This window comes from Thunnus albacares, chromosome 23 (genome assembly GCF_914725855.1).
Source record: "Thunnus albacares chromosome 23, fThuAlb1.1, whole genome shotgun sequence".
Lineage (NCBI taxonomy): Eukaryota > Metazoa > Chordata > Actinopteri > Scombriformes > Scombridae > Thunnus > Thunnus albacares.
The window spans coordinates 25,726,700-25,870,878 of NC_058128.1; the positions used below are offsets into that span (position 1 = coordinate 25,726,700).

Here is a 144,179-nt window from a genome sequence, read left to right on the forward strand (position 1 = left end):
TAGAGGTGGTATATTAGAAAAACCTACTATGGGTCATTCTGGAGTGCAGGTACAATTGACCTATGTGGTCATTTCATTATGAGGATGTGTTGGATTTAAAATCTATATATTAGAATATATATTGGAAACATTGTTCTTCAGATATGTCTGTATGCTTGTCTGTAGAAACATGTTCAGCCAATCTTCTGCGCTCTGGAATTAACTGGAATTAATAATGTGATTGTGTGGCAGTTTATTATTATTTAGCAACAATTTATGGACTGGTAAAATTAATCATTTTATGTTGTTTATTTATGTAGTGAGGCTTACACACAAGTTGCCAAATTCCATTCAGAAAAATATTTAGACATGGATTATAGGGTCAAGATCTCAGCATTGGTTGTATTCATGGCTATGATTTCCATTTTACAGTAGCTCTGTCTCTGAGAGCATTTTATTTCCTCAGACCCCAATTCCTTTACAGACTAGCTGTGACAACAATGAACACTTCAGACATAACACAGTAAATATGAAAAGTCTGTGAGGGCTAAGTCCTTAATGATGAAGAACCACTACAAACTGAGCACAAGTAAAGATTTTTATGTTGGAAAAGTTTTGCCATCTTTCACCATCTCTAACTGAATAAATATGTTTACATTGTTTTTTGTCCAAAGGGAATTACATTTTTTTGCCCACATATACAATATATGCATACACACTCACATACACACTTCAGTGTTCAAGGACACTGAGCATGAGGAGCTAGGGACTGAACCACCAATCATATTGGACAACTGCTTGGCATATGTTTTGTATGTGAAAATTGATACCTGCAGTAGTCACAAAATAGATATAATCAAGTATAAATGCTTTAAACCTGTACTTGACAGCACTAGTACTAGTACTAGTACTTGAGTAAATGTACCTTCATTACTTTCACCCTCTGATAAGCAACAATAGGATGGGAAGTGTTGAGTGCAGTGCATTAGCATAGAAACACTCAATCAATACCATATCCTTTCCCAGACCTCAGATAAAGAGCTATAATAAGTGAATGAAAGAAGTTCTTATTTAGTCTAAAATATTCCTATATAAATATATAGGATATATATTTACATATATTCCTATATAAATCGACAATAAAGCGGAACTTTTACAAAATCATAATTTCCTATTATTGACATGTGGTAGTTGAAAATCGTTAAGCTGTTTGACAGCAGTCATCTTATCTCCACAAGTATTTGCCTTTCCTTCTCTTATATTAATGTTTCCTGTGATATTAAGCTGTCCTCCCAAGAGATAACTATCTGCTGTGTAGCAGCCACACACACTATAGCATTTGATTATTTAGCCGGGTAATTCCTTCATAGACATAGAGCTGCAGCTGAGCAGCCACATCATATTAACTGCAAGCAAAATATCAATTTCAAATTGAAGCTTGGATGCGTTATTGATTGACCGCTGATATTGTTCTCTGAGAATAAGTGCCATTGGGTTATTGTTTAATATGAATGATAATGCCAAGCCTCTATCTAGAAAGAAGGTCCTGGTATCCTACCCAACCCCATGGAATGAGCTCTGATTTGCTCAACTGATACTGTGAGATTGTGAGGGAGGCAATACTGGTGGAAGCTAATGTTCCTTCATTATTAGATCCACATAGACAGCAATAAGGCACACATATGTTTGGAAGTTTTTTTACTTTGCTCTTTTATGTGACTTTGATTTTGTTTTGTTGTATGTGCGCAACTTTTCTGCTTGTCTTGCTGTGGCTTTCTCTGCTGCATCACAAATAAACATACAATCAATCAATCAATTATTTTTTATTTATATAGCACCAAATCACAACAAAAGTCATCTCAGGGCACTTTTCACATAGAGCAGGTCTAGACCATACTCTTTAATTTACAGAGACCCAACAATTCCCTCATGAGCAAGCACTTGGCGACAGCGGTAAGGAAAAACTCCCCTAAAGCAGAACCTGGCCCTTGGTGGGCGGCCATCTGCCCTGACCGGTTGGGTTGAGAGAGAGAAAGAAAGAGGGGGGAGGGAGAGAGGGAGGGGAAGGGGGGGTAGACAGAATAACAACAATCCTAACAATAACAATAACAGCAGCAATAGCTGGGGAAGGACACCAACAGGACTGCAAAGGACCGCGAAGGCTCGGCCTGCAACCCAGGGATTCCTGCGAGATGAAAAGCACAAAAAACTCCGGGGAAGAAGCCAAGTTAATAACATGCATTGATGGTACATGAATGCACACAGATGGAGAGGAGGAAGAGGAGAGAGGAGCTCAGTGCATCATGGGAAGTTCCCCGGCAGTCTAGGCCTATAGCAGCATAACTAAGGGCTGATCCAAGGCGAGCCTGGCCGGCCCTAAATATAAGCTTTATCAAAAAGGAAGGTTTTAAGCCTACTCTTAAACGTAGAGAGGGTGTCTGCCGCCTGGGCCGAATCTGGAAGATGGTTCCACAGGAGAGGAGCCTGATCGTTGAAGGCTCTGCCTCCCATTCTACTTTTAAAGACTGTAAGAACCACCAGTAAGCATGCACTCTGGGAGCACAGTGTTCTAGTGGGGTAATACGGTACTATGACCTCTTTAAGATATGATGGTGCCTGACCATTAAGGACTTTGTAAGTTAGGAGAAGGATTTTAAATTCTATTCTAGATTTTACAGGAAGCCAATGTAGTGAAGCTAAAATGGGAGAAATATGATCTCTTTTTCTAGTTTTTGTTAGTACACATGCAGCTGCATTCTGGACCAGCTGGAGAGTCTTTAGAGACTTGTTAGGGCAGCCTGATAATAAGGAATTGCAATAATCCAGCCTAGAAGTAACAAATGCATGGACTAGTTTTTCTGCATCTTTTTGGGACAGGATGTGCCTGATTTTTGTAATATTAGAAAAGCAGTCCTTGAAATTTGATTTATGTGGGAGTTGAAGGACATATCCTGATCAAAGATAACTCCCAGATTCCTTACAGTGGTGCTGGAGGCCAGGGTAATGCCATCCAGAGTAGCTACATCATGTGATTCTAAGGTGTTTAGGGCCAAGCACAATAACTTCAGTTTTATCGTCCAGGTCTTTATGTCCTTAAGGCATGCTTATAGTTTGTTTAATTGATTGGTTTCATCAGGCTTCATTGATAAATATAATTGGGTATCATCTGCATAACAATGAAAATTAATGGAGTGTTTCTGAATAATATTACCTAAAGGAAGCATATACAAGGTGAATAGTATTGGTCCAAGCACAGAACCTTGTGGAACTCTGTGTTCCACTCTGTGTGTGCCTTCATGGAGGATTCATCGTTAACATGTACAAACTGAAATCCGTCTGATAAACAAGACTTAAACCAGCTTAATGCAGTTCCTCTAATGCCAATTAAATGTTCCAGTCTCTGTAATAAGATGTGATGATCAATTGTGTCAAATGTGGCACTAAGATCTAACAAGACAAGTATGGAGAGAAATCCTTTGTCCGATGCAGTTAGGAGGTCATTTGTGACATTCACCAGTGCTGTCTCTGTGCTATGATGTGCTCTAAATCCTGACTGAAAATCCTCAAATAAACTGTTGTTATGTAGAAAGTCACATAACTGATTAGAGACTGCTTTCTCAAGGATCTTAGAGAGAAAGGGAAGATTAGATATAGGTCTATGGTTGGCTAAAATGCCTGAATCAAGAGTAGGCTTCTTAAGAAGAGGTTTAATTACAGCTACTTTAAAAGACTGTGGTACATAGCCTGTTACTAAAGACAGATTGATCATATCTAGTAAAGAAGCGCTAACTAAGGGTAAGGCTTCCTTAAGCAACCTAGTTGGAATGGGGTCTAAGAGACAGGTTGATGGTTTAGCTGAACAAATCATTGAAGTTAGTTCAGGAAAGTCGACTGGAGAGAAACAGTCCAAATATGTCAGCTTTTACAGCTTTTTCTAAGGTTCCTTTGTTTGGGGATAAATTGGTGCCTGTTGAGGGTTTGAATTGTGAATTTTGTCTCTAATAGTTAGAATTTTATCATTAAAGAAGCTCATAAAGTCGTTACTACTGGGAGCTATAAGAATACATGGATCAATAGAGTTATGACTCTTTGTCAGCCTGGCCAAAGTGCTGAAAAGGAACCAAGGGCTGTTTTTATTCTCCTCTATTAATGCTGAGTAATAGATGGCTCTGGCATTACAGAGGGTCTTCCTATATGTTTTAAGACTAAGTCTTGCCAGACTAAGCAAGAGTGTTCCACTTTGGTGGAACACCCAATCCTTTCCAATTTTCGCAATGTTTGCTTTAATTTGCGGGTTTGGGAGTTATGCCATGAAGGGGCGATGGAGTCAAGTGTCAAGTGCCATAAGTCAGAACAAGGTTGAGGGTGTGGTTAAGACAGTGAGTAGGTTTATTTACACACTGACAGACGCAAATTGAATCTAATAATGAGATAAACGCAGTGCCAAGACTATCATTATCGACGTCCACATGAATGTTAAAATCACCTACTATAATTACTTTATCTGTACTAAGGACTAATTTTAATAAAAACTGAGATTTCAGATAGGAATTCAGAGTATGGACAGTACACTATAACAAATAGAACTGGCTGTAAAGTTTTCCAGGTTGGGTGAGAGAGACTAAGAACAAGGCTTTTGAATGAGTTATAATTAAATTTAGATCTAGGGTTGATGATTAGGCTTTAGTTGAAAATGGCTGCAGCTTCACCTCCTCGGCCAGTGTCTCAAGGAATGTGAGTATTAACATGACTGGGTGGAGTGGATTCATTTAGGCTGACATATTCTTCATGACACAGCCAGGTTTCAGTAAGACAAAATAAATCAATATGATGATCTGAGATGAAATCGTTTACTAATACGGCTTTAGATGACAGAGATCTAATGTCCAAGAGTCCACATTTTATTCTCTTATTTTGTTGTACTATTGCAGTAGTGATTTTAATTTTTATTAGAATGTTATGAATGAATCCTCTGCTGTTTACTTTGGATTTAATTGATTTATGTGGTCGGGGGACAGACACAGTCTCTATGTGGTTTTGGGTGGGTAACTGCTCTAATGGAAGCGCAGAGAAGCATGTAGGACTGCAGCTCTGCCTCCTGGTCTCAACTCTGGGTTGTCATGGTTTTGGTCTACTAATAAACTCAGCCATATTTCTAGATATGAGAGCAGCTCCATCCAAAGTGGGATGAATGACGTCACTCCTAATCAGACCAAGTCTTCCCCAGAAAGTCTGCCAATTATCTATGAAGCCCACATCGTTTGCTGGACACCATCTTGACAGCCACCGGTTGAATTGTGACATGCGGCTATACATGTCATCACTGGTCAGGTTTGGCAGGGGCCCAGAGAAGTTCGACAGAGTTCGACATTGTTTTTGCATATATACACACCGACTCAACATTAATTTTAGTTACCTCCAATTGGCATAATTGGGAGTCGTTCCTGCCGATGTGAATAACAATCATCCCATATTTACGTTTATCCTTAGCCAGCAGTTTTCAATTTGATTCTATGTCACGCGCTCTGGCCCCAGGAATACATTTGACTATGGCTTCTGGTGTTGCTAACTTCACGTTTCTGACTATGGTGCTGCCAATGATCAGAGTTGGTTTCTCAGCAAGTTTGTTGCTGAGTGGGGAGAACCTGTTATAAACATGAACTGATTGGTGGTGAACCATGGGCTTCTGCTTAGGGCTATACTTCCTTTGGACAGTCACCCAGCCACCCTGGCTTCCTGGCTGCTCAGGAACTACCAGGGGAGTGGCGAGCTACACTAGGTCGGCCTGCACCGGATACTGGGGGCTGGCTAACTACATTAGCTACTGATTGGTTTTCCATGGTGAGGAGCGCGCTTTGAATTCACTAAGCTTCTCCTCCAACACTGCAGATAAACTACATTTATTACATGTACTGTTTTCACTAAAGGAGGCAGAGGAATGACTCAACATTTGACACACCGAGCAAGAGAGAGCAGGAGAGCAAGAGGGAGAGAGAGAAGCCATCGCTAACTGTTTTGCTAGGTTTAGCTGCTAAGCTAACTGCTGAGCTAAAGATAACTAACAACTGTGGGACAACTAACTAACAACTAACAGCAGTTACCCACCCAACATACACTGCATGATAGTTTTTCCATGAATAACTTATTACTACATTCAGACATTAATATAATCACCATTAACAAACAAGCTGTCACTGAGACCTGTAATCATGCATTTTACATTTTGTATCATCGTGTAGGTGTTAAGGTAGCACTGGTCTCTAGTAGCACAATGGAACAATGTTTTTATGAGAGGGTCTCTGTTTTGTTTGTTCTTCTGCATGCGCATGAGGACACCAATGATGCAATACACATTCCTGCCCATGGATGTCACACTTTTCCATCTGCAGGAGGGCATAACATACCATGCAGCAATACAGAAAAAAGGCAGGGAACACTGCTAGCAAGTATGTAAACTATGTGAGCTTCAAAATTTTTGAAACATTGCTTTGCAATGTTTTTTGAGGAAAAAAAATGCATTCAATGCATTTGTTAGACTTCAGGGAATTATGCCTTTCTGAAGATGCACGTAAATGTCTCTGTGAACCTTTCAAATCTCAACAACACATTGTGTGGACTTGCATGTCAAACCAGTTGATTGATTGATTGACCTCATGTTGAGAGGCAGGTCCAAAACAGAGATAACAATAAATGTAAACATTAGTGGTGTGCCCTAATACAAATACAGTATTCTAAAAATAGTGGGGTTTTTTTATGTATGTTTGTTTCATACAAATATTTTAAAACTTATTTGTTTCCGGGGAGAAAAAAAAAACATGTCAAATACCAGCACGCAGGTCAGTTACATCGCTATCTCAGTCTCTCTCCTCTGCTCTGCTGTTACATCTATTAGCAGGTCTCAACAAGGGGAGTCACATCCACCTGCAACATGACACACATTTCCTAATTTGGACATCACTCTCGGTGGGGGTGTTCCCCAGAGATAAAGCTGAGCTACTGACACAAGCAAAGTGCTTACAAGGGACTCTCCATAACCTGTTATTCCCCTTCTCCTTTCCACAAAGGTAGGTTGTAAAAAATAAGTAATAAATGAAGAGTGCAAAGCAATAATGGCCTTTGAAGTAGCTCAGAGTAGTCTCTGTGTTATGGGTATATAAATACGTAGAGGTCTGTCTGCGATGAGGCGATGAGTAAAGTTTTAGCTCAGTAGTCAGTGCAGTCATCTATGATCTGGGAGACTGAAGCTCAAGACCCAGTGTGGGGATCTCCTTTGTAAGGTTGTTTATTCATGAGCACTTATCGTAACACTTTAATTTTCTAAAATTAAAAGCACAATAAAAACAAAAACAGGATTTTTAAGCCTCTTTCCACTTTTATTCGAATACAAATACAAATACAAATAATTTTGCTGCCTCAACAAATATAGATACAAGTCCAAATACTGGGCTCTCTGCACATCCCTAGTAAACATACGACATACAAGTATAAAAGGACACGCTAATATCCTGCGACCAGCGACCAATGCCAGCGACACCTGTGCATGGGCAATTACGGCTTTTTTTAAATTGGTGAAATATTAAATAGAAAGTGTCATGTATGCATCATATACAAAGATTATGACAGACAAAGAGTAGGAAAAAATAATAGAACAACATATAACAGTTGAAGTGGTCAGGAGGGTCAGGTTAATTATCTGGAATGCCATCAAAAGAAGTTTCTGAGTTTTATTGTCTATGTAATTTTCCTATATTAGTGTTTGTATGTGTTTTCTATTTCATGCTCCTAATTCCAGCATAACATTAAATGTAAACAGAATTTTTGGTTGTTTAGAAGAAAACATCACAGGGCATCTTTAACCACCCAAACATGTTATAAATAACATGTTTCAACTGATAATTTCCACCTGTACATAAGCAGATGCAATGGCAGTTTCAGGGTTAAGTCTAACAAGTCAAAGGCTGGTGGAAAGAAAAATGTCTTTGGTAAAGCCAAAGACTGTCCACCAGAAAGACCTTAGCATTGATTTGTTCAGCTTCTGCAGCTGCAAGTTTCACTTTCTCTAAAGTAGACACTATGTTTAATGAGTTCTGTTTTGGTGAGCTACTCACTGGTGAATGCTCCTGAGATTGCCTGATGATGGTGATGAAGGTTTGATGATTATGAATCAATATACCATGCAACAAAAAATGAACTACTTTACTTTTTGTTACCTTGAAATTAGTACTATTACTATTTCCAAGGTAACAAAGAAAATACATATTCTATGCTATATTCTACATTCAGTTCACAGTTGAAAACTATTACGCTCTTGGCATGTTCCACGTGGATCAAATACTGTCAAAAACCACCTGTGAGGCTACCTCCTGTATTCTTGGGATTTTCCTGTTAAAGTAGCTAGTAGTTAATCCCTTCAATAGATGCTGCTCCCTTCAACATATACAAAAATATAAAAGGTGCTGACGGCTTGAAACAACATACATTTTTCAGATTCTTATGGTTGTGCGTATAATGACTTTCCTCCCTCACAAGCAAAGGAGAAAGTTGTGTGATGTCATGGCATTGCAAAGTATCTTATGGAGAGCCTGTCCTCTCAAGAAAAATGACACTATAGGTTGTAAATTCAGTCGCCTAAAACAACCTATAGTTACGTTTGAGTGACAGACACCATCTAGTGGCCATAGTAATTATTACCCAGGGAAGTGACTCAGTTTAGATGATGTCAATATAAGATGACTTCCTTATAAGACAGAGATGTGTTGGGTGGATGGATAGATAGTCATTTAGATGGCAAAAAGTGACAAAAGCTGCAGGAGACCACTGTTTGATTCCCTTTTCCAACCACGACTGTCATGTTTTCAATTGCAAGCTGGGACATTTTTTAAAAAAACATATTGTGGTGTTTACTATTGCCATGATGGCAATGGTTGCCACCTTTCGCCATGTTTCAACTGATCTTTTTAACCCAAACCATGATCTTTTCCTAACTCTAATCAAGTGGTTTTTGTGCCTTAACCCAACCAGACCTTAACCACAGTGTTATCACACCATAAAACATAATTATTTTTTAACTGTGATTTTAAATGGTTTTGGAAAGTGACATATTACGGTCTATTTACCATAACTATGATCCTAACCTTAACCAAATGTTAACCAGAGGTGTCATTTGTGTTTGCAATAGTATTTTGTCACTGTTCCATTGTTTATACTATTTAAATATAAGGAACGTGACATACACTAATGAAAAATAACAATAAACGGCAGGCAGAACCTGCTCTTTATCAGAACTGTTTGGTCTGCTCAGTCTTTTTTTTTATCAGGTTCATACACATTTTCAAACAAAACCAGGGTCCCTGTCAACATACATAAGGACTAATAACATCCACATCATATTTCTGACAGTTGATTGGTGGTTCTCAGGATCAGTGCCAGCCAAACAGATGAAAGGATTTGGTGGATGATGGTTTGTTGCTGATTGTGCAACTGGATGGCTTCCCTTGTAGTGAATCTATCGCAAATCTAAGCCTCTGGCACACATGTCACTGCACACTGTTTGCTCATTAGCAGTTGTCACTTAATTCTGCTTCCTGTACTCCACTGCTGATTGGCTGAAGGCTCCTCTGTAACCTGGGATGTATGGTTTCTGTGTCTAAGGCTAGATTATCTGTAACTAGCCTGGTGCTGTGGTAAATAAGAGGTAAAATTTGTTACTTTACACAAGGCCTGAACTCTTGTGCTGGTTTACTGTAACAATTTGACAACCATGCAGCTTTGCAGCCACTGTAGCATATTTGTGATTTTTTTCATCACCGTAAAGTCCAGGCTCAGCACATACTGTTACTTGACTGTGTAGCAGCTGTGATTGAATACTAATAAAATGGCTTATGAAAAGAAGAAATTAATATCACTGTTTCCCAAAGACCATAAAGCAGGTGTCCTCTGCCAGGATTTCTGATTTCTACAGTATTTGAATCCCAGTCAAGTGTGATTTATCTGAACCAGAGGCTGTTTGGATTTGATCCAGTTGTCTGTCACAAGCTCTGGCTGCTGATAAGTACATCCAGTTGTAGGGCATTGATTTATTCATGGTGTTTCCTTTAAATATTCACATTGTGGCAATCCATGGAGACATGCATTCTGTCTCCAGCGCAATAGATGAGGTGGTATACAGCCAAAAGAAAAGGACCAAGGACAATTAATTATTAAATTAGTCAAAAATAATCAGCAATATGTCTCAGGCCTCTGAAGAGCACAAGCATCAGCTCTAGAAGGCGTGTCACTGATATGATGGGTGCACATAAACACTAAAACAGTACAGGGGTCATCAGCTGCTCAGGTCAGTGTTTAGGAGCAGGAACTTGACCTCTAGCTAACTCATGTGTTTCAAGAGTCACCTCCTCTGCAGTGCATTTGAAATCTGAAGACTTGTAGTTACAAAACCTAACCTCTTCCTCAACACATCTGCTCTAAAGTTAAGCTTGTTTGGCTGTGGATATTGGGAGACATGTAGGCAGTGTTTGTGATAGGCTGAGCTGCTAGGTTGTGGAGTCTTATTTTGCCATGATATGAGGTCTACATGAAATTCATAGTTGAAAAATATTACTCTCTATGCATCTTCCACCTGGATCAGTTACAGGTAAAAACACCTGTGTGGTTACATTGTGTATTAGGCTTTGGGACCCCAGTAGCCCAATGGTTAAAGTGCATATCAAATAAACACAATGTCCTCTATTTGATTCAGCTGGTGGCAGTTTTTGGATGTCACTACCTTTCCTTTACAATGTCAACCATCAAATAAGGGCTTGGGGCAGATAGCCACATGTAGGGTGTGGTATTTTCATGAGAGCTGTTGACAATAACAAAAATAAAGAATGAAGATAGTATTATATTATAAATTCAGTATATAACAGATTTTTAAGGTTCAAGAGCATGTATGTACATTTCATTTTTAGATGACTTATTTATTCAGGGTTCACTATAAATATTACAATAGCAAAAAGTTGCTACAACAGTGCAATGTGTGGGGACTTGCAGAACCTAAGTAATCACTGCTGCAGTTGTTTAGACCTGACATTTCAGTATTTCGACTGTGCAGGGATGATAATAAGTGTGTGGATCTTTTTGTTTATCTCCATTTATGTGATTTTGTATTTTTATGTTTTTAGGAGGGTATTTACAAAGAAGACACATACATGCTCACTCCCTGCTTGGACTTATCTGTCACAGTAGGTTCAATTGTGATAAACTGTGTAAATATTTCCCAACTGTGTGCCTTGCCCTACAAGCTATATGCCATTTCCAAAAAATGTGTTGGGAGTTTGGGAGTAAAAACAAATTTCCATAGTCAACTGATGTGCAACAACCATGTATGTAATTGTTGTGTGAGTTTGTGTTTTTATATAAGGCAAACCAATAATCTCTACATTGTTATTACCACCAAAACAACACTTGGGGACTTTGGAAAACTCTATCACCACATTTAATTTCAGACAATATAAACATATAGTCAAAATATAAGATGAGCAGATATTTGCTTAAGTCACTTTAGTTTTTATTCATGTGAACCACCACTTTAACATGCATTTGTAAAATATTGTAGTTGTGGTTGTTGTTGTACATTATTGTGTAATTTGGATACATGCCATGTAATAATTCAATTCAATTCAATTCAATTTTATTTATATAGCGTCAAATCACAACAAAAGTCATCTCAGGGCACTTTTCACATGGATTAGGTCTAGACCATTAAAGGAACTTTAAAGGAGCATCCTTTAAAGGCCATCCAGGAGCATCTTTTAAAGGTCATAGTAAAACAGGGAGACAGTCATCACATTGTTGTTCTAACTCAATATCTTGTTTTAGTGCAGTGATTCCCAATCATTCATCATTGGTGGGGAAAGAGTTAAAATGGAGCAGTGGCTATCAGATGGCAAAAGGAAAGCTGTTAATGGAGAATCAACCTCGACAAGCAAGTCATGACAAGATCAAAGCGAATCTGTGAAAACAAAAAGAAGGATAGAAACTACTCGACTGAGTACCTATTCCTGGCATTTACAAGTGTGGGACCAGAAGACAATCCCCTGCCTGTCTGTGTGCTATGCTCGTAGGTGCTAGTAAATGAGGCCCTGAAACCATGCAAGCTGTGCCGGCATCTAGACACTAAACATGGACAATATTCATCGAAGCATAAGCAATATTCATCAAGAATTTTTTGAAAACAAGCTGAGAGACTATCTGAGCCATAGGAAAGTAATTGAATCCACGTGTGTCACTGGGAGTGAAAACACCAAGGCATTGGAGATGTCCTACTGAGTAGCAAAACTAATTGCAAAAATCGGGAAGCCACACACCATTGGTGAGGATTTGATTTTACCTGTTGCCAAAGAGATTGTTGGAGTGATAATTGGGAAGAAAGCAGCTAAACAACTTAACTTGATTTCTTTTCTGATAACAATAAAGTACCATATTGATGATATGTCTGAAGATATATTGAAGCAGCTAATGAGCAGAATACCAGCAAACCATTTCTATGCTCTCAAGATTCAATTCAATTCAATTCAATTTTATTTATATAGTGCCAAACCACAACAAAAGTCATCTTAGGGCACTTTTCACATAGAGCAGGTCTACACTGTACTCTTTAATTTACAGAGACCCAACAATTCCCCAATTGGTGACAGCGGCAAGGAATCCTGCAAGATGAGAAAGCACGAAAAACTCTGGGGAAGAAGCCAAGTTAGTAACATGCAATAATGGTACATGAATGCATACAGATGGAAAGGAGGAAGAGGAGAGAGGAGCTCAGTGCATCATGGGAAGTTCCCTGGCAGTCTAGGCCTATAGCAGCATAACTAAGGGCTGATCCAAGGCGAGCCTGGCCAGCCCTAACTATAAGCTTTATCAAAAAGGAAAGTTTTAAGCCTACTCTTAAACATAGAGAGAGTGTCTGCCCCCCGGACCGAATCTGGAAGATGGTTCCACAGGAGAGGAGCCTGATAGCTGAAGGCTCTGCCTCCCTTTCTACTTTTAAAGACTGTAGGAACCACCAGTAAGCCTGCATTCTGGGAGCGCAGTGTTCTAGTTGGGTAATAGGGTACTGTGAGCTCTTCAGGATATGATGGTGCCTGACCATTGAGGGCTTTGTAAGTTAGGAGAAGAATTTTAAATTCTATTCTAGATTTTACAGGAAGCCAATGTAGTGAAGCTAAAATGGGAGAAATATGATCTCTTTTTCTAGTTTTTGTCAGTACACATGCAGCAGCATTCTGGACCAGCTGGAGTGTCTTTAGAGACTTGTTAGGGCAGCCTGATAATAATGAATTGCAGTAATCCAGCCTAGAAGTAATAAATGCATGGACTAATATTTTTCTGCATCTTTTTGAGATTTGTTTTATGTGGGAGTTGAAGGACATATCCTTATTAAAGATAACTCCCAGATTCCTTACGGTGGTGCTGGAGGCCATCTAGAGTAGCTATATCATTAGATAATATGTTTCTAAGGTGTTTAGGGCCAAGGACAATGACTTCAGTTTTGTCTGAGTTTAGTAGCAGAAAATTGCATGTCATCCAGGTCTTTATGTCCTTAAGGCATGCTTGGAGTTTGTTTAACTGATTGGTTTCATCAGGCTTCATTGATAAATATAATTGGGTATCATCTGCATAACAATGAAAATTTATGGAGTGTGTCCTAATAATATTACCTAAAGGAAACATGTATAAGGTGAATAGAATTGGTCCAAGCACAGAACCTTGTGGAACTCCATGTCTAACTTTTGCGTGCATGGATGATTCTTCACTAATGTGTACAAACTGAAAATGATCTGATAAATAGTATTTAAACCAGTTTAATGCGATTCCTCTAATGCCAATTAAATGCTCCAGTCTCTGTAATAGGATGTGATGGTCAATCGTGTCAAATGCAGCACTAAGATCTAACAGGACAAGTACTGAGAGAAGTCCTTTGTCTGGTGCAGTTAGGAGATCATTTGTAACATTCACCACTGCTGTCTCTGTGCTATGATGCACTCTAAATCCGGACTGAAAATCCTCAAATAAACTATTTTTATGTAGAAAGTCACATAACTGATTAGCAGCTGCTTTCTCAGGGATCTTAGAGAGAAAGGGAAGATTAGATATGGGTCTATACTTGGCTAAAATTCCTGTAGGGTTCTTAAGAAGAGGTTTAATTACAGCTACTTTAAAGGACTGTGGTACATAGCCTGTTACTAAAGACAGATTGATCATATCTTGTAAAAAACTGCTAACTAAGAGTAAGACTTCTTTAAGCAGCCTAGTTGGGATGGGGTGTAAGAGACAGGTTGATGGTTTAGATGAAGGTCATCAGGAAGGATTCAGGAAGGTCAACTAGAGAAAAACATTCTAAATATATATCTGGTTTTACAGCTGTTTCTAAGGTTCCTTTGTGTGGGGAGCCTGTTGAGGACAGGAGGTGTTGAATTTTGTCTCTAATAGTTAGAATTTTATTATTCAAGAAGCTCATGAAGTCGTTACTACTAAGAGCTATAGGAATACATGGATGAATAGAGTTATGACTTGTTGTCAGCCTGGCCAAAGTGCTGAAAAAGAACCTAGGGCTGTTTTTATTCTCCTCTATTAATGATTGGTAATAAACGGCTCTGGCATTACAGAGGGCCCTATATATTTTGAGACTATCTTGCCAGACTAAGCGAGATTCTTCTAGTTTGGTGGAATGCCAAATCCTTTCAAATTTTTGCGATGTTTGCTTTAATTTGTGAGTTATACCATGGAGCCCACCTCTTAAGTTTTATTATCTTCCTTTTTAAAGGGGCGATGGAATTGAGTATTATTTGCAATTAGCCTGCGGCACTATCAACAAGATTATCAATTTGGGAGGGACTAAAATTAGCATAAGAGTCCTCTGTAGTATTGAGACATGGCACTGAATTCAATACTGATGGAATTGCTTCATTATATTTAGGTACAGCATTATCAGATAGACATCTAGTGAAGACATTTTTGTCTACTGGCATGTAATCCAGTAATTGGAATTCAAAAGTTATTAAGTTATCGTCTGATAAAATAGGATTTTGTGGAAAAACTATTAAATGCCCAATCTCGATGCCATAAGTCAGAACAAGGTCGAGGGTGTGGTTAAGACAGTGAGTGGGTTTATTTACACTTTGAGAGAAGCCAATTGAGTCTAATAATGAGATATATGCAGTGCTAAGACTATTATTATGGACATCCACATGAATATTGAAATTGCCTACTATAATTACTTTATCTGTACTAAGGACTAAGTTTGATAAAAACTCTGAGAATTCAGATAAAAATTAAGAGTACAGGCCAGGAGGACAGTACACTATAAAAAAATAGACTCGATATGAGTATTACTATGACTGGGGGGAGTGGATTCATTTAGGCTGACATACTCTTCATGACGTGACATTTCAGTAAAGCAAAATAAATCAATATGATAATCTGAGATTAGATCATTTACTAATACGGCTTTAGATGATAGCGATCTAATGTTTATGAGTCCACATTTAATTCTCCTATTTCGTTGTGCTATTGCAGTGTTGGTATTATTTTTTATTAGATTTTTATGAATAATTCCTCTTTTGTTTATTTTAGATTTAATTGATTTAAGTGGTCAGGGGACAGACACAGTCTCTGTTTGGTTTTGGGTGGGTAACTGCTCTAATGGAAGCGCAGAGAAGTGTGTAGGACTGCAGCTCTGCCTCCTGGTCTCAACTCTGGGTTGTCATGGTTTTGGTCTACTAATAAACTCAGCCATATTTCTAGATATGAGAGCAGCTCCATCCAAAGCAGGATGTATGACGTCACTCCTAATCTCCTAATCAGACCAAGTCTTTCCCAGAAAGTCTGCCATTTGTCTATGAAGCCCATATCATTTGCTGGACACTATCTCAACAGCCAGCAGTTGAATGATGACATGCGGCTATACATGTCATCACTGGTCAGGTTTGGCAGGGGCCCAGAGAAAACTATGGAGTCTGACATTGTCTGTGCATATGTACACATCGACTCAACATTAATTTTAGTGACCTCCAACTGGCGTAATTGGGAGTCATTCCTGCCAACATGAATAACAATCATACCATATTCACGTTTACCCTTAGCCAGCAGTTTTAAATTTGATTCAGTGTTGCCCACTCTGGCCCCAGGAATACATTTGACTATGGCTGCAGGTATGGCTAACTTCACATATCTCACTATAGAGCTGCCAATAATCAGAGTTGGTTTCTCAGAGGGTGTGTCACTGAGTGGGCAGAACCTGTTAGAAATGTGAACTGGTTGGTGATGAACCATGGGTTTCTGCTTAGGGCTATGCTTCCTTCTGACAGTCACCCAGCCACCCTGGCTTACTGGCTGCTCGAGAACTACTGGGGGAGTAGGAGCTATGCTAGATCGGCCCACACCAGCTACTCTGGGCTGGCTAACTATGTTAGCTAATGGTTGGTTTTCTATGGTGCAGAGCTGCACTTCAAATTCACTGAGCCTCGCCTCCAACACTGTAAATAAACTACATTTATTACATGTACCATTATCCCTAAAGGAGGCAGAGGAATAGCTAAGCAAATGACACACTGAGGGAGCGGGAGAGCAAGAGGGAGAGAGAGAAGCCATCACTAACTACTTATCTAAGTTAGCTGCTAAGCTAACTGCTGAGCTAAAATAACTAACAACTGTGGGATTAGCGAGAAAAGTCACTAAAAGAAGGAGAGAGCTAAGAGTGCTTGAGTAGAACTAGAATAAGTTTAAATATACAGTGGGTATTTATCTACGATAATGAGGAATATAGCAGAATTAGCTGAGTTGAGAGCAGCAAAAACGCTGCAAGAAGATTTATGAGCTTGTCAAACTTGCTTGCTTTTGTTAAACATGAATATGACGGAAAAATACATAAATATTTTCTATTTTGCAAACCTTTACCCTCACATACTACAGTGGAAACTTTTTGAAACTCTGAATGCATTCATGGTTTCCATTTAAATAGATTGGACAACATGTCTGGGACTAAGCACTGATGGAGCTCAGGCCATGGTGGGGAAACTCACTGGAGTTGTTAAAAGGGTCAAAGATGTGGCTCCGCAGGTTACAGCTGTCCACTGCAGTATCCACAGAGAGGGACTGGCCACAAAGTTGATTTTGGATGTGAGAACAGTCAGTTTCATCAAAAGTTGTCCATTGCAATCACACCTGTTTACAATATTATGCACAGAGATAGTAAGGTGCTCACTCAACTTTTTGAACTGCGTGACAAAGTCAGGACATTTTTATGGACTCCCAGTTTGAACTGTGGATTCTATGACTGAAGTGGCTTTGAAAGTTGGCATATTTGGCTGACATTTTTGGCTTCTTAATGGACCCAATCTATCCTTCCAAGGGAAAGCAGTGACAATGTTTCATGTTCACAGTAAGACAGAAGCCACAATAAGGAAACTCAAGCTGTGGGACAGAAGAGTGGTTCAGAATAACTACGAGTCCTTTGACAATTTGTGTGAATTGCTCAACAAAGAGGATAGGCAGATCCTGAACTCTGTGGCAGGTGCCATCAGAGAGCACCTGAAAATCCTGAGGAGGCAGCTCCAGGAATACTTCCCTGTGCTCAGTAAGCAATACAGTTCAGTACAGAATCCATTTGCCCCCCATAATAAGGATGCCACCGGATGCCTCAGTTCGAGGGAGTAGGACAGCTTTGTGGGGTTATCTTGTGATACTGCTTTGAAACTGATCTTTACACAGAAGCACTTGGTACATTTCTGGATGCATGTTTACTTGGAATATACTGATCTTTACAATACTTTCTGATGCCTTTTGCTACCACTTCTCCGTGTGAACCTGGATTTTCAGCAATTGTGGCATTAAAGACAAAGTACAGGAATAAAATGGATGTTGGGCCTGATCTCAGCTAAAGCTGACATTCATTCAGCCAGACATCAAGACTTTCACATCTGCTATGCAGCAACTTCATCCTTCTCATTAGATGAGTTGCAGGTGACACAGTGTAACATTACCCAATTTGTGATTCATATCCAGTGTTTGGAGGTAAACTGTGGGTGATCTCACAGAGAATGGAGTAAATCTTGTCAGTTTACGGACTTGTGACAGTGAGCACTTTGTTTTGTGACACTAAATGCCTCAAAATATTACACAGCAATGAGCCCAGCTGTGAAGGATTGCAGTAACTGCATCTGAATGCATGTGTTGAAAGATATGCAAGTGTTGGCCTAATTTAATGTGACTATGTTATTCAGCAAAGCACAAATAGTGGGTTTTTTACGAATATTTGTTTCATATAAATATTTTTAAAATTATTTGTTTTCGGGAAGAAAAAAAACATGTCAAATTCCAGTCCATAGGTCGCAGGTCAGTCTCTCTCCTCTGCTCCACTGTTACATCTATCAGCAGGTCTCAACAAGGGGAGTCACATCAACCTGCTACATGACGCACATTTCCTAATTTGGACATCACTCCCAGAGTTGGGGGTGTTCCCCAGAGATAAAGCTGATCTACTGACACAAGCGAAGTGCTCCCAAGGGACTCTCCATAACGTATTGTTCCCCTTCTCCTTTCCACAAAGTTAGGTTGTAAAAAATGGACAATAAATGAAGAATGCAAAGCAATAATCGCCATTGAAGTTCTTCCCTACACGTTACATGGTGTATTAAGGTTGTATAAATAGGTAGAGGTCTTTAGCTCAGTAGTCAGCACAGTCATCTATGATCTGGGAGACTGAAGCTCAAGATCCGGTGTGGGGACCTCCTTTGTAAGGTAGTTTATTCATTAACACTTACTGTAACACTTAAAAATTAAAAGCATAATAAAAACAAAAACAGGATTGTCAAGCCTCTTTCCACTTTTATTCGAATACAAATGCACATATATGATTTTGCTGCTTCCACAAATACAAATACAGATGCAAATACAAATGCTGGGCCCTCTGCACATCCCTAATAAGCATTTTATTATCCAGTGTCAAACAGTCAGAATACTGGCTTAACAATTCACTATTTGCACTTAATTTCTTACATTTGTTGCTTTACAAATCATTGTGTCATTACAAACGTTGTAAATCATTACAATCATGTGTATGTGGATGGATTATTAATATGCACTGCATTGCCTATGACCCACGTTCACATAGAATTGTTCTGTTTATGAAATAAAAAATACATAGGGAAATACTTCATCTCGGTGTCATGTGTTGATCAGATTTGATTAAAGGGTTGGGTGGGCCAAAGAAGATTTTCAGATTTCAAATTGGGCTGCAGCATTCTTAAGTTTGGGAATGGCTGTTTTAGTGCATCAATCTGAAGGCAAAACTAATGGAATTCTGTGGAGCAGACTGTCTGGCATATTCTGATCACTAGAAAATTGCAGTATTGACCAAATGTCAGCTATAGAGCAAAGCAATGATTGAATAAAAAAGGATACATAATCGAAGCTGAGGAGTCTGCCAGGGCTGACTGCAGCCAAACTCCTAACAACACCCTGGGTAATTCTGAAAATCATTAGCACACATGTACACACACGCATGCACACACTAACATATCACTGTTTATATTATTACTTTTGTTTTTAAACTATATATACATATAAATCTTAGCCAAATAAAGTAAGGAAATGTGACACTGGACATAGTCTTTTTTTTTTTTTTTAACAATCCAAACTATTAATCTGATAATAACAGATTACCTTTGGTTTCAATCAGTTAAATACTAGTACAACAAACAAACAAACAAACAAAAACAAACAAAAAAAAGAAATACTCCAAGAATCCACAAACAAATGTCTGGTGTGTAAATACTAAACCAATCATTTTTTGATTAGGATGCAACAAGTATTTTGGCTTTGGAGATTTGTTTACAAATCTAAATACAAGTATTTAGAAAACAAGTATTCATTATTCTTTAGTTTCCTAAGCAGTTCCTGACTTACTGCCTCATGTTCCAGCCTAGCGGGTAGCTCCCAGTCTTAAAAGTGAAGTCAGTGCGGAAGTGCCTTAAACCTGCTAATGGCCAGCAGGGGGCAACTCCACTGGCTCCAAAAAGAAATCTATGAGAAAATAACTACTTCTCGTTTAATTTATTACCTTTGTAAACATTTTCATAATGAGTTTATTCTCAATCGCTAGTTTCAACTCTTCTTCAGTACAGCGTGATGTTCATTTTGTATGTATATTATGGTCCATTTAGAGTGATATAAACGATAAAGCAATTTATGCTTTAAGGCATGCCTACCTTGTGATTGACAAGTCGCTACCACAGCAACAACATGATTATGTAACATAACCATAGTGTAAACCCAGATTCACAGAGTATAGGCATAGCTGTCACTATTGCACAGTGTGTTTTCAGTTCATGAAAGTGAATTGTAACATTTTGGTAGCCTAAAAAAGTCTTGTTCAGTGTTTGGTTGTACTAATAGACCCTCTAAGGAGTCAGCTGTTCACTTTTTCTAGTAAGTACATTTTGTTTTAATGGTTTTAAGCCTGTTTTTCACCAGAGAAAAGTAGCATTAGCATTATCACAGTTAACCGTAGACTATAAATGCACTGTGCTAACCAAGCTAGGAGCAAGCACTAAGGTCAGCTCCCCCCTCTTGTCCAAATATGGTCACTTCTGGCTCCAAAATTGACAACACACCTATGTCAGATGCACGCCTGTCTACAAACCAATCAGTGTCAAGTACTGGGAGACACAGCCCACGCAGGTGATGACAACAAGACCTAGGTATGTCATGTAAAGTTCTTTAGTGTGCTTGCATAATTGCAATGTGAAACCAAAACTAACCAGATCAAATGTATAGAATGTTATAAAAACAACCTTGGTTCAGACTTTCAGGTGTGAAAAGGCCCTTAGAATATCAAAAATGAAGCCCAAGAGCACTCATTCAATACAAGTGTTGAATGAGGGACTGAGTTACAGAAGCTAGTGAAACCTTTAGAGGCCAGGCAGGAAGTCTCTGTTGCTTTTTATCAATTTGACTATCAAGTTGTACTTACGTTGCTTTATCATTACTTGATAAGCAATGGGTATAAATAAAAATAAAAAAGTGTTATTAAATTGATTGGTTACATTTGCATTATTTTATTTTACATTTAGCATTAATATAATAAATAATATATAATAATAATAATATAGGTCTTGACAATCAAGCAGATTATTCAGGTGACAAACATACAGGCTTTGGATAGTATTCTCATTTGAAATGTGGATAGCATGGCCCCATCTGTTTCACACAGGCCCTCAGAGCAACCCTCAGTATCACACACTATTTGATGGGAACAATACTTGCCTAATGGACCTACAAGAGCTCATTTGTTTGAAGCAGTTATTCCAAGGCAACTACTTTTTGTGAAGTTTCCCTTCAGACGACAAAGATTATTTGCTCCTTGCCTTACAGAATAACTAAAGGCCATCTGAAGACATCCCATTTCTTTGCAGTTGTGCTGCTACCAATAAAGAAAGACAAGGTAAAACTCTGGGAAAAGCTATCTGCCGAGACTGTGTGTATGCAAAGGTGGAGGGGATCAATCAATCAGCTCGTAATGTGGGAAAACAATCTCAAAAATGAAAGAAAAGCAAGCCTGAGCCAGCAGTGGGCTTCCTTTTGGTGGCCCAAGCCTTCACATCAAAATGGAGATTGAAATGCGCCCAAAACTGTGATAACATGGTTATATGTCCTCCTTCCTCAACAGGGGCATAATTACAGATGACCTAGCTCCATATAATACATCCTGACATGGGGTTCATCGTTCAGATTTGCCACATCCAGCAGTTTTCCCATACAAAGGAGTCCAATTATCCTGCCTACTTTCTCACAGCCCTTTTCAACCATACAGTCACATTTAGTTTGGAGACTCTGCCAACATCTCGACGTATACGTCAGCAGCCGCGGCACAGTCAAGGCAACAATGATAGCTAAATGCCTATTAGATGTGTCACCCACAGTATCACTAAAATAAATTCTCATTCAAAGACAGACAGCTACAGTGTGTTGACAACTGACATCTGACATGTAAGGACATTAAATATCAAATTCTCCTTTTTATCAGTCAACTATTTTGGATTTCCAAACCTGCTGGATTCTCTCACTCATCCTCCCCCACACTGATCAGTGGAGTGCATTTGAAAACAGCCCTTAGCCAAGCTGAAAGGAGCCTAAGACGGGGGAAAATATCAAAATGGCTACAGAAGATGACAGGCCCAATGTGTTACGAAGCCTGGATCTCTCAGCCTTATCCTTTGTGATTCCCTTCCTTTTTTCCAGCATATCAATCCCCCCAATGGATAAGAGTGAAAAGAGACAGCTCTTCCTGTTTCTCCTGTCTCTATTAGCTCCCTGGTGGATCTGCCTGATGTGAAGTGACTCCAGCTATAATCTCTTGCTAAGTTTGTATGTTGTACAACTTGGCATGATTTAACTCAACTTCTCACACTCTTTTCTTAGACTTTTGTCCCCAGTCAAGCTGTGGTGCAGTGGCACACATGCATCAGACAATGAAGAAGCGCTGCAATATTGCAGCCTCACACACACACACACGCATGCACACACACACACACACAAACACACAGACTCAGTAATGCTATCAACAGTATAAGAGTGGCTGCACATTCACGCTGCTTATCCAGGCTGAATCCAGTTGGGAAATCATTCCCTAACAGTTTCCTTTCATAAGCCTGTACATGAGGCCATAAAATGATGGTACCATGCTCTTGGTACCATGACACTTCCACTCGCCTTATTATGTATTTGTCTATATGTCTGTGTAACTGTGTGATTGTATTTGTTTGCATGTGTGGGTTCTGCTTTGATGGAAGTTACATAGTTTGAATAATTTCTCATTTAAAGTAGAACTGGTCTGTCTTACAGTAATTGTAAATGCAAAGCCTATAAGCATAAAACATACCCACAAATGACAATGGCTGGTTTACTGACTGTAAACATATGGCATGGTCACTGGGTTCACAATTTTTCAAGTCTTAAAACGGCGGTCTGGTGCCCAAATTATTGCACACGTTTTTCTTGCTGTAGTCATCCCATTAGAAGATCCCTTCATAGTGCACTTACAATGTAAGTGATGGGGGACAAAATGCACAGTCCTCCCTCTGTGCAAAAATGTATTTTAAAGTTTATCTGAAGCTAATATGAAGCTTCAGCCGTCCAAATGAGTCAAATCAAGTAGATATCTTTCAACATTACAGTCTTTTTAGTGCCAAAGTCCCTCTTTTTGTTACTATACTTCCACTGCAGCTCAACAGGGAAACACTGTCCCAGGAATTTGATGCTAAAAAGACTGTAAATGTGTCAGATATCCACTTGATATGACTAACCCAGACTGATGAAGCTTCATATAAGCTTCAGATCAACTTCTGCATTAAATGCATAAATGCATTTTTGCACAAAATGACTGTGTGGATATACTGTGGATTTTGGCCCCCATCACTTACAATTGAAAGCACATTTGAAGGATCTTTTAATAGCCAGTATGAACAGGAGGAATGATTACAGTGAGGAAAACCTCTTTCACTGTTCATCTGACTGACTTTCACTGGAAACCTGACTGTTTTTTTAAGACACACTTGAAAAATTGTGAACCCATCATTTAATATTCTAGTTTAAAAAGATTCAAATGATACTTTTTTTTATCAGTTTTTAAACACTGAAGATACCTAAGCCTTTAGATTAAAACCATCACTGTGCTAAATAGTTGATTCACAAGTTTGATAACAGTGGAATTAGTAGCTGGAGCTAATGGATTAAAAAGATAGGGATATTGAGCTGTATAGGTAGAACCTCTATAGGCTACTGATGTCATAAACTGTTATCGCATTGAAACATGTTATGTAAATGTGCTTAGTAAAATGTTTTAGATCAGATTTGAGTTCACCATAGCCCTGTTAAAATCCAGCAGTAATCCTGTTTAGATTATTTATGCTGTAGCACAGTAAAATTTCACAGGATCTGACATGTTAAAAATGAAGACTCTCTCCTCTCTCGAAATTGGCTAATTTAGGCTATTTAGTTTCTTAACAGGCATTTCTTGTTATTTATCTGCTGAGATATATGCCGACACTGATAAAGCTCTGATAAGCGGAAATTGAAATTCAAAATATTAGCTATGCCAATGTATCTCTTGGGCTCTATTTTGAAGAAATATTTTCCATGTGGTGTTTTAACAGTGAACCTTATGTATTTTAAACACATTCATTCATGAAATTAGTAACATTCCTATAATATCAAAAATCATCTCCTCTCTGATACTCAACACTGAAATTTGACGATCAAATTTTATTTAACTGTTTAACAGGATGACTTGAAATGTTTAATGCCAGAACAAGATACATGTGATTCCAATTGGAGATGGATGTCAGAGTGTGACTGATCATATTTGGTTGTGATAGCAAGCAATTTCAACTAATAAAAATTGTGAGAAATTGTTTTTAATTTCCACCAAATTTTCAAAATAGAATATTTCAACTGCCTGTAAATATGTTTGTGTCACATGGTTTCAGTTGTTGTAAACATAATATGATTATTGCTGGACCAGAAATCAGTGTTACAGCATTTTAGTATGGCCTACTATTAGGCTTTCTGCATCAGGGTCTAATCAGTCAAACTCCATCAGTGGCTGGTCATTCAATTCAAAGGCCTGTTTTCAGTCTTTTAGCACCCTTTCAATCCCTGAATTGCTCACCATCACTGTAGATCAGAAATGTTAGAAATGTCCAGCTTGTTTTATCATGTCACTGATATCAAACAACAGGTTCTGAGAAGAAGAGTGACAGAGCCTGCAGCCACTGTGAAATGAAATGATTAGCCATCTTAATTAGCTGTCGTGTTTGGCCCTGGCCCTCTCTGCATAATGGAAAGTTGTGCTTGGAGGATCAATAAGGAGAAAAACAGCAGCCACCCACAAACCTCTTAAACAACCATTCCTCTACTTGGAAGCTGAAAAAATGCAAAGGTGGGCAGGCCATTTAGGGTAGAGGACACTGTGTGCCCTCTCTATTGGCATCTGCTCAGCTCATTATTCATCCAGGGAATAGGTGTTACACTTTTTGCTTTTCACATCAACAATTGTCAAACTCAGCACCTCTGACCTCTTCTGTGTATCAATATTAAAGGAAAACATACTACAATGTTTAACTGGATAACGTAGGAATAACCACTGTGGTCCTTCAGTTTCTCCAAACACTGAAATCCATTCCAGTCCAGATCCTTTGATAGCTCTTTTCCACTGTGGGAACTCGTGAGACTTTTGGCTTGCTTGTGCACTCTTGTGCATTAACAATGTACAAGAGTAGTTGTACAGTGGACACTTCTAAAAATGTCATTGTAGTCATATTGTTGTATGCTTCCTTACACACAGAATAAATGATAGTGTGAGGAAATATACGTCATGGGTAATTGGATATATAAATTGTACATTGTACATTTTGTGACAAGTTTAAGTTTTCTAGTCAGTTAATATTTGTGGGATGACACCTTTATTTTGAAGGATTTGGCCCTCAAGTCCACTTGCAGCAGGCAGGCTGGGATGGAAAGTAACTCAGTACAAGTACTGTACTTAAGTACAATTAGAGTATATACTTTACTAGAGTATTTACATTTGATGCTACTTTATACTTCCACTCCACTACATTAGTTAGTTACTTTTCAGATGAAAATCTGATACATTGGATAATGTTCAAATGATCCAATTATTCACCAAAAATCAAAGATTAGAGAAAAAGTCCAAAAAGTAAAAAAAAAATAGATTTGCGTATCAGAACTTTGCTTTTTCTTCTTTCCTCTCCCATTAATCATCTCATGACCCCTCAGATTTATCTGGTGATCCTTTGAAGCAGCCTGACCCCTAGGTTAGACTGTACTCTAGACCTGCTATATGTGAAAAGTGCCCTGAGATAGCTTTTGTTATGATTCTGCACTATATAAATAAAATGACGTGAACTGAATTGAATTAGGTTGGGAACCACTGGATGAAACTAGCTAACTGTAAATAAAGTAGTTCAAACTAGCTGCACCTCCAGCAGCTGCAACCACAACATGCTGCTTACACACAGATGCTTCAGTATTAATAATCTAACGATGTCATATATAAGAATATTTTGCTGCTAATACTTATTTACTTTTACTTAAGTACACTTAAAAAAAAGGAGACTGTTATCTGTTGGATTTATCTAAATATCTTTAATGCATTTAACATAATTGTTTCATGTTCTGAGGCAAAATGTAACAGTATTGTGTTGAAACTACATTTTATGCAGAGAGAGTACATGAACTTGTTTAGCTCGTGTTAGGATAAAGTGAATCAATTATGTGTCAATATAATTTTCTCGCGATATCCCGCGCAATGCATTTGAGGTAAGAGAGACTGGCTTTGTCATGTCCACGGTCACGCCATTACTCAGCTCAGCTTGGTAAATATGGATTGCTGGAATAAATTTGAATATTAGCCAATGCATAACCATATGTTGGTGACTTCCAACACACAAACAACATAAGTTAATGAACTGCCATGAGGTTATTTGCTCTTGCACTGTTTAATTGCCGTGTCTACTACGTTTCCTCGGTGAAGATTTCCAAGCAGACGCCATTAACTTACTGGTAACATTACCTAACTTAATGCAGCGCTGTTCATCTCTGTGCGCATTTCTTTGCATTGGTAAGTTGACCGACCGTAATAGTGAGATAATACAGAAAGAGTTTGTGTTAAATTATTTGTGTTAACATCACAAATATTTAGTTGAAATGACATCAGTTAACTTGATAGGGTGTGGCCGCTGGCAACGTGCGTTGATTTGTACTAACTTCATCTGCTAATTTAGCATTTGTTAGCAAAAATAGTTAATGTAGCATTAGCTTTGATCAACGAGGAGTGCGGGTGCTTTGCTGCGGTTTGACAGTCGGAGGATTATGTTATTGGGTTTGTGCCGTTAAAGGTAGGCTATCGATTTATTTATTATTTTTCTAGTGTTGAACATTTAGGACATAGATTGCTAGAGTGTTTTTAGCGTTAGGCTGCGGTCACACTAGCAATGGGCAGAAAGAAACTTTGAGTGCCCGCGTGAATTAAAAGGTAACGTTAACCATTACAGAAGGCTCTGGCTACTAAGCTACCAGGTCCCAGTAAAGAAGATAGTCTCATAAACCATTTGATATTTAACAATTTTGTGAATATTCGAAAATTGTGACGCAACCCTAGTTTATACATTGTTTTTATTATATGTCACTTTTGTTTTGTGAGTCACAGTTTTGAATTGTAGAAATGTTTGATTTTAATGTTGTCACTCTTGTTGCTGCTGCAGATTGCTGTTAGACATTCATAACGTTAGCGCTGCTGCTGTGGCTCAAGTTCTATGGTGAGTATGTATCTTTTCTCAAATTAACAGGATTAGAAGTGTCTACACCCAAAGTTATATTTGAAAGAAAATAACACTATACAAATGTAGTGATTTGTATTTAGTGCAGCTGATAATGAGCCACTCTACTGTAGAACTATATAGCAGCCTTACACTCCACTGTTATATGAATGTATAAGAGAGCATTGGTGTCATTTACATTTTCAGATGCAGAAATATATATTGGCTATTTGCTGCTCTTCTATGAAAAGATTGGAATCAGCCATCAAAAAACATAATTACTTCACACTGTACACATTCAGTATTTTTTGTGTTTAGAGAAATACAGTTTTACATTATAGAAGTGTTTTTTTTATGCTGCTCTTTTGGCTCCAGATTGACAAGCAAACTTAGTCTGTCCATATCAACTGGAGTCAGCACTTTCACTATGTGCTGTTTTTGGGGTGAGAAAATAATTTTTTTAATTTGCTCTGTTATTGGCGCGCATATATAATTTTTATTTAACCCTGTCCCACTCTGTTATCGCCATTGTCTGTCACACCTTTAGAAATGATTTCATGTTGTTTCAGATAAATGCATGACAATGCCTCTACAGTCAAGGTTTCTATCACAGCTTGACCTACACTTTGCAAGTCTGCTGAGGGTGTTTGCGAAGTGATCAGGGCAGCAGAGCAAAAAGATTAAAGACATGGCTGCTAAGATGAAGGTAAGACCCTTTTAACTATTTAACTATAAATTGCATATGCATTGCATTAGGTCAGTAAAAGATTTGTAAGTATCCATTACAGTGGTCAATTTTCCCATAATTCAACAGCTGCATACCACTGAAAGGACCAAGAAGATTTATAATGCAACCATACTGTCCCACTATGAGAAATTGGTGTGATTGTTTTTTTTTGTTTGTTTGTTTTGTTCTAAATCACATCCACTAGTGCAGGATGAAGTCACTATTAAAGATGCATTGTTATCTATAATGTAAATGTGAATGAGTTAATTTCAGTTGGACTAAGGACCTGAAATGTCCAAAACAAGGATGCACCTGAACCTAAAATACAACTTTGTCCACATTCTTCCCTGCTATTGACAATTTGAGTTAAAATGTTGCTATGTTCTTTGTTCTAATCCTTGAGGATGACATTGATGCTGGCATCATAAAAGGACTCTGCATCTACCTCAACGAGGATCCTGATGATCTGGTGCAGAAGTACATGGTGAGAAAAAAATAAGTTTGTTAAAACATGTAAAAAATAAATAAATAATAAGGGGCCTAAATTATAATAACTTCTTTTTTTGCATTTCTTAGTCCTGAGGTAATGGTTGAAATAATCTGTGTGGCATAAAATTGCCATCTTAATGAGGTTGAGAGAAAAAAAAAAAAAAACTAAATAAATGAACCTATCCTTTAAGACATTCTTTTCCTTTCACCAAGACATGACTGAGGCCAACACACTAAGTCGCCAGAGAGACTCCCAGCAGTGACTATTCTGATGTTGGAGTAATCATTGAGGGCGTGGTGGTGCTTCGCGATCTGCAGAATGTGGCCCTTGCATCTGCCATGCTGTTCGGACTTTTTTATACCTTAAATATGACGTATCCATCAAAGCTCTGCTACACCTTCGAAGTTCTTCAAAAGGTAATAATGGACTTGGATGAAGCTGAACTATCAAGAAGGGCCCAAAGCCTGAAAACTAAAATGCACCAGTGAGAAGAGCTCACTGCTTTTGTTTTGGCCCACCGCTCCTGGAAAAGTCCTGTATAAGAAACCTATAGCTCCTTTTGACCGAGTGGTGTGGCTTGTCCTCTTACTTCCAATATTGATGTCTTACAGTTGTCACTGTCAAGTTATTTGCACATTTTATTGTTAATATTCAATTAGCTGTTTTACAGTTGTAATTGCTGTGCGGTTCTGTGCATATTTGATATTACTATTTTATATAGTCATATGATATATTTTTGAATAGTCTTTATCGTTGCATGGCGCTTTTAAGGTGCACTTGTTCAGTGTATTTCTTGTTCAGGGATGTGTGTGAACTGTATGCAGACTCCTATAAATCAGGGAAAAGGAGGAGGGGAGGTAGGGGGCCCCTTGTAACACCATTTTTGCTGCTTTCACACTGTTTATGTAATCACACTGCTTTCATACTGTTTGAACTCTGATAGATACACAAGGCAGTTTGGTAATGTAGAAATTGGTGTCACTAGGTTGATCTGCAGTGAAGTGCCTTCTCTTGCTTAAAATATGTCATTTTATATGTGACATTTGAACCTGCCACATTTAAAGCTGGGACACCTGCTGTTCTTCTAGGAATAAAGGTTTTGAAACAAAACTGTTTCATCATTGGAGGAAAAAGTGGGTAATGTTAAGAATGATCAAGAAAAAGTTCATTGACAAGTATTATACACCAAGAAAATAATTGTTTGCTGAAATTTTAATTGTAATTTATTGTTTCTTTAGTGTTTTATATTTACATTAAATTATATTAAAATTTGTAAATTAATTTAATCTTAAATATTTAATATAATAATAACAATAATAATAAAATAAATATTAAGTGATCAAACAGTGTTGGAATAAAAAAGATTCGAATGTGTTGGAATAAAGTGATCAAATTGTGTATAAGTAAAATGACCACAGTGTTTAATTTACTTTATTCCATCAAATTTCAATAACTTTGTATCAACACAAAGTACTTGTGTTGATTGAACATAAACAGTTTGTGTTGATATAACAATTCTGTAAGTTCCTGCCAAAGCAAACAATCTGTGTGCAACCAATGTCCACTATTGAATTGAGTCTTTTTTTTCAGTGTAGGATTTTTCATGCAGGACTTTTACAATATTTTTACATTGCTGTATTCGTACTTTTACTTAAGTAAAGGATCTGAGTACTTCCACCACTGCTGGCAGGGCACAAGAAAAAAAAATCTATTTTGCAACATAATGTTTTGCAAAATAACAAAAGTTTTGGCAAGACAACTCAAAATTAGGTCTTTATTGTTACCAATCTAAAATATTTTCCTGCACGTTCTGTCTATGGCTCTGTACAAAACACCATGGAAAATGAACAATGCATTATTTTTCATACATTATATTAGACTGCCACACTATGATAACTAGCACTCTCAAGAACTTTGTCATTTGATGGCTGCTTCAAATTAAAGTGTTGTCATTATTTACGTTGATACCAATTTTCCCCATTTCTATATTTATTATTTTCTACACTACCTACTGCATCTAGCTCTTGCACTTGCAGCGCTAGTTCAAGTGTTGTGCCTATACCAAACACACAACTCAGTTTTGGCGGACGAAACCACTGAGTGAGCTGTCCCTGGCTTGCTCTGGCTTGTTCTGCGTGGTGATGTTCTGCTTGACTGTGGCTCAGCTGTGCTTCCCTTCAGGGGGGCTCATTTGTAAGACTCCCTCCCTGCGCTGCTTCCCTGCACTACTCTAAAGCAAGGACTACTTGCTTACATATGGCCCTCAATTAGTTTGGTTACTGTGGGACTTGGAGAGACTGCGTTGGCAAATGTACTACAGCAAGTGACACGTTATTGTTTATAGCCAGAGGAAATTGTGACTGTTGTTATTGTCCTCTCATTAGAGCTGTGAATGTAGAGAAAATCACTGTATGATGATGATCTATTGTGCTGCAGAGCTCAATCTGCTGGAGCTAATGCTGAACTCAGTGTCGTAAAACAACTGCAGTTGGTTAAAAACACAAATTAAATATTATCTGATATTCCATACAAAAACATATCTGTCACCTCTATCACATATCATTACCATTTAACAAATGAGTCTGCTTTTCTTTTTTTCCCATTTCCTGTCACTATCTACTGCTAAGTCAGCCCAGTATCCCTACCAACTGCAACCATATTGAATCACCAAGTGCCAGGAAGTAGTATGTCCTTTATATAGTGAGGTCGGGGTGGTAAATGAGTGCAGTGATGGACCCAGGCAGTCTGAGGGGCAGGAGCAAAAAAATATAAAGGGCACCTGATACATTCAGTGGGCCCAGCAGAGAACAATGATGCATGTTTGACAAAAAGGTTACATTCCCAATTAAGATTAGCATTTAATAGGGTGATTCAATATATCAGGAAACAGCACCTCTGTATTAAAAAAAATCACTTTTTAACATGTATTTTACAAACATCTCTATAATAAAATATGGGGAATGGGTAACGTTTTAACGTTGTTTATTTCTCAAACACATCTGTACTAAAAACATGGAACTTTTAACATTTTGAGAATTAGCTGTTTTGGGTAGTCTTGTCAGGGAAGTGAGACGCACAATTAGTGAAATAAAAGGAGAATCCTTTTGGCCATGCCTTTGTAAATGTTAATGATCTCATTATGGTCTGTTGGGATGTCCCTCTCAATGGACAACAGCAGAAGATCTGAGAGCCTTCCTTCTTCACATCTGTTTCTAAGCTGGGTGTTGATCAGCTGCAGTTCTGAGAATGATCACTTGATTAATGCAGTTGTCACTGGCAATGTAGCATATATTTTTATTTTAGTCCAAAATAAGCCTTATTTTTATTTTAGTTTTGTCAGATTTGGGAAGAATGTGTCCACATTATTTTCTTTAAGGCACATGAGCATAGCTTGGACATTGCTTGTAGGGAGGGCATAGGAAGAGTGAAACACCTTCAGTTCAGTGACAATACTGTCTTCCTCCATGTCATAGAGTTTGTAAACATCCTTGACAGATTGGGCAGCTCTGTCATTTGTCATGCCTTTCCAGTTACTTGGGGTGGTAAGGCACTGACATACAGCACTAGAAGTGCCCTTGCCTTTGTCATGTATGTTATTACCCCTACCAAGAAAGTTATGTTTTCACTCCTCTTTGTTTCTCTGTTAGCAGGGTTACTCAAAAGGTTCTCTTCCAGATTTCATAACAGTTTCATGACAGGATCTATTTCTAAAACTTTTTAACATGCCAAGGCACAGGTTTAAGTTCTACTGGGCATCCCTCTAATTGCTAATAGCTAATGCAAACATACCTCTATCTCTCTCATCTCCCCCCTTGCTGCCTCTAGCTGCATTTTGCAGATCCCTTTGTATTGTCTTCAATTTTCTGTCTCTTCTTGGCATTCTGTAATCATAGGGTAACCCAATACTAATCTCCCTCTCTACAAGTGCAAGTTAATCCATGCTCAAGGGTTGTAAACACATTTTGAATGAAGAATACTCTAATGATTTCCTTAATTTGATTTTACTACACCACAAGGTTGATTTGTAGTTTGTACCAAATATTTAATATTTAGTAGGCTATGTGTCTAGTTAGCAAGCTACTATCTATTTAGCATATTGTTTAGCTTTGGACAGGTCTACATATAAAACCAACTTAGAAAATACAGTCTACATACATTAGTAATGCATCCTTAATAAAAATTTAATCCAAACACTTAATTGCAAAATAGCCTTGCTATGTGACCTGTCTCATAAATTGTCGTAGTATCAAGTAGGGATGTGCGGCGAACCCAGTAATTGTATTTGTATCTATATTTGTTGAGGCAGCAACATTTTTTGTATTTGAATTCGAATAAAAGTGGAAAGAGGCTTAAAAATCCTATTTTTGTTTAGTGTGTTACAGTAAGTGTTACAATAAGTGTTCATGAATAAACTACTCTACGAAGGAGGTCACCACATCGGGTCTCGAACTCCAGTCTCTCAGATCATAGACAACTGTGCTGACTACTGAGCTAAAACATTACTCATTGCCTAATTGCAGACAGACCTCTACCTATTTAAACACAGAACCAGCACACAGTGTAATGTGTAGGGAGGAACTTCAAAAGCTATTCTTGCTTTGCACTTTTCATTTATTGCTTATTTTTTACAACCTAACTTTGTGGAAAGGAGAAGGGGAACAAGAGGTTATGCAGAGTCCCTTGACAGCACTTTGCTTGTGTCAGTAGCTCAGCTTTTTTCTCTGGGGAACACCCCCAACTCCGGGAGTGATGTCCAAATTAGGAAATGTGCGTCATGTAGCAGGTGGATGTGACTCCCCTCGTTGAGACCTGCTGATAGATGTAACAGCAGAGCAGAGGAGGGAGACTGAGATAGACCAGTGTGCAGACTGAGATCTGCGCGCTGGTATTTGACTTTTTTTTTTCTTCCTGAAAAGGAATAATTTTTAACATATTTGTATGAAACAAATATTTGTAAAAAAAAAAAAAAAACACTATTTGTGCTTTGCCAAACAATATATTTGGCAAAGCACCCCTAGTATCAAAGTTACAAAAACAATCTAAAGGGACACCCCCTTCAGATGAGCAAACTAGTGAGTAGTACTGTGCCAAAATCAGCTAAATGGAATAATGTCAGTTACAACAACTACAGAATGTTTTAATGGTGCTCTATTTTTCCTAATGATCATTACATAAAGGATACATTAATTTATACAATAATGGCCAGTTTACTCCATCATAAGGGCATTTTATAGGGCAAAGTATCTCATGTTCCTCACTGGAGGGGCACTTCACCATGTTTTTCTCCCATACGGTGGACCCTATAGGGCACCTTTTTCAGTGAAAGGGCACCCAATTCTGCACTACAGTATGTTAGACTTAGGGGAACCCTAAATTGCACTTTTTCCTTTTTTTTTTTTGTTCACAAGATGGGCGCCCATACAGAACCTTCAGCTCACCCCATTACAATGGCATCATAGGGCACTGCATTACATCCTCTTCATTTTAAGAGCACATCATGTTTTCTTGCTTTTGGGAGTACTTTAAGGGGCACTATTACATTTTCTTCCGCTGAAAGGGCATGCATGAAAACAAACTTCCAGATTGTCACATGTAGAGGCCCTCTATAGGGCATTTCATCCTGATTTACCCACAACTAAAACAGTCATTATAGAACTTTGGTATATTTTCTCCTTTGTGCAGGCACCTTAAGGCCTTTACACATACACAGCGATGCAAATAAACAACACGAAATTGCGAAATAATTGCCTGCGAACAGTTCGCATCAAAACTGTTCACGCTGGCAGCGATACGAATTTGCGACAGAAACACAGAAAAATGAATTTGTGAGGGAATTTGCGACAGCTCATTCTGCTGTCAGTCAGCCTGGTGAGGGCAGTTTGTACAGCGGCTGCTTCAGTAGACAGAGACGCTGAACGCAGGTCAGAGCCGTTGTGGATTGAGCGGATATAACCCTCTCCTCCTCTTTTGTCGAGTGAGGAGAACGACAAGATCATCATCACTGGAGGATGTTGATATCATCCTCCAGTGATGATGATGATCTCCGACCTGCGTTCAGTGTCTCATGTCCACAGAAGCAGCCGCCTGTCAGCTGTAGTACCTGGGAAGGCTGAGGACAAACTGCCTTCACCAGGCTGACTGACAGCAGGGAGTTACTGAACCAAAACAGTTTGCATGTCCGCTCCATGGGAAGAAATCTACAGTGTTTGTATTTATAAATACATGGTGATGATGCATATGATACATGATACATCAATGTATTGATTCATGTTCACAGTGAGTGAACCTACCTGTCTGCCTTCAGTGCTCACAGACAGACTAGGAGCTGATCAATCAATATAGATACGGTAAATAAGTTCAAAACACACACAGCGGGATATTCAACACCCCACATGGGCCTTCGCAAGAAACAGCTGTCTGTGCAGGTTACACTTTGTGATTGGTTGATGCTTTTATTCGCTGTGTGAAAAGTCAGAAAAATCGACCTGGGTCCGAAAAAAAATCACATCGCTTTTTCGCCTTGTAATATTCACATTCTGTGTGAAAGTACTCATGACACATACAGCAGTTCGAAAAAATATATTAACCTGCGAATTAATCACACGAAAAAATCGTGTCCAGTGTGTAAAGGCCTTTAGAAGGCATTTTATAATACTGTAAAGGCACCTTCGAGGGCACTTAATCATACTGTGGGGGCACCTTAAAGGGCACTTTCATTGTATTTTTTGTCCTGGGGGGCACCAGCCATTTTCATTTACAAGACCAGAGTTCATGTCCTGTCACAGATCTGCAATTAGCATTCACCTTTTCACAGTTTTTTACAATCACTAAGTCAGTGTGGACTTAACTGTGGATCACTTTTCACTGCTTTGACACAAAATGCTTTTGCATTTAATCGCTGCATATTTCAAGATTCATTAACTGTTTTCTCACTCAAACTCAACCACCATCAAAACTCTGTGTCAACTCTTGTCAAAACTGTTACAATTACATTCAAAAACCTAACATAACACAAGATTAATGTAAATTAGACTGCAATTTGCTGCATTCTACTACATCTACCTCTAAAAAGAAATAGAAAAGATAATGCAAAAACTCCTAAAGGGGACATACAACACTGAGCACCTCATACATTCATTGATGACCTCTATAAAAGACTTGCTCAGGTGAGGAAAGAGGGCAGGTGAGGTGAATCCAGAACATTTTGTAATTGTATGGGACAATGTGGCATTTCCCAGTTCATTCCTCAAACTCACAGAGGAATTCTTCTGTTCATAGAGGTGAAAAGTTCATGACCACCATCCACATCATTAGATGTCCCTCTTGGATGCAAAGAATGATGGATATCTTGTCATATTTGCAAAAAGATTATGCAGGTGTGATGTCGACAAGAACTTGTACAGAAGACAGGGTTGACAAGCACTATTATATTTCTGTATCTGTAGCTATCCTTCGCATACATTATATAGTATAGTATACTGTACACACATGCATGTATAGTAAATATGAATAGTTTTGTGTTGCATTACTGGAATTACTCTAGTTTATTTTGTGCACTATTAAAGCCTATAAGCACATACAGTAAGATAGCAATGTCCATGCAATAGAGAAGTGTCATTCTTTTTGTTGTAATTGAAGCTTGGTTTATGCAAAGTAAATGAATAGGCATTGTGGTGGTCATTGAGTAATGAGTGACAAAATTTTCTTGTTGGGAGTCAAACATTGTGTTGGGATGGGCAGTAGTGCGTTTGGTTATTAGCAATTATTCATAATTATCATAGACAATTATGAATTATGAAATCAAGAGATCATTAATATCAATCAATAATTCGGGCACCAACTGTTGGATCTGTGAGGAGCACATTTGGTTATTAACAATAATTAACAATTATCAGTAATAATTAATTGAATATAAAATTAATAGAATTAATATGTATTAACAAATATGGGGCACCACCCGGAAACCGGGACCAATAACCAAACAAGGTAGTCTCATAAAAGGAGTTCACCTAGAATGTTAATATCTGAGAGATATCAACATTCAAGGGTGAACAAAGAAGGGTTGAATTCGAGCTCTGACTCCTTCAATCAACCACTTTTCACAATATGTTAAACACAATAATGACAAAAAAACTTCTCTTTAAAGATATAACAGTATTTATTAAACTTAGCAAGGTTAACAAAGTTAACATATACTCTGATCAATAAACTACTATTCTAAAATCTAATTCTACCAAGCAAAACACAAACAGGTATGTACAGGGTTGAGCACATGCAGGGGAATGCATGAGTGTGTGTGTGTGTGCGTGCGTGTGTGTGTGTGTGTGTGTGTGTGTTTGTGTGTGTGTCAAGATGGCGATGGGGCCTGACGTGATGACGTTGTCGGTCTGCGACGTGGACGTGACTATGGGAGGAAGTCACGTCACTCAAGACCCGCATGGGCGGAAGTGCGGCAGTGTCTTGGTTAGACAACAGCAAGATGGCTCCACCTGGTGGTTGGCATCTTGCGCTTACCCAATTCCGTGAAAAACACACGTGTCTGATGGCGGATAAGGAAAGATAGAGCAGCTGCTGTATCTAAAGTTATCTGAGCATCAGATGTGTAAAAAGATGTCGGTGCGTGTATGTGTGCTCGTGCGTGTGTGTGTGTTAGTTGCAAGAGAGGGAGAAGGAGGGAAAGCGATCGTGAGGGGAGAAGAAGCAGTTCCTTTGTCCACAGACAGCATCCGGATGGCAGTCTGTAACGCACATTGTCTGGTTTCTGATCGACAAAGCAACTTACTCACTCACGGTGGCACAAACACAGCGGTAGTCCCAAGCGGGACAAACACAAAACAGTCTAGCGTGGTGAACACAACTAAACAGGCAGCAAACTTAAAATACTCCTAAGAGTAAGGCAGAGAAAATGGACTTGGCGGTCTGTCAATCCACACAACGAACAATAGCAATAAGGCTAAAAAGCTAAATGCTAAATGCTAAACAACAGCACTGATGCTGAAAAGAACACAACTAACACTGCCTCTGCCCAGACTTATGCCTCTTACTTGGTCGCTTCAGAAAGCAAGCAGGGTGTGTGTGAAGTCCGTCTTTCTGTCTGGTTCTGTCCGGCTCTGTCCTCGGCTCGGATGCAGACAGTGGCCGTGCCGCTGTCCGTGGGCTTACCGGGGGCTGATTCTCACGGCACGGCGGAGAAACAGCAGAGTCGACTCGGTGAAGAAGAGCGGGGCAGAGAAGTTCCACGTCTTCCTGAAGAAACTCAGTTTCTTCCTTCTCGAGGGAATTTGAGGGCGCAGCAGTGGTCTCTCTCGGATCCAGGGATGGTGTCCGGGTGAACACGGTCGAAGTCTCATCTCGTCCGGCGAGGGGAGTCTTTGGTGAGGGGAAAAACACGTGCGTGGGGTACCCCCTTTAGTCAAGCTGACTCACAGAGGGACAGAAGTTACCCCTAGCTCATAGGAAAGGCGTGTTTTTCAGGGCATGTTCAGTTTTTAAAGGGGCAGTGATGTCATGGCTGCACCAATGAGAGACTGTATGTTGACTGTTGCCTGCTGAGGTGTGAAAATTGCAAAGCATCACTGGAAATGGAGTTTGCAATGGACTCCCATTGTCTGTAAGCAGCATTTTGGCGCTATTCCTTTGTCTCTGGGAAAACAAAGGAAAAAGCACCTCGTTGTCAGGCCTCAGTGGGTACATGTAGGCCTTCTCTGTGTGACCTCATGGTTTGAGGCCCAACAATTGTCAGTGTTCCAGAGATGATCCTGAAATATGGATGAAGTATTTTGATTGCATTAGTGCATTTTGAATGTAACATTAAGTTTTGTGCTGAGCTGCATTTAGTGAAGAGAACTGTGTGAATAGTTTTGAAAAAGTGAACTCAGTATAAAGAAATGTTCATTAGCAATTGTAAAAAACTAATAACTGTAAACATGATCTTTCCTATCCTTGACCATTCTGTAGTTTCCATGTGCTGATGATGTAGAGGATTTTAAAAATATTGGTACAGAACATAATCCAGGGTTTTGCAGAATCATTCAATACTGACATTCTTGTCTGGTGATAGGGTGGGCTGAATACCAATAAAGACAAAATGCAATAAAACTGAAGCCTAAAATGTCTCTTCATGTGACAAAGGTCCATGGTTGGATTCAACCCAGGAGACTGTAGTTGTGTAATAGACTGGTGGATTCTCAGAAGCCACATATGCAGTTACAGTATCCATAAGGGCTTATCATTTTTAATATACTGATGTGTACATGTTGTATAACATAAAAGGTTTGGGTTATGTGCATGGGTATGTGTGTGGAAAATGAGGGGGACACATCCCTCCTATACCCAGTGGAAAGTATGCCCTTGACTTCCTTTCAGTGACAAGCACCACCAATTATGTTGCCATCCTAACATCTTTTCCTTGTTGGTTTCCTATTAATTTATAATTTGAATTATGTGAGTCTGATGACTCTTATACTACAAATCACCAATGTCCCCATTTGACCATTTAATCATTTTTATTTCCCATAACCAACCTTTCCATGTAGCCAAGAAGGACATAAGTTGTTAAAGCAAATGCCCAAAAACCACAAAGTGCACGTATAAAGCAGGTTGGGGTGAATAGATGGAACTTTAACATGGGAGACCACTGTTCCCATTTTCTACCAACAACCAGGCTCGAGTAACCCCACTGCTCAAAGAACCAACAATTAATCCATCGGAAGTAGAAAATTACACACTAGTTTCTCTTCTCTAATTTTTATACAAAACACTTAAACATGCTGTGTTTTAATAAATCTCTCACATTCTCTCACAGAACAACCTACTTGATCTCCATCTGTATGCATCTGTATGCATTCATGTACCATTAATGCATGTTGCTAACTTGGCTTCTTCCTGGAGTTTTTTTCTGCTTTCTCATCCGCAGGAAACCCCAGGATCTGGGCTGTGAGGTGAAGTGAAGTGAAGTGATTCTTACCAGTCTGGCTTCAAGAGTGGTCATTCTACTGAGACTGCTCTGTTGGCATTTCTGCACTCCCTTAGGTCAGTGAGAGTGGCAGATGGGTCATCAGTACTCATCCTGCTTGACCTATCTGCATCAGATCCTCCTGCCACTCTTTCCAGCCTCAGCATCATAGAGAGTGTCCAAGTCCTACCTCTCTGGGAGGTTCTACAGGGTGTATTGGAGAGGAGTCAAAGTCAGGTCAGCTAACCACTGGTGTTCCTCAAGGATCTGTGCTTGGCTGTCTTCTCTTCACGTTGTAAACCAGCTAGCTGTGTTCCATCATCAAGTCACATGGCTTCTTATCACATGGGTTGCTCACCACTGCTACCCTGATGACATCCAGCTGTTCTTGTCCTTCCCCCCAGAGGATACCACAGTCCCAGCACACATCTCGGCCTGTCTAGCCCACATCTCTGCTTGGATGACAGATCGACAGTCTGAGCTTCTTGTTTTCCCTGTGAGTTCAGCTGTTCATCACAACTTCATTGTCATGCCTGCCACTACCATCCAAGTCTGCAAGAATCTTTGTGTTATACTTGATGACTGGCTGTCTATCACTGAACACATTGCAACAGTCTCCCAGTCATGTAGATTTACTATTTACAACATCAGGAGGATTCGGCTGTACTTGTCTGAGCATGCAGTACAGCTCCAGTCTAAGCACTGGTCATCCTATGACTGGACTACTGCAACTCGCTCCTGATTGGATCACCAGCATGTGCTGTTAAACCTGTACAGAGGATTCAGAATGCAGCAAGTCTGGTGTTCAACCAATGCTTGCCTTCAAGGCGACTAATAGAATGGCACCCTCCTACACTGAGTCATTTATCAGGCCGTATGTCCCCTTCCCTCCACTCCGGTTTACAAATGAACATCTGGTAATACCATCACTGCCTGATATGAAATCATAATCCAGACTCTACTCATTTGTGGTTCTGCAAAGGTGGAATGAGCTACTCAGCTCCACTCCCTTGGTGCACTCAAGAAATGCCTGAACTCTTTTCCATCAATATGTCAACTCTTGAGCCCCTTTAACCTTTTAGCACTTTGCTGATTGTTGCACTACTTTCTTGTTATCGTATTGCTTGTGCACTTTTCTATTTTTTCTTTTACTCAGTTTCTTGCTTTAACAAAGCTTCTTGAGAATTCGTGCTACGTCTGTTTTGAGTCACTGTCACTGTCCTTATGATTGTCTTGCTTCGTTTGTCTGCCAAATGACAAAATGTAAAATGTAATTAACGTTTGGTTATCTTAACCATGACCAAGGCCATTTCCTTTGTAACTAAGTGTTGATAAAAAAGTAGTACTGACCCATACCTTTATCTTTCCTATCAAAGTTGTTTTTGTGCCCAAACCATAGTGGTTGGGGTTTGGTGTCATCCTGTCAATAGAGGCATCAGATCAGAAAACAATTATATGTGCTGTTCTGTGGGGCAAAAATTAGCAGCATATTTTGGTTAATTTGAGGGACTTGTCTACATTGTTTGGTGCAAATCCATTTTTAATTTTCAAGACACACTGCCAACAGACAGACAGACAGACAAAGTGAGATGCAAACATATGTCCCTTCCAACACTGGCAGAGGTAATAATGGGTTCAGTGTGACTATTGTCTTGCTCCTGACAGAGGTAATCACCTCTGCTTTATAAGATGGAGTACAACACAAACAATCCCTATGTACAGCAGATTGCTTAATGTCAGAGGTACAATGAATTTTTCAGAGATAACTGTTCATATTGACAGCTTTAATCCAGAGTGAGATTAAAATGTGAAAAGATAGTGTCATGGAACACTTTGGCATTTTTCTCTCCAATTTGTTCACAAGTAAATCAGCTGTGTTTATTTTTCTTTTTCTTTCAGCCTGTGATGACCTTTTTTGTCTTTCTTGTTACAGTGTCTTGAAGGATAGAATGGAAAATGATTATGGAGAAGATGTCTGGAAAGCAATATCCCATCATCAGTGAGGGAAAAATGTGCTCATAGGTATTAAATTGACTATTCATTCATGTATATGTAAAAACGGCAACCGCAAATCCAATATAAACGTCCCATTCTAAGCAGCACAGTTTGACTGTCAACTGATGCCCGGCACTGCAATCAGGAATTGTCGGCAAGAGATTAAAAGATATTTTCCTCTTCAGGCGGAGTAAATTGGTTTTGGATTAAGGCTGATTGATTGCTGCTGAGGTATACAGCAGTCTGTTTGAAATGCTCAGTTCTGAACACACAAGTAATTTCAGCCTGAGCTACTCAAGGAAATCGCACCGGATGGAATCGATAGATATTATGTAGCAGTTACCAGCATTGCATTGTTCAAGGTTATCATTAAAGGCTTGGAGAAATATCATTAAAAGGCTCATCTTATGGTTCTGAATGAGTTTGCACGTTAGTATGAGATACAGATGGAGACACTCTTCTTGTGTTAAGATGTTGTCAGTGTGTGTATGTGTATTTGAGTACGGGCATGTGTAGTGGCATCAAACATGTGCATGTGTTACAAATCATTTCCATATGTATATTAGTGTTTATGGATGAATGTGCCTTGGCTCCAGGAATAAAAAGGACTTGAAATGAGGCAGGCCAAACTACTGAGAGTACATTAAATACATTGCAAGTAATGCAATTTTCTTTTTTTTTTTTTTTTAGCTTTTTTAAGACTTAAATTTTTGTCCTAAGATCAAAAGTTCATGTGAGTTTTTATTTTTGGTAAACTTGATTCATTTTAGTCTTGTATTAATCAAAGAAAACTATAAACATTTTCTTCTAGTCTTAATTGACTAAAACACTTTTCATTTTAGTCAAACATAAGCAAACTGCTTCCAGGGTAGAAATCACAGAATCCACAAAAGTTGGCAACAAACTGAGAGCTTCTAAAATTAGGAGTGCTGCTTTCCCCAATATGCAGAGAGGGTGCCTGATGTTAAAGGATCTAAGTAATACATTCAGATATGAAACATATTCTGTTCAGTATATTTATATACTATACTATATATATTTTTATTTGAAACCAACGTAAGAAAAATAATTAGTATAATTACCAATCAGTTAATCAACACCACTGAAAAATGAATGGAACAATACAAGGATGACAAGATCAAAAGACAACACAGAAATAGATTTTTTTTAGAAACAGTTATTAAAAAAAATCCAAACATATATCAACAGTGTTTACATTTTTCTTTTTCTGTTTTTTTCAAGAGCCTGAACAACATGTTTGGTGAAATGTTCCAATCCTGTTTTGGAGCCACTGATGTCAACATGTTAAAGGATTCTGGTAAGATTACAAGCGCTTATGAACTTTAAAAGCTTATTTTCCAGTATTATATGTACAGTGCTTGTTAAATTGGTTTTGTCCATATCTCATATTTGGCATTGACCAAAGTTAAGATTTGAGAGATTTGAACAAAACAGGTTTTGAGAACTTGCAGGAACAGAACAATGTTTGAAGTTTGTAGTTTGTAGTTGTAGGAGGAATTGTGGCCCAGGCTTTCCTTTGTTCTCTATCTGCTCAGTTTCTGCATTTTTGTCATCATGTCATCTTGGCAGAGCAAACCCTGGATTTGACGTGGAAGTAAGGGGTCAACCTATTAGATCCTGTAGAATTAAGCTACTACCCAGTGTGCTCCACCAGCTTTTTCATTTTTTTTTAAAGAAAACTGTGAACAGCCATAAATGGGCATGGCAGAGCAGATTCCGTGAGTCCCTGCATGGTCTAAACTGTTGACTTTTGAAAATTATTTTTTTTTTGTGTTATCTCATTAATTTTGTCACTAATGAACTTCCTCATATTCCTGCCCAAACAAGCAACCAGAGGAATAACAAATGTGCGTCTGTCTGAGATGCACTATGCAGATGAGCTGGGCCACACAGCTGATAGAGAGAAGGTTAGGAGACAGCAGGTAGTTTACAGCCCAACCAGTGAGCCAGTCTTACTCATTTGTGATCTTATATTTTTAATTAACAGAATGTAACATTTAACAATGATTGACATTTGGACATGTCCAGCAAACAGGCTAAATCTATGTACTGTATATCCATGTATCTTTGTCTAAAATCAAAACAAAACTGGAGTTAAAACATGTGACTCATTTAGATTAGATATCCTATGGTCTGAAAACTATCACTGTATTTTATACTACATATATTAGCCAATATTTGTGCAAGTAACCGTCTGCAGCCAAAGCTGACCAGTACGGCCGCATTATCGCTGTAGCATCACAACTACATTATATAACAGGCCATGGACAATCTAAATGAGCCGCTTGGATTTTAATGCACTTTTGTTTGTTAAAGACTATGTTTTCTCTATGTTAAAATGTACCAGAGGAGGCTCTTCCATAGAGGCAGAGGAGGTTGCTCCTCCTCTATTTTTGAGAGGCAAGAGGGAGATGATCAAAATATAAAAAAGAGTAATTGGTTGAAATAAACCATTACCAAATCTCAGTATCATTTATAAAATATTTTTTCTGTCTTGTTTGAAAAAAAAATCCATTACTGAAATTCTTATTAAATTGCTTCATAAGCGACACCTGGGGGGCAGGCAAGAGGGGAAAGGGCAGTGTGTGTGAAGTGGTGGTGGGGGGCAGAGCATGGATGTATAATAAGAGCTTGATAGAAGGGTTGGGCCTATTATTTGGCAAAGCACAAATAGTGTTTTTTTTTTTTACGAACATTTATTTTGTACAAATATTTAAAAAATTACTTGTTTTCAGGAAGAAAAAAAACATGTCAAATACCAGCTGCAGGTTGGTTACATTGCTATCTAGTCTCTCTCCTCTGCTCTGCTGTTATGTCTGTCAGCAGGTCTTCAGAGAGGAGTCACATCAACTTGCTGCATGACGCACATTTCCTTATCTGGACATCACTCCCGGAGTTCGGGGTGTTCCACAGAGATAAAGCCGTGCTACTGACACAAGCGAAGTGCTTTCAAGGGACTATCCATAACCTGTTGTTCCTCTTCTCCTTTACACAAAGTTAGGTTGTAATAAATAGGCAATAAATGAAAAGTGCACAGCAAGAATTGCTACTGAAGTTCTTCTCTAAATGTTATATGCTGTGCTGTCTCTTTGTTCTGGGTGTATAAATAAGTAGAGGTCTGTCTGCACATTTCTAATACACTTGGTTTTATCTCAGTAGTCAGTGCAGTTGTCTATGATCTGGGAGACTGGAGTTCGAGACCCGGTGTGGGGACCTCCTTCGTAACATGGTTTATATTATTCATAAACACTTCAAAACTTTAATATCCTAAAATTAAAAGCGTAATAAAAACTAAAACTAAAACTGTATTCTTACACCTATTTCCACTTTTATTCAAATACAAATATAAATAATTTTGCTGCCTCAACAAATGTAGCTACAAATACAAATACTAGGCTCTCTGCACATCCCTACTGGATAGAGCTCCGCTGCTCAGCCTTGCAACCAATTTTTCCTAGTGGTCACTCACAATTTGCATTGAAAAATCCCACTGCAGCCCAAAAAGCATTTTCCCTATAGACCACCAATGTAAAAGACACATCTGTAAAACTGTTGACAGGACACCTCAAACTGCAAACAAGGTCTGACTTTTTATATTATGAGTTTTTGATCCATGGAGATTTTATATTTGTAAAACTTTCCTCAAGCCGAGAAAAGCAATTTAAAAATCTGTGACATCATCGCAATTTAATGTCTATAGGCCGAGCGGGAGAAACAATACTGTGCATATTCAGTGGGCCACACAACGTGTAACCAAACCCGGAGGCTAGAAACATATTCTGGGGTATGCGCCAGGTGAGAGGTACTTGTTGGACTGAATGGGCACCATTTTTGGTCTAGTATCCAACTCTTATAATACATCCATGGGGCAGAGGAGGACACGCTGCTGCTGTCCTCCTCAGGGTGTAAAATGACAGGAAGGACATCCTCCCTAACCAATCAACAACCAGAATATAATATTAACATTGAATTGGTCCAAAGAGCACTTCACCTGCAATTCTCTACCACTGTATGGTAAAGCGATAGTAAAAATGTCCTTTTTTCAGATTTAGCTGTTACTTTCCCTTCTTTTATCGAGCAGTACATAGCTGCTTGTGTTAGCCAACGCAACAGTTGGCTTGTTGTAGCAGCCCAGAAAGGACTGCTAAGGACTGCTGTTAAACTAACGGGAGAATGGATTTGGATTAGGGGGCACAGCAGCAGCAGGATGCCGCTAGGGAGCGAATGGAGAGCTCTGCTCTGCTGGAGCTGCCTCGGGCATCGCTGCCTCAGCTGTCCAGGCTGGACCCATAGCGAGACTATGGTGACGTGCTGCAGCCCAACATGCTGCTGCTCTGATGTGAGCTCCTCTCAACAACAACAGAAAATTAACAACACAATTAAAATGAAACAACCGAGAGAGTTAGCTTGTTTGTCATTGATGCTAATGATATCAGACTGGTTAACCAGCAGCGACAAAGTTCTGTTAACAAACAAACAAGATGACCAACCAAACCAGCCACAAATGGATGTCAAGACATAGATACTTCATCCCCATGAAAGAAAGAAGACGACATCAAGTAACGTGAGTCAGATACACCTTTTCGCTCTCTGTCTCTTTGGTCACTAATTTCATCTCTGATTGTTAAATGTCTCTCTGTGGCTGCTGAATTTATCTCCTGAACAAGAGATCACATAATGTGCTGTAGGCAGTTTGCTTGTTGAAGAGTTACAGTGAGCTGTCTGGACTCACTCATTCATATGGAATTGATCCAGTTTTTAATTGAGTGGTTCAGTCACCTGCTGATGTTGTGTGATTTGTGAATGAGTGTGCAGGTCTGGCTGCTTGCTTGTGGCAATTTCTTCATTGTTCGTTTTTAAGCTGAGCAGTATATTGGACTATAAGACTTTTTACGCACTAACATAGGAAACATACGTAGGACACACATGTAAATCATGTGATATTTTTTCTGTTTTTGATGAGAACATAAATCAAGTTAACTTTGTTGGTGAAATGACACATCTGTACCACTCCAGGGCTAAATAAGCACTTATTTGTTTAGAAACAATATGTATATGCTAAATGTCTTTAGAGAAGCAACCTTCTCACCACTTGTTTTATTGGCATATAAAATTGATTTAAAAAATGATATAGTATGATGCAGTTTGTTGCAAGATTCCATGTTGGTTTTCCTCCTGTCCTCCCCAATTTTTTGAGTCATCAGCCTTCACTAAAACGTACAATATATTTAATGCTATGTTCAGTTAATTTGTGCTCAGGAATTAGTGATTTGTGTACACTGTTTATTAATACAATATTATGCACAACTTATTCAATTCTACTCACTAAAGATGTTTTTCTTTCTGTTTGATACCTAATGGGACCATATAAATGTGCCTGGTACTAAGATACTAACAGCATATAATATAATCATGGGCCTTCTAATTGCTTGTTTGGTTATTTGTAGTAAACCAGACCTTATCCATTAAAAATGTAGCATACTGACACCTTTCATTCCATTTCAAGCCCTCTTCATATTTATTCCTCAATAGTTTCTTCTTGAGCTGATTTTGAAACAGGCCGTGTTTTATTTTCCTCTAGCTACAGTAAAGTCGGATGTCTTGACCTTGTTAGGTCTGTTTCTCCATAACATATTCACAAGATTCAATTCCAGTCATTTTACAGTGCTGTTTTGATGTCCAATCTAATTCAATCTCGTGTACATAACTTTAATTTGCATTCGTTGCACAGAAGGCCAAAGGAAAAACTTGTTATTGTGTTGTTCCAATCAATAAGTCCCTGAATTTTACATTTGAAATGTAACAAAATGCATCTTTACTATTTGTCAGAAAATACAGATTAGAATATATTGCTTTTTCTTTTGAGAACCATGTTCACCAGAGATTTGCCCAATATTATCCAACACCAATCTCTTTTCAACAGTAATATAATTTTGTAGCCTACCTGACATCAAATAGTCATTCAATTTTAAAGATATTCTATCATCTATGATATTGTTAACTTACAAGGATAAGCAGGTGGATTACAAATAATCACATAATTACTTCAGATTGAAATAATTCCTCCTAAATAAAGGTAGTGTTGATAAAGTTTGAATTTTGCTTCTTTTTTGAATCAGAAGAAACCAATATGATGTATTGAAAGATGTTGTTGACCTTCCTGCAACTGTTGTCATTTTCACTTTAGTGTAATAACTACATAGATTGCCTTCTAACCAATAAATGTCAGGTTTTAACATGTAAGCTAGTTGCCAGGGTCACAAGACTAACATGGCAGACAGAAAAAACAGGAAGAGGAGAAAGAAACTTGTCCACCTTTTAAATAATGATTTGCATACATGCAGATCTCACATTCGTCAACTAGGTTTAATATTAACATATTACATTCATCATATTTAATATTTATGGATATTACTTTGGATTATTACTTTATCTTGTACCCCTTCCTTGCGGAAGGGTTCTGTGTTGAAATCTAGTTTTAAGACCTTATTTTAGTTTACACTGTGCCCACATTGTGCATTGTCCTAAATTAAGTGATGTTAAATCAAATTGGCCAGCTAACTGACACAGAGCAATCTAGGTAGTTTTATCCCAGCATAAGAGTTCTGGTTGTTTTTTTTAAGTCTTTCAGTGTGTTGTACTTGATATGAATGTAGAGGTGGCAGGTATATACAAAGCAGAAAGGGTGGGAGGGGGGTGCAAGGGCACTCAATAGGGGTCCCACAAATGTCACCCTGGGGCAGCCCATTCTCACTCCCAACTCGTCACATACTGAGGTTTCGTCAGGACCCCATGGCGTCACTTTTTAATGCACTGGGTACCCCTTTAGTGTCATTTTTCAACATGCAGGGTAGTCTGATAGACTGTTGAACACTCACAATGTCTGAAATAGACACCATGAGACCGATGATGTCTATATAAGGTTTCATTTCAGCGTAATTTCAGCGTGATTGCCAGAATAAAATGTTGCCATTGTACGTTTCTGCAAACCACAGATACGTTGAATATCTATATTTCAACACCTGTAATATGTAGCATATTAACATTTCAACAATATGTATTATATTAACATTTCTGACGTGACGTACTTCACATGACATCTATATAAGCTGACTTTCTCATTAGGAGGTGGAGGGGTTGGTGGATGGCTTGCAACGTTGTTGGAAATCAAGTTGGAAAAGTTGGAAATCAGCAGAGAGCATGGTTTGAGACCACCTCGCCATTTTTATTTTATTTTTTATTTTAACCCAAACCATGATCTTTCCCTAACCAAGTGGTTTTTGTGCCTAAACCTAACCAGACCTTAACCACAGTGTTGTCGCACCATAAAATATAATTATTTTTTAACAGTGACTGCCGTGATACTGCATGTTGAAAGGGGTACACAGTGCATTAAAAAGTGACGCCACAGGGTCCTGAACAAACTTCGGTATGTGACGAGTTGGGAGTGAGAATGTGTTGCTCAGGGACCTCCTTACAGATGAATCCAGCCATGACTTCTACAAAAAATGTGTTATTTTAAAAACAAAATTTGAGTAGCTTACTTCCGAGTCAGCAAGCTTAATAAATTGCTATTAAATATTTAAGGACATTAACTAGTTTTTACTTCTTAAGCATTTTGATATTACTACAAATTAAGTTCTACAAATTGAAACTAACCACACAAGCAAATCAATTTTATATTTTTTTTCCTAAGGGCCGCTACACACTAATTCCTGATCCTGCCTCCATCTAATACAAGTAAAGGGATGTATTAATGTGTATAGTTAAAGGTGCCATGTGGAGTTTCTGACCACTACTATGCTGCACTACTATACATGTCTTTTCATGAGGGTCCACATTTAGTTTGTTCTCATGCACATGCATGATGACACACAAACATGCATGTGTGCATGTGGATGATGCAATACACAGGTGAAGAAGACTGCAAGCTAGTAAACATGAATTTAAACAATGCAGAAGTCAAACTTTGAAGAAAAAATGTCTTTGCAAATGTTTTTTGAGGAAGGGAATACATTTGACACATTTGTTAGACCTCAAGTCTAACATGGTGAGAAACACTTAATGTAAACAAAAATGTTGTTAACAAGAAAGCTCCACAGCACACCTTTAACATACATGGTTTAAACAATCATTACATCATATCCTCTTTGATTCACAAAATTGCATTCATTTTTTACAAATGAGTTTCATTAAAATAACACAAATTCAGTATGAATGTTAGGTGTTTCCAAAAGGTAAAGCTGTAGCTGCCCTTTGATTGCAGTTTCTCCCACTCCCCCATCTCCCACTTGCCACTGGCCACTGTCTTTTATTTGCTGTTCAGAGTCTGAGGGGATGAGACAGCCTATTAACGTAGTCCCAGCTCTTTGACTGCTGCTGTTCTTGTTTTATATTCTGACTAAATGAATAGGTGCTTGAATTAAGTAATCTCCATTAACTCTCAGTGGAGTAATAAGAAGGGTCAATACTCTTTGGCCCAGCTATTCTTTAGATTTGGAGGGCTCCCTTCTGACCTATTACTGAAGGTGATTCTTCTGACTTTTTGTTGAGAGATAGCTCTGGAACTTAGTTCTGCCACTTCTCTCTCTGCCAAAAGACAAAATTGGCCTGAGGGGGAGAGGAAAAGTTGTCATTAAAATTACGTATCCCTTGACCCCACTTGAAGGTCGTATACTGGCAGCAATTACTGAGTGTGTCTTTAAGGAGAGGCTCTGCTGGTCGTTAGTGTAGACAGTCCCCTGGGTTATCCCCCTGGGGGAGAAGAGGGCGTGTATGTGTGTGTGAGTATGTGTGTGTGTGTGAGGGGCTGGAGGACCGGAGTCCAGTGTCCAACCCGTAAGTTCCTGGATGGCCTGTGAGGACTCTATGTGGGAGGAGAATGATAGCAGTGAGGAAATGGAGTGTCCTCTAGTAAATGTCAAAGCCCTCAGAGAGGAGATTCGCTTAAAGAAAATGTTAATTTTAAAGGAAGTGGAATGTTACTGATGGGATAAGCAACTTTCATCTGGTAATAATGACAGCTTGATATCAGTATTTCGTATTGTTCCTCTCTGTTGCTTGTTGTGAGTCAGCCTACAGCCAATTCATGAAAACCTTTACATCAGCTTTTCTGAGCACCTGCTGTCATTGGAAAAATCCTCACACGGAGTGATATGTTTGTGGGTCATATGTTTAACATTTCCAGGGTGTTTGGAATAAATTGGAGAAAAAGAGGCGGGTAGTAAAGATGAGCAGACATAGCTGAACAGACAGAAACAAAAAAAATTCATCAGCAGGAAATCAAAGGTAAAATCCTGTAAACTTACTGAACACTAGATTTGACTGGCAAGTTATCTAGATGCAATGCAGACAATCATACTATGAATTTGCATTGGCATCTCACTTTTCTCAGGTGAGAAGTAGTGGTGGAATTTAAATTATTTGCTCTGTACTTAAGTGCAATTTTGAGGTATGTCCATTTTATGCTACTTTTTATTTCTATTGCATTTATCTGACAGCTGTAGTTGTGAGTTACTTTTCAGATTAAGAATTAACATGCAAAACACACACACACTGTCAGTTCAAAGATATTGTAAAGTAAATTTGCCTCAATTAAATACATGTTAGTTTGAAAGATAACTAGTTCAGAGTAAAAATATACAATATACTGAGGGGACCATTCTGGACAATGATAAAAATTATAAAAAATAAAATTATCACACAAGACTTACTTGTAATGGAGTATTTTTATGTTGTGCTATTGCTACTTTTACTTAAAGCTGTTAAAGCTGTAAATATGTGTCATATATATTTTTTTTTTTTCATATTAACAAAAGACTATGTGGAATGTAAAAGCTGTTGCTCAAAGTGACAAACCCACAGCTCTACTGAGCTTTTTAGCCTCTTTGAGCTCATTGTTTTGGTTTTACATACCACAGACTTTGCTCTCATCAACATAGTGCTGCTGGTTTCCAGTTTTGAAAGGGACTGACAAATGATGTCCTGCTGATAGTGGCATTGGATCACAAAATGATTATATGTGTACTTCTGGAGGGCAGTTACAAACTATATTTTTACAGGAAGTAAACTAATCAGTAGTATGTATGTTCATTGTCCAAAAAAACAGAAATTCACTTAAATTCAGTTTTATTTATATAGCGCCAAATCACAACGAAAGTCATCTCAGGGCACTTTTCACATAGAGCAGGTCTAGACCATACTCTTTAATTTACAGAGAGAGAAAAGCAGAACAACAACAACAACAACAACAACAACAGATACATGACTAGCAACAACAAACAGCAGTAACGGCCGGAGAAGGACGTCCCCACGGCCACGGGCCAGAGCTTGGTCCTTGGTGTTTCCTGTGGATGAGAAAGCACAAAGAACTCCGGGGAAGAAGTCAAGTTAGTAACATGTAGTAATGAATAATATACAGATGGAGAGGAGGAGAGAGGAGCTCAGTGCATCAAGAGAAGTCCCCTGACAGTTTAGGCCTATAGCAGCCTAAACTTAGGCCTAAGGGCTGGTCCAAGGCGAGCTTGGTCGGCCCTACCTATAAGCTTTATCAAAAAGGAAAGTTTTAAGCCTACTCTTAAATGTAGAGAGGGTGTCTGCCCCCAGACCGAATCTGGAAGATGGTTCCACAGGAAAAGGAGCCTGATAGCTGAAGGCTCTGCCTCCTACTTTTGGAGACTGTAGGAACCACAAGTAAGCCTGCATTCTGGGAGTGCAGTGTTCTAGTGGGATAATAGGGTACTATGAGCTCTTTAAGATATGATGGTGACTGACCATTAAGAGCTTTGTAGGTGAGGAGAAGGATTTTAAATTCTATTCTAGATTTTACAGGAAGCCAATGCAGCAAATCTAAAATGGGAGAAATATGATCTCTTTTTCTAGTTTTTGTCAGTACATAAGCAGCTGCATTCTGGACCAGCTGGAGAGTCTTTAGAGACTTTTTAGGACAGCCTCATAATAATGAATTGCAATAATCCAGCCTGGAAGTGACAAATGCATGGACTATTTTTTCTGCATCTTGTTGAGACAGGATGTGCCTGATTTTTGCAATATTATGTAAGTGAAAAAAGGCAGTCCTTGAAATGTGTTTTATGTGAGAGTTAAAGGACATATCCTGATCAAAAATAACTCCCAGATTCCTTACAGTGGTGCTGGAGGCCAGGGTAATGCCATCCAGAGTAGCTTTATCATTAGATAATGACTTTGGTTGTGTCTGAGTTTAGTAGCAGAAAATTGCAGGTCATCCAAGTCTTTATGTCCTTAAGTCATGCTTAGTTAACGGATTGGTCTCATCTGGCTTCATAGATAAATATATTTGGGCATCATCTGCATAGCAATGAAAATTGATGGAGTACTTCCGAATAATATTATCTAAAGAAAGTATACACAAGGTGAATAGTATTGGTCCAAGTACAGAACCTTGTGGAACTCTGTGTCTAACTTTTGCCTTCATGGAGGATTCATTGTTAACATGTACAAACTGAAATCGATCTGATAAATAGGACTTAAACCAGCTGAATGCAGTTCCTTTGATGCCAATTAAATTTTCCAGTCTCTGTAATAGGATTTGATGATCAATTGTGTGGAATGCGGCGCTAAGATCTAACAAGACAAGCACAGAGAGAAGTCCCCTGTCTGATGCAGCTAGGAGGTCATTTGTAACTTTCACCAGTGCTGTCTCTGCGCTATGATGCGTTCTAAATCCTGACTGAAAATCCTCAAATAAACTATTGTTATGTAGAAAATCACATAACTGATTGGCGACTGCTTTCTCAAGGATCTTAGAAATAAATGGAAGGTTAGATATAGGTCTATAGTTTGCTAAGATGCCTGAATCAAGAATAGGCTTTTTAAGAAGAGGTTTAATTACAGCTACTTTAAAGGACTGTGGTATATAGCCTGTTACTAAAGACAGATTGATCATATCTAATAAAGAAGTGCTAATTAAGGGTAAGACTTCTTTAAGCAGCCTAGTTGGGATGGGGTCTAAGAGACAGGTCGATGGTTTAGATGAAGAAAGACAAACAAAACCATCTAGCCTACCATTTACACACCACTGTGAATATTTTTACACTGTCTCATATTATGCTCTGAATGCAGTGTGAGAACATGTCTAAGAAATGGTTGCAGCTGGCACTGCACAGTGTTGCTTTGCACTGGCATTGTCAGCCTGTAGTGTTTTACTTGTGAAAGAAGAAGAGGAAGTAGTGACGAATAAAGAGGAACTGCATTAAATGGGTGAAACAACATGTAGTTGTCTGTGGGCTCTTAATCTGACTCTAAACTTAACTGTAACTCTGTAATTCTTAATTAATTCTTCTGTTTCCTTGTGTTTATATTGGAACGACGTCTATCCACAAGGTCCAGTTTTGGACCATTGTTTTTTCAGTAATTTACTAAAACAGCTGGACAATGTAGTTTTTAGCAAATGTTACTGAAACAGTAGGAAATAGTGCATTTGTTAGGGACTATTGTATTTCCCAACCTGGGGGTCGGGACCCTCACAAGGGGTCACTGGATTAACCAAAGAGGTTGCGAGATTAAAGGACAAGATAGGATGCAGAAAAAAAAAACACATTTTGTACACAAAAAATTGTGATATTTTTTTGTTCGAGCTTTCTTCTAATTTTTGCTTTATTTCTTCTGGATTACTGCATTTTACCTCTTCAAGCCATTAAAAGTTGTTCAAATAAAACAAAATAAGTCCTCTTTCTACAGCTGCAAAGTTGGTTGATTAATCGATTATACTATCGACAAAAGATTAATCAGCAACTATTTTAGTAACTGAATAATCATTTTAGTCTTTTTTCAAGCAAGAATATAAAAAATAAGCTAGTTTCAGCTTCTCTAATGTGATGATTTATTGCTGTGTCAAACAAAATGTTTATTTGATTTTTGGGGTTTTGGACTGTTGGTCTGACAAAATTAGACATTTGAAGATGTAACCTTGGACTGTGGGGAATTTTAATGGATATTTTGCACTATTTTCTGACATTTTATGGACAAAATGATTAACCGATGAATCAACGTGTGAGGAGGGGTCCCAGGTAGACTTTGCTTTATTTTAAGGGGTCACGGGCCAAAAACGTTGGGAACCACTGCTCAAGTGAGTATTTCTACCAGCAGGACAGTGTAAACTACAGTATGTGTCCATCCATCCATCTATCCATTTTCTATACTGCTTATCCTCTAGAGGGTCGTGGGGGAGCTGGCGCCAATCTCAGCTGACATTGGGCAAGAGGCAGGGTACACCCTGGACAGGTTGCCAGTCAATCACAGGGATGACATACAGTATACAGACAGACAACCATTCACACTCACATTCAAACCTACGAGCAAATTAAGATTCACATGGAACCTCCATGCGAGGCACGGCGGTGCAGTGTGTTGCCTCACAGCAAGAGGGTTCTGGGTTCAAACCCGTTGGCCGGCTGGGGCCCTTCTATGTGGAGTTTGTATGTTACCCCCATGCCTGCGTGGGTTCTCTCTGGCTTCCTCCCACAGACCAAAAACATGCAGATTAGGGTAATTGGTGACTCTAAATTGCCCGTAGGTAGATTGCAGTGTGTGTGTTGATGGTAATGAGAACATGTCACCCGTGAGTGTTTTTAGTAGTTTTTGGACAAAAATGGAGCACTATGGCACAGAGGAATAAGATATATCAGATGTGATACACACACTGTACTTGTAAGGATGAGTTCATAGTTAGTTCGTGTCTGAACATGAGAATTGTTGACAATAAAAAATATATAGAATATTACAAGACTTTTGTGACCTTTAAACTTGACCTCAAACATAGGAAAGTATCTTAAACAGCAAACTATACATCTGTGCTTACTAACAGAAACAATGCATATACCGATACTGTCACCATCATGATCTCAGTCAGGAGCTGCAGGCCGCATACAAGCACAACAGTTTCACACACTGATGTGTGCTGTTGTGGAAACACACACACATGAAGCAACATTTCAATCTGGGTCATCATCCGTGACAACATAAAGATGTGAGAACATTTTATCCAACATTGCTGCTCAGAAAATACTTGATTAAACCCAATCACAAATAGTTTATTATGCATCAGTGTGAAAATTGCCTTCTTTTTAAAGTGCAAAAGCGTGACATTACCATCTCCCCAGTTTTAGCACGCTGACTAATTAGATGGGTGATAGGAGTGGCACTGATTGGCATTATAAAAGCTGCACTATCACTTCTCACCGGTTCCCAGCATCAGCTCTCCTCTCTCTGCTCAAAGTTGCCATCAGAGGAATTATTTAAGATAAAAGACACTGGAAAAAATATTCTCCCCTGACAGATATTATCATTACAAGCCTTTATGGAAAGTGCTAACTTACTTTTTTCCCTTCCTCTCTCTTTCTCTCTCCATCTGTGCCACTCACTCTGTCTCTCTTTTACTGTCTCTTTCTCCCTGCGGGTAGAAAAAGGCAAGGAGAGAGACAGGAGGAATAGAGGAGTGAGTGAGCTCTGTCAATTGGAGTGAGTGCACTCCTAAGTCTGGCTTCACTACAAAGGTTAGCAGATCTGACTGTCAATAGTGTCTTGTGGGTGGGAGGGGGAGGAGGGAGGAGACGTGGAGGTGAGGTGGTGGTGGGGGGGTCGCCTTGAGAGAAAGAGATACTTTGATATTTCGGAATGTTAGAAGGGTGAATGTGGAGAACTGGAGGTTGGGGATCTAATTACCGGGCCATAATTGGGGGCTGGGGAATAGGTTGCCGTCCTCTCAACTCGCTGCAGATCAATTATGTTAAGAGAACATCTGTAAGTAGAGCTTAATGAGGTCCATTAGAGCAACATGCGCTGCCTTCCCTAACGGTGCTTGTCAGCTTCTTGGATGAGCTGGAGTGTGCTGCTGACTGGGGACCTGGTGGAGGGGCTTAAATAGGAGAGGAGGCTCGACTCTCTGCCGCTTTTCCCTTCCAGAGAACCAGAGAGACACACAGACAGACAGGGGAGGGAAGGTGAGAAAGTAACAAGGGAAAGGAGAGACGCCCTGTGAGCGGGGTCCGGGACTAAGCAGAGCCGCGGGGGGGGAGCCGAGTTTAGGGCGCTCCGACATCCCAGGAACTTGAGGGGAGAAGCAACTGTTCTCTAACTCTTTCCGCCAAGTTTTCTTTAGACAGTTTGGAGTTGAACGAGTTTTGAGAAAGTTGCCTCGTGGACACTTTGAATCAAAGTCAAGAAAACAGAGAAGACACACCGCTGCAGTGACCGTCACCATTTGTTTTGGGCATCCCTGGCTGTACTTCAAAGGTACGTGTGCAGTCCTCTGTTGTATTTGTGAGTTTAAAAAACGCTTTCCGCAGAATGACGGCTGCGCTCCAAGTCTCGGGCAAGCTCCGCAAGAAGACATAAACACAGCAAGCATATACCTGCTGAGGAAACGACATCTAAATAATTGGCTTCCCCAGGAAAAAGGCTTTCTTCTCTGATAAACCAGTCATCGGAGGTTAAATGAAGCCGCCGACGGTGCTGAGGATGTAGTGTCGGGTTTTGGTGCAGGTCCCCGCTGTCATTTTATTTCTTCATTAGAGTCAGAGACGGAGGGCTGGCTCAGGTACAAACATAACAAGCTTCTCCTCTGTCCGTTTGCGCATACATGTGTGCGTGTTTTCGTCGGGATAAAGAGACTTGATCCGCGCCATTTGACGGTCTCCTCCATCCTCCACCTACACTACTGCCTCTTGTCTCTATTTTCCATTTATACGGAGGATGAATAATTGGTGGAACGCAGTGAGTGAAAGGAAGGTGGAAGGGCACCGGGAGAGAGGTGACAGTCTCACACACACTACACACCTCTGCAGCAAATTGCATGATTGCCAAGATAGGCCGCCTTGAAATAATTCAATCCATGACAAAACCTAATTACTGGCAGGTAATACCCTGTCAGCTTTAATGCATCTCATCACTCATAATGGCGCAGAGAGCATTTTATGACCCATCTCATTATCGCTGCATTTTAGGCTGGAGCAGCATGCCAACTATTGACTTGTGTCTCCTCCTTCCACAGCATCCTCCTTATTTGCACTCAGATATTCTTATTTTCACACCAGTCTGTCACTGAATTGAATGGAAAAACACCGCATGGTAACCAAAAAATACACATGCTATGAACAAACGGTTGACTGGTAGTCTTCGTTCGCTTTTGTGCACAGACTAATTGTTTTAAGGTTCATTAATTCTGGCTCCTAATGAACTTGACTTGAACAGCCCAGTTAAGTATAACACATTATACCATCAGTCTGACTGCATCTCATGATGCGGGTGATTGGTCCTCATGCAGTCAGATGTTGGAGAGCTGGTGTTTGTCCTGGAATCACCTCTATGTACACATCTGAGCTCCTGTTTAAATAGTGAGACTGCACCTCACTTTAACACTGTCTGGGCTTTACTTTGCTGCCGTTGAGATCTATAGGTTTGAATGTTCTCTGGTATAATTATTGAAGGACAGGTGCCCGTCAGGTGTAACAATGGGCACCAGAGAGCAGCTTTAAACTAAAGAAATGCCGATAAGAACTAGTGCTGACACTGGCTGCTCTGTATGCACCTCTAAACAAACCTACCTGTGTTTCTGTCTCTATAATGTAATGAGTGTCGTGCGTCTGCGCGCCACCGCGGCTCCAAGAATGAGGGACGTTGGAAAAAGTGGGCGTTCCGGAGGCGCGCACGCGATGCATGCTCTCTGTTATAGTGGAGCAGCTCGTAATAAGTAAATGACCTTATCTTGGCGTATTGGTAGTCTAATGATTCACCGGTGAGGGACTGGGGATTTGGACAAAATAAAGGTATACTTCTCCCGTCTCTTGCCACTCGGACGCTGATGCATTGGGACGCCGGCCTGAGCCCCACACACTCCCTGCATGGTCCACGGCGGGCGGATGAACACCTGTAGCTGGGTAGTAGGCTATCCAACAAACCGGTGGCTCTGATCCATGTGGAGTTCATTATTTCCATCCTGATGATCAGTGCGGTCCCACATGCGATGTCAGTTTGGTGAACTTTTTTTGCTCAGAGGGGATCTGTAGCTGGAATCCGCTGCTGGAGTTCAGGATTCTGCTTAACTAGTTAAGAAAGGTGAGAAAGCTGGAGACGTTTCTATTTTGACATTTTTTTTGCATTTTGAACAGCCCTTGCTGGTACTTAATTCTCATAATCATTCAAACTATACGGATTGAGATTTCATGAATACATGAGTATTAGCCTACATCTAAATATAGACTATGAGTGAAAACAGTGTCGGGGGAGCATGTTATGTTCCTGTGGTGATGCTGGGAAAAGCGAACTGTCGCTGTGTGCGCGGTGCCCAGTGGCACGTCAAAGAGCTGATTAGCGAAGCAGCGTGCAGTAGGAGCCGCTGTGATTAGGTGGCCAGTAGGATTAGATGGTCGCTGCGCCGCGGAGGAGAAGCATCTCTTTGTCGTCCTGTCATTCGTTGCTTGCGTCCCATCGTACATACAGCTCCGGTCGGCGATAAACGTGCTTTCAAACGCCGTGTAACGCCCGACGGCAGCAAAACAGCTCGCTGTAGCTCCTCCGCCTGCGTTTTGTTGGCCGGTGTTCCCCCTTCTTTTCATTCCTCTCTGATCGTCGTGCTGGATTGTTCTCTCTCTAACAAAGCCCGATCCCAGCCTGCCTACAGACAGCTGCTTTCCGGACCAGGCGGCTCCGGGTTGCATGGTGGTGCTTCGGCTGCTGAAGCGGCTCAACAAATGCAGAAAAGGGAGAAAAGTTTCGGTAAGGCGCATTCTTTGCGTTTTGGCTTCTATGAACCGCACGTTTCATGTGTATTTAGTGTGTTCTGCGTCGACAAGTTACAGCATCTCTGTGCGTCGACGAGTCAGATCTGACCTGCTGCCGCTCTAACCTGATCCATTTTATCTGTTATTCCACTGATTACCTTTCATTAAGATATGCTCTGATGTTATGTTAGTGATCATGCAGCTGATATGTTCCCGCGTTCATAACGGCTCCAATTTTCGTTATGTGCTTATGAAAGCTGCATGTCAAATAGAGTCTCTGCGTTAAATCCGTTATTGGCCTCTACCAGCACTCCGCTGCCATGGCAACAGTAATTAAACTGATAGGGTGAAATGCCAGCATCTCGTTGCCGAACAGCTGGGACTGAAATAGCAGGCTATTCTCCCCTCCATCCCTCCATCATCCTCCATCCGCTCAGGGCTCAGATGATGATACATGTGGCCGGGGACGCGCAGCGGCAGCAGCCTCGAAGCCCACAATGAGAGAGTGGAAATGAGGAAAGGGAGGATACGAGCCAGCGAGCAAATAAAACAGATATCATTAGGGGCTTCGAGCAGCTGTGATTTCCCTTCCTTTATGGAAAATTAAGCTTTTGTTGAGCGCTTCCCCCGGTAATCGGAAGAGCGAAGTGGCCAAATTCCTTCCATGCTTCTCCCCTTTTCCTCTGAGTGGATTGCACAGTAAAAGGGGAGTCGAAGCTCTGCTTTCTTTGGTTTGGTAATGAGTGGCGGGGACTTTGTAGTGTTAAGGAGGCTGGACGGATCAGTGCCGCTGAAGAGGCGCGGCGGAGAGCAGCCGGCCGAGCAGCCGTGCTCTCTAAATCCAGCCAATTAACAAATCAGCAACCCCAACGCACTGGAACAAATGAGCTGAGCTGCTCGCCACACTGTAACCAGTTTGATACTGTCTTTGCAAATTATTTATTATCAAAGTTTTTTATAAAACAATGTGTGGCAGGTGAGGAAAATTGATCTTTATGTACAGGGACAACATTTTCTATTTAAGAAGTGGCTTTTTTATGTTTTGAGCCCATTTATTACAACTCAGGTGTAATGTTCCTCACTGTCATTGTGGCTTAGTTTGTTCTGTTTTGAAATGTATTTCCAGGCAGCCACTGGTTTCTGTTCATTGACAGTATTACAACTCGCAGAAACTTGAAACCTACTTGAGGTAGATCATCCATTCCAGTGAACATCAGGTTCAAGAAAGTGTGTGGTCAGTATACTGTGTACAGACTGTAATAATAACATATCAGCTGACATGATTTTCACTGAGATGGAACAACTTACAAGTTTCTGTAAGTTGTTTGTAGTGAATTTAATGGAAACCACTGGCTGCCAGGAAGGTAGGAACAAACATCTGAAAAAGTAAAACACTACAGCACCTCTTTAGCAATGATCTGCAGTCGTGATTTGATAAGTAATAAATGGACCAAAAAACATTCAGAAACATTTTAAGTGTGCTTCCACACTAAAATGGTATAGTGTGAGAAATATCAGTAATGCAATTTGCTCATTGACATGTTTGGAAGAAAATGGCAAACAGAAAGTTTCACTGTTTCAAAATGAGTAAAACTGCAACTATACCTTAAGAAATATGGAGCGTGTGTGTGTGTTTGTGTGTGTGTGCGTGTGTGTGTGTGCAAGTGCGTGTGTGTGTGTGTGTGTGTGAGTGTGGTGAATGGGGCACAAAGGAGAGTGGGGGTGTGCCTCTCCTCAGGGAATGGTAGGAGAATACTAATTCCAGTCTGGTACGAAGCCACATTGTCCCCCCCTTCTAGCCCCCAGTGGGCCAACAAAGGCTCTCCACAGTCAGTTCAGGCCAAACAATACGGACGCTGCAAAGCTTCTCGCCTGTAGCCACGCCCCTTTAAACACAGAAGAGGTCAACGTAAGAAAAAAAGTGTCCAGAAAGAAATGTGAAACTGTGGCTTTGTGTCTGTGTGGGCCGCTTGTTGGTCTCACAACACTTAAATTGTTCTGCTGTTGGTGTTAGTTTGTGATCTACTGTCAGCTGCTGTTAGGTCAGAGCTCAGCCTGCTGACCACTAAACAGTCTGCATGCACTTCTTTGTTACAGTCTATTGCTGCCAGCAATGTATATATACACACGGATGTTAAATTAGAGTTTTGCTTAATATTGTTATGAATTTCTGTTGTCTTCAAATGACAATGGAATTACAGCCACACCTGTTTTGTGAAGCTTTACTTAAAATTACTTACATGCTGTAAAACATAGGTCAAATATTTTAGTTAAGGCCAGGATAATGCAAACTATTTTCCATGAAAAGTGGAGTGCAAGAGTATGTGTTTCTTGCGTAACATACCACATCTTAAAGACATAAAGACTAATGTGCTAATTGGTGAAATCACCAGTTATATCCTCAATCTGTTTTATTTTGATAGACTTGGGTTGAAGCTAACACTGGTGTGTGTTCTCAATGTTAGATATAGTCTTTGGATTTAAAACAGACCTGATTGTGTCCCCAATTTGTACTATATACTAACTGTATGCTGTATATTAATTGTTATGGCATACTGTTTAATCACTTAGTATTCAAGAAATCAAAGTATTTTACACTAACAGGAAATAATATATGACATGTCTCATCATCATTTGTAATTTATATTAATTTTGTGCAGCTATGAGCAGCTGCTCCATTTCCTTTATGTATTGCATTGTGCAACAACACTCAAAAATCTGGTGATTTTTAATCTGCGTACTGAACAGTGTACTTAATGTACTAAAAATTATATAATTGTAATTTTAGTATACTTCCATACACTGGACTTCATGAATAATATACCTAATGTGTGGAGTATCGAATTAAGACACAGCTAAACTCTGACTTATGAATACCATTGCCAATTAAACTTATTTTTTTTTCCTTTGTGTGAACTTCCTGAAGCTGTCTCATCACTTACACATTTGTTAGGTCTTTGCAGCTCCTTGTGAAGTGTGCAAAGGAACAACATACTCAAAAACCAGACAGTCTTTAGGCTGTAAACAGACTTTTTGAGTATACTTAATTTTGTCCCTTTTCCAGTGAGAACACACTACATATTAAAAATCGTGAGAATTGGGATACAGCTCTGCATACTCTTAGCTCATTATGTACATATATGATACCTAGTATACATATAGGAAATTTACAGTATGAATACTGAACACATGAATACTGTACGAATAGAACCGTTGCTGCTTAATCATCAAATAGCATATTGAAAACGAGTTTCTGTTATCCTTGAAATATCAGTGGACTTGTATCTGTCATCATTTCACTTTTATCATCAACTAAACCAAACTAAACTTAACTAAACTATACTAAAAAAAAATCATCAAACGTTAAATGGTATTTTTAATGGGTCACATTCCTTGCTTGATCATGTAGCTTCATCGTGTCTTCGAGTTTTTGTGTGTTTCTTTCTTTCACTGTGAGGGCGTCATTATTAAGAAAACATCTGCTGCCTCCTCAGTTAGCAGTGCACCAGGGTTCGATGAGTGCTTGAAGCTTCTCTCTGTACCCCTCCCAGGTATACAAATGCTCTCCGTCCAGCCGGACACCAAGCCAAAAGGCTGTGCCGGCTGCAACCGGAAGATCAAGGACCGCTACCTGCTGAAGGCCCTCGATAAGTACTGGCACGAGGACTGCCTCAAGTGTGCCTGCTGTGACTGCAGGCTGGGCGAGGTGGGCTCCACACTCTATACCAAAGCCAACCTCATCCTGTGCCGGAGAGACTACCTACGGTAAGAGTGGCAGCCAACATCTTCAGAGCATCTGCGTGACGTTAAACAAACACTGAGTATGATCCAGATGGCATATAGTCTGGTCACTGTGTGAACACGAGTGTTAGTAGTGAAGACTTTTCTCACCAAAATGCACTCTCACATGTTTAGAATTCAGGTTGAGCTCTCTTATAGTTTGTGGAATGGACCACAGCCAGATTTTTATTTACAAGAAGGCTCTCCTTGGATTTTGACCCATGGCCTTGTTTCACATCTTCAAAATCTGTCACAACCCAGCAATTAGACAGCAGCAAATCTGACATGTAAATTACAGTATGGCATATATTTGTATACTACTTCCAGTTTTTTAATTTATTAAATTAGTGTGATATTTTGTGATATTTTTTTCATATCGATTTGAGTTTTTACTGACACCTATTACTCAGAAATTCTCATATTCTCAAAGAAACCTTCTCTCCTCACTAGCAGATTATTTTCACTAATTTTAAAGCCCAGTATCTTTTAACATTCAATAACAAGCCGAATAAAGGTTAAAATGGAGTTTTTTTGTCAGTCTGTGGGTACATGTCATTTTTCTCCCCAGAGCTGTCAGTGCTGTGGGGGTCTTACTAAGGCCTGCTGAGAGACAAACAGCTGCTGGCACTAAAGCTGTTTACATAAGAAATGAATTAATAGCTTTTGGAGGCCTGACGTGTAACGCTGTCAACTGACATGGGTTTCACATACAAGGATTTCTGTTTTACCTTCATTCAGCTGGAGTAAGATTTGCAACATCCAGAATTTGATTTCTGAGGGACAAGATGGTGAATAGTTCAAGTGGTTTTCTCTACTGTATTTTAACATGACATAGTTTATATATATTGCACTTAATATAATTTTACAACATCCAATGCATTTTTGACAGACAGACATGTAGTATTTATTTAAAACAAAAAAAGGATGACAGGTTCATATATCATAGTATTGCTGCTGACACAGGATCACTTTAGATTTTTCTTGCCTACAATCATCCAACTGTTTTTGAACGGTTAATTTATTTTCCGCTGACATTGTTTACAGGCCCAGTCATTAATATTGATAATATATATAACAAAATCAGCAATGTGTTTTGTTTCTCAACTGATCATAAGGAAATATACAGGTCTGTTTTATTTTTGCTGGAAAAGTGCAAGTAGTCATATTTTCATGTTGCATATTTCCTTGATGCCAGCTTCTTTTAGGACATGTTTCACATGATGATATACACTGTCATTAGATTGTTTTGGAGCAGGGAGCCTTCCAGGTGAGTTGGGACATTTTTTGTTATTACGGAAAGTATGTTTACAACTACTTCTTTTATGCACCTATCACATTTTCACATAGAAACATCTGACTGAAGGGAAGTAATGAAAGTGATGTAGGGACCGCTGAATCTCAGTTGATAGCACGGGTCATCTACTAATCAGAAGGCTGTTGGTGACTGGCTGGTCCATGCTGAGGTGTCCTTGAGAAACACACCGAACAGAAAATTGCTTCTGATGTGTGTGAAAGGTAAAATGTAAGTTGCTTTGGATCAGAGTGTCTACCAAAATACATATTAGATGACAAGCAGTAATCAAGAGTCACAATGTTTCACAGTTACATGCTCTGTCTGTATGTTTCATGGACATTACTGAAGGGGCCTACCAGGTGCAGGCACTAGCATCTAAGGTGTGTAATACAGCTGTGCAGTCGATGCTTAGGTTATAAGTGTATAACAAAATTAGTCAAAGCACGTCAAGTGTTTCATAACAGAATAACTTGTTATCTTTTGTCTGGTATCTTAGAATCTTTTGCATTGCAGCTGATAATATTTTGTATAACGTATGTGAAGCAATGGTGAATCAGGGTACAGCATAACAGTTGTTCAGTGGGTGGAGGGGGTTAACCTGCCTTCTTACCTATAATACACAGTACCTGTTTTTAAGGGAATTTGAGATCTTACTGATACGAATCAGAGTAACCGTGGAGAATGCAGTACTATCAAATTAACCCAGCCCAATACTTAATATTTTTGCTAGCTGGCAAGTTGCAACCTGGTGACTTATTGTCACTGCTGATACAGTGTGTGTGTGTGTGTGTGTGTGTAGATCTGGAGTTGCTGAGTCATTTGTGTGTGTAATATGAACATTGTAATTTAAAAGTTGAAAATAATAAAGTGAGAGTTAATATTTAATGGTAAAATGTATATTTAATGCCCAAACCTGAGCATAATCCTCAGTATGCACATGAAAATGTTCCTGAACCAACATGGAACTGCTTGGGCCAAATTTCAGACTTTAACTGAGAACATCCTGTTTCTTAAATGTACTTTAACTGAAAGAGGAAATAGAGATTAGGTCTCCTGGGGACTGTTATAGTTTTGTTCAGTTGTCAGACAACTGAAACTGAAATATACATGAATGATAACACCTCACAACTCAATTGCAGAAGTTCTTAATGACAGATATTTCGGTTTCTGTTGTCAGACAATTGAACAAGCATGAAATAGCAATTTGAACACAGCTCATAAATGATACCTTTTAACCAAGGAAACGGTAACTCCTGCACTGCTGCAGTGAGATTTTGATTAAACCAGTATTTTATGATCATAAAGTTGTCAAGGAAAGGTAAATATAAATACAAGTTAATGGCATTATTTGGATTGGGTGATCAGCTATTTCAACATTTAAAATGAGTGATCACAGAGGTTAGAGGAGAAATTTGTCTTCCTAACTTTATTGCCACACAGCATAGGTTTGCATCATTAAAAGGCTGGTAAGAAGCAGGTAAGAAAAAAGTGCGTAAAGAAGGCTACAATGGAGAGAAAAATACATGCATAGAAATATGTTTACATATCTATCTATACATATTAACTTTACATTCACAGCACTATTGTATAAAGGTAACTTCTAAACCTGAGTGCCAGGCCCACTCAAAATATTAGTCCATGTAGTGCCCAGTGTCCATAGGTCCTTCTTGTCCTGGTGGTTGCTGTGCAACAGAACTCAAGAACAAAAACTGTAAATGTCATCAGTTAATCAATTAACGTGGACATTGTTTGCCTAACACCAATGCCTACAGTAGCAGAGAGGCTGGCCGAGCATTTCTGAACAGGCGTGCAGGCTAAGAGGGAGACCAATTCCAACATGTTATTCTTTCATCTTCAAAGTTCAAGGTGACTGAATTGATTTGATGCTTGCTATCATGCGAGTGGCCTGCCTGCGAATGCGCCCTGACATCTCCTCACTGCTGGCTAATGAATGGCAAATATAGCAAACCGCAGCACACCACATCTGATCTGCAGAGCAACAAAGAAAGCCAGGCTCCATCACTGAGTCAATCAATGGCTGCAACATCACAACGCAATACAATTTTACACACACACACACACACACACACACACACACACACACACACACACACACACACACACACACATACGCACACACACAAAATCCCTCACTTAAAAAGCAACCTCAAAAACAGTATATTATTTCTACTTGTGTTTATCTCAGTGTGCCAGCCTTAGTTAGGGACAAGAGAGGAAAAAATAAGGATGACTTCAGATTTATTCCATTTTTATATTCCATTGGTTTTAAAAGTAAATTATTTCAGCCTTCATTATACCCCCCACCCCCCTTCTCGAGTCAATCCTAGTCTGTTTAGCAGGGTGGCATGTTATTAGGCCTGACATAACCAGGGTTAATAGAATTCTTCAGGGGTCTAAAACCATGAGCGATGTGATCCCACCAGCAGAGAAATAATAATCCTCTATCACAACACATGCACAAAAAAGAGGAGAAAAAACAAATACTAGGAGAAAAAACGTAAAGCTTCAGTAGTCCCTGTGTGATCAAACATGATGTACAGAGAGGAATTTGTGTGTGTGTGTGTGTGTGCGTGTGTGTGTGTGTGTAACTAAGCCATCCCTTCATAAACCTGTGACTGCAAACATAATTACAGGTATTATCTCCTAGAGCTTGATTTGTGCCTTGTTCTCTGTGTAAATGGAGAAATGCAGCAAGAACATTTTATCAACAAATGATCCCTTTGAAACCAAAGCTTACATTGAAGATACTGGTAATAGCGCGACGCCACTGTTTATGCTGATGTGTGATTTTCACAGTACTGAGCGATAATGTTTGAAAGCCCAGAGGAGGGAGGAGAGCAGACAGACTGACACATTTAAGTTAAAAAACGCTGAGAAAATGAAGACTGCAGCACAGCGGCCTGCTGAGTGCCACCGCGTACACACAACACCACCGCTGGCTCCAAGGCCAGGATGCAGGCGTGAAAAAGCTGTTGGGCATCAGTTAATGGAAAACTGTAAATTCCAGGCATCCATTTTAAAGACAGCACCAGGAGAACACTTATTTATTTATCTATGTATTCATTCATTTTTTTAATCCAACTTCAATTTTCCTCTACAGTGGTTTTACTAAGATTGTAAATGCAAGCAAACTCACAGAGCCGTCAACATGGCTGGATTTATTAACGTTTTGGAAAGCTGGCTATCAGTGAGAGATAACCAACATGTAGAGCATGGTTCAGTGTAATAACTTACATTTTTTCATCCTTCAGAATCAACTTTGTAGTCCGCCGCCACCTTGTGTAACTATGTATGTAAATGTAAATGAAAAATGTATCTTTTTTTCATCTCACATCAGGCTTATGACGCATTGTCAGTTTGTATGTCGGCATCAGGCGTGACTATGACATCAAGTCAAGCTTTATCTCCAGGGACTGGCAGGGAGTGAAGAGAAAAGGCTCAGGCTCTCTGAAACTCATCTTTTCTTTTCAGAAATCTCATTTAGATACATTCTTTTTTATGAAGACGTGTCATACCTTTAATAAAAATTTTTTTTTAAAAAAACGCTGTTCGCTGTGTGATGGGAGTGGTGACTTCCAGGATGACAATACCCCAGTTCACAGGGCATGAGGGGTCACTGAATGATTTGATGATTATGAAAATGATGTGAATCATATGCTATGGTGTTCCTCAGCCTTGGCATTGATTCTACAGTCTCTGGAACTCTTCTTGAGGGATGAACACCATCCTTCAAAAAGATATTCCCTCATTTGGTGTTTTGATGATGGTGGTAGAGAACGCTGTCTAACAAAATTTTATTTGGTTCCAGTTAATATATATATGTGTGTGTGTGTGTGTGTGTGTGTGTGTGTGTGTGTGTGTGTGCTTGAATTTATTTGTTACCAAATTTAAAGTTACAAATAAAACAAATAAAATTTCAAATTTGGTAACAAGTTTTCACATTAGACAACAAACCCAGTATGAACTTTTAAAACCACTCCACATGCCTAATATATTCGGAGGCATGAGTAGAGTGATAACATGGCACAGAAGCAGTATAGTTAGCAAGAGTTTAAAAAATATTCTTTTTGAAGTACACTGAGCATATTGAAGGATAGCAGAACATATCATTATTGGAATAATTAATATCATTGACATGAATCCAAACTGACCATAGCCATTATGAAAGACTAAACTACATATAAACTACATAAACTCTTTACGACCTCCTTTCCTAAAGAGTAGGCATGTCAGACTGAATAATGAAATGGTAATTAAATGGCCATTCAGTGTGAATATCAGGCTAAATATACATCATAGTACTACCAAAATTACGCATACTACAGTGCAGACTGGACTCCCAGCTAGACTAGTCATTAAAGCAGCAATGGATTGCAAACAGCACTAAGAAAGCCTATGATTTGAGAGTAGCCACTGCACAACATCCCACTCACTTCACGATAGGTGTGCTCCTGGGAGATGTGCAGGAAGCTGGGTGTAGTTTGTCATCAGCTCTCTCCTCTCTGATTCTCTGCAGGCTGAAAGATTCAGGCCAGCTCCTCTTTCTTTAATGACTAGCGCAGATGTTCAGCTGTTCTCCCAGCTAACACTGAAGGGCACAAGGACATTCTTAGCTAGGCCACTGGTCAATGACACCATGGCTTACTTTTCTGCAGACACTCCAGCTGGAGTATAGGGTATGCATCTTTTAGTCAACACCTCACTCATTGCTGCGGACCATATCTATAGCATTTTGTTGTGTTACAACTTTTATCATGTTCTGTACCTTTTATCTAGGGAGGTGGGAAGTGAGGATGTGGAGGTCGGTTGGCAGCATATCCAACTTAATCGCTGGAAACTGGAGTTCCTGTCCATCCCATCCCAAAACCCTAACCCTAACTTAAGTGTTTTATTGCAAAAATGTTATCGTACCTTAACCAAAACCACAGTCCATTTATCTAACCTTTTCATCAGTATAACAGTAACCTTACTGTAGCTGCTAGGCATGGATATTTATGCGTGCATGCATGGGTCCCACATGGTTTCTGCTTTTCTTTTGATTAGTTAAACATGTTAAAATTAACATGAGAATAAATTATTTCATCTTGCATGTAGCACATTTGGTGAAATGCATGAACGACACATAGAAGCATTTCCTGATCTGACGCCCCTATCAGCAGTAATCAGCAGGATGACATCATTTTGTTTGTGTCTTTTAAACTGTTACAAATCAGTGTTGAAAAATACATTTGTTTTATGATGTAACAACACTATTGTTAAGGTCTGCCTAGGTTTAGGAAAAAATAATAGTTTGGGTTAAAATAAGTACATTGTTAAAGTAAAGTGACCTTCATCGCCACGGCTACAATAATAACCACGTGATAAGGTTAACGGATGACCGTGGTCATTTTTTTAAAAAACCAATGTCGTCTCTCAGTTGGAAACAGGAAATGAACAGTGATCTCTTGTGTTAAAGTCTGTCCAATTGTTGACCTCCAATCCACCCTTGCCTACCTCCTCATGCAAACTTTATCGCTCTATAATGTCATCTGAAAAAATCTGTGACTGTGTCATTTTTACAATTTGTACACATTGTATTGAATACCATGCTGCAACCACTCAAAATACATAGTTCTCAAGGAAATAAATGTAATCAGATTTTGATATTAAAATCTGAAAAAGAATGGAATAGAAACAGAAGAAGTATCATAAATATTTCTTTGTAAATCAAGAAGAACAGATTCATTTTGTTTAGCTCGCAGTGTCCTCCTTTCTCCTGTTTAACAGCTGTAAGGTCAACTTCAGCAAGTGTATGACATCAAAGATAGTGTTTCTTTCTTTCTCTCCCATGACTGCACCTGTGCTGTAATTGATTTTGCTCTTTTTTGGAGGAGAAAGGGGAACGTTGTGTTTTTTTTGGTTGTGGTTCTCTAAATGTTACAGTGCCTGCTGTGCCAGTGAATGCCACCAGCATCCTTGTGCTTCGCCACATTTTTGTATTTCTTCGGTGTGACAGCAGCAGAATCGAGCTCTTTAAACAGCTGCAGTTTAAATCTAAAAGTCCAGTCAGTTATATACGGACAAACCCGCAGACTTTAGCTCATCCGCTCACTTGATTTCACTATCATCAATCAGGATGTTAAATTACACAAAATCACCCCAGGGTTAAGTTTAAAATCTGGAATGAGTAGGTCTTCATCTTTAACTCAGGACAAAATCATTTTTGAGGCTTCCAAAAGAGGTAGCCTTCAATTTGTTGAATCCCTTGAGCACTTGAGGGGGAGAATTTGTCTGGAATGCATTGCTTTATTCAGGCCCCAGATTGAATCCTGTCTTCACTCCTTGTTATTACAATAGAGCACTCAGCATGCTCAAAGGGCCTCTCCTGCTCAAGCTTTTAATGGGACTTCTAGGTGGAGAATGCAGCACTCAGTCTGTAAGCCTTGCCACTTTACCTACCTATTCCTTCATCTTTCTCAAACACCCACCCATACACACACACACACACACACACACACACACACACACACACACACCGTACCTCTCCATCTCCCTCTTAAGTCCCAGCCCTCCTGGCCTTCTTTGATGCTGCTAATCAGGCTCTCCATCACTTTAGAGGGGCCATAGATGATTACCTGATTCTAATTACATGCAAGGGGGGAAACTTTGTTTGATGTCTTTTGTGTATATCTCTCTCTGGCTTCTTATAGCTACATATGCTACACACACACACACACACACACACACACACACACACACACACGTGCGCGCACACACACACACACACACACACACACCTTTCCCCTCTACCCACCCTCCGTCCCCTTCCCCCCGGAGACTCCTGTATGAGGCTAGACATACACGCAGTGGCCTCAGCGCTACAAGGTGAACTATTCCCCGGCACGTGTTATTATTAATAACTGCCAGAGAGAGGGGTCACTCGAGACAACTCCTTGAAAAGAATCCCAGGCGAGGCAAGTAGGCTGCAGCTGGGTGTGTTGTAAAACAATACACCCCCTTCCCCTTGAGGAGATGTGCTGCTTAAAGCAAGAGTAATGCATGGGGGGGAGAGGGGAGAGCCGTACAGCCACATTTTTTGGCTGTGAAAAATTAAGATCTCACCACCTGGCGCTTTTAAGCATACCTTTACCACTGAGCTGTAGGTATTAGAATATGAATAGGTCGGGGCTATAACTTTCAACACCCTTTCTCTCTGTCTTTTCTCCACACCCCTGCACCTGTCGTTAAACATCTGATGGCAGCGTTAAATTCAGATGGCTGGTGAGCACAGAGCCACTGGGAGGAGCGGAGATGAAAATGAGAGAAATGCTAATCACGAGTCAAATTATGAGACATCTCCAGTTAGTAGAATTCATGGTGGTTTTATAGCCATTTTAGCAGTGCAGTACAACAGTGTAGTCTTGGTAAAATACAGTGGTAGTAATTAAGGTGTGAAAGCATGGTCTACATGTCTCCACTTACCAGTAAATACAGTAGATGCCACCATGGATTTGTTGCCTCAAGTATTTTGCACCCTGAAATTGCTTTACAGCATGGCTCACATATCTGAATCCCACATGTTCCTGTTTCTCTTAGATATTTCTTTTGAGCAAGGGAAATATGTGACCACTGTATCTTCCCTCTAACCTTTTCATAAGGTTTCTTTAGACCTCACTCAGTTTGTATGCATCAGAAATCCTGCTTTAATGTCCTCAACACCATGGCACAATTCACCTCTCCAGTCTCTCCAAATGAAATTGGTTCTGGTGGGGTCAAGGTTCACAGAGTGGTTATGTTATGATTTGATTTGATCTGTGCTGAGGAATAGAATGGGGTAATCTTCCCCATGCAGCTATCAGAACTGTAGCTTTGTATTTTCATGCCTCAGTGTTAAGGCCTAAAATTGCTGCATGACTTTCTCTTGTTTGTTTTTGGGATTTGAAAGGAACTGAGATGTGTCCTGCTGCAGCGATTCCTCCCACACGGTCAGTAAGTGGAGAGTCTGATGGTTCAGGCTGTTACAGTGAAAGGGATGATAGAAGATTGTCTGAGGAAAACTCCTGCATTGTTTATTCTGTTAACAATTAGATTTCTGTGAATCCCAGTGGATCCTCTCTTAGAAATATTTTTTTCAGCCGTATTGTCTACCACTGATATACAGCTTGACATATGCCCAGAGCAATAATGTAACTACTTACTGTAAGTAATGGATGAACAGTACTGTGTACAAAAGCTACTTTCTTTTTTTCTACAAATGATTTCACTTAAGGAATATAGTTTTTAGTTTAGGAAAAGTTAAGGAAAGTTTAGGCGGTGATTTACAGCTGTCAGTTCTGTACTGTGCGTGGCATAAATTTTATAAAAATTTGACTAGCCACTAAAACAATTTTCTTATTGTTTTCAGTATTTTTTATATTCTTCATCTTCGTATCAGTGTTTATCCATGAGAAGATCTGCTCTCCCTCCAGATAAAAGTAAATAACTACAGATGATAATAAATAACTAGAAACTTAAGAACTATTTTGCCATTTTGTTATTCAGTGTAAAGCTATCCACCTGTCCTGCTGATGTTTCACATTAAAAACTTACTAATGGAAGAGATTGTGCCCTTTGACCTAATTGAAGGCTTGTGATGTAAAACATCTGTGCAGGAAGCTGTGTATCAACAATTGAAAAGATGGCAAAGTAGAATTATTTGGGGACTCAGAATACAGTTATGGACTTATAAGAATATTATAAGTGAAAAGAATTTTCGGTAAAGTGTTTCTGTAATTTTTTCATTCCCAATTCATATTATTATATTAGAGAAGACACATCTTCCTGCACCCCTGTACCTGATGTCTCACCTGCCACTGCCTCTGATGTTACTTGTGAATCCTTAAGAAAAAAAATATACATTTATGCCTCCTAAGAATATAAATTGTGTTACTGGAGATGTATTGTTGTTTGGTAAAACATATGAATGTTGATGATTATGATGTCAATGGTCATTTTGTTATACCCCTTATTTCCTTATTGTGGGTATTTGGCTGAGGAAGGCCTATAGTTGGACACAACGTTCCAAAATAAAATAAAAGGGGGCTTTGATTTAATGTGTGGGTACCCCTGGCATTGCAGTTTGATTATTTTTTGTACCCAAACCCACTGAGGGTTTGTTGATGTGCACATGACTACTCTGATTCAAAGTAGAATTTTAAGTCTGACTATCTGAGAATGGACGGTAATTTGAATTTGAATTGTTCAAGTGTTTTGTCACATCGCTGTGTCATATTTTGTTATGCTTATGTGGATAACATGGTCATTCTAATGCATCTTTATAGCTTTCATAAAGGAAAATGAGCAGCCTGAATTTAAATCGTCCGGGAGCATTATCAACTGATTCTATAATATCATGTGTGCATTGGTAAAAGTCAAGGCATGGCATTAAGCAGTTATACACTGTAGACTAGCCTGGAAACATATCTCCTGGTAATCAGCTTGAGGATAGACGGCAGCAGCACCTCTGTTTTCTGTCCTTTAATTAGATCAACATTATTGTTGTGGGTACTTTCCTGGGATTTAGTGTCAGGGTCCACTCTACCTGGCTACAAATATGAGTGACTATCATAAAATCCAGTGTGGATTCTCCTGTTGTTGAGTGTGAGCAGAAGGTGAGATGATAGTGATTACTCAGAGGTGAACAGACAGCTCACACTAGCTGAAATGGTGTTTACTGTAATGGTTCAGCAGTAGAGTGGGCTGTGTTTTGTGCAGCCTTCACTTTGTGCCAGTTGTTGTTCTTGTATTGATTTCTCACAGCCACATATTCCTGGTAGAGTTATGTAATTCTCTAAGGATTGAGATCCGACATCTTAACCAGAGGTGTCACTGGGCTCACATATTCTCACTCACCATCCAACTACATAAGTTAGAGAATTTGTATCATCATGGCAATGACACACATAGACTTCAGGGCAAATCCACTTTAAAATGTTTCTATTATAATTGCTGTGATGTACTTTATATTATGTAAAATAAAAAGTATCCAGGTACAGAGGAAAGAGGTGGGTAAGATTAGTCATGTTTTACTTTTTTTTCTCAGCTAGATGAAATGAAGGAAAAGTTATGGTGTGTTCAGGCTGAGTGCAATTTTAGAAGCAGTGCAATTTCATATAAAGTCGATGCAAAGACATGAGTGAATCTGAAAAGATGAAAATTCATCCTTGGCAGTGCAAATCATTAGGTGATGATCTGAAAATGGTTCAGTTGGAGTAAAAAAGACAAACATGCTTATTCCAAGACTTTACACACCACAATGTACTCTGTGCATATGTTGCGGTACATTAACACACTCACCACAAACAGTCAGTTGGTCAAAGCCATGCAAATAAATGGAGAAGAGTGAAAATTTTCAGTCTTAAAATAAAATGCCCATATAAAATGTTGAATTCCTGAATTGAAGATTGTGTAGCTAAAAACAAAATAGTGTATCAGGTGAGTCACTGGATAATTCACATAAAATAACATAATACATATCCATACATATTTCTGTGTCCTCTAAGATATTGCTGTCACTCTCTAGTTTGTATTACTCACATATTTTATTAGTTATTAGTTTTGTCAGTCAATTCTATCAGTAATAAATGCACTCACAAAATATTGTTGTTTTTGCCAAAATGAGAAAATAAGACCCAAGTTGGAATATATAGAGAAGCACATTGTTGCCCTCCACCTTTACTTCCTGTAGAAACAGGAAACTGAATTTCAGTGTTAACATGAGGCTAGTGGGCCACTACCTCTCAAAATAGCCTGTGCTTCAGTCATCATAGTGTAGGTATCTTTAAGTATACACATGGGCAACAAAATGTACAATCCACCCAAAACCTTCTCTCTTGATCTCTGTCCATCCATCTCTATCTATCGCTCAACAAAAGTAATTATTATTTGCTATGCATCTATGTGTTACTTCATGCACCTACAACCTTGGCAAAGCACATGGTTTCTCCTTGATCTACTATGGCTTGGATCGTACCTCATTTGTACGTCACTTTGGACAAAAGCGTCTGCCAAATTAATAAATGTAAATGTAAAACTGAGCACACTGATTTATCCATAGAGATCCTATGAGTCTGCTCTCTCCTGTATGGCCCTGAGGGCTGGCTGATACACAGCCTCAGCTCTGTGTTTCATCAGTGGGCTTATCTAATTCAGTGTCCCAAACATATCAACCAGGGTAATGAAAAATTCATTGAGTCAGTTACTTTGTGCAATTGAACACATCCATCATCTCCTGATGCTTTGTAATATTGTAAATCATGTGACTGTCCTAGTCATGAACCCCCTCTGACCAGGCAGACCTCTTTGTAATGAATATTGACTCGTATTGCGTTAAATTCATTCAAGCAAATCAAGCCTTTTAAATGTTTGAAGCCCACCATGCCCTACTTTGGTCACGGGCACCAAAGTGTCAGCATTAAATTTCTTTCAAGGTTTTCATTTAATTTTCAAACAGTGTAGAAGTTGATGTTGGTAACTCCATTACCTGCTGACTGGACTCAGGCTAAATTTAACTTTCCTCCACAGTGGTTGCTCATGTGGATTTCTCTGCTCATCCCAACTATTTGATATCCTCTCTCCTTCCAGATTAACCTTTATGGCCCTAATAAATGGTCTATATTCACATCAAAGGGATGAGAAGATGGCGCTATGCCTTATGGGAAGGGGAGCATGGGCCTGCTGAAAGAGCCTGAGCCCAGCTCTCCTTCTCACTGAACAGTAATCGTGCCTGTCCACTCCAAAATTATGCTCTTCTTTGTCTTTTTAATTAAACTCAAGTGCAGTTTGGAGGCTATTTGACCTTTGCTGGCCCCTCTTTATGGGGAGTGCTGCAGGTCATTTCCATGCATATATTAATATCCCTTTTCCTCTTAGGCAAGGCTTTACAGATTAAGGAGAGGTTTTGGTCTCAAGTATTGCCCATTTTTAATCTGCTATGTGGGAAGTTCTTTGTAAGAGAAAAAGCAAAATGTTTAAGACTTTAGTTAAAATTGTTAAGGAAAAGTGTATTTTAAGTGATTATGCTTTGTCTGTAGCCACAATTAACACTCTGAACTCTGATTTTCTCCTTCAGTTTCGTCTTTGAGGAATTTTTTTTTTACTTTTTGGTAATATCACACATATAGATGGATGACAAATTAAAGGAAAAACGTACAGGCCTGAATGCTTGACCCCAATAGTGAGGGAATCTGGTGGCTTTGTTGTGCTTTGTGGGGGACATTTTGCTGGCATGGTTTGGGTCCACTTGTCCCCTTAGAGAGAAGGGTCACTGCAAATAAATACAAAGTTGTTCACTTTTATCCTATGATGAAACATTTCTATCCTGATGGAAGTGCCCCAGTTCATAGGGCACGAGGGGTCACTGAATGGTTTGATGAGTATGAAAATGATCTGAATCATATGCTATGGCCTTCACAGTCACCAGATCTCACCCCAATTTAACACCTATGGGAGACTTTGGACATGTTTGACAGTGCTGTCCACCATCATCATCAAAACATCCTCCAGAAGAGTTCCAGAGACCTGTAGAATCAATGCCAAGGCTTAGGAATGCCATAGCATATGATTTATACATATTATGCACTGCCCTATTCCTTAATGGAGCTACACTACCAAGAGTTTCCCAGGCAACAACACAGAGGTTGACTCACATTTCGGAACAACACTGCACAGAGGCTCGCAAACGCTATTGATTTCCGAATTAATGGATATTTGGCTTTATTTTTGGCATTATTTATTTATTTTTTTTTGTCTGGCAGGGGTTCTTGTTGTAATACTTATAGGAGAAACAGTGATTCAGTAAATGTTTAGTATGTTCAGTAAACACTCAGTAAACATTGAGTACACTTAGATCCACAGTTAGACCCAGCAGTCTCCATTAGGTTGGGCGAGTTCAAAGTTGTAAAACAACAGGGGTGTTTTGAATACAGGTACAATTTATAATAATTTGTTAGTCTGTCCCTTCCGGCACAGGAGATAATGAATTAATCCTGGAAGGCTATTGATGTTGTACTTAAGTAATATGGCGATTATTCAATCATTGAGAATTTGGTCAGACGAGAGCATATCAACCAACTAATTGACCGGTCGACCAGGAGACTACAGCCCTAGTTTAGACAGTTAAAACTACTTGGTTAAGGTTAGGGAAAGGGAAATCATCATTATTTTGTATGTTCAACCATTCACCCAAATCTCCAACTTTTAACCTTTGCTTCTGAGAGACAACAGCCATTATTCACATGACTACAAGAGATCCTTGCCTGCAAAACATGAAAAATTACTAACATGATTTTTTTTCTGTTGTAGCCAGGATAACACTGAGGTCATGAATCTAAATCCACCTGGTGACATCCCACCTCTTGAAGAATTTTTTGACTAGCCACCAACTCTATTTAACCTTTTTTCATTTAATTAATTTATTTATTTGCAGAAACAGACTTGATTCAAAATATCACATGTGCACAAGAAACTTGTTTTGGTGCAAGTGATAGTACAGCAAAATAAGGAAATTTGAGAGATCAGGTCATTTAAGATTAGGATTTAATAAAATGTGTAATAGAAACAAATATAAATATTTGTATATGAACATTATACATCAATATACAAACACACAAATACACAAAACAATATATCTAAGTAAGTTTAGAGAGGGAGTAAGTTTCTGTTTAATGAGTTAAATGTACATAGTGTGCAAAGATACCAGGAATGTTGAGAGTTTAGTGCAGTAGTTTGGATAAAGTTTAGTGCAAATATCTGTAGCATGCAAAAGTATTTGGATACATATGTGCAAAGTACATATAATGGATTATATATTTTAAATCAATTAACATTTTTTGTCTTAAACAATCAGATTTAAAGACATTTTAAACTGTTAAAAAACCTTTAAAAAAACAAATTCCCCAGCACGATACTGAGGACATGACCTTGGTGATAGCTGCAGCCTTGTTGTGAGAACAGACTCACATTTTCCCAAAATGTGTCCTGTCAGTATTTGGTACCTTTTTGAAACTGGGATCATGACTTGATCTTGACAACACAATGTTAGTTTAAACAATGCTACATCAGTTTTTAATGATAAATGGCAAAAAAAAGGATGTATATGCCACTGGTTGTCAGGGGTTGAGTGCTCATTATAGGATCCTGTGGAAGAAAAAGAAGGAATTATCTTTTTTTTTTAGTTGCATCACTGCTGAACTCTATAGCTTGCAGCAGTCTCCATGTGTTGTTTCCATTGTCATGTTTAATATTGTGTGTGTGAGTAAAGGGCCCTCCGTGGTCACTGCCTCTGCAGCACGGGCCCTATGCCTTGCCTGGAACACACGGCTGGCTGCAGCTCCACCACATATTTGGCTGACACCTCTTCTCTGCAGGCATGTGAGAGCATGATAACTGCCCTGCTGTTTGACACACAGTGATATGCAGCACCCCCTCCCCTCCTCCACCCAACAGGCTTCGGCACACATTGGTCTTGTTTTGTTTCAGGGCTATGTGTTTGGGAAGCATCCACAGTTTTCAGCCTGTATGCACTCACACACTCATAGTCAGTCCAAAAAGAAAAAAGAGGCCACCTCACCTCTGGAAAGTTGAGTGTGGTGGAGGGCAAGGTGGAACCTGTCTGATGTCTGGAGGGAAGAAGACAGTCTCCCCTGTGAACCTGCACTTCTCTGTTTTTTAACTATTGATGCTAAATAGCTCCAAGTGACAAAAGCAGATGTGTTGTGGCGGGTGGGATCAAATGCTGCCATGATTAATGGGGCCTGCCGGAGCAGATGACAACAGACAAGGGTCTGGCTTTGTGCCTGTTGAAAAGAGGATGGATTGAAAGAATGAAGAAGAAGAGGGAAAGATACAGAGAGATGGAGGACAGAGAGAGAGAGAGAGAGAGAGAGCACCTGTTAGTTAAACACTCCCCCTCTAGAATGACCTTCAACCTCTGTGTCTATATGTATAGGTGTCTGTGTAAACACAGCAGTTACCAGCTCAGTAAAGATCCAGCCAGTATAGGGCTGAGAGCAACTCAGACCCCAGTGCACTGGTCTGGGATTAGCTGAGGCCAATGAGGCTTGGGGTGATGTGGGGCTGCTGCTGCAGGTTCAGGGAGACAGTGAGTTTCATCTCTTTCCCTCCATCCTCTCTACTCAGGGCTCAGCCTCCACACACTCACTGGGGATGTTCGAGGTAGGGCTGAAGCCTCAACACGACCCAGATGAGTTTACGTACAGGAAGTAAAGAGAAGACTGTAGGTTTTCATGCAGATTTCTTTTTTTTTTTAATAGTTGGACTTCTTTGTAGTGATGTCACCATGTTCAGATCTCCCTCTCTCTCAGATCAGTGTTACTATTACTGATAGAAATAATGGAAAACAAGACCAAAGTTGGAATAAATTAGAATTATCATTTAAGTAAAAAAATAATGCAGGATTTTTCCTGTACATTATGGTATGTTATTTATACTTTTACCTAAAAATAACGTAAATACTGCCCTATTCCTATCCCAGTGTACTCTGCTAGTTTCTGACAGAAAAATCTGTACATTTGAATTTTGCTGAAACAATGTGGACATTGTCAATGATTGCAGTTATCATGCAGTTTGCTTGTGTCAGAGTTGGTGTTTCACATGAAGGAGGTTACCTCACCTCGAAACCATAAAATTGTAAATGGAAGTGTGTAAGATGGAGTCAAACTCTATTATGGAAGCATGGAAGCAGCTCTTCTGCATGCATTACACTGAACCTGAGCTGCAGTCAGTCAGCTCAGCTTGCCAGCAATTAGTGTGGTGGTGTGTGTAGATATGGTGGTGTGTGTGGATGGCTTCAGCCAGGCCTTCTGTGCCACCCCTGGTTAATGAGGCCTTTATGGAGATAAAAATGGGGGTGCAGGAGAGGAGGACGTGGAGACGAGCACTAGCCAGGGAGACTGGAGCTGGCTGCAGCTGTTAGAACAGTGAGGGGTGGATGGGGGCGGGGGCAGCACTTTGGAAAACAGGATTTGAAAATGCTGATTGGTTGGTGTCAGCCCTCACTTACAGGCGTTATTTGGATGGTATAGGCAGAGCTGTGAGGCCTGCGCTGAACCCCTGAGCGACTTCTCAATTAGTGGGCGGCCTAGCGGAACTGCCAGACACTATTGTGCAACCACCCCCCATTCACACACACCCAGTCCTAATCCAATCGCTGCCTCCTAGGCTGTACGGCAACCAGATCTCTACAGTGATCAGGCACTGGTCAAGTTATTCTGTGCTGACTTGATGAGAGCATGCTATGGTAGAAGCCTTTTGTAAACCATCATATGGGAGAGCACTGAAAACTCCTTATCAGGCCCTTGTTGTTTTCATAGTACAAAAGCTTTGAAAACATAATATGATGTTTTCAGTGTTGCACTCTCTTCAATGATAACCACAGGGCTCAGAATGGAGGAATGTGATGCTTTGTGATGGGTCAAACCTGAATCGCTCAGATAACACATGCCACAATAAGGAAGGAGAGAACCCGCCTTGCTTAACCAAGTCACGCCAGTCGCTGTGCTATGCTTGTGTAAAATAAGATGTAAATTTGGCAATTTTAACAGCCAATTTATTCATGAGGAAGCCAAAAAAGAGAAAAATGCTAATGCTACACACTGCTTTGCCTTTGGCCAGGGCACATCGACAAACAAGTCGCTCAGCAAAGGAATTAACAACTTCATTAAGTTATTTGACAGCGTTGGCACATCCAGTCCTGCATCACTTTGTCTGTGCTGGCTGATGCAAGATGTATATACTCGTACAGAAGGTGCCAAATATACATTTGCAGACTTAATGTAACCGTTTGCTTCATCTGTTTTTAAACCATCATCTCGTGATGTTTGTCTAAGCAAAATTAAAAGACATCTGTAAGAAGGAATCAGTCCGGTGAAATCAATACAAAGACTCATTATTGAGAAGACATCCAATTTATAATTGGTTTGGGGGGTTTAAAAGAATCAATGTGTGGCTGAGGTCCTGCCTGCGTCTTGTATATCTGATGTATATCTGAGCACATGGTGGTGAGAGGCTGGGAACACACAGCAGTGACTGCAGAGGGGCCGCTGCTACATTGATTGCACCTTCCACCAGTTTTCCATATGCTTTTAATCTGTGAAATGCTAAAGAGGCAATCAAAGCAATCTGCAGCCATGCTGTCAGAGCAGCGTCCATGTGTCAGTCTGGTGATTTCTCAGCCACCTCCACTGCATTAAGAAGGCCTGATCAATGGGTGGGAGAGCCAGACTTATATTGCACACAGACAGAGGTGGTGAGCTGCAGAAATCCTCCCTGCCAGCTGACCTCACAACACATCACACCTCAAATAACAACTCTGAAAATTAAATTAAATAATTTGTAATAAAAATGGAGAAAAAAAAAAAAAACTGCATTAATCAATTAGCATCAGAATTGGAGACAAAATTTTGGCAACTGAGCAAAAACACCACAGCATTGACCACTGAATGTCAGACTGAATTTATTAAACAAACAGATACCAAAGAAACAGCTTACACAAAAGGTGATACAAAATAATTGCAAATATATAGAACTGTCATTACTAAAATCACTAGGGCATGAAAGTTCATTCTTGATGAGTTTGCTCAGAGCAAACTCTATTTGCTGAAGAAGACTGTGAGAGGTTGTTTAAAGCCTCAGAAAAAGCTAGAAGGGTGATGCTGAGTTAAGATAATTTTGTCAGTCACTTCATTTTTGAGTGTGGTATAGGGCCGGGCGAGTAATCACATTTTATTTTCAATTACGATTTTGGCTTCCAACAATTATGAAAACAAGATAATCGAGATAAAAAAGATTATTGTGCTGCATTCTGTCTTGCAATGAGGCTCTCGTTTTTTCTTGTGTTATAAATCACAGCGCACCCCTTTCCTTTACAGCGGTGCGCTTTCACCCCTCCCTAAAAGCCCAAACTCACTCTCACTGGGAATCCACATATGAAGTGAGATGTGAGCGGCGTGTAAACGCATTTTAACTGTTTAATCCACACTGACTCCAACCTGCGTTCAGCGTTTCTGTCCACAAAAGCAGCTGTCTGTCAGCTGCAACTCTTGGTGAGCTGAGAGGACAGTGGCTAGACAAACTGCCTTTACCAGGCTGACTGACAGCAGAAATTTACTGAACCAAAATAGTTTTCATGTTCGCTCCATGGGAAGAAATCAACAGTGTTTGTATTTATTGATTGATTGATTTTATTTCCCCGCCCACCGTAGCAAGTGAGGGGAATCTGCTTGTAGTGAAACAGGCAGCTCACAGATAGACTGGGAGCCTTGATCAATCAATGTAGATACTGTTAATAAGTTCAAAACACATATACAGTAGGATAATTGTGTGATTTAAACAGCTGTCTGTGCAGATTATGCTTCACTAAACGCGACAGGAACAGACTCGGAGCTTAAAAAAATGCGGGGGATCTCTGTGAGATGCATGTCACTCGCATGTGTGATTATGGATTATACATTTAAAAAAAATGGAAGTGTGTCTGTTCTGTGAGACAATAAGTAATTGTGTTAAATAATCGTGATCTCAATATTGACCAAAATAGTGATTATGATTTTTGCCATAATCAGGCAGCCCTAGTGTGGTATTGATCAGTGTATATGCAATGTATTTCATATTGAGTCTGAACACAGTGTGAGCAGATTCAAAGCAATGAGAACACAAGAATATATCCAGATACAGATCACGTAGAAATGGAGTCAAACATTTTTATAAACGCAACACAAGTTAGGAAGTTTGGGAGTTGGGGTTAATAGCAAAATCAGGTGTATCTTTAAAGATGTTGAATGTCAGGACAAAAAAGCAATGATGAGCAGATTCAGTGAAGGAATACTGACACAAGAATCTTTATAACATTTAAAAACTCATGTCAGTACAGCACTTGTCACTTGCTGACATATAAAGCACATTTGTCCTCTGTTTGTCTTCCCCAGTCTGACAGGACAAGTCGTCTTAATAGTGATGCCTTAGTCATTCTTTCTTGCTAATGATGTAGCAGCTCTCCTCTGGCTGCTCCTAACATAAACTCTTAGAAGTTGGTCTACCTCAGTGCTATAGAAAGCTTCTCAGACTTTAATGGTTTCACATATTTGGGTTTGGCCAGACCTGAGGCTTTTGTAGGCTCTCATTAAGTTAATTGGCTGCACTCTGTCCATTCATTAGCAACATTTCCTTTGTTCCACAGCTTGCCTGGCTTCATTTTCACACATTTTTGCCTCATCACCACATTTTTACAATAAAGAGCCATTACACCCCTGGAAATGTAGGTGTTCCCGTCCATAATGCCACACTGTGATACCCAGATGTAGTCACTCATAAAGCAGGGCTGCTTTTGATACTTAGTGATGTGGATATTCCACTGTATAGAAGAAAATGTATTGATTAAAGGGTTAATTTGCTTTCATCCCTATTCCTTACACTGAGTAAGATCACTGTGTCAGGGACTCAAATATATCTGTGAAGGGCATCATTTACATGGGGGGGGGGACATGCTAAAATCCCAGTTTTGTCCATCCACTGCCAGTTTCAGTTACAGTTTTATTTCCTCACTAAAATCTCTCTAAACAGTGTCCTCTGACTGAGAGGAGCTTAGCAAAATGCACTTACACTCTAGTTTAGAAGGTAGCTTATACAAGCTTTATAAGCATCAACAAACACTTTGTGGTCTGTCAGGCCATGTACAGGCTGCCCTAACCATCTGATTGGTAATACTACTACTACTACTAATTATTATTATTTTTGTTATTATTATTATTATTATTATTTTATCATGTACATTTGACAAAGTATAATCCTAATATTCTCATAAAAAGATATAACTGAATCAAATAATTGTGAGTCAGTAAAATACAACATACAACATTATCTATGATCATGTGGAATTAATGAAAATGAGTGTGATAGTAAGTAGGATTACACATAAATGTAAATAGCTTTTAAAATGTTTTGGTTATATTGCTGTTTAGGTCTGAAAACAATTAGTCACTTACTTAATTAGTTGAGAAGAAAAAATCAGCAGCAATTGATTAATGATAAACATCCTCTGGTTCTTCAATGCAAGGATTTGCTGCTTTCTTAATTGTAATTGTTAATTAAATCTTTTGGGGTTTGGACTTTTTGTCTTACAGAGAAAGAAGAAAATCTGACGTCACTTTGGCTTCTGGGAACTTGTGATGAAACAACATGAATATTATGATTTCAGTCACTGTATTCCTAAAAAAAAAAACTTGGACTTTGTCCCGTAATCAGAAGAACCTTTATTAAGTATCTCTTTATACACTTAACTGTGTTAAAGCTAAGGAAATTAATTAACAACGCTGACCTGGGAGTGTATGAGAATTAGATAGGTTGTACTTTCCACCAATTTCCTTGATGGAAAGAATACGCTACAATATTTATTAAAGATTTACTGTCAGGGAATAAATGTTGACCTTTTTTGACGGCAGATTGTTCACATATTTCCTCTGACATCTAGCTGATAGGATAATAAGAAAATGGAATGAATATGAAAAGATATTACTGCTGACAGCTTGTGAGGGTTGGGTTGGAGGCAGCGGTGGGAATATTTATAATATCCCTATCCATGTCAGTGTTTCAACAACATGTCAATCAGCCAGATTTCACCTGATGGGCCACATGTCAAGCCAACATCTTCTAGATGCAGATATGGAGGTGTAATAATATGTGTCAGCTCTGGCTGCTTAGGGAGAGTGGAATTGTTGAGCTCCCCATCAGATATTTGTCCAAAAATTACTTAATTTTACAAAATGAAACAAACCAGAGCAGCTGTTTGGACCCTCTTAAGCCACAAACCACAATAGGTGGCTGCTGGCTATGTTTTGTGCATGTTCTAACTTGAAGTTAGTATAATTTCTAAATTCTCAATCATACATTATATTTTTCTGTGTCTCTTAAAGGTTCAAATGGCAGATAATATGATGCAAAGAAATTTGTGTCTATCTCCGCAGCTTCCACCTCAGTTTGCAGTTTAATGAGATGGCACATAGATGTTAAAAGCTCTGAAAGCACCCTATAATTGTTATGTTGTGCTTAGGAAAGCTTGGCTACCATTAACCTCCCAACACCACAATTCACTTCACACGTCTAGCAATTACCTCGCCAATAATGCCCGAGCTCACAAATGCATGTGTTCTGAATTTCCTGTAATTAAATTGGGCTTTTCACATGTAATCTGGAAATGCTAAGGGGTCAAACTGGGTGCCAGTTAATCGTGAGTGATTGAGTCTGAAGGAGGGTCACACATACTGGAGGGTCTGTTTCCACCCAGTGCTTAATTGTCCCGATGAGAGGGGTCACATTTCCTTGAGGAGAGGTCAAGAGTGGGGTACCTTTGTTTTGTTTCCCAAAAGCGCAGAAGGAATGTCATTTGATGGAAAAAAATTACAGGCCCTTGGTGACAATGTCATTTAGCTTGCACATGAAGTATAGCCTTTATGATTTGGGAGAAAGCTATTAACCAAAGCTCTTAGTAGCCTTTTGTCATGTTCAATATCAAAATAAAGCAGCTGTACCACTGAAGAATTGAAACCAACTCAGAGTGATGAATACATTTAATCCCAGAGCATGCAGTTGAATTTCTGTATGTTGAGATATAAACTAGAAAGAGTTTATGAGGCTAAAACATTACTTTTATTCAAGTTTCACATGGTAAAAATCTTATTATTAACAAATCATTTTTGTCCCTAATTGAATTCTTAAAGATAAGTCTGGTGATATTCTATATTTGTTTAATTGTCACAAATGCCCCGTGCAGCTCTAAACCAACAATGAATTGATCTACTTACAAGTATTGTGTGTGTATCAAACCCTGATATATCATTCCTCTGTGTCATAAAACTCTATTGTCATCCAAAAACTATTAAAAACAAATCAGTGAACCACACTGATTCACTGAGTGAAATGTACCTTTATTACCATGGACACTCACACTAGTTTATTTTGACTCCATCCCACACATACTGTCCTGCTGCCAGAAATACTCATTGGAGCACCAAATGTGGATTAATCCACTGCTGAAAATAGTCCCCGACAAATGCACTGTTTCCCTCTGTTTTAATCATGTTTGATAAAAAAAAATATCAGTGATCAGCTGTTTTAGGAAATAACTGAGTCTTAAAAAAAAGAAAATGTATTTATGAGCTGTTTTTGAAGATTTACATCTTCTGGGGGAACCAATAAGCTTGGAGCTAAGTGCCACAGACAGAGTAGGAAGTCAGAAAGCATTAAAAGCCTTTATAGTATCCCTTTCTTAAAACAAGTTAACAAACCTGCCAGGGCACTGACAAGTACTGCACTACCATACTGATTTATTCTCTTTCAGTATTTTCCAAAACCATGCTACTACAATTGTTCTTGACTTTAGTATGGCAACCTGTCAAATTATTGTTTGTTTCAAAATATACATACTTATTTTTCTAGAAACAAGACTGACATATTCTCACTGCACTGGCAGATTTTTTGCTTTTCTCTCACTTTTCTTGAATAATCAGGCCATCATTTTGTCTCCATGTAGGACACAACTCTAGTAGTTTCATTTTAACTAAAATGCCTCCAATTCAGTCGCCTGGACAGATTATTTTTTGGACTGTCCCCTCTTGTGGAGATTTGCTAAATTAGCTGTGAAGTGCAGTGACTCGTGGGACTGTGCATGTTTGGTGCAGATAATTGCAGGGCTAGTGTGCCACAGCCTGGCACCCAGCTTGGTATTGCAGGTGGGTTGGCGTAGGGAAGTGCCTATCGAACTGCACATCTGGCCCCTGCGGGGGTCACAATCTATCATACACCCTCTTCAAAATAGACCCAAACACAGCACTGCCAAAAACCTGTGCTGAAAGCCTTTTTCTGCTTACTTGTGCTTGTTTTTTAAATAGTTATTTCTCATTTGTGGACAGAGAAACTGAGTAGATGTAGGGGATTAATTTAAGAGATAGTTTGATTTTGATGATATTTTCAAAAGATTTGCAGATGCTCTCACTGTGGATAAAACTAATGGTAGCAGTGCAGGACATGACAATGACCAATAGTTTATCTGTTCTCACAGTTTCAGACATATGATGCGGAATGGCAAGTGTTTTTCAACCTTTTCGAGAAGTTTCTGTAGGAGCTAATTAGGTAGCACTTTGTGGCTGCTCTTCAAGCTGACAGTTCAGGGGAATGTTCCTTTGTATGGTTGGCAGTCTCTCAGAAAGCAGGCCATAATTCATCATTAGGATATCAGAGTCCAGGTGCAGATGAGAACTGATAGAGCCGGCAGCCTGGCAAGTCGGGGCACTCAAGGAGGAAAATCTTATCCCAGGGACAATTCCCAGGTCATGACCGCAGTAATTGAAATAATTTTGCCCCAAGAGTTGTTTAATCACTGACAATCACACATGCAGGGGGGACTAAATTGAGGGACGCAAGAGTCTGATTACATCTGCCACCCTTAACTGTCTCCCCCGAAACACCACAGTTCACATCAGCACCTTGGATTTCTGGAGTCCCTGTTCTGTTGTCTTGCTACTGCTAAGATTTTCTTGAGATGAAGCTTTAACAGGCAAACCAGATGATCAAATATGAACTCAGAGTTGCATTATGTATGAGTATGATTTTTTTCTCCTTTCTATGGTCCATGGTTGCACAGCCAAACTTTAGCTTCTCCTCACTGTGATTAAATTCCAAGTGGGACACCAGCATGGCTCCAGCCAGGGTGGATCATCAAATGGACAAAGCACAATCCCATTAAAAAACCCTATGTTAAGATGCAACAAATCATTTGTCTGTTATTAACCCTGAGCCTGTAATTATGCAGATTGCCATAGATTTTCCCTGGGTGCCTGGAAGTGAGATCCAGGGGTTGTTCTCAGTGTGGCAGGCGGACGAGGGAACGGCCGTGCATTACTGAACTTGCCACATTCATCATGTTGACTGATGGCACAGGGAGTCGGTCCCTGGGTCCCGGTGGTTAATGTAGTGGGTAATTAACTGTCATTTGCCTAGTAATAGGCCGATGATCAATGGTTTGTGAGGAAACAAATTCTAATCCGGCAGCTGATGAATGCATGCCGAGGCTGGAGCAATTGAAGTAGTGGGAGGGATGGAAGAAATGGGGACTGGGGGGAGGGAAGAGGAAAGCAAACCGCTGATGGAATTTCAAACGGATACTGGAAGCACTGGTATCCCCCCAAGTTAAATCGATTAACCCCAAAAAATTCATTTTTTGCCCTTGATAGTGCTGAACTACCTGGTCAGGTGAATGATGGAGGACTTGATTGATCCTCTTGGCCAAACCTTTTGCAGTATTTCAACATTCAGGCACTCGTTCACTTTTAAGCATTGAGTTCACACAAATAAAACAAAAAGCAAAAACACTTTCTCTATTTGTCCAGGTTTGTCTCTGAGACAATCTTAGTAGGAATTTTGTTTGTGTTGCTCACAGTGTTGAAAACCACATTTACACAGAACACCCTGAAAAGTTTTCATAGGTACAGGAAAACACAGGCCACAGGTCACAACATAAGTTTTTCAAAAGGTGTCAGCATTTTTCTTACCTGTGTCTGTAGTGCTGAGGACTGTCGTCATGTTGTTTTGTGTGTGGTATTTGTTTGAGGGGGGTGTAGTTCATGTTTTGAGATTGAAAATTGCTTTGCTTTGGAATCCTTTTATAATGTAATCCCTTACAATGAAATGATTGCTCCAAACACTGTTACAACCCACAGTGTTACTCCTGTGGTGTGATGATATACATACAAGTCTGCACTATTCGGCATTGGTTGAAAAAACACAAAAACATACCTTTTCTAATTTTTCACAACCATACTTACAAAAAATCAGTGTTCTCCTACACAGTAAAGTAAAAGGATATGGCTGGCAATTTTTTCTACTTTTTTTTTTGTCAACAAATCGCATGTGCAGAGCCAAACCAATAATGAATGGATCCTATGTATCAACGGATCCACTGTGCTCTCCCACTCATGAGCAGTGCCTTACACGTACCTACTCTAAGGAGACTAAAAATGTGAACACTGTTATTAGTCTTTGGAGCCGTTACAAAACTAACTCTCCAATCAGATTTAGTCAAAGGGGAGACATAAGTTTTACAAGAGAAATTACAACTCCCATGATTTACAAATGTAGAATTTGCTGTGTATCTCAGCAAAGCACTGTTTTTTAAGCTGAGTATATCACCTAAATATTTCATCTTTAAAACATAAAAAATTCTGCAAAATACAATGAAAGTTAAATGTATTGGCATGCTTTGACAAATGTAATATTAGGTATAGAAGGAAAGTAGTTATTTGTCTTAAACACCAAATTGTCCTTACTCGGTGAGTGTATCAGGGTACAGTAACAGGTGTGCAGGTAGGCAGTAACATAAAAACAATGCACTATAGAGGGTTAAGCACCTGCAGGCTACATTGAGTTGCTGGTATATGGCAACTACAACCAAAGCTTTGCAACAGGACCTTCAATACACCTTTATTGGAATAAAGGTGTATTGAAGCTGATTGTGCTGTGATCAGAACTGCCACAAAGTCTCAGCAGTGCTGCAGCACCTTTCTGTCTGACATGATTTACTTACTCTTTAAAGCTGCTTTTTGTTCCATTTTTCAGCAGCAGCATGTTATAATACATATACAATATATATATATATATATATATATATATATATATATATATATATATATATATATATATATATATAATGTTATTATAACATAAAATTGCATAAATCTTCTGAGAGGCAGCTTTGGAAAATCACTTTACCATCAGACATGTCATGTTTGTCTTTGTACAGTATCTGTGGCTCTGTGTATATATTCCAAAATAATATAATGTAATTTCTTCTTACACTCCACTAATCACTGGGGGTGGGGAGTTGGATTTTGGATTTAGGCTGACAAAGCTGAGAAAAAGCATTGGCATGACACCACTCCTGCATTCTCCACAGGGGATGGGGGCCTGCAGACTCAGATTGGGTTTTGGGGTCCACTGGGCTAAAGCCTTGTGGAATAATTTAATTGGTGTCTGTTTTTCTCTCATCAAATAGGTATCACTGAGCCATACCAGGCTGTAATGCACAGTGAATGTCTTTTGACTGAAACAAGGTATTGGACACTGACTGCCGCTATTCTCTTTCAAATTCAGATTTGACCAAAGCATGAATTTTAATCTCATGTTGTATCTTCAACCTCTTTAAATATACATGCTATCTTGTCAGCCATGGATATAAAGTGTATGTCAAGCCCACTATTATACTTATGTTATTCTGTTTTCTTTTTTTTCAGCGGTCCCACAGTTAACAGCCTTCTTTATATAGCAGACAGCTGTATGTTTGTCAGCCTCAGAGAGATGCATTAGAAATTTATATATTTATTACCAATTATAATCCATATAGTCCCAGGCCCTGGGCCTTGCACAAAAGGCCTCTAAAGTGTCATCCTCTGATTGTGTTGGAGCCTGTGCCTTTGAATTCATTACAAGCAAACCACGCTTAATTTGCCTCCTCCCCTGAGAACCATTAGTGTTTGTGGCATCAAACTGGCAGAGCGGCGAAAGACGAGTGGCAGGTACGCTCCATCCACCCCCCCCCCCCCCCCCCCCCCCCCCACAGGGAGAGGGTTTGAAGAGTGTTTGCCACACAAGTTCCCAGCAAGCTCGACTGGCTAGATGTTTGCTGGCACTGCCACAGATTTAGTCTGGGAAAATCTCTGAAGACTATTATCAGCCACTACATTAAACTCAGCTTGTCAGAGACACTAAAAATATAGCTTGATTTGAAGAGCTGATGTATGTATTGTTCCCATAAGCCAACACAGGTTGGGAGGTGGTTTTTAATCATTTAAAGCAGTGGTTAAAGTAGCACAGGAAGGTACGGGATGAATTATGCAGCAAACAAGTGGATGAGAAGCAGCCAGGAGTTTGGATGTTCTGTTTGGGAACCCTGGGGGTCTTTGGGATTTTTCAGTGAGTGAAACAACTTTTCAGGGTTTTATCTTGTTGAGGGGGTCTTTTACATGGATTCCATTTCCTTAGTAGGAAAAAATCAATGCATGTATTGGCTGAAAAATATTCTCGAAAATACCATCTCTTTTTTAGTCCAATAACTCAGCTTGAAATGGTAGAATGTTGGTGTCCACTACAGGTTTGTATTTCTGGGGGCAATAACATTGCATAAAACAACTATCCTCTATCTATCTATCTTTTGAGCTATGTGGTGCACTATGACATTTTCTTTAACTTGACAATTTTGCCATAGAGTATGACTAAATATATATATTATAATGGTGTAACGGAATATAGTTGATCCGTGATCCATACGGTTCATCCATATGGTTCAGTGAACTGCGGATTAATTGCAAAATGTAATGTTTCATCGGAGACAAAGTAAACAAACTGCTCTAAGTACAAGTCATGGACAGACAGCATGTCACTAACAGGGATTTTGAAAAGCAACAACCAAACCAGCATCTAATGAGTCCGAAGTGACATATTCAGGTATGTTTACATGCTGTTTAATGCGCTGCAGCTGAGCAGCTAGCTATCGAGCTGCTAACTACCGTTAGCGGTGCACTTTTCCCCAGTGAATGTTTGTTTGGTGGCTTGTTCAAGATGATAAGCTGCAGGACAAGACTTGTTCATGTTTGTAAGTTATCATTAAGTTTTGATGATGTGCACACAGGCTATTTTTTCATTCACTACCGTGTTTAAAGGTAGAAGGTATCATGCCTCATATTGCATTTTAATTTAACAATTGAGTATTAAATATTTTATATATTTTAAGATTTTATTTAAACATTAGACGTCTTGAATGTTGTTTTCATTTAAGACCATGGGCAAAAGTTCCTTGCCTTAAGTGTTTTACAGAATAATGAAGAGCAAAGTTATATTTTTCTTCCCTCTTTTTTCTCTCAGATGTAAAGTTGTTTTTTTAAATGTATGGGCTTCCGCAGTGTGCAAAGCTTTAAGTAAGTTGTTGGTGGTCTTATTCTGGCTTTTTAGTTTGACACTTAACCTCAACAGTATCAATCAGTTTCTGAGGAAAGTAGTGGTGTTGATTCAAGTGGTAGACACACACACTAACAAACACTGTATGGTCACAGGTACAAGGACTTTTACCTAGGATTTCTCAGAACATAGTAGTGTGACAGTCCCTTTCAACATTGCAGGCCACCTTAAATTTGCAAGAGATGAGAGAAGAGCGTGGACAGACACAGTGAACAGTGAAACAGAACACCGTTTTGATTCAAGCTGACAGGCAGAAAGCTTAAAACATTGCTTTTTTACACGAATACCTTCCATCATTTATAATCCAGAGCCTTGAGTGCATGCTATCTGAAAATGATTCAGGTTACTGAAAGACAAGGACACTCGCCCCTGCACAGTGAGAGGCGGCACTGTGACTCTCTGTCGAAAGCTGCCATACAAAGTGCCTCTGTTATGCTCAAACACTCATGCTCATTATCTCACACTAAATCTATCATTTCTTTTTCTTTTTCTGAGGATTTTTTAGATCAATTACTCTGCTTTGTAAGAAGATCATCATCATTTCATCTATTTCATGTGAAGGCCTTCCGGCAATGCACATTTGTACAGAAAAGAGAAAGGACAAGAGATAACACAGATATATCTAAATTTAGATGGCTCAAAGGAAAAGGCATAATTCTTTTAATTAAGTCAGCACTAATCTATCGAATTGGCCCTCTTTGTTTTCACCCACCTACCATGTTACAAGAGATATCCTTCATTGTCTCAAGGTGTGTTGACAGTGGCCCTTAATTCTGTAGGTATTCATGAGGGCACAATCTATCTGCTTCCTTTGCCTCTGGGAAACATACTTTCTGAAGGTTAATAAACAACCCTGCATATCCCAAGCCCTGAGATCATTTATCAGATTGCGATCTCTTACAGACTCTGAGAGTGGCATGCTGTTTTATCATTTTAACAACGACGGCTAAAAGTGCCTCAAGAAGTCTGCCTAATAGGTTATTTTGTTATATGATTTCGTTATCAGATTTTTTTTCTCCCTTGCTAGCCTGGTCTAGGTCGCTGTGTAGTAACAGCCCTGAATCCCTAATGAATACTCGCATTAATGTCCCTGGAGCAGGCGAAGAAATAATAGGATCCTCCCTGGGCAGTATTGCTAGCCATGTCCCATCTATTTCCATGGCACAAGCTGCAGCCCTGCTATTTTTTACTGCGCTACTCTGGCCCGGCCCTGTCCAACCTATTTTTGTGACTGATTCAGAGACCCTATCTGTCTCAACAGCTCATGTTAGTGTGTTTACCACAATCCCTTTGACAGCTGTCACTCTCATTTTCAGAGCCACCAAGAAGCAACAGAAGCAGTTGTAGTCCTGTAATTCTGTTTTGTGTATTTCTGCTAACCAGGGGAATCAAGGGTGGGATATAGTTGTGGGTGGAGTCAAACATGTTCAAAAGGTCAAATGTGCTGTGCTCATACCCTTCAGTTCACAAAATATGGACACAAAAAATAATAATATAAATACTGTATGTTCTATTCATTGTGACATGGCATCTTGAAAAAGTGTTTAACTGTTGTTTATTTTCTCCAAAATATTAAGAACAAAAGGAACTAAAAAGGTTACCTTGATCATTTTCATTGGTTTTATTTAAAACTAAGGGACTAACAAATCTCTCTTTGGTTTGAAGCTTTCATCAAAGCATGTATGACAGCAGTGTCATCAGAGCATGTATGACAGCAGTGAGCTTTCTTATTAAATGACATGCAATCAGTCAGTGGGAAAACAATTACACCTGTACTCTGTAACAAGATCCACAAAACCAACAAAAGTAAATAAATAAATAAATAAGTAAGTAAAATACAGATTTGATTTATTAAAATAAAAAAAAAGAGTAAGGAAAAAAAAATACTATTTTACTGGGTTATCAGGTTGGGGGGTTGTTGTTTTTTCATCTGTGATGGTGTTAATGGTGGAGTATTTTTCTGAAGGTTGTATGTATGATATTTAGAAATATATGTCAAGAAAATGAAAAAAAAATGGCTTTGTAATTTTGTATATGGTTTTGTAATTTTGTATATGTGTGAGAATACAGGAGCCGTCCTTTAACACTATCCTTTAACACTTACGGAAAAACCTGTGTATGCTTGATTGAGTCAGATGAGAAATTCATCACTGTAGACAGGTAAGTCTTGGAGGTGTTTAGCCCAGCTTAGCACAAAGACTGAAAGTAATGGGAAACTGCTAGCTTAGCACCTCCACAGCTGTTTTAATTATACACTTATGGTTCTTGGTTGTCACAATTATTTTTCCTCACAGGTTCAAGTCAGGCTATGATAGCAGTCCCCCTGTATTTCACCTCCCAGACTTACTGTTTTGTACTGGATACTAACATGCAGTATGCTTTGAATCCTGAGACTTGGGGAAAATATTTACATTATATATCTTTTTTTCTTGTGTGTGTGTGTGTGTGTGTGTGTGTGTGTGTGTGTGTGTGTGTGTGTGTCTGTGTGTGTGTATGTGGGTGGCTCAGGTTGTTTGGTGTAACAGGGAACTGCGCAGCCTGCAGCAAGCTAATTCCAGCCTTTGAGATGGTCATGAGGGCCAAGGAGAACGTCTACCACCTGGACTGTTTCGCATGCCAGCTCTGCAATCAGAGGTTAGTAAGTAAACCACACTCCTGCTCCTCTCCCATACCTGCATCCAGTCAAATTACCATTTAGGGAATCAATGCAGAATGGTAAACCCAAGTGCTGCTAATAGTTGAAGAAAGATCCCACATCAGAGATCTATCACCCTTAACCAGTAACCAGGGCCTCAGGGACACCTGCTGGACCCAGCACAGTGATTATGATCCAGGACTACTACTGTATAGTGTCAGCCTAGAGCCGCAGGTGCAGCTCCTGCAAAATCACAGTAGTGTTTGATGGACCATCTGAAAAAGCACTGCTGCTGGTTTGAACATGGGCCTCTGCTGTGGTGGTGAAAGTTAAGGCCCGAGTCTCCTTCAAATTAACTAGTTCATATGATATTTTATCGTACCATGTCCAAAAGCAATAGTGTCTATTCCTCTTCTGAATGGCCACATTCAAAGGCAGAAAAAAAGCCTGTCCTCATAGCTTCCTCCCAGCTGCATCCCGCTGCCTCCTCATGTCACTCTAAGAATTCTGGGTCTCTTGCGTCTGTCTCTACAGTTTTGATATGAATAGTCATACAAATGGAGATGGAGAGCATGCTTTTGGACAGTCTCTCCTTGATGGAATACATATGAAAAATGACAGAATTAACTGTGTGAATAGTCTAACATGGTCTGTTTCATAAAATTGTCAGGCTTTTTGAGGTTTTTTTGAAGGTTACAAGAAGCACTATCAAACAGAAAACTGTAGGGGAACATCACACATCATCAGAAAGATTACATGTTGGCTGGGTTCCTGTGTCTCTCTCACTTTCTTTCCCAACCTCGGCTTTGTTGCAGATGTCTGCATGCAGACACACACACACACACACACACACACACACACGCACACACACACAAATCAGACACACTGCGCATGCTAAAGGCAAAGGACCTGGTTACGCACAATTAGCACTTGGTTATTGTCTTGCCACTTCAGCCGGCTGCACCAGACAGCCTCCTCTAATGGAAGAAGTCAGCTAATCTTCATCAGCCAGGCCCAGGCAGGCCAACTCTGCTCTCCTACATTAAAAGCCATTTAAGCGCGAGCAAATCTTTCTTTTTACATTAGGGCAGCTGATGAACTGTTGAATAAAATAGACTGAATAAAATAGTTTCACATGGTCTTCTGTGGCCTTGTAGGCACTGTTCAGATGCCCATCACAATTTCACTGGGGCCTGGCCAAGATTTATGGTGTGGCACTGACTTCAACTGAGGCTGTTCCTCAGCTTTGACTTTTTGTTTTCCATTTTGTTTCTTTACATTGGTGGAGAGATTGTGGGAGAGATATACATTTAAAGGATCATTCTGTGTGCCTGAATTCACATCCTACAGAAACTGCATTGCCCCAAAAGTAGCTGATATAACTGATGATAACATATTTCAATGGGCATTTAAACTTTGAAATCAAATTCTGATGTGCAAATTATTACTGTAATTCCCTCTGTCATATGTTTATACTTTTTTTTTTTTTTTTGCATCTTTCAGAATTGACATTGCAAACATGAGACTTGTCAAGTGAGCCAGCTGTTGTTCTGAGAGAAACTGTTTTGGAGAGGGAGTTTTATGCCACAGTGATTCAATCTCTAAATCTACATTTATGACTTATGTCTTTTAGAACATTTGGGATTCACAGCAGGTATGATGCATTCTTAGTGATGTCCACAATGTTACTAATAAGTCTAAGTGGGTTTTCAATATTTATATCCTGATTAATAGAATGACCTTTCACAAATTTTCTCAGCCTCAGTCCGAGATCTATCAGGAGATCTCACTTAAGATTCCCTGTTTCTCAACGTCTCATTGTGGCCAGTCTGAAATGGGCTCCTGTTCTTTGTCTGGAATACTGATCTGCCGCCTTGTTCATCTACACCACACCATTTCTGTCCCCTCTCATTTCCCAGCCTCAAACAAACATGAAAGCCCCCATCGACCCCCTCCCCCCACGGGTCCTTCAATAAAGCAATCTAATCCATCTCACAAATGGCTCAGAGATTTCTCTGTGGAACATCGTCAGAAAATGTGAAATCTGATAAACAGAGCAGGCTATAGGGGGGTCAGCAGGGGTCACGCGGTGTAATTATCCATCGCTCCTGCAGGTCAGCTGCAGCACATGTTGGCGTTTGAAGGTTGAATTGCTACAATCAAGTATGAACATACAGCAACCCCCCACCACACACTCACACACACACACACTTACTCCCATGCATCTATCCACGCCATCAGTTACTTTGTGGGTACATCCACCCTACCGAGCAAGGGCAGGGAACTCAAAGCCAGTGATTACTCTGATTTCATCAGGGACTCACAGGCAGGACTCTAATGGTCATTGCCATGCTCAGCTATTAAGGGCCATGCTTAAGTGATAGGCCAATTAGTGGAGGACAGAGATGGAAAGATGGGCCGGTTAGCTGAGAGTGGACATGTCACTGTGATCATGACCTGCAACTGCTTCTTTGTTCTTTGTCATCATCACCATCAAATTGGCAGTAATCTCTTGCTTGCCACGAAAGAAGCATTGAGAGCTGAACCTGCTTCAGGAATAAGATAAATGGAAAAGCCTCACCAGTTATCTTACTTGTGTATCTGCCAGAGAGCAAAAGCCTTTTTTCCCTCCCATTTCTTCGCTCTGTGCATGACTTTGAAATGGTATCAAGCTGAGGGGAGTGAATAGCTCCTGTCCCTGGTCTATCAGTGAAAATATAGGATCCTACATTGGCTCTGATTGCTCATGTCTGCACCCAATGTGGCCTTACTCTGTTAAACTGGACATAAATCTACCATCATGACCTTCCCACCAGCCAGACCTGTTATTTTCCCTACCTTAGCTCGGGGAAATGAAGCACCACCATGGTCTTAGAGCCAAAGGGACAGGGGGCAGGTTCTGAGCAGTGTGGGATTGTTGGTGTGGGTGGGGGTATTGGGAATAAGGAAGGAGATATGAGACTCCATCCAGCAAGCAGTTAGCCACAGATCAGCCCTGGGGGACAGCTAATCGATGGAGCTGTCGTCCAGCCTCATCATCTAGCCAGTGCTGGCCCAATTTCCCCCTGATGAGCTAGAGGCCACAGTCTTGGGAGGCTGGGGGAAGGTTAGAGTAGAGGGGAGCGGAAGAGCGCAGGATGGGTGACAGTGCAGGGGAAGGTCAGTGCTGATAAGGGGGGAGGCTCCATATTGGAGCCTTGGAAGGAGAGAGTGACACCAATTGGGTTCAGCACAGCTAAACTCAGCCACTGGTGCCTTGTATGTCATGGGTTAGGCTTGTTAGATGGGGGCCTAATAGGTAATAAGGGACATAGTTGTCACTTTGTGTATGATTGGTGTTGAGAACTTAGAGCCTGTGAAGCCAGGCTGTTAGAGAACAGAATTCAACTTCCTAATCCTGCACTACTGAAGAAAAAAAAAATCACAATAAAAAGTAAAAATTACAAATTTTATACAAATAAATGGTAGTTTTTCTCCACTCATCAAGGTGAAAGGTGTTTCAACCAGTTTATACATTTTCAACATTCTGAAGACCCTAGCTGTATAACATGAGGGGCCACATCCTTCAAAGTTTTAAGACAGAACATGTCATGATGGGCTGATGTGCATGTCTATAGTTTTGAGCTGAGTCTCATTTTATGAGCTGCCTCTTTCAAAGTGCATGTCCTAAGACAGGGTAGACTTCAGAGGACTGAAGGCGAGAGCTGAATCCACCATATTCAATGCACAAAACAAAAAACAATAAAAAGGATGTATCAGTTGAGCCCTCTGAATTTAGGCAAAAGTGGACTGCATTTGGAAGAATCTTTGGAATGGGACTGCCTTGTCAACCGTTATCAGTAAAATGTACTGATGCATCCTCATGAAATAGGTGGTAATGGAAGCTTGGTGATGTAGGGGACTTGTCACTAATCAGACAGTAAGCTAACATAGTTCATTCAAGGTAATATTTGTACCATCCACTCCTGGCTCATGACTGCATGCAGACCATGACTAATCTCTTTCTGGAGTTTATACTTCTGCAGAGCAGAGTCATATTAAATTGGATTGTGCATTACAGCTAATATGATGCCTTCCTCCATTTTGGACCCACCATTTTTTCTAAGGTCAGTACTGTCCAGACAGTTCGCGGTTGGTCAAAGGCAATAATTTGCGTTTTAACATTCACAGCAGGAAATAAGGGAAGGGAATCATCTATAGATTGTCGTCTGTGGGCGTAGGTGTAGGTTGAGCCCAGTGTTATCTGAAGGCTAGTCAGTATAGTGTATATGACCATCCTTCAAGGAGGCAGCCCTTCAAATACAGCACTGTGTCAGGGTGGTCTTTGCCTGGCACACAGGAAGTGATGCGTTTTTCTCCCCAGAACTGAACAAAGAATCCAGGGGAAAAGACTTGTGGCCACATTGTTTGATTAACAATTGATTTTTCAGTGGTACAGTACAGAAACCTGACATGTGAGTGCTGAGCTTCACAGATGCAGACAGAAAATGAATGCTTTAATGAAAACCAGAGTTTTAAAACACAATGGCAGTGGGTGTGTAGCAGCAAAAATGGAGACAAAATAAATAAAAAATTATGATTGCCCCATTTCCAGATGTGAAACTATATTACCTACATTTCATTCACCAAAGAAAAAATCATCTTTAACATGCTCTTGTACTGCTGCCGTCTGATTGCCCAGCAGCAATCTGCCAGGGAAGATTTACAACATGCTGTTACAATTAAGCATCAGTGTCATAGGGCCAAGTGTTTCTGGACCTGCATGCATCCTAACAGTAATTAGATTTGGTGCAATTGAGACTATTTTCTCTCTTTGACAATCTCACTGTTTCTTCATTTGAGTCGAAAGTGACTACTGTAGTTAACATGGGCCTCCGAGGCAAATAGCTGGCATCGCAATACATCTTTTAAGTGTGTGCCTGTGGAAGCCATTCTTTCTCTTCCTCCTACAACAAGAGGTCTCTAAAGACTCATTAGTCACAGTCACCTCTAAATAAAGGAAGGAAGATAGAGGGAAGAACGTGAAGGGAGAGAGGAAGACAGCACCTGCAGAGGGCAACTGAGTGTATGGTTAGAACCATTATATTGCAGACCGTAATAAACATACAACTATATAGATACCATACTTGAGAAAACACATGCGATGTTCAGGAATGCCTTTAATGAAGCTATAGCTAGCTCCTTTAATGAGTACTGAGCCCTCGCAGTAATGTGTTACAAGGTATAGATTGGTGAAAGATTAAAGGAAAAAACTGAACCTGAATAAATGAGTGGAGAAACATAATGAAAGCAGATGCTCACTGAATGGTTTGATGAGTATGAAAATGATATGAACCATATGCTATGACATTTACATTCACCAGTTGAATTGAACACCAATTTCAGATTTTGGAGCAGTGTGTTAAGGCATCAGTATGCTTCAAAAGAACTATACAACATGTCACCTGAAAATGTCTAAAGGCAATGTTTATAATTGTAGCCACACTAGAAGGTAGGGAGCATTTAAGCTAGCCTAGCTTGGTTCCAGACTTCTGAATCACTGCCCACATTTCGGACTTTTTCAGTGATTTAAATACATCTGGTATTGTGCTCATTCACAACTGCCTCCTCCTGTTGGACAAAAAAATGGAGTCAAAGCTTTGTAAGAGGGTTTACTAATGGGGCCGGCATCTTCTTTTGCTAGTGCCAGAAAAATAATACGTCTATCAAAAACCAAGAAAGTGGCCACAGGAATGGCAACATTTCAGTGTCAACTGACAATGACATTGGTGGAATAGAGGTCGCTCACTAATGATTGGTGAGGGAATTACAAAATAAATATCAATACTATGTCAGACTAAATGAATAGTACGTGAAGTGTTTAATTTTTTAATTTTTAATTTTCATCTCAAACTATTCTCTAAAATTCAAACTTAATAAAATCTGTATTTGCATATTTGACAAAATAATTTAAACTCCTGGACCTTTAAGACCTAGACCTTACAGCAGCATCTCATGGTTTTCATCAGCAGATAGAGTTTCATTTGTATAGTGTTTTTCCACACTCGCATTATGTTCCTTCATATGATACAGTTATGGACATAAAATCAAATATTTCAAAGAAGTGGAGCAGATTGAAAACAAGATAATAATTACCACAAAATGAGAAAGTCTGTTTGATGATTTGATTCACTGTGTAAACGCTAAACTAAAAAGATGTGGCTTAACTTTTTTGCTGAATATTTAGAGGATTCATTGTTTTCAGTGGGGTATTGAAACAGGCGTCACTGCAGGTTTCATATATATATACTGTATAATACTTATGACGGCTAATTCAGTAACACATCATATCCCTATTTATCATATCATCAGCAACAGTAAATAGCTGTTTTTTTATTGAAAGTCCAGTAGCAGCAAACCAATGTATGAGTGTTCTCTAACAAAGAGTTATATAGAAGATGTACCCTGCAAATGTTTTTTAAGAAACTGGAAATACTAGGGCAACACAAGGTCCTTTATTAGACATGCCCTTGATGGGCCCAGCGTAATATCCTCATCATAATTGGTGCACAGATGTCACATATGCTGTTGACATTTCACCGAGCAGAAACAATTTGGCTGTGTGAAATAAGTGGAGGGCAGGGATAAGGGCTATGGGAAGAGAATGAAGGGGAGGAGGAGGAAGAGGGGTGGGAGGAGTGAAAGAAGCAATCCTACTGGTGTAAAAGAAATAAAGGGGTAAGATGAAGCTAAAGTGGGAGTGGGTATGGTGTAAGTAAAGGCAGACACTAACAGATTCTGAGAGACAAGGGGTCATTCAAACAGGACAATTTATTAGACTGGAGTGATACCATTACATGAAATACACCTGTGCCTCTGCTTTATCACTGAATCAAACAGCAGAGATGAATGGATATTAGTTCTCTGTGTTAGGAGTGGTAATAAAGGTGTGTATATACAGACAGGTGACAAATTAAAGGAAAAACCGGCACAGGTCTGAATGCTTGACCCCTACAGTGAGGGGATCCAGTGGTTATGCTATGGGGGGGATTTTGCTGGCACAGTTTGGGTCCACTTGTCCCCTGAGAGGGAAGGGTCAATGCAAATCAATACAAAGTTGTTCACTTTTATCCTATGATGAAACATTTCTATCCTGATGGGGGTGGTCTTCCAGGATGACAATACCCCCATCCATAGGGCACGAGGGGTTACTGAATAGTTTTATGAGTGTGAAAATAATGTGAAACATATGCTATGGCCATCACAGTCACCAGATCTCAATCCAGTTGAACACCTATGGGAGATTCTGGACTGACATGTTAAACAGCGCTCTCCACCACCATCATCAAAACACCAAATGAGGGAATATCTTTTGGAAGAATGGTGTTCATCCCTCTAGTTGAGTTCAGAGACTTGTTTAATCAATGCCAAGGTGCACTGAAGCTGTTGTGGTGGCACGTGGTGGCCCAACACCTTACTAAGACACTTTATGTTGTTCTGGATGCCCTTGTTTATTCATATCTCTGTAAATAAACCATTTTGCAAAAATACTTCAGCTTCTATTTGTCAGCCATAACTGTTGTTGCTGATTTGTGTTGATACTCAGCCTTAAAGTGGATATGAAACAGTCGATGAAGTTAACATAATTTACTAAAAGAATATCCATTCTAATCAACAACTATATAATAAACATGACAAATATAAACATATAAAAGAAAAGAGAAACTGTGGTATCTTTCTTTGGACCAACAGACTGAGGTTGCACCGTCTGTTTCAATTTCACTGCCTATAATATGTACTCTACCCAACATACACATGATGACAGTGGTACAGAGGCACTGAATACGCCAAATGAACCACAACCATTAAAAACACCTAAAACTCATGTTATTCCACACCATTCATCGGTTGAATCCTTAGCCAGAGAGAGTCATCCCAGCTGATGCAAACCTCCAAAGAAATATTTCTTACTGTGACCTCACATTTTCCGTAGCAGTAAGTCAGGCTCACACTCCAGACTTTGGACTCCAAACGTTAGATGATTCCCAGATGTTATCCCCAATTCCTTTATCTTCCTCACCATCATCTTGTTTGTTCTTCTTGCAATGCGTACAATAAAGTTGTTTAGCATGTGGGATAGCTGGCATTTCAATCACATGGCTTATCTGACAAAAAGGTATCACACATGGGGCGGCTGTGGCTCAGGAGGTAGAGCAGGTCGTCCACTAATCGGAAGATTGGAGGTTCGATTCCCGGGTCCTCCAGTCTGCATGTCGATGTGTCCTTGGGCAAGATACTTAACACTAATTGCTCCTGATGTGAGAATGTGTTTGAATGCTTAGATTTCCTCTGATGGGCATGTTGGGACCTTGCATGGTAGCCCCTGTACCCATTCAGCATATGAATGTGTGTCGCTTTGAGTGGTTGGAAGACTAGAAAGGTGCTATACAAGTACAGTCCATTTACATGTCTAGTGACAAATTTAAAAAAAATATTGTTGCCATACTGAACCAACATAAAGCACAATAATTTGGGATGAAAAAGCAAGAAATTGTTCCATAAGTAAATTATTTTGTGTTGACCATTTGACTGTCCTTCCCAGAAATTGCCTGAGGCCTGACTTGTTTTTGTGGGTTTTTTACCACCCAGGAATTGGCTCACAACTAAATAAGCATTTTTGATTGGTTGATGTCAGTTCTACCTGCTCACTCCTGCAATGGTTTTATTCGTGACCTAAATGTCCATAACGCTAATAAATTAACAATATGAACCAAAAGTAGCAGCAGTAGGCCAAATAATATATTTATGCATTTGTCAATTTCTCAGTATTTCAGTCTAGTCTAGCTTTTGCCTTTTACTTAACATATATTTTAGATACTATCAGTTATAGTAATAATCAGTCTCCAAAAATAGTACTAGTAACTACTATAGCACCTAGTAAAAAATAGAAAAATCAAAGTAAAGACCAGAAAAGAAACAGGACATTAATAAAAAGATAAGATGTGATTTCAAATGGAGCCCAGAAATGCTTCACTGTCTTCACTGGCCAACAGAACCAACAACCGTGTTTTGTAGGCAATGATGTCACTCCAAAATGGTGGGTCGCTAGCTAGATAGATAGGTAGAAATTACGCAAATAAATTTGTCATATCTGTGGTTTTAAAATCTGATTTTCGGCATGGTGTTTTTCAAATATTCTTGGTTGCTACCAGTGCCAAAATATGCACATTTCATGTCCCCTTTAAAGAACAATGGTGAGGTGAAGCTGCTTTTATGTGTCTATTACTGTCTCTGCTATTTAAAAATACTTTTATTATTAAAAATACTTGATACTCTTGATGCTGATATGATGCTCTTGTGTTTCCTTGAACAAAGATTCCCAGAAGGAGACAATGATGAGGGGTTCTTAATTTATTTCCTACAGTACTGTGAAGGTTGGCAGGATGACATCACTAAAATCAGCTTTTATATTATATTATACAAGATATAGATGACTGACTGATGCTCATTTCATCCCGCATTGAAATGTTGATGATTTAAAGAGACTGCAGCTGAGTTATGAGTGTGCAGCTTTACATGATCTGTGTTTCAAAATAATTGTCATCTCTTCTCCAGAACATTTGGCATTACACATTATTGTCACTCTTTTTGGTATTTTGTGCCAATACCTACGGTGTATTTGAATCCTGCTAATTGGTCCCAAATGGATGTAACAAATCATGCTCTCAATCTGCCCTCCAGCCCTGAATAAATGCTGTGAACAGCCTGAGCTTGTCAGGTACCTGAGCTCCATCCGCTGTGTGCAGCTCCCAGCACTGAACTCAGCAGTCTTAACACCAAGGGAAGTCAAACGGAGGTGAGCCTCACTGTCCCCACCCCCCCCCACCCCCCACTGCAGCTACACCTTCCCTTGGTAAACACTGGCACCAGCGCTTGCCGACCTTGTCCAACCTGCACAATGAGGGAGATAAGCAGCCCTCAGGACAATACAGCAAGAGTTACGGCTCTTACACGTTCAACATAATCTCTGCTTGGCGCTGTGCTGAAAGGTCAAGCATAACTGTGGTCCCCCTGGCTGGAGCAGGATGGGGCTGCCGAGGTCGGTGGGGGTTTCGGTAACACCTGCAGGTGGAAAGGAACCCCAGCAGTCTGAAACAGAGATAATTCCATCCATATACATCAGACCACCCCCGTCTTCTCAAACTAACCCACATGCCTCAAGCCCTGCATTTCTTTCCTCCCTTGTAACTGAGTTGACTGCTTCCTAGAAGAGAGCTCCTTGTCTGCACACAGCAGCTTTGCAGCTGAAGGGTGGGTTGGCACTGAGGTTACAGTAGGTGAGGTAGAGAGTTTGCACTACAGTCAGGAAGCTAGTGCTGCAGCTGGCTAGACCTGCTAGCCTTCAGCTCAGTGCTAATGATGAGATTCTTGCTTTGATGCTTATGTAAACCCCTCTCTCTTTCTTTGTGTGGTGCAGGTTTTGTGTGGGAGACAAGTTTTTCCTGAAGAACAACATGATTCTGTGCCAGACAGACTATGAGGAGGGGCTGATGAAGGAGGGCTACGTTCCCCAGGTCCGCTGACCCTCAGGCCAACACATCGGAAAAGGAGGAGGAAGAGGAGGAGTGGGAGAATGAGAGAGACTGAAGGAGCGCTTGCAATCACACAACAAAAAGCACTATTGCCTCCTGTCCAGCTCCTGTCCCCCACATGTACATAATGAAGCAAGCCTCCATGGGAGGGGAGACACTCTGCTGTACAGAATAGCCATAGAGACTGCAGTGTGGCAGGGAAAGGCCCTGGAAGCCTACAACAGACTACAAGTATGAAATAAAAAGTTTGTCCATTTGTTTGTTTGTGACTGACGGATGCTGCCTCTTTTTTCCTGGCGAACAAAACACCGGCCTCAGAGCAATTTTTTACCAACAGCTTCTCCTGGTTGTTGGGGAAAAAAATTAACCTGCCCAAATGCAGTCTTGTCTCATCTTATCTGACAAGGTGTCCCACCTGACTGCACAGGCCAACAACTTCTACTTGAATCTAAAATACACTGAGGTATTGTCAATCAATGTAATTTTGAGATAAAGACCTTTTTACTGTATGTTAAAAAAAAAACACTGCGAATGTAAAGTGAAGAGGGGCAAAAATAATGATTTTAGATTTGTTGCTGTGTGTGTGTGTGTGTGTGTGTGAGAGAGAGAGAGAGAGAGAGAGAGAGAGAGAGAGAGAGCATGAGCATGTGTGTGAGCATGTGGTTCACTCTTCAGGCTGCAGAGTTATCTGTCACGCAGTCGCGCAAAGGCTGGGTCTGGTCCATATTGTGCACTCAGAACATTAATCATGGTATCAACATGCTTCCAAATCACACAGCTGTGTTGGCCAACGAGTTTGTTAAATGATCAGTGCTTTTCTCTGGACAAAGTTCTTAAATATTTTTGAGATTTTTTGGGGGGGTAGTCACCACTATGTGACTATGAGTCCAGCCACTGTACTGTCAACCTGTGAAGACTAGTAGGTCTGCTTTTCTAATCGCACCATCTCAGAAGTGACAAAGTAAAAGTGTGGTCAAGTGAGGTTTGAATGCCACTCAAAAGACTTTTTTGTTCAAAATACGCATCGCTTGAATACAATTAAAGCTGCTCTAATCACTTTCAGCTCTTCTGAGTTTATTAACCTCTTTTAGATCATTGTTTTGGTTTTCTGGCAAGCAAACTCTGCTTGTATCAACCTCATTTCGAGCAGCAGCAGACAGCAGTTTACAGTGAAAAAGCTCTGAAAAACCCACTGTACACTATCTGCTCAGCACCAAACAGCAGACAGACACAGTAAGAGACTAGCTGGTGAACATAGTAGAGGATTTAGCAGTGAAAGCGATAGATGTTTTTCTCAGAAGTTGGTGGAGATCAAACCAGAGATAAAAGGAGAGTCAATTTTGGATTTACATTCATCAGGTGGACACATGACTTCAAATAAATTACAGTGATGCTTTGTGTCTGCTGGATGTGTAAATAGGTAACTGTTAACTGCTAACACGTTAGCCAACAAATTTACAATTGTATTTTCAGCTTGTTCTGCTGTCCCCAAGTGGCCAAAATCAATGGATGCAGCTTTAAACATTATATGGACCAGACTTTATGTCTGTGGAGTATTTTTCATGATGTGACAAGTGTCAGTTCCATTCCTAATATGTATTCCATCTGAGCTACTTTCAGCAGTATTTGAGCAACCTGGATTCAGACTGACTCCAGGCTCTCACACTTGCTTGCTTTCACACCGGTCAAACTGAAATGTGGGGAAATGCTCTTGGAGGCAGGTTATTGTAGCGGTTGTAGAGGTGTACGGATCAGTTGGGGGTTGAGGGTTGGTTACTTTTTGTACACTATTTATTTGATAACCATTCAGTGTTTCACCTGTTGTCCAAAATTTGGCATTGTTTGACATGCTGATACTTGAATCCAATCAATGATTTCTTGGCCAATATTGAGGATGGGTGCGTGACTTGCATCACAGCTTTGGCTATAGTTAAGTGTCCTCTGCAGCAGGTCAGTCAACTTAAGACTCGGTCAACTCGGTCACAATAGCTCCGTGCTGCAGAGGAGTTGTGTCCTTTTCTGCTGAGAAAAAAAATCTTTAATCTTTCAGTATTAAATATCAGCATCTGAGCGTGTGCAACAGTGCTCAGCATCATTTCTTAGCTGGCAAATAAAAGAAACCCTCCATTAATTTGTAAATTGTGGGTGTACATAAAAGAAATATTCATTTTTGCTTGCTATTGTACAATGATTTCTTTTTATGTGTCATCCAGCATGAGATGTTTATTTTTAGGACGCTTGTAAATACTGTAATTGCAATAATTTTAAGCACAAATGTAATACAGTTTTATTGTGTTACCAGTGAGTGTGGTGTCTTTTTTCACTCTTATAAGTTTGACTGTTATTTCAACTAGCTGTCAGGCTGAGATTTATATCTGTTAAAGTTTACACTTTCATATTTTACATATCCATTTATAAGGCACTGCGTTTGCTGAAGCAACTAAGGTTAAGTATCTAGCTCAAGGGCACAGCATTAGATGCAAACTAGCCACCGGAAAGAGCCTGTTCCCTGTCCATTACCTTAACCAACAGAGCATGTTGCAGCCTATGATATATGATTGATCTAAAGTACAATCATTTCCTCAGCATGTTGTCTCTGCTGCTTGTAAAATGCCCTTTTCAGTTTTGTTCCGATGAAAGGGAGCTCACAAAATCTCAGAGTGAAGAGGCTTGGTTGGAGGGTTGAAATTCCTCATTCAAATGAGATCTTCATGTATTTTTCCATTCCATCTTTTGTTTGGCTCTAAAAACACAATAGGCTTTCATCTTGTCAGAGGAAAAAGTGGATTTTCTATTTTGGTACTGTCATGTGTCAAACATGGAACAAGAGAAAAACCAGTGCTTCATTTATACTTTGCCATCAGCAGCCTTCAAGAAGGGGCACCAGCTATCTCCTCGTGGGTTGCAACTGATTACCTGGATTTCAATTTAGAATCATCTGGAATGTTGAGGTAAAACATTTGGATTAAAGTTATTGCTCTAATTAACGAGGTGTTCTAAAGTGCCCTGTGAAGTTTGTCGACAGTGATGCTTACATCACATTACAGAGTATAATATCCAGGCCAATTAAGCTAATTGAATTTCCTTATCCAGAGACACAAAGAAAAGAGAGAAACTCTTTGATTAGGCTCAAGCTGTTGAAAGTCCTTTAGTAGATGAAAACACTCGGAGTAGATGGAGATTATAGCCTAGTCAAATTAAAAGAAAGTGTGGCTACTGTGGGGAGGATTCTCGCTAATGGCAGACGTGTCATGTGTTATGGCTCAGCTGCTCTGGAGTAAGATGTTAACCCCTGCTGCTGATAACATGGCATCATTAGCGCCCTGTTGTCTGGTGTCACAGGGATGATTCAACACAATGTGATGGCCATCTGCACCATTACAACATCACTGTAGTGTTGCTATGAATTTGTTCAAGTCAAAGCACACATGATCATGTCCTCTGTCTTCCTAGGAGAGGTTTACTATAGAACTCATATGTGTTCTTATCATTATGGTAACTGATTTTACATGCTTTAGGGCCTCTAAGAGGGTATCAAAGAATATAGGGTCCTTACAAAGAATATAAAAGGCTCATAGTTCTGAATATATTCTGCTCCGAAAATGTATAGTTCTCTGTGACGATTACCCAAGACTAGCGCATTTTAATTTACTGCATCCTGAAAGGTAGAGGTATCACAAAATCATTTTAACAGAAATGTCTAAAATGACAAACCCACATTAAAATGGCTGCATCCTCCTCAGTTTGTGACCACCAATGCAATGTTGGATTTTCTCTGCAATTCAAGCATAGCTATTATTTCAGAAATAAATCATGATCAATATTATAGTTATAATAATAATAATAATAATCATAATAATAATAATAATAATAATAATAATAATAATAATATAGTTATAGGATATAAACATATGTTTTCTACTTAGCTTAAAGCCTAAAAATCTTTAACTATCCTCTCTGACACCAGCAGATACCACATTAAGGTCTTCCTCAAGAATCATTTTTGGCTGCAGAAATGTTACTGAATGTTGCAGATAAACTCACCTTTACTCAGTTAGACATAAATGGCATGTGTAAGTAGCCCATGACCAATCAATGTTAACAGTTTCAGAATAAGGAAAGTAAAGCAAATAAGCAATTGTTAGTGATGCAGCTTTAATGTTATAGTACAAAATCTCGATGAAGACCGATAGGAAATGTGGATATTGCTTTATCTAGAATCTAGGGTAAATTAACCCCGTTGTTGCTTCTTTTCATTTCTTTCTGTGCCTTGTGAGAGTGACTAGAGGTCATAGTTTAGCCCTTTTTTATTGTCACATTACCTTTTCAACAGTAGCAGTAGCAGTACAGTGACACTGAACATTTCGTCCATCTACAAAACTGACTTGAGAAAATTACTTACATCAAGCAAAATTCAGCCTCCTCTGGCTCTCTTCTGTGTCTGTCTGAAACTTGGAGCATTCCTTCACATAAACACTCAGCTTAACCAAAGGGAAGGCTGAATTGGGAGGCATAATACTGCAAGACTGTGTTTTATTTAAGACTCTTTATTACAATATCAGCCACTCACAGCTCGCTGGGGCCTTCAGTGAGACATGCGCTTCTGCCCTCCCCCCACCCAAAAAGAGGGTAAAAATATCAAAGTAGTGGAAACCCTGAGAAAAGTTTTTAAAAAAATGAAAAAGCAACAACTCAGCCATGCCCCTGGCAGCTACAGTGAGCTGACCAAGCACAAAGAAAAACAGAGAGCCCGAACTCTCCCACATTAGGGTCTGCAGTCATTAAGATCATTTAGGAAAAGCATTAGCTGCCAGGCTGCGTATCGTTAGCGTCTTCATCCCTGTGTTACAGCTGACCCCTGAGTTAGCACTGGGTGTGCAGTTAGCCCTGCTTTCCTTTGCCAAACGGCTCCAGGGGCAAAAATAATGATCTTTACAGACATGCCAATGCTATCTGGACCAGATAACACTGCTTTAATGACTCCTTATCCTTTGGCCCTTTCAAGGAGATGGGTGCCCTGGCAAATATATTCCTGTTGTTGGGTCATTAGCTCTTTATTGCAGGAATAATGGACTTTTGTATTTTTGGTCTGATTTGAGTGTATTACCAAACTGAGTACAACCCTCTGAAGAATTAGTAAGCCCTCAGTAACAACAAATCTCAGGTCACTGTTACTGATTCACAAATCACAGGCTGGTAGGCAAAACAAATTATGACATGACACAATGCTATGAAAAGAAAATACAAACATCAAATGAATATATATAATTATCTGAATAACGATTTTTTTTGTGCCACAGTTTTGGCTCTTTGAAATGGTTGTTAATACTAATTATGTAGATGTCCTCTCTGTATTGGTGATCTGTATCATTCATTAAAACTTGACCCATGTTGGTGCTATTCAGGGCCAAGCCATTTTGGACATGTAACCACAGTTAGACCCCTTCCAAACCTTTTGTATGCATTGTGCAGTCACAAAATCAAGGGAGGGAACAAGGAGCAAGGAATAGCAAACTGATTCCATACGGTGTTCTTAAATATTATCAAAAGCAATACTGAAAGATAACAGTGGTGGTATCTGGAATGCAGCTGCTGCTATATCTCAGTCATGGCTGTCAAAGCAGCTGCTTTTCATCTGCTGTTAAAGTCAAGAAAGCACTTTGACACCCATGATTGAGGTATAAATATATGTGTTTTCTGCCCTGAATTGATGCCTTTAATTTCACCAGTACATTATAATGGCTTTCATCACATGCAGACATTGTAAATCCATTTCAGTTGGTCTGGTCGCCTATCTAACCAGATTGCCACAGAATTCATATGGATATTTGTGGTCCCAACAGAGTGGTGATCTTGTAACTCTTCCTGTTCCACCATCAACACGACCAACACTTTGGTCCATGACAGGTATGTTGAAAATGAATAGCTGGATATGCGGTTTATGAAATTTGTCATGATTATTCATGATCACCAGCAGAGAAACCCTAATATTGTTGGTGATCCCCTGACCTTTCATTTAGTAGTAACAGTACACCAATATTGAACCTTGTATACAACAATTATTAAAATTAACAAAGGTTGCATGTACATGGTCCCACTACCTATAAGGCTCTTAATACATGGTCACATCGGTAGGTGCCAAGGCATGACTCATTTGGATGTCCTTGCAATGCTAGGTGTTGCTTGACTACATACATTGCCTTTTGCTACTGGAGAATAAGCTAACAGTTAATTCAAGGGAACATATTTGTACTATCCACTCCTGTCTCATGGCTGACTGCAAATGATGCTGTATCTCTCAGTATGCAAATGATCAATGGTGCAAATCCACATCCCAGTTCACTAGAGCGTAACTCTACTCAAAAGCACTGTGGCAGTAAATCCACTGATTGTAGCAATTTCACTGAAATTAATCTATTTCAGTACAAAACCTACCTGTGATAAAAACCAGTGTGACTGAGCTCTAAGAATTGCAAAATAACTGTTGTTTCTTCTGTCAAACACGTCTCATTGGTTGTAATGAACATTGCAGCTTTCAAAGGTCACCAGCAATTTTAAATTGCAAACGTCTGGTACCATGCATCATAAACTTGCTAATGTGTAAAAGTATTGTATGCAGTTTTTGCAGTGGATTAAATTTATTATTTTGTCTAATTATCAGGCCAACACTCAAGCAATAACTTTATGGGATCATGTCATCTCTTCAATAAAATGAAAGCTTTTGATGCTGAGTCACATGCTAACTCAGTCAATTATTGACGTTCTAGATAGCAAAGGATACCAATGTCCCTGAGACATACAATTAGCACCCTATTGATTGTGTAGTTGCATCTCACTAATGTGACCCAGTCAACTGGTCTTCCATTCAGAGAACACATTAGGTGAGTTATCACCACTGAGGAATCTGCCTGTCATTAGCCTCAGTGCAGTCAGGACGCGTAGTGAGAGGCAAATGGTCAGGGTGATGCAGGATTCTGCAGGCATTCAGCTTCCTGGCTCACTGAAATCTTTCTTTTGATGTAGCAGGGTAACTTTTACCAGATGCCCATTTAGGCTTCAGTCTACCAGCTCAACCATGCAAGGAAAATTACTGCAATGCCCCCCCCCCCCCCCCCCCCGCCGTTATTTTAAGCATTTTAGTGATAAAAGTGAGCCTCTTGTAGTGCTTTCAGAAATATTAATGTTCTTCTTAGATGGTAGCACTGATGTCAACACTGTCGTATTTCAAACACTGAGAAGTCGTTTGTTTGTTCAGATATGATTTATGTTGAATCAAAAGAAACAGCCAAAGCCATAGTGTGTTTACTGATCCAGCAGCAAATCAAACATCCAATCTGGTCATGCTGCTTCGGGAGGAGTGTGGGGGGTCGACTTCTCTCTTTCTCCCAGTTAGTAACAGAGATCTGTGGATTTCTGTTTGTTTGTTGCCCTGGTTTCTCCCACCGCCAGTGTCATGGCAATCAAGACTGGCTGCGCCCTGAACAGGGGGAAACGATGCCAGCCTCCCCATCCTCCATCTCTGGTGTGCCGACCCTGTGTGTTTACGATGCGCTGTTTCCATATGACCTAATCTCAAACAAATTGGAAAGATGATTGTCATCTGCAGGGGGGCAGGAGCTGTATTATTCTCAACAATAACCTTCAGAGAACCTTTCAGGAGGAAAAAAGAAAAAAAATCAAGAAGCAGATTATTCAAAAGGCAATTTTCTTTCAGTTTCCAACCCACCCAGCTCGTTTGGTGGAGAAGCGTTGTGCGATGAAACGTCTTATTTTGTTGTGTGAAATGGCGGAGGAGACTCAAAGGTGCTGCTCTCTCTCTCACTCTCCTCTCTCTGGAGGATGAGTGTCATCAAACAGGGCAGATGGGGGATCTGAGAACTGTGTGTATCAGCAATAAACGGAGGTGCAGTTTTAGAGAATACAGAAAGCAATAGGCCTCATACCTACACACTACACATACTTTCAAACGTTCAGTTAAATGTACAGGCAAGCAATGGAAATCAAAAGGTATGTGTGCCATGACCAAGAGTATATGGGCACCCCTGTGTGCTTTTTGTTCCGCTGTTCCTGCTTTGGTCTAGGCCACTAAGTTTCAATGAAGTAAAATCTTAATGCTTTAACATAAAATTATATTTTAACAGTGTGCTTATATCAGTTTGTTTTGTTCATTTGCTGTTACAACATTACAATGACCCTGTGCAAAAAGCTACCTCCATAAAAAAATGTTTTTCCCAGTTTAATTTGTAAGAACTTGACTGGCCTGTACAGAATCCTAACCTCAACCTCATCCAACACTTTTGGGATGAATTGGAACACTGACCCTGTAACCTGACATCAGTGGCCAGTCGCTGATGTGACCAGTGGTTAAAGAGGCCATAAATGAAAAACTCACTTTTTCACTGTTTGTGTGTACGTATTTGGGTCTCTGATGTGCCTACTAACACACAAGCTATGAAATAAGACCACCCAGTCAGTTTGGTGTGGGCTGGCTTGCTCTGTACTCATGTGATTCAACAGGCCATTCAGATTTGATGCCCCTTCTGACATCACATGGGGCAAAGCAAAGCTGAGCTAAGCTAAAGGCAAAAAATTCTAAACACTGCTGCATGTCCATAGATTGAGTTTGGAAATCTTGATCAGAATTACATATGCATCTTAGTCTCTGGATTTGTTCATAAGGGATATTCTTGATGAGCCATGGGGGGTGAAAACTGTCTGCATGCAATATGGTGTTTCGGTCAGTTTTTTTTTTTTGTCTAAAGATGGAGGTGTGCAAGTATCCTCAGTCATCCTTTGAGATCCGTAGGTCCAGAAAGTTAAAGACTTGTAGGTCATATTCCAAGCTCAACTTCAGGTTTTTCATTTAAACTATTGACATGGAAGTCTAGAGGCCCTTTTTCTGAGCCTGAAAATAACAAGATCACATCATCAATGTATCTGCCCCACCACACAATTTTTTCTATAAATGGGTTGTTGTTTGTTTAAAAAAATGTGTTGTTCTTCCCATAGTCCTAAAAACAGATTTGCATAATTGGGTACAAAACATGCACCCACACCCATCCCCTTTTCTTGTCTATACAGATTGTCCTGGAATAGGAAAACATTGTTATTGAGAGTCCACTCAGTGAGTTGCACAATAATTAGTATTTAGTATTTTATTGTGTGATGCTCCTAGAGGCCAGAGAGAGAAAAAAATATTGCATGAACTCACTATTGCCACTAGCAGCCAGAAAGAAAATGATGCAGGTACTCAGTGCTGCACACCTGTAGTGACTGCAACTATAATTTCATTGTTTGTGTCTCCACATCCTGAAGAAGGAGCAAGCTAACATGTGCTGGTGTGTTTTTTTAATATTTCAAGACCGATTCAGTTGTCATTTTCCCGTCCAGCACCCACGTTATTAAAATAGCAATGGCACTTGCACCCATCAGTGTGCCCATGGGCATGTTGGTCTAAAAGTAAGGTGTGGTCAGGTGCATTGTTGGCGCATTGCTACCTTGAGGCAGTAGAGAGCAATTGCATCAGTGGCGGCTGGTGACTCAAAAAATTGGGGAGGACAGGAGGAAAACCAACATGGAATCTTACAGCTAACCGCATCAAACTATATCATTGTCCCACCTGATGAAATTGGAGGGGTGGGGGGCAATTTTATATGCCAATAAAACAATTTGGTTGAGTGGTGAAAAGGCTGCTTCTTTAAATACATTTAGCATATACATATTGTCTCTAAACAAAGAAGTGCTCATTTTAGCCATGGAGTGGTTCAAATGTGTCATTTTACCAACAAAGTGAAATTCAAATGTATAGTACTGTTCTATTGTGACAACAAATTTATGTTCTCATCAAAAACAGACAACATATCACATGATTTACACGTATTTCCTATATATTTTTAAAGCTTATAATGTGATACAGGTTCAGATCAGTACTGAATACAAGAAAGATTGAACACTAAAAACATTCACAGATCTAAAAGTATAGGTTCACATCAGAAAGTATTAATGCATGTATCAAATACATGACTTACACACTCTAATCTATGTGCACGACATACAAAATATAGTCTACAAAGCTGACATGTTAACACTAGGGGTGTTAACATGAACACAAAACTCATGGTACGGATCGTATCACAGATTTGAGTCACGGATCAGATCATTATTAGGATCAGCGGAAAAAAGGGGGGAGACAAATAAAACTTTGTTTTCCATTTATTCTGTAACACACTTACAGCCAGAAATAGCAAGGAACTTTTGCCCATGGTCTGAAATGAAAACAACATTTAAGATGTCCAATGTTTAAATAAAATAAAATAAAATAAAATAAAATATATAAAATATTCAATGGTCAGTTATTGCAATATGAGGCATGATACATTCCTCTTTTAAACAGTAAAACAGCCTCTGTCCACATCATCAAAACTTGATGATAACAAACATTCACCGCTAATGTAAGTTAGCAGCTAGATAGCTAATTAGCTAGATAGCTGCAGCACATTAAACAGCAGGTAAACATAACTCAAATGTCACATCGGACCCGTTAGATGCTGGTTTGATTGTTGCTCTTCAAAATCCCTATTAGCGACACGCTGTCTGCCCGTGACTTGTTCTCAGAGCAGTTTGTTTACTTTGTCTTAAATGAGACATTAAATTTTGCAATTAATCTGCAGTTCATATGCCTGCCGAACCGTGGGGGGAGATCCGTATGGATCACGGATCAACTACGATCTGTTACACCACTAGTTCACACTTGTTATTCTAGTTACTTTAAACGTATTACTCAATATACGGCTCAGCTTAAAAACGAACTAAAGAAACTGTCAGAAGCAAGCAGCCAGACCTCCTGCACACTCATTCACTAATCACACATCAACAGGTGACTGAACAACTACTCAATTAAAAACGAATGAATGAGTGAGTCCAGACACCTCACTGTAACTTCAACAAGCAAACTAACCTTACCCACAACACATTATGTGATCTCTGCTGCATTCTTGTTAAGGCGATAAAAAACACAAAAAAGCCACACAGAGACATTTAACCATCAGAGATGAAATTAGCAACCAAAGAGACAGAGAGAGTATGTATGCTGTATCTGACTCACGTTATCTGACGTCTTCTTCTTACTTTCATGGAGATGAAGTATTCTTGTCATAACGTCCATTTCTAGCTGTTGGTCATCTTGTTTGTTAGTTAACAGAACTTTATGGCTGCTGGTTAACCAGTCTGATATAATTAGCAACAATGACAAACAAGCTAACTCTCCTGGTTGTTTCTCCGGTTGCTTCTCTCTCCAGCCTCCCCGGCGGCGCTCTGCTGCTGCTGTGCTGCACAGTGCAGATCATTTCTCCCGTTAGCTTAACAACAGTCCTTAACAGTCCTTCCATGGATGTATAAAGAGTCCCTCAGGCTGCTACAACAAGCCAGCTGTTGCATTGGCTAAGCAAGGAGCTATCCACTGCTGCTACTCTGCTTTATGGTGGAGAGAAATGAAGATGAATTCTGGAAACTATCATTGGACCAACTCAATGTCAATATTGCATTCTGGTTGTTGATTGGTAAGGGAGGACAGCCTCCCTTGGAGCGTCATTTTACGTGTCATGGCCAATCACAGATTAGCATGAAAAAAAATGAAATACATTAAGTCCAATGTAAGGGATTCCGCCCTGCGGAGGACAGCAGGCACCTGTCCTCCTCTGTCCCCCACTCCACCTCCACCAATTGCCCCCTCCCGCCCTGCAGGTGTTGCTGTTGAAGCATTTTAAACAGAATTTAAACAGAAAGTAATGGATTTTTTCCAAAGAAGAGAGCAAAAATACTTTATATTATTTATATACATTATATTGGTAATGGTTTATTTCAACCAAATATTCTTTTTTATATTTTGATCTCCCTCTTGCCTCTCAAAAAATAGAGGAGGATCAACCTCCTCTGCATCTATGGACCAGTCTCCACTGAATTGCATTTTAAGGGCGCATTATCAGGACAGTAATATGCACCTACACAGGCGGGTGCACAACATGCACTCTGTTTGTTACACACACAGGACGCGCAGCAGCGCACAAATATGCAAAAGGTAACAAATAAAAGGATTACAAAGAAAGATCATTATTGTGTATACTTGTATATTTTAAAAAATACATGTCATAATGCTTAGTCATAATATTTATCAGAATTAACTAATCGCAGTAATGATGGATTAAATTGTTTAATTATTTGACCAAATCGTGGCAATACATGTAGGTATTTAAACAGATGGACAACAATGGATCAGACACAGATCAACTTTCCTGCAGTGTCAGTACATGATGACATGAGGAACACATGAAGAAATAAATGAGGTGAAAACAATGATTAAACTAATGAAGGAAATAAATCTGCACACCTTCTAGCTGCTACCAGCAGCAGGATCAGAACCTTGGAGAGCTGATCAAGTCCTGATAACTGTGTTGATGATTCCTTACATGATTAAAATTAATGATTTATTTTTTGAACAATATTTAACAAGTATTCTTTATAATTAAAGAATATAATAGCAATCCGCCAAGGTGCAAGCGCACCTGGCTCTTAAAGGGAATGGGAGATGACAATGTGATTAGTTTATTGCATGTTACGCTGAAAACACACCCATGATTAATTAGGAGACTATGGACAACCCCTTTGCACCATGCGCCTGGTGCATGGACCATTTTTCCTCCATTAAAATAGCAAAAGTGGATTTGGACACACCCTAAGTGCACTTGCGCCATGCGCTTCAGACCATGCACTTTAGATCATTAAAATAGGGCCCCTGGTGTTGAAACCTGGGTGGGGAGTTTTTTTTTTTGAAGAAAATACATCAAAATATGGTTAAGAATATTTCTGATCCCACAGTTTCATTGAACTCCATTGACCATAAGCTGAATTAATCAGATGGATAGTCTAGTCTATGAAATTATGAGTGATATAAAATCATAATCAGGCATTTACAAGGTCAGCAACATTTCCTCTCCATGATTTGAACATCTGCTGTCGCCATGAGAAACTCCTGACGTTTACAAACAAAGGTAACCAGTTAACAGGAAAGCCAGTTGATTTGTAACACCAGGAAGGAACAGGATACAGTTTATACCAGCCTCTCAGTCTCCAGGAAGGAACAGGATTCACGCTGAAGTCCAAAGATGGCGGGGTCCGGCCCATGTAGTGAAAAGTCTCTCTGAGCGTAAATATGGTCGTAAAAAGATATATCTACTATATATATATATCTACTAGATATATCTAATATATCAAATATCTAGTACAGCTGAACTCGAATTACACTGCATCTAGATAATCTATGTTAAGAAAAAGTAGATGTTAACATCATCCAATGTTGTTTGTGTGAATGCCTCAATAAACCAGCTGCACACAAAAATCTTAATCAACTTGGAATAAATAATAGTAAATAAAAGTTTTGTAGTGTAATGCAAAGCTGACTGTCTTCATCTCCATAGAAACGGTCGACGAGGCTCATGGGTAATGTAGATTGAAAGAAACAATCGAAAACTGACCAAAAAAAACTTCTCAGAACCGAAGGAGGAATATTTAAAACTGATGACCTTAACATTAACCTATCATATAGTTGAGTTATCAAGAACACTTTTGTGTTTTTTTGTTGAGAAATGTTAAAGATATCATAAAAGAAAACCTTAAGACTGTGACAGTGAGGAAAATACTTCCAGGTGGCAGGTCCTCCAGTCAGCCAATCACAAAGCTTCAAATTCTGGATTTCAAATTCAATTAATCCCTGAGGTGCTCTAAAAGCTGTTTTTTATTGAAAGAACATCAAACAGTTGCATAACACAAAAAAACATAACAGCTCAGATAACTACACAACACAAAGACAATGATTCAAACAACATGTAACTATGTGGTTTCAGCTATAGCAGTGTCCATAGCAACCACCATAGAAATCATAGAAAGCCTGAAAAAATCTACTTAATAACTGACAAACTAAATACCACATTCACTGAATGAAGATTATGAAAGTAAAATGCACATTTCTCACTAGAAATGTTATCAAAACACATTTTAATGCTAACTATTTTAAAATATTGGCTTTTCCACTGAGAATAAAAGGAATGTCAGCCTTTTTTTTTTTTTTGACAGACAGAAACTTCACAGTGATGTAATGTGGACGCAGGCCATTAGAAAAGAACAGGTCAAAAAAACCACAGACATTTCAGAATTTTAGAGCCGTTATTGTGAAACTAATACATTTTGCACTGTGGACCAATGTAGCTATTACACATTTTGATGTGAGACTGGGTTGACATAATTTTGGCCAAATTGTGTATGTACTTATGAACAAACATACAAAAGTATATAGCCAAACAATAAAAAGAAAACACCCCAACCCCCAGAATAAACCTCTTTCTTTATTTCAGTAGCAAGACATCCAGAATGTGACTAGAATCAAATATTAACCCAAACTATCCATATAAACTCTAGGCAATTACAAATCCTGCAGACTTCTTGTTTTTTCAATAATAGGTCCAGTGCACCACAAGGTCAGGCTCTCTCTACCAATCAGATCATGTAACATCACACGGAAATCGTAACCCTCATCATTAACTCACCCTGCACGTCTCACTGTGCTGACTGTGGGTCTGCAAGCACTACTGAGTGCGTTATTAAGGAGGCTATGGACTGAGGTGACGCTAACAACAACAGTGAGCTCCGCAAATGAGCGGGCCTAGCTGTAATTGTGCAGTCAAAGAGCACAGGGGTTGGCTTGATCAGGACGCTGGGCCTCCGTCTTAATGGGTCCTCTGGAGACTCCAGGCCTGGAGCTCCTCCTGCCAATCCAGCGCTCTCCTCCTGACACCAGGGGATCTGGACAGGGGCCGGGGCCTTGCTATAATTACTGTTCACCATCCCGTCACTGAACCTGACACCCCTAATACCCTGGCAAGCCCCAGCCTGAAAGGCCAAGGTGGCCCTCAGAGGCCTGCAGAGGCTGAGAGAGCTTCATTTCTGATCTGTCAAAAATCAGGAACAGTGAAAAGTCAATAGGATTGTGGGGCTGTCAGAGAAAGCCCCCCAATGCCAGAAACTGCACCGTTAGCTTGTATTGACTTCAGATACAGTTGTCATTTGAGAGTTATTGTTGTGACAATTTGTGATTGTTTGCTGTTTACATTCAGTCCTGCAGGAAGGGAAGATGTCTGTGCTGTTAGATAACATGTCTTTAGATGACCTATTGCAATATTGCACTTTTCATACATCACACAGCTGCTATTGGTATGACACTCACCATGTCCCCCCTCTCCTCTCTCCTCTGTGTTTGTTTGGTGAGAGGTATTTGCATCAGTGAAGTCATGAAAGACATCTTCTGGCCGCCTCCACTGTTGACCTCTTGACCCCACTTGCACAATGTCACGCCCACATACAGAACTTGTAGGGTGTAAACCATTTTGGATTGAATACGTGGGCAAAGTGAGATAGCAACAGAATATGAGAGAAAGCAGAAGAGAGAGAGAAAGCAGCTGCTGATGAAGACTGGAGTACTTATATTTGTCTCTGAAGATTGACGGACCAGTTGAGCCAGAGCAGTCTCTGGAGAGTGGCTGGGCCAACGCCATTGCCTGAGGCTCTACCCTAGGGCCTTCCCGCCCCATGCAGTACTACTAAAGCACCAGGACTTACCTGGGACAGCCTGCAGGGACAACAAAGAAACCAAAACTGTGAGTATGAATTATAGATACATGGCACAGAGGGAAGCTGCCTTACAATACAGCAATACAGGGAGTGAGTTACAGCTGTAATTAACATGGAACATAAAAGATTTTTTGAAAGAATCAGCACAGGCAAGGGTCTATAACTATCATTTATACTTGACCAGAAAAGATGCGCTGTGGATACAGTACATTCATAGATTGAGTAAAAATGCATACCATTTTGAACCATGAACAAACTATTAGCTCGTCATGCAAAAATGAAAAAAAAAATGAATGACATGTTTTTCCTCTGATGTGTTAGATCCAAACCTTTAATGGTATCCCAACTTTTTAGCACTGCATTGCCATTAATTCGGGGGTCTTGCAAGACACAGATTAAAACAATATCCAAACACATGTAATAGATTCTCTCTGCCTTGTAAATACCCATGTCTTTTAAATTCCTCATCTCCACTTAAAAGTATCATATACAACCAGAAATAACCCTGATGATCATATTTTCTCAGACTTGACAAAGCTCCCCCAGAGCTACAGAAGATATTATAAAACTGTTTCACAGGCTGCGTGGTCTACAACTAAACTGATATTCATATGTAAAATCAGTGGACTGCCCCTTTAAAGTGAAGATGTTCATGAATCAACGATGCAAGTCAAAATCAAGTCTCAAGTTTTGGAGTTAATATGCACATCAAGCCTCATGTCACCATAATGGTTCAGGCTTAATGATATGTATGGCTACCTTTTTGGAAATTTCAGGTGAATTTAGTTTTATTTAGTAGTTGAGTGCAAAACCAGTCTGAAGTTAACACCTTTCAAGATCAGTCAAAGTTGGTTTATTTGCACTATCATTTACATGTATGAGTTTCCAGTCCAAGTGTCCACTCTGCATTAAGCACAATACACAATCCTAAACAAAAAGATTGCCCCACCACCAATATTCAAAATAAAGGATAGGAACCTCCTGTCACTCAAACTGATTGGGACTGTGGAAGTTATTTGCTGCCACAGATTAATGTGTATTTGCATAAGTAATGTTTGGAAGCACAGCAGTAAAACAGGCCTATATTTTCAATTATGATCAACTGACAATAAATAAATGTGCTTGTAAATAAGGCTGTGCGATATGGATATGGAAAGAGTTAGAAAGTAATTTTAGAATATTTTATCACAGATAGTAAAGTGCTAATGTCAATATGCCCTATATTTATATGCTCAAAATTGTACAATATATGATTGAAGCCTTCATTTTTTTTTTCATTTTAACAATAGGAGTATTCAGATTAAGAATATATGCATATACTGGAAAAAACTGTGTAGAAACCTCAGGATGGGCATCAGAAGAGGAATCTCTCTTTCACATTGGACCTGCAAAAGGTGATTTTCATTACTGATTAATCTGCCAATTATTTCTCGCCATTTTCCTTGAGCCTAAGGTGACATCTTAAGATTGCTTATTTTGTCCAACCAACAGTCTGAAAAAAAAGATATTCAGTTTAATATCATGCATGTGAGGGCAAAATGCATTTGAGAAGCTAGGATCAGAGAAATGTTTGCATTTGGCTTAATTTTTTTTTTAAAATTATGTTTTTTTTATTTTTTTCAAAATTGTTGCTGGTTGATTTTTGACTAATCAACCTCATCATTTTAGCTCCACAATAGAGGTTGTATATACAGAGTAGACATAAGTAGCAGTACAGTACATACCGTAATTACAATCTAAAGAAACAGAATGACAAAATTAGGTCAATGAAATACACACATATAATATTAAATAAATATTAAGTGTAATAAGATGTATTATAAACTGACAATAAGAACACATTAGAGGAGGGCTGATATTGTGCTTTTATGGCTAATATCATTGTTGATATTTGAGAAAGAAAAAAATAATTATACCAACATAACATGATCAAGATATGAAGTGAACAGAACATTTTGTTGTGTAAAGATAAACTTGTTGGTGCTCTTTTCTGTACTGACATTTCTTCTTACTTGATGTGTGACCAATAACTGATGTGTCTGTCAGTTGGTCCCTTCAGTGTATTGGTCAGGATCTAATACAAACTGTGTGAACATGTAAAATTTCCTGGGCAATTAAGTAGACAATGTCTCAGTATGGAGATTCAATAATCCACAAAACACTGAGAACAGTACTCACTGTTACTTCCTCTTCTCACCAGTCCCTGCTCATAAATTATGTTCAGCTGGAACAAACAAACAAATTTTCTGCATAGTCAGCATCCTGCCAAATTCATTACCATTGCTAATAAAGGTTGAAATGGAACATCTGCTGCAGTTGGTCCCCACAAATAACAGAAGTTTTGCATGGCTCTCATTGGAAACATTGGAGAGTTTTATTTTAAATTTGGACTGAAAAGGACTTTTCCCATAAGACAGCATCCACACTGGAACCCTGAAAGTACCCCAGTCAAAGCAACTCATCCAAGACCTATTTACTGGGGCTGGCGTTAAAAGGTGTTCTTTTTTTTCCCCTTTTCCTCCCCTCCCTAAACTTAATCAAGCAATGGAGTGAGGAAACAAGGGGTAGTAGATAAAAGTGTTGGGAATGGTAATGATGCCAAGTAATGATTTCCCTGGAGGACATCTGATCTATTGCCACAGGGAAGAGATGGAGAAGAAAGACCTGGGGGAGGGAAGGGGGAATCACATCAGCATTTCATGCAGGAGCACCTAAGCCATAGGAGAGAGAGGAGAGACCAAAATAATGGAGAGGAAATACTTTTTAGCACCCTGTGGGTGGCTTCATCTCTCTCCCTCTGTTTTTTCTTTCTCTCTCCCATTCTCTTTCCTGTCTCTCTCTCACACACACACTCTTTTTCTCAATTCTCTTCATCCCTCCTCTGTACTCAGAGCAGATAACATGTAAAAAGACAGAATAGTTGGGGGGAATGAAGGTCTGGTGCAAGGTGGAATTAAACAGCTGAAAGGTATGATTTAACAATGTTCAAAACTCAATAAGTGCAAAGTAAACATCAAATTAAATGTGTCTGTGTTTGGAAGACAGGAAAAGGAGGCAAAAATCTCTATTGATCCCAATGTCAAAAATGAATCTCGTTTTCTGTTGCTCCTGCCAAGGCTGGTGGAAAGTAAAGAAATCAAAGCACAGTGGACAGCCCTCATCTGTGCTGCTTCCCATCCTCCATTTTTACATTCTCATTTTCTCTAGATGCAATTTAAAACTTTCCTTTTTATAAAATTAGTGTGAACACTGCTGAATCAGCATTGCATTCACACTAATTTAAAAAAAAATGTTGTTTTGTTTATAATGTAATATTCTTTTAAGCTTTATTATTAGTGGGAAAGCTGATTCAGCCTTCATGAGTCAGCTTTTTAAAATATTAAGCTTTTTTCAATAATTTTTTACAATGTAAGTAAATGGACGGAATGTTCAAAATGTGAAAATTTGAACATTATGTCAAAAGTTTTATGTTTATTCCAATGAAGACAATTAAAGGAAACCTCACCTCCTTCTCAGTACACTTAAGCTCATTTAAGTCCTTGCTCTAAAACTCCCATGTGAACTTCTTTCATTGCTTAGTCTATATTTTGTATCCTTCATCCATTTCCCACTTTTACTATTCATACTGCTTCAGCTTCTTTTTCATGCATTTTCAATCCTTCAATCATTTTCTATTCAAACCTTAAAATGTTACACATCTTTCATACATTAGGAGTTTAATTAACTTTCAAATTCTTTTATATTTTTTGAAAATCTTCAACACAGCTGATTGAGATTTCCTAATTTGACCCACCCATTTCCCACTTTTCCAACTCATTCATACTCCTTCAGCTTCTTCCAGTTTAGTGTAAGCCTTTTAACAGCCAGCATTCACACTGCAATTCCCTCAGAAATGGCCTTCTCTACTTCTGTTTAATCTCTAGAGGAAAAATTTTGAGACACATGTGCTGTGGTATGGACAGATTTGGTTTTAGAAGAAAACTGAATATCTGTATATTTGTATATATATTTTCCGTCATTTTTAACTATTTCCCCCCAGGGTGGCACTACTCTTAATATAATATTTTTAATAACTGCTTTTCTTTAACATCACAGGGCTGATATTAGGTACAAAGGTGCCCCCTGTCCATCCAACCAATTGCACCACCTTGTGGCTGTTTATTGTGCCTTGTCTTTTGCCTTTGTCTTTCAGCCTGTGGTGCGCATGCTTTCGGGGACAGCCACGCCAGGTTGCCAGCACACCTAAAATTTCTTCAGAAATTTCTAGTTCTAGCTCTTTCTAGTTCTGACTGGAATTTTTTTCCACATACACAGTCCTGTTGCCAGAAATACACACCAGAGCAACACAAGTGCATTATTCCACTGGTGAAAAGTGTCCCCAACAAATGCACAATTTCCCCCTGTTTGAATAATGTTTGTTAAAAACTGTCTTGTGTGTCTTGCTGTTTAAGGAAATTCCTGAGCCTTTAAAAATAAATTAAACTATGTATCTGTGAGCTGTTTTAAAGACTAACTTATCAGCAGGCTGAAAAGCAATGTTTCACTGCCAACCCTCATTGAAAGTTTCCAGGCTGGTTTGACCTCTGACCACAGCCAGCATCACTAATCTATTGCACCTGTAACCACACCCATCAGTGATGTCATGGTGCACTGACACCCTAAGGTACACTTTACGCCACTAGTTACACCACTGGAGATTAGCAAAAAGGTTTTCAGGGAGCAAGTAAATATATGTCTTCAGTAGGAACAAATGGGCTTGAGACTGACATTTTGAAGATAGAAAACCCCAGAGTGTGTTCAGTAATATGTTTGAATCATCGAAGATGCTATGATTAAATCTGTACTAACCAATACTGTTATTAATCAATATGTCTATACATTAACGAGGGATATATTGATTATGTGTAATGCGAAAAATGTCACTTATGACAAACACACTGAGAATTATCACCGAATCCTGCTTTTCAACATTCAGATTCACAGAGCTTCTGTCATCTTTCAGGGCATTGTTTTAGTTGTACACCCCACAGACTCTTCAGCAGCAGGCAGCTGTCCAGCACCAAAGAGTAAACAGTTAGACAAGTTAGCAATTAGCTGGTGAACATAGTGGAGCATTTAGCCACTAAAGAGTCAGATATTTTTCTTAGCAGTTGGTGGACACCAAAAACAGAGCTAAAAGGAGATGCCAATTGAATGTTAATGTTGCTCTGTGTCTTGATTATGTGTCAGTGTTGTGTTTACAACCTGCTGTGGAGTGCCTTTGCCCCCCAAGTGGCAAAAAAGAATAAATTATTTCTACAATGGTTAGAGTTTGGTTAAAGTAAGGAAATTAATGTGGTTATGGCAAGTAAACTAAGGTTTAAATATGGTTAAGATGAATTGGTTGGTTAAAATTGGGGAAAGATTGTGGTCTAAGTTTTTAAAAAATATATTGTGCTATATGCAGAGCAACTGCCACATCCACCACCCTCCACACCCTGCTTTTCACTCACTCACACATATTGGCATCGGAGGAAAAACACGTGATACAAAACCATCAAGGAAGGAGTGATTGGCATTGTAAATTTGACTTTTCCGCGACTGTACTCAATAAAGAACAGCATTAATTTTGTAACGTGAAGAGTGTAAAATACTCACAGTGATAACAAAACAGAATATCTATTTTTCCCTTTTTTGTAATTAATTAACAACATCAGTCAAGTCAATAAAGAGGTAGATATGTCTCCTATGAACAACCTTTCTTGAATTTTAGCTCCCAACTGTTCACAATAGTACTAATAAACAATGGTGAAGGTACGCCACCCAGAATATCACAGTTCATGAATGATTACAGTAGACAGACTCTTGCTCAATACCTGCCAATAACTCAACCTAATGAATTCTAGACATTAGATATCTATTACTGATTACTGTTCTATCTATAACTGTTCACTATAGTACTAATAAACAATGGTGCAGTTACACCACCCAGAGTATCATAGTACAAAAATGATTACAGTAGACAGACTCTAGCTCAATACCTGCAGATAACTCAACCTAATGAACTGTAGACGTTAGATATCTATAGACAACAGTAGTGGCTTGCACATTTCCTAATATGGACATACATCCCGGAGTTGGGGGTGTTCCCCGGAGATAAAGCTGAGCTACTGACACACGCAAAATGCTCCCATGGGACTCTCAATAACCTGTTGTTCCCCTTCTCTTTTCCTCAAACTTAGGTTGTAAAAAATAGGCAATAAATGAAAAATGCAAAGCAAGAATTGCCTTTTAAGTTCTTCCCTACATGTTACATGCTGTGCCATCTCTGTTTTATGGGGGTATACATAGGTAGAGGTCTGTCTGCAATGAGGCGATGAGTAAAGTTTTAGCGCAGTAGTCAGCGCAGTCGTCTATGATCTGGGAGCCTCCAGATTGAGACCCGGTGTGGAGACCTCCTTTGTAAGGTAGTTTATTCATGAACACTTATTGTAACACTTTGAATTTCTGAAATTAAAAGCATAGTAAAAGGAATTTTAAGTCTCCTTCCACTTTTATTTGAATACAAATAGAAATACAAATAATTTTGCTAGTTGCAAATAAGTTTGCAAGTTTATGGTGCTTTGTGTACAGCAATTACCTTAAAAGAGGGAAAATAGTGAGGAGAGAGGAACGAAGAAACCAGTACACTGTTCTTGCCTTCACTTATCTGTATTGAGCAAGGGAGAAGAAAAAGAAAATTCCCCCTACTGGAATTTTCACTTATCTGTATTGAGTAAGGGAGAAGAAAAAGAAAATTCCCCCTACTGGAGCCCTGAGGCATTACCAATAGATCAACACACAATTAACCCAGACAAGAACCTATTTGTACAATCTACACTCTGGCAGCATATTCTCCACAGCAATAACCTTAGCAACATAGCCAAAATAACTTATCAATAATAAAATGATGTGTTATAAAAATGGGATGCAAGGAATATAATTGCACAACTCTGAAAGGAATGAAATTATGTTTTCTGAAAAATCAAATAATTTTTAAATTCTTAACTGCCACACATAACACCTTGTAGCCTTAAGCTGATCTTAAAGTGACAACATTACCTTAACAAAAAGAAACATCTATTACAGTACTAATTCCAGAAGCAAATCATACCACGCTATCTAAACAGCCCATAAACACACTCTACCCATTGTTCTCCTGGCTACATGTAAGCTTCAGTGTGCAACAGCATTACAGTAAGTTGCTTTGGGGCCACATACAAATCCCTGAGAGCAGCAGCTCTCTTGGCTGTCATCACTGAACAGCTCAGCATCTATTTTCCAGTGCCATCTTTATCTACACATACAGCTCAAGAATCTTCCTGACTCCCAATACAACCCCAGAGTTGAGAAGGTCTGCCCCAGTATTTTGCAATTTGATTATGAGATGACCACAGTACAGCAGGCACAGGGATGTCATAAGGATTCAGGAACAGTGTCCTTTTCTAATCTGTGGAATGAGAGATCAGGTCATATATTCAAGAGTTATTGTGACAGGAAGTGGGAGAGGAAACAGATAAGTGTTTTATGTGTTGGAGGACATGTAAAGCATTGACAGGATCCCAGCATGCACGCTAATGTGTGCACAACCAACACCACTCTCCATTCATCCTTCAGAGAGGAGACAGGTGAGCAACTCTGGACCACGAACAGCAATTTATTTTGCCTCCAAATGAGTTTTCCTCGACATACTCAGAGAGTGTTCGGCGTGTGTAGCAGCTATTATACTCGCTCTGTTCAATTATTGATTTGTGAGTGCCACAGGGTGAAAGCCAGAGCACACCCCACACAGGCCAAATAAATCTGTTTGCACTTTTTAAGCTTCATCTCCATCTTTCCCTCCCTCATGTTGCTGTTTCCACATTCGAGTTTTGCCAGCAGGCTCAAACCTTCAGCAGCCCTGCTTTTCCCAAGTGCAGTCCCAGTCCCACCCTCTCAGCAGCAGCATCAGTGACATCTCCACAGTGCATGAGGGATGTTGCCTTGACAGCCCCCCCCCCCCCTTATCCTCACAATCTGATCTGTCAGAGGGCTGGCAACACAACTAACACACTGACATCATTCTGTACTCAGTCTTTTCCTACCAGGAGCAATTTGTCTATGACTCCTCGGCATGGAGAAATGTTGAAATGATCACACACAAACTGCTATAATAGTCAGTTACATCACTGTAGCACAGACACTCAGAAATCTACTGTGATAACATCATCTTAGATCTTATATCGAAGAAGTATTTGGTCTCATGGAGAGCACACTGCCTATCAAAAGTTTATGAATACAGTGCACTATATGTTTTGGTTCTCAAATAATCTAATTATAAAATGATGATAAATACACTTACGTTTTGTAAATGACTATGTAAGTAAAATATACGGTAAGATTTGGTTGACTGGGAACTTTAAATACCCTGTGTGAATGTGAGTGGGAGTCTATATACAGGCAGGTGATAAATGAATGGAAACACCTGAATATATGAGTGGCGAAACATAACAAATGCAGATGTTACCATACAGGTGTACTGCATGATTACATTTAAGCAATTAATATCAGGCTCTGACACAAGTATAGAAACACTGATCAGGTCCAGCTGACCTTGATTTTGGATCAAATCTAAGAGACCGTATCCTGTGTTAAATAAGATATCCTGACAGGAGTGGTCTCATCCAAGATGGCAGTGCCCTCATCCACAGGAAACAAGGGCTCATTTAATAGTTTGATTAGTGTATCGAGTATTACTACACTTGGAAATTAATAGTAAGCACTCATAAAGTTAAAGGACCAGTGTGAATAAGTGGCATCTAGTGAGGTTGCAGTTGCAACCAACTTAATACCCCTCCCCTCACTTTCCACTTCCAAGTGTGCAGGAGAACATACAGTGTTCACAAAACTTGCGAAAAACACGAAAGGCCCTCTCTAGAGCCAGTGTTTGGTTTGTCCATTCTGGGCTACTGTAGAAACATGGCGGTACAACATGATGGGCTCCGATGAAGAGGACCCGCTCCCATTGTAGATATAAAGGGCTCATTCTAAAGTTACAAAAACACAGTGATTCTTATTTCCAGGTGATTAAAAACTAATTAAAACATACTTATGAATATTATATTCCATTTCTGCACAGTCCGTTCCACAATGCCACTAAATTCCACACACAGCACCTTTAACAGGGGCACCACCACAATTAATTAATTAATTAATTAATTTCTTGTTAAACACATGCACATAATTTCCAGTTATTGGGCCAAGTTTCATGGTTTTCTCTCATTCCAGCTCACAGCAATTTGAGTGGTCGAAGACGAATAATAATAATAATAATAATAATAATAATAACAATAATTAAAGCTGCGAGCGTTGAACAGGCTCTTGCGTGCAATCGAAGGGCTTCTGTCATGGGCACGTGTCTTTAGAGCCGGGCTTTTTTCAGACAGTGCAAGAAGGAGATAAATATCACTTCCTTTGTCCACTATTTTGCCTGCTGCTGGGGTTGCTTTGCTGAAATTTTGTAGGGGGCGCTATTCAGCCAGTTTGCATCACTGATGGAATATTGTCATGTAGACGTGTTCAGGCCGGGAGAAGTTTGGTGCACACTGGAGCATTTACAATAAAGTTATAGCAACTTCCTCTGTCATGGCGAAACATCAAATCTCAACGGTGTGAGGATGAGAATTTTCTGAAGGGTGAGACATGTCTGTCTTGCTCACACCTGTGTCATCAAAATGATGCAGGTTTTGGGCCAATTCACTTGCATTTCAATTAGTAAATTGAAAACTCTTGATGAGTTTGTGTGTAAAACAAATTAATTAACTAATTTTCATCAGGTCTATTTTTAGAAAAGTAAAGACTTTTAACCCACATGACCTGGTATACTCTCAAATTTGAATGGAGAGTGTGAGCGAACCCACACCTTTTTGAACATTTATTGCTTCCACATAGTTTTAGATACAAACTTCATTTGATCTTTAAATGAGTCACGAGACTTTGACCTGCAAATCTTGAATTTACATGTCGGACATGTGCAGAGGGAGGGCATTCCACTGAGTTGTGGCTTTCACAGAGAAAGCTGACTGCCCAAATGCAGTGCAAGGAAATGGTATGGTACAATCTTGTATAGAGGATATTCTGGAGGATCCAATAGAGCTTACTGAGCGAGTGTACACAAAGTCACATAGTGGAGGAGGGGCCAAACCATTTAAAAAATTTTAAACTAGGCACAAATTTGAGAATAATCTAAAATTGTCAAAGCTCAATAAATTGTATTTCTCCAGTACCCTACAGTGATTGAAATGCATTGGCTTTTTGTCCAGAGTTTTTAGAGTTTGTTTGTATAAGGACTCAAGAGGTTTTATGGCTGTTTCTCCAGCCTGCCCCCAACATGTGATCCAATAAGACATATGGGAAAGAATCATAGCATGCATAAATATCTTGGCTGCGTCCAAAGAGAGACAGTTTCTAATATATCTAAAATTTGCTAAGTTGTACTTTATGGTTTTAACCGTTTTTTTAACATGTTTCTTAAAGTTCAACTTTGGATCCAGTGTCACACCAAGATATTTAAAATCAGTAACTGTGTCAATCTTTTCACCTTTGATGAAAATATCAGCGTTAGGAGGTTATACCATGGTTTTAGAGAAAAACATACCTTTTGTCTTGTTTACATTTAGACTCAGACATGTTTGATCAAGCCAGTGTGTGATCCTTTCCAATGCAATTGTTAGCTTAGCAGCAGCTAACTCAGCTGTTTTTGCATGTGCACACAACGGTGTCATCTACATACATTTGTATTTCTACATCATGACACTGGTGAGGGAGAGCATTAATATATAGGCTAAATAATAGGGGACCTAACACTGACCCTTGTGGAACACCCATTGTGCACTTCATGTTACTGGACAGTGATATGAAGACATCCATGCCAGTGCTCTAGATGAGAAGTTAAATTTAGAGAGTTTCGATATTAAAACATCATGATTGACTGTGTCGAATACTTTACACAGATCTAAAAATACAGCACCAACTGCTCCTCCTTTCTCAAGTCTTGATTTAATTTGCTCTATTAAGTGCAAGGTAGCAGTTTCGGTGGAATGATTTGCTCTAAAGCCAAATTGCATACAATGTAGACCAAAATTGCTCGTATTAAGAAATGCTTTCAGTTGTTTAATGATAACTTTCCATCAATGTTAATTGCTCTGGCGAGACTGACACGTACAGGCAATAGAGCAATGAGTACCAACAGTAGTCCAAAAAGCACTCCATGAAACACAGCCCAGGTGTTTTTGCTGATGAAAACTGTTTTGAACTTGATGCAGTTTTTGACAGGCATGCTCTATGGTACGATAAACGGCCTCCTATGTAGCAACCCCATCTAGGATCCTGGTGGCCAGAGGGTAAAGCTCCGCTTAAGCCCCTCAGCGCTGACCCGGTGCACCCAGAACCTCCTCTCGACCTCAGGCCACTGATATCAAGACAAGAAAGCTCCTCACAATGCATGGAGGGTTTCACCCCAAGTCCAGCACCCTGAGACTGTACACTAAGCGGAACAAGGGAGACCGAGGACTGGTGAGCGTCAGAGCCACTGTCCAGGACGAAACAACCAAGATCCAGGAATACATCAGGAAGATGGCCCCCAAAGATGAACTGCTAAGTAAATACCTCAGGCAGCAGAAACCCAATGATGCAGAGGAGGAGGAGGAACCATCATGGAGGGACAAGCCCCTACACGGCATGTACCACCAACAGATAGAAGAAGTGGCTGATATCAAGAAATCCTACCGGTGACTGGAAAAAGCTGGACTGAAGGACAGCATAGAAGCACTAATCATAGCAGCACAAGAACAGGCACTTAGTAGAAGTTCAATAGAGACAGGGATCTACCACACCAGACAGGACCCCAGGTGCAGGCTGTGCAAAGATGCTCCTAAGACAGTTCAGCACATAATAGCAGGGTGTAAGATGCGTACATGGAACGCCATAACCAAGTGGCTGGTATAGTGTACAGGAACATCTGCACTGAGTATGGGCTGGAAGTCCCAAGGTCACAATGGAAGACACCTCCTAAGGTGGTTGAGAATGACCAAGCCAAGATCCTGTGGGACTTCCAGATCCAGACTGATAAGCTGGTGATGGCTAACCAACCGGACATCGTGTTGATTGACAAACAACAGAAGAAGGCAGTAGTGATAGACGTAGCAATCCCAAGCGACAGCAACATCAAGAAGAAGGAACATGAGAAGATCGAAAAATACCAAGGGCTGAAGGAGAAGCTAAAAAAGATGTGGGGAGTGAAGGCAACAGTGGTGCTAGTGGTAATTGGAGCTGGGGCTGTGACCCACAAACTGGGAGAGTGGCTCCGGCAGATTCCAGGTACAACATCTGAGGTCTCTGTCCAGAAGAGCACAATCCTAGGGACAGCTAAGATACTGCGCAGAACCCTCAAACTCCCAGGCCTCTGGTAGAGGAGCCGAGCTTGAGGAAGACACACCATGGGAGGGGGGTGATTCAAATTTGCAGTACTGTTCTATTGTGACAACAGATTTATGTTCTCATCAAAAACAGACAAAATAGCACATGATTTACATGTGTTTCCTGTGTATTTACAGAAATATATAAAGTAGCACAAAGCTTATAATGTGATACAGGAACAGATCAGTGCTGAATACTAGAAAGACTGAATACTAAAAACATTCACAGATCTAAAAGTGTAGGTTCACATCAGAAAGTATTAATGCATGTATCAAATACATGACTTACACACTCTTATCTATGTGCACGACATACAAAATATAGTCTACAAAGCTGACATGTTATTCTAGTTTCTACTTTAAGCTCATTACTCAATATAGTACTGAACTACAGAAACTGTCAGAAGCAAGCAGCCAGACCTCCTGCACAGTAATTTACTAATCACACAACATCAACAGGTGACTGAACAACCACTTAATGAAAAACAGGATCAATTCCAAATGAATGAGTGAGATCAGACAGCTCACTGTAACTTCAACAAGGAAACTACCTACAGCACATTGTATGATCTCTGCTGCATTCTTGTTAAAGAGATAAATTCACACAACAGCCACACAGAGAGACATTTAACCATCAGATATGAAATTAACAACCAAAGAGACAGAGAAAGAGAAGCTGTATCTGACTCACATTATCTGTTGTCTTCTTCTTTCTATCATGGAGATGAAGTATTAATGTCATAATGTCCATTTCTAGCTGTTGGTCATCTTGTTTGTTAGTTAACAGAACTTTATGGCTGCTGGTTAACCAGTCTGATATCATTAGCAACAATGAAAAACAAGCTAACTCTCCTGGTTGTTTCTCCGGTTGCTTCAACAACAGTCCTTAATAGTCCCTCATGGATGTATAAAGAGTCCTTCAAGGCTGCTACAACAAGCTAACTGCTGACTCACGCAAGCAGCTATCTACTGCTTGATAAAAAAAGTGAAATGTAATTTATCCATATCTTACCGGTCTTCTTCTATTAACAGTTTGTCACACTCATGTACTTTACAGTGGTAGAGAATTGAAGAAGAAATCTGGAAACTATCATTGGACCAACATGATGTCAATATTGTATTCTGGTTGTTGATTGGTTAGGGAGAACGTCCTCCATTGGAGCGTCATTCTACGTGTCTTGGCCAATCATAGATTAGCATGAAAAAAAATGAAGTACATTTAATAGATGTAGGAGATCCCGCCCTGCGGAGGACAGCAGGAGCCCGTCCTCCTCTGTCCCCCACTCCCCCTCACTATCCCCCACTGCTCCCCACCACCACTTCACACACACTGTTCTTTCTCCTCCTGCCCCGTAGGTGTCACTGTTGAAGCATTTTAATCAGAACTTCAATAATGGATTTTTTCCAAAGAGAGAAAAAATATTTTATAAATATTACTGAGATTTGGTAATGGTTTATTTTGATCAAATATTATTTTTTATATTTTGATCTCCCTCTTGCCTCTCAAAAAATAGAGGAGGATCAACCTCCTATGGCTCTATGGACCAGCCTCCACTGATATATATATATATATATATATATATATATATATATATATATATATATATATATTTAAATAGAACTGACTGTAAAAATTTCCATGTTGGGTGAGAGAGACTAAGAACAAGGCTTTCGAATGAGTTATAATTAAATTTAGGTCTAGGGTTGATTATTAGGCTTGAGTTGAAAATGGCTGCAACTCCACCTCCTTGACCAGTGTCTCGAGGAATGTGAGTATTAATATGACTGGGGGGAGTAGATTCATTAAGGCTGACATATTCTTCATGACACAGCCAGGTTTCAGTAAGTAAATATGATGATCTGAGATTAAATCGTTTACTAATACGGCTTTAGATGACAGAGATCTAATGTTCAAGAGTCCACATTTAATTATCTTATTTTGTTGTACTATTGCAGTAGTGGTTTTAATTTTTATTAGATTTTTTATAAATGAATCCTCTTCTGTTTACTTTGGATTTATTTGATTTAAGTGGTCGGGGGACAGACACAGTTTCTATGTGGTTTTGGGTGGGTAACTAATAATGGAAGTGCAGTGAAGCGTGTAAGACTGCAGCTCTGCCTCCTGGTCTCAACTCTGGGTTTTCATGGTTTTGGTCTACTGATAAACTCAGCCATATTTCTAGATATGAGAGCAACTCCATCCAAAGTGGGATGTATGCCGTCTCTCCTAATCAGACCAGGTCTTCCCCAGAAAGTCTGCCAAATTTCTATGAAGCCCACATCGTTTGCTGGACACCACCTCGACAGGCAGTGGTTGAATTGTGACATGCGGCAGGTTTGGCAGGGGCCCAGAGAAAACTACGGAATCCAACATTGTTTTTGCATATGTACACACCGACTCAACATTAATTTTAGTTACCTCCGATTGGTGTAATCAGGAGTCGTTCCCGCCAATGTGGATAACAATCGTCCCATATTTACGTTTATCCTTAGCGCGCAGTTTTCAATTTGATTCTATGTTGCCCGCTCTGGCCCCAGGAATACATTTGACTATGGCTGCTGGTGTTGCTAACTTCACGTTTCTGACTATGGAGCTGCCAATGATCAGAGTTGGTTTCTCAGCAGGTGTTTTGCTGAGTGGGGAGAACCTGTATGAAACATGAACTGGTTAGTGGTGAACTGTGGGCTTCTGCTTAGGGCTGTGCTTCCTTCGGACAGTCACTCAGCCAACCTGGCTTCTCAGCTGCTCAGGAACTACCGGGGGAGTAGGAGCTACACTAGGTCGGCCCACACCGGATACTGGCGGTTGGCTAACTACATTAGCTACTGATAGGTTTTCCATGGTGCAGAGCCACGCTTCGAATTCACTAAGCCTCGCCTCCAACACTGCAAATAAACTACATTTATTACACGTATTGTTTTCACTAAAGGAAGCAGAGGAATAACTTAACATTTTACATACTGAGCAAGAGAGAGCAGGAGAGCGAGAGGGAGAGAGAGAAGCCATCACTAACTGTTTCGCTAGGTTTAGCTGCTAAGCTAACTGCTGAGCTAAAGATAACTAACAAATATGGGATTAGCGAGGAAAGTCGGTTAAAGAAGGAGAGAGCTAAGAGTGCTTGAGCAGAACTAGTGTATGTTTAAATATACAGCAGGTATTTATATACAGTAGTGAGAAATATATCAAAGTTAACTGAGCTGGGAGCAACAAAAACATTATCAGTAACCACTGTCGGCAACTGGAAATGACACAAAACGCTTACCGTAGCACGTCAGCACCCAAGGACCCAAGGCCAAGGACACCTCAACATGTGGACTGGAGGAGCCTGGAATGGAACCACCTATCTTCCGCTTAGTGGACGACCTGCTCTACTTCCTGAGCCACAGCCGCCCCATAGTAAAGGTTAACACAGTGAATGGTCATGTGTAATGGCCATGCGTAATGGCCATGCATAACGTCACTGCACTCTGGCATGGCACTTCTCAGAACCTGCGGATTTATCAACAGAGAGACGTGGCCGAAATTATTGGTACCCTTGCATTTTATTAAAATAATGCACCATTCGCTGAACAGTGTTGAAATTTAAAAAAAAAATATTATCAATGTATGTCTATGTTTGGTTTGCAGTGGAACAAACAAAAAAGTTGTGAAAATAACTGAATTCATGCTGAAAGACATTCTAAAATAGCCTGGACAAAATTATCGGTACCCTCTAGATGTTGTAAAAAGTAATTGATTTGCAGTGACACTTTCAGCAGACTATTGTGTTTTAATAGCCAAGCATTGTCAACGAAAAGCTTACAAGGCCATCTCCAAAGAGAGTTCCTGTGATCACTGTTGCCAATATTATTAAGAAGTTTAAGGCCCATGGAACTGTGGCCAACATCTCTGGATGTTGTTGCAAGAGGAAAATATGCCCAAGATTGAACAGAAGGATTGCTTGAATGGTCGAGAAAGAACCAAGGAAAACTTCAATACAGAATTAGAGCTTTTTGGTAAATCACACCAACCCTATTTAGTTTACACTTTAGTCTATCCACTCTAATCGCTATCATAACTCACTGAATTGTCAATCAATCAATCAATCAATCCACCAAAAAATTTTTCAGCAGTTTGTGTTGTCACAAATTAGATTAAAAATGATGGTTTTCATACCAAAATACTTCTGTTTAATGCAAAGCAGCAGTAGGCAATATTAATACAGTGGAAATCACGTCCGTCCGGATCAAATTGATCACTATAAGCAAATGATTATTATAACCGATTTTTTTTCTTTTTCTTAATTTCTCATGCAGATCTAATTGACATTTGTGTATTTATTACATGAATATAAGTAATGAAATGGGCAGCTTTGCTATTCACTGAATTTTATTGACTGTTTCAAAATACAGTCCAGCTGTTTCAAATGCTTGTTGTTTCACCGCTGCAGCTCACTGGCTCGTTTTTGGTAGTTTGTCATAAGCTTCAAGGAGACTACGTTTTTCATCGAGAGAAAATGACTTTCTTTCTCCCATCACGTATTCAGTGTGCATGCAGAACCAGTCTCAGTGGTGTTGCAGCAAGAAAGTTGAACCAGAATCAACTTTTGGAGAAACGCAACCTGTAAGGCTGTACAATCCTGCCATGAGGGAAGACGAAAACATTACTAGGAAGAGGGGAGGACATTTCTCTTCATTTGATAACATTAAAAGTAAAGCTTTGCTCACGGCTTTCTGACTCATTTTAATAAAGACTTGAGAAAGAAAGAGAGAGAGAAAGAGAGAGAATGAGAGACAGAGAGAAACAGTGGACAAGTGAGCTAGAGAGTGGATGAGGAGAACAAGCAGCGGTAGCGAGAAAGCCGGTGAATGAGAGGGATAAAATGTTATCTTCTGATTATTTTAACAGCGGTTACAATAATCACGCCACAACCACACCCCGCACTTCCACACAAACCTGCGGAAGTGCAGTGCCTGATAATGGTGCTGCAGCTGCTAAATACACATCATACATGTATTATGGGAGTAAGGTAAAAAGAAAATAGAATTACTGCAGTTCTAAAAAATTTTTCTATATTCCATATTCCATATATTTTCCAGACCCCAAAATGAACACTGTAAGCAGACCACTTGATTACTATAAGCAAATGATTTAAACAGCACTTGTATAGGGATGATTCTGTCCCAAGCTTTTTGATCCATATAAGCAGTTGATCACTGTAACCTCGATCACTATAAGTGGTTTCCACTGTGCAATAAATTAAAGTTGACTCTACATTTTGTAATTATTTTACAAGTATTTTCTTACAGCGTTGTAATATGGCTACAATGAGGATTTTAAAGGAAATAGAGAGTCAATATGTTTTTAACAGTTATAACTATCAAAAATGTCAAATGTCAATGCATGTCTACATGCTTCACAATTCTGTTTTCATAACATTCATATTTTCGCACACACTCTACTGGTATTACTCCTGCTTTTAATATGAATTATGTATACAATAAGTTTGTGCATGAGAGACATGAAATTTTAGAAAGAAATATATAATTTTAGCCCTAATCTCATTCTTTTGTGGGAGATGACCAGTGCTTGGACACTGGTTGGCTTTGATGAGTATATAAAATATAAGCAGTATAATACAAAATTCACTTCACTCATAAATTAACAATAGAAAGTCTGCAAGATAGCCACTTAACATTGCTTATAGTGATGACCGTGGAGTGATGTGAAATAACTACTCGCCAAGAAATTATTCCTTGTTTCTTGGTCTCTACTGTAAAGAGCGGACAGAACCCTGGACGAGTATGGTGGCAGCTTACATGCACTCCACAGTCCAGATGTGGCATCTATGTGTGTATATATCTATGGTTGAAAATATTTGAAAAATTGCACAAAAAATTCTTAATTTCTGTTTGTTTACTGAAGACATCTGAGAACACAGTGACATTGCTAAAAAGAAGTTTGACGTGTCAAGAAACAAAACCAGGCAGATGATGGTTAGAAACAAACCTCCAGGTTAGTCAAACTCATTTGGAAGAGAAAACAAAGTTGAACAGTAAAATGACTACCCAAATAATTTGTTATAAACATTCATCACAGTTTATAGACCCACTTCCTGCTGTACTTACTGTAGTTGGGATCACACAGTTTTTCTGAGACAGGTGTGATTCACATTTCAGGTGCACTCACTTTCAGTTTGACCTCCAAACAAAATGGTTTAGATAATCTGGATAAAATGTTGGCTGATGATCTGACCGCTTGTGGTTTTTGTCCTGCAGGACTTGTTGTAGCAGGTTTCCAGATCTCAGCAACTGTGGTGAGTGCAATGTTATCAGAGGGACTTAATAAGTGAGAACTATCCTTTTGGGCAGCACGGGGGCTCAGTGGTGGCACTGTTGCCTCACAGCAAGGAGGTCCTAGGTTTGAACCCCAGCCATCCCAGCTCCTTTCTGTGTGGAGTTTTTATGATCCGTGGGTGGGTGCTCCTGTTTCCTCCCACCATCAAAGACATGTATGTCCTGTCAGTGCCCCTGACCAAGGCACTGGCAAAAATAACTGGAGTTGGTCCCTCGGCGTTGCACTGTGGCTGCCCACTGATCCTAATGTGTGTGTATAGCTTGGATCAATAAAGTGATCAATAAAGTACTTCTTCTTCTCTTCTTCTCCTCTAATCCCCCAATCTATGCTGCACAACAAAGTTTCCACCCAACCATCCATACTGTGCATTCTAACTGTAGCCCATGTAGTCCACACTTTCTGCATTTGAATGTAAATAGTGGACACTCCACTACATGGGAAACGGAATTGATGAGCAGTAATATAGACTTGGGCAAAAACAGCACCAACACCAGCATTACTTTTATAATATGTGCATATTTACAGGCTGGGTCAGTGACACATCTATTCATAAGACAGGAACAGTGGTCCACATAACTTGCTAGATTGAATGGAGATGTTTGATTAGTGAACAATGTGTGAAGTTCTTTGTTGAACTGTTTACTACATTAATGTTTGAATTCTCTTAGACACTCCTTGTGGTTTATGCCATGTTGAAGCAGGAAGTGAATGATAACACTGAGTGCTGGGCAGTTTGTCTCCTGCACTAATCATCGCCACTGTGTCACGTGTCTTAGCAGCCCTGTCTTCCATTTGAGGGGACCAGGATGAGGCATGGTGGTTGAGCCTCTCCACAGCCCCAGCTCAGCTGCCACTGAGGTGGGGTGCCTGACAAGCATAAATTATGTTAATATATTTTAATAAAAAACACTTTATTCCAAAGGTTCCAGTACTTTGAAATGTCAAGATGATCTAGTGTGCTACCTGGAGAGAATTCTGAAGCTTAACTTAGAGCACTAAAATATTAAAACAAGAAATTGTGATCCCTCGTGAGGAATGGCAGAATGTGATGAAAAATGTAGAATGCACAAGTGTGTCTCCCAGGTGGAGTTTTCTCCATTTATTAATTGATCTGAGGGCTGAATCTAGTCTTCCATTATGGCTCAGTATAATGAAGAAGATATGAAACAGATTTTGGAATATTTTAATGAAAGAATTGCTAGTATCATTTTTTGTCAATTCCTCTCTGTAATTTACAATCACACTGTCCTTGTTATCTAAAAACAGCAAAATTGTAATTAAGTAAGAAATTGGGCTTTTGTGTTAAGGTTGGTGATTAGTAATGACGGTCTATTGAAGGGTGGAATTATCAGAAAATTATTCTTATGAATACAAAAAAACATAATTTTGTGTGCCACCTCCCCTCTTCCCAGCCCGTTCTGACACACACACACACACACACACACACACACACACACACACACACACATGCACACAATGGAAAAGTAATGATTGTGAGACTGTAAATTATCCACTGCTGGTTGTTAATTGAACAGTTCTATTGTTACCATGACAGACTGTCAATTGATTGGCAATTGGTTGTTCCACTGCTTCCCTTGGCCAGGGGATACAGGCAGTCAGAGAGGCCTACAGCTGAATATGGGGAGTGATGTGAGCTGAGGAGGAACTGCATGTGGAAAGAGGTCTAAAAAACAAAAGTGGGCTGAAAATTCTGGAAAAGAGAGTGAGAAAAATCTTGGAAATGGAATGGAAAAAGAGAATCAGGAGGTGGGGGAGCAGAGTTGGGTCCTTGGCCACCTTGTTCATTTACAGCATGCAAGAGGTTAAATCAATAACATTTAAATTGCTTATGGTAATCACCTGCCCTCACTGGGATCAGCATAAGCAATGTGCTGACCCCAGCCACAGATTGAAACATATGAAGAGGAGTCAGCTGGCTGGAAGGGTCAACTTGGATTGTGTGTGTATATGTGTGTTTGTGTGTGTATGTGTGTGTGTGTGTGTGTGTGTGTGTGTGTGTGTGTGTGTGTGTGTGTGTGTGTGTATGTACACACACATCCACCAGCATAATCTCATGACATTTTTTAAATGAGCAAGATGTCTTAAAATGCAAATACTACTCTGTGCAGTTAAAGTGAGAGAAATCAGTATCCCTACCAGGAAATAATAAGGAGGATGAGGAGGAGGAGGAAGAGATGGGAGAGGAGGCCTGCTAAAAACAGACTGTGTAGTGTGACATTGACATGTGATGGTGGAAAGTGAGGGTGTTAAGGTCAGGGGGCAGGGGTTGTTTTTTATTTTCAAAGAGGCTCATTCAAACCTAACTATAACCTTAACCAAAATGTGGTCTGTAAACACATGTTAATACAGGTGTAAATACACTCAGAGCACATTGTGATTGGAATGCGATCAGATCAGTCAGACCACATTTGGAGGTGGTCATACTCACATTGTGATCAGATCTCAGCCAGGTGTAAATGCAATCTATACAGTGTGACCACATTCATAAGAAAAGAACAGGCCCAGTAAGTTGAAAGGTCACCTAACTCTGCCTCTTCCTGCCAGTTAAATCAAGCCGCGCAAAAACTACAAGTGGCAGCAGTAGCTGTATAAGTCTTCCCTGACATCTGTCATCAGTGGTTTCCTTGGGATGTGTCATGTTTGTTGATAAGTCGGCCAGCTCTGCCCAGCTAACTTACATATCGAGATCTGATAAGAATGCAGGCAGAATTGAGAAAACGAGGAAGCATTTTAATACAGTGTAATGTTGTATTCATGTAGTCCTTGGATGGATGGATGCGCTTTTAAGTTGTAACACAGAAAAAACATGGACACTACAAAGAAGATGTGTTATATTTTGTCCCAGACTTTTTGCTGCACCAGTGCATTCCCTATAACCACTAAAATATTGCTTTATCTAGGGTTAATGCTAATAAATAACTTTTCTAACTAATCTAGGTCACTCTACATGGACAGCAACTAACGGTGTGACCCAATACCATATTACAAATTACATGTCAGCAAAAAATTGATATGCAATATGTGCCATTGGCAACTGTAGGAGGACAACCGCTTGTTCTTTAATTGTGTTAACTAATCTTTGATTCCTAAAAAAAATAAGAGACAGACTCGCCTGGATTCCAAAGTTGGTAAGAATGTCTTATCTTACTCAAGCCATAAAACTATCCCACATTCCTGAGGATTTTGTGAGGCTTCCCTGCAAATCTGAGGCAAACCTGAAATTCATGTAAATTAAATGTCATCATCATCATTATGCAACGTATTACGTTATTTGTCATGTAAATACAAGAGGAATGGTAAAACTTTCATAGTTTTATGACTATCTACTAATGAGATATCAATCAATCCATCAATCAATCAATTTTTATTTATATAGTGCCAAATCACAATAAAAGTTATCTCAGGGCACTTTTCACATAGAGCAGGTCAAGACCGTACTCTTTAATTTACAGAGACCCAACAATTCCCCCATGAGCAAGCACTTGGCGACAGCGGTAAGGAAAAACTCCCCTTTAACGGGTAGTAACCAAGCAGAACCCAGCTCTTGGTGGACGGCCATCTGCTTTGACTGGTCGGGTTGAGAGAGAGAATGAAAGAGGGAAAGGGGTGGGGGGGGGGGGGCAGAATAACAACAATCATAACAATAACAATAACAGCAGCAATAGCAGTAGCAATAGCCAGGGAAGGATGCCAACAGGACTGAGAAGGACCGTGAAGGCTAGGCCTGCAACCCAGGGTTTCCTGCAAGATGAGAAAGCACAAAAAACTCTGGAGAAGAAGCCAAGTTAGTGACATGCATTGATGTTACATGAATGCATACAGATGGAGAGCAGGAGGAGAGAGGAGCTCAGTGCATCATGGGAAGTCCCCCAGCAGTCTAGGCCTATAGCAGCATAACTATGGCCCTAACTATAAGCTTTATCAAAAAGGAAAGTTTTGAGCCTACTCTTAAACATAGAGAAGGTGTCTGCACCCCGGACCGAATCTGGAAGATGGTTCTACAAGAGAGGAGCCTGACAGCCGAAGGCTCTGCGTCCCACT

At 39.6% G+C, this 144,179-nt stretch overlaps 1 protein-coding gene and 2 long non-coding RNA genes across 11 annotated transcripts; 2 read left to right on the forward strand and 1 right to left on the reverse strand.

Moving 5' to 3' along the window:
- The first annotated feature begins 26,336 nt into the window (after window positions 1-26,336).
- LOC122975577 lies at window positions 26,337-29,037 on the forward strand. 7 transcript variants are annotated; one of them, XR_006400706.1, is made up of 7 exons: window positions 26,362-26,411; window positions 26,570-26,656; window positions 27,300-27,353; window positions 27,729-27,796; window positions 27,923-28,059; window positions 28,484-28,564; window positions 28,783-29,037. It is a non-coding gene; the product is annotated as an uncharacterized LOC122975577 (long non-coding RNA). The 7 variants fall into 7 exon arrangements; XR_006400710.1 differs by lacking the exons at window positions 26,362-26,411; window positions 26,570-26,656 and adding an exon at window positions 26,337-26,355; XR_006400705.1 differs by lacking the exon at window positions 26,570-26,656 and having other exon boundaries at window positions 26,358-26,411.
- Window positions 29,038-56,172: 27,135 nt separating this feature from the next.
- On the forward strand, window positions 56,173-106,204 carry lmo3 (LIM domain only 3). 3 transcript variants are annotated; one of them, XM_044344084.1, is made up of 4 exons: window positions 56,173-56,810; window positions 62,848-63,061; window positions 94,932-95,057; window positions 105,515-106,204. In XM_044344084.1, the coding sequence occupies exons 2-4, from the start codon at window positions 62,856-62,858 to the stop codon at window positions 105,618-105,620; spliced, it is 438 nt and encodes a 145-aa protein (XP_044200019.1). In that variant the 5' UTR covers window positions 56,173-56,810; window positions 62,848-62,855; the 3' UTR covers window positions 105,621-106,204. The 3 variants fall into 3 exon arrangements, with proteins under 3 accessions (XP_044200019.1, XP_044200018.1, XP_044200020.1); XM_044344083.1 differs by lacking the exon at window positions 56,173-56,810 and adding an exon at window positions 57,574-58,631; XM_044344085.1 differs by lacking the exon at window positions 56,173-56,810 and adding an exon at window positions 58,938-59,291.
- A 13,503-nt stretch (window positions 106,205-119,707) lies between these two features.
- LOC122975580 lies at window positions 119,708-137,200 on the reverse strand. The gene is made up of 3 exons (XR_006400712.1): window positions 137,044-137,200; window positions 120,904-121,305; window positions 119,708-120,628 (listed from the first exon to the last, which is right to left on the reverse strand). It is a non-coding gene; the product is annotated as an uncharacterized LOC122975580 (long non-coding RNA).
- Window positions 137,201-144,179: the final 6,979 nt, after the last annotated feature.

Excerpts from the sequence above, each read along its gene's own strand:
- lmo3 (XM_044344085.1), top strand. The coding sequence starts at position 59,267 with ATGCAGAAAAGGGAGAAAAGTTTCG. Across the intron at positions 59,292-62,847 it reads GAAAAGGGAGAAAAGTTTCG|GTATACAAATGCTCTCCGTC; the intron begins GTAAGGCGCATT and ends TACCCCTCCCAG. Across the intron at positions 63,062-94,931 it reads TGCCGGAGAGACTACCTACG|GTTGTTTGGTGTAACAGGGA; the intron begins GTAAGAGTGGCA and ends TGGGTGGCTCAG.